Consider the following 144,179-nt stretch of genomic DNA (forward strand, 5'->3'; position numbering starts at 1 on the left):
AGAAATTGATGCAGTGTAAAAGGAATCAACAGAGAAATTAAAGAGAAGTAGAATACAGCTGGGGCTACAGCGCCACAGGGGGAAAGGGGATCACGCAGGAGAGGTATGATCCGCTGAAACTTCACCTGCTGAGAAGGCAAAATTCTCAAAGGCTTTACCACTTAGGTGGTCACTGTTAGAAACATTATCACGAGCAATTTCAGTTGAGTGGTGAAAATGACTGGCTTGTTACTTTTAATCACATTTGGAGGCTTCTAGGAAGAAGAAGGAAGGAGTAGGCACTTTTGTGTCTATTGCAAGAAAGATCCCTGAGCAGGTTTTAGTTTTGATTAATTCTTGGCCTTCATGTGGCTCCAGTAAAATGATCTGATTTGGCCGGCCCTCTAGTCAGGACCACCACCGTGGAGCTTCACACCCCCCATATCTCCCTACCTTCTTTGAGTATTTAGCCTCCTTGTCTTCCCATAGGGCTCAAGGAACAATCTAAGATTGTGAGAGTAGGGTAATTGCTGTGACTCACTAAAGAAGGCCTCCCAGCACCAAAGTGTTACCATGAGCTCTAAAACCTGCAACTCATATGATAATTATTCCTGAAGTTCCTTGGCAGCCCTTAAGTATAATTATCATGTAATCTGCAAGGCATGTAATGTTTTCAAAACAAGCATGAATGGAAAAGAAAGCTAATGAGCCTCTCCCTTTTTTATTAGCCCAGCCCTACTCTGAGGTTAAAGGGACCAAGATGTAGGTAGCCACAGGTCATGTCCGAAAGCGAAAGCGCCTCCCCCTGGTGGGAGGTCTGTTACTTTGTAATCTATTGCGACAGACAGCCTAGTTTGCCCATTGGCTCAGAATGGTGACTCTGTGCCATCGTGCTTTGTTTCCTCTCTCTGACACTGCGGGTGGCTCTAGCAGTTCCTATCTGAAATATTCAAGTGGGTCCTAAGGATTTTAAGAGGAACTCAGAACAAATTACCTTTGTCAGGCCTAGTGGATGGAGGCTTTTCAGTTTGCTTAGATTGCCATGTGGAAAGGGGGGAATTGGGATAAATAGGCCCAGAAAGCCTGTCAGTTCTACTCCTGATCCACGAGGATTGGGGATTTCCTCCTGGAGAAGAGTACGGTGATCACTTATCTCCTCTGGAGCCATCAATGCCCTGGTGTGAACTGGGGCAACTATGTTTAAGAAACAAAGCGCAGCACAATTTTACAGCTCAGGGCAGGAGACCAAGAAAGGCGAATTGTGTGGCTACTTGAGGAGATGTTAAGTGAAAGGTAATTTTGAAAACTGCAGCCCATGTCCAGCAGAGGAGAGCTTATTTAGCTGCAGCAGTGACAAGGAGCTTGCCTGTGTAGCATGGCAGTTGGAATCACTGGATGCTGAGGTCCTACAGGGTGGAGGCTGTGCCTCCGTCCTCTTGGTGTTCCAGGACACAGGTTCTGACACACAGAGGGACCTTGATAGTGGCTGAATCGCTATGATCCACACAAAAATGGAGACTCTTTCCAGAGCCCTTGGAATATAGTAAATTGAGACAGTGGACTGGAGAGAGAAAAGGGAATGGAGTTTGCTAGTGTGGAGGCTACAACCTCTGTCTCCATGTGTTATCAGGTGTACTCCTGCTCTTGCCCAACCCCCCACGTTCCCTGCCCCAACTCTGGGGAAGCTCTCCTCTAGCCAGGGCAGGAAGATCTTCCTTTTCAAACATCTATCCCTTGGCCAGCTGGTCAACCCTCAAGGACAGAGCAGTCAGATTCAATATAGGACAGTGCTTGGTCTCACAGCAGAGACAAAATGTCAAAAATGGATTTTTAAACATAAAATTTTATTTGATTTATTTCATAAACCTATTTTAAAAAAATAAGTAAATATAGAAAAGACCTGGAATCACTGTAGCCTTTGATAATATTTTGAGCAGTATTATCTCTTATCTCTTTTTCTTATCTCTTTTTCTAAGCAGTATTTTGTTTTTTCTGTAATTGTGGCATATGGCACAAAGCGTTTGTATCTTACTTTAACTTAAGCCATAATTGTTTCCCTGTGATATTATTATATACTCTCCGTAAATATTTTTCATGGCCCTATGATGATAGGGGAATAGTTTATGTACCCATTGCTCTATGATGGCAACATGATATTATTTCCACTTTTTCACTGTTCACTAATAGTGCCATAAAGAATGTCCTTAGGCATATAACATTTTCTTTCTTTAAAATTATTTTCTTAGGGAAATCTTTTATGACCTAGGGTTAAGCAAAGAGTTCTTAAGAATGACACCAAAATAGGATCTGGAAAGAAAACAATTAATAATTTGAACCTCAGCAATTTAAAAACTTTTGCTCTGCTTAGGATATCACCAAGAGAATAAAGAGACAAGTTATAGATGGGGAGAAAATATTTGCAAATCACCTTTCTGACAAAGGCCATGTATTCAGAATGTATTTTTAAAAGGTCAAAACTCAACGGTAAGATAGCAAACAACCCAATTAAAAAATGGGCAAAGGACTTGAACAGAATCTTTACCAAAGAGGATATAAGGATAGTGAACATAAACACACGAAAAATGCTCAACATCATTAGCCGTTAGATAAATGCAAATACAAAACCACAATTAGATATCACTACACCCCTATCAGAATGGCTAAAAGAAAAAATGCTGACAATACCAAGTGCTGACAAGGAACTGGAACTCTCATACATTGCTGGTAGGAATGCAAAATAGTACAGCCACTCTGGAAAACAGTTTTGTGGTTTTGTATGAAGTTAAACAGACTCTAACCACTGACCCCGCAACCCCACTCCTGGGTATTTACCATAGAGAAATGAAAACTTATGTTCTCACAAAAGCCTGCACACAGATATTCATAATATTGATAGATTTGTTTGTAATAGCTAATAGCTGGAAATACCCCATGTCCTTCAATGAGTGAAGGCATAAACAAACTGGTATATCCATACAATGGAACACAACTAACTAGTTAAAAGGAACAAACTATTGATGTACTAAACAACTTGGAAAAATTTTGAAAGCATTATGCTGATTAAGAGAAGCTGGTCTCTAAAAGTTACATATTGTATGATTTTACTTATTTGACATTCTCAAAAAGACAAAGATAGAAACCAGATTAGCAGTTGTCAGGGGCTAGGGGATGACGGTGTGACTATAAAGGGAGTTTTCTGGGTGATAGGACAGTACAGTTTCCTGATTGTGGTGGTACAAGAATCTATCCATGTGTTAAATCTCATAGAATTCTACTCCAAAACAAAAAAAGTCAAATTTACTGCATGATCATTTGGGGAAATTAAATTAAATTTTAAAATAGAGTTAGTTTTTAGGGAAAATCACCAGAAGTTGAATAAATGGGATAAACAGTCAGTCACAGGATGAAAGAGCTACGAGGAGCTTCATTAACTATTCAGCTCCGTCTGTGGAAACTAAGATGAGATGAGACTTTCCCAAGGTCAGTGGCAAGCCTGGGACAGGAAGGAAAATCTACACCCACCTGCTTTGGTGCTGTTTCCTTAACTGCTCAAGTCTCTTCAAATGAAAGATGTGCTGTACCGTTATGGAATAATTTTCTTCTCACAAATCCAGTCCAGAGAGGGTATGGTGCAGATAGGGAGCAGAGGGGAATTGCATCACTGCACTTTGGAAAATCAGCCCCATTCTGTAGAAAATCTCGTTTTAATCGGTTTGTGACCATATGTTCTCCTGACCAGTAAGCAAATGGGTGTAACTACAGGATTTCAGGTCCCAGCGCTGTGTCAGAAGGAAAAGAAGTTCAGAAAGCTGGTTCTTGATTGGCTGGTGAAAGCTCCCAGTTACAGAGGGAAAAATCTGTTACAACTAACAAACTGTAACACAAGAGTAAGACCTGAAAACTGCAGAGAACTATATAATCATTCATCAAAATGATGATAATAGGAACAATTCAGGGGCTTCCCTGGTGGTGCAGTTGTTAAGAATCTGGAGGACACGGGTTCGAGCCCTGGTCTGGGAAGATCCCACATGCCGTGGAGTAACTAAGCCCGTGAGCCACAACTAGTGAGCCCGTGTGCCACAACTACTGAAGCCCGTGCGCCTAGAGCCCATGCTCTGCAACAAGAGGAGCCACTGCAATGAGAAGCCTGTGCACCACAACGAAGAGTAGCCCCACTCACTGCAACTAGAGAAAGCCCGTGTGCAGCAACTAAGATACAACACAACCAAAAATAAATAAATAAAATAAATTTTAAAAAAACAGGAACAATTCAGTCTTTCCTATCAGTGAGTTATTTATTGGTTACATGAAAATCTATGCATTTAAATATGGATATTCTTAAGGGAAATATTTTTTTACTCATTGATATTCTATTTCATGATTGTTAAATGTTCCATTCAAAACTGAAGGGAGGGATTCCCTGGTGGCGCAGTGGTTGAGAGTCCGCCTGCCGATGCAGGGACGCAGGTTCGTGCCCCGGTCCGGGAAGATCCCACATGCCGCGGAGCGGCGGGGCCCGGGAGCCATGGCCGCTGAGCCTGCGCGTCTGGAGCCTGTGCTCCGCAACGGGAGAGGCTACAACAGTGAGAGGCCCGCGTACCGCAGAAACAAATAAACAAGGGAATGATTGAAGGGAATGATTCATATATTTTCCTATCTGTTTTTTTAGGATGCTATATAATATGATGGAAAGTTTTAATTCAACTATCATGTATATTCACAAATGTTTGTCTCATCTTCCCTTATTTTCTCTAGCTTTTCTTACAAGCTAAAAGTCACTGAAAACCTCAGGGTAATAAGACAGCATAGATGTGCTAATAAATAAAACAATCACAATTCCAACTAAATCACTAAATAAATTTGTAAATGTGTTCTTGTATGTTGTAATAATGGATCATATGCATGATAAAAATCACATGCATGAAATCTTATTAAGAACAATATTATATATCTGTTGGTTTGTAAACTGGCCCCCGTGCATGGAGGACAAGGAGAAACCGAAGAAAGAGGAAGACCACTCCAGATTGGCAGGCGGCAGTTTTCATAAGCAAGAAAACTTACGTAGGAGGCTTGTCTTGGGTGGCTGCAAGACCAGTAGATCTCTGAACCTGATAGCCAGAATATGAGCTTATATGGGGTCTTAACTGGGTTCAGTCACGTATACCATCCACATGGTCTCAACAACACATTACTGTCTCAAGGCTGCATCCCTGAAAATGGCTCCAGCTGTGGGAACGGTGGGCAGAATGTATATTCCAAGGAAGGGAAGAGCGTGGGGAGCCTCCAATTGCCTGGGTTCAGCTTACAGGTCACCAGGCAGTCACATCCACTCGATGACCTCCTCCAATAATATCTAGTTTGAATGTGTGTCAAGAAATCTGTTCTAAGATATTAACAAGCTGAAAAGTCCTTAATAAGCTTGCCATACGTCAGAATGTTGAAAATGCATTTTTTCCAAATTTATTTGATTTTATTCAAATAAAAATTGAAATTGTAGATTTTTTAAACTGTAAGGTGCTTTAAAGATTCCTTATTACCACCCTTACAGATGAGGAGATTGAGGCAGGAAGAATCCCACAGCTAGTTTGTGCAGAACTGACGTCTGCTGTGAGTCCTGCCTCCTTCCTCTTCCCTCTGCTCTTGAGAAGTTCTCCTCCCTTGGCCCCTAAAAGTGTAGAATTTTTCCTGACTGGTTGTGTGAACTTCCGATTGGTCAGATAGCCTTCTGATAACATGGCCTGAGAACAAACAGAAGATATGCTTGCTGAAGTTTCAGAGCACTGTGTCCTGAGGGGCAAGTAAAATGATCACAGGTTTATCCATTTTACTCTTTATTTTACATAGAGCTAGAGAAAATCTAGAAGGGAAAAGGATAGAAATTGTTTTGTTTGCCTGCTACACTCTGGATATCCCTATTTTACCTCAATATTTGGTTTGGGGAAGTAACAGGAAAATGTGATAATGGCTAAATTGCAAAATCAACTGAGGGAAGTATTTTAGGAGAGGCAATTAGATTTGTTGTAGGGAAAGAGATTTTCCGATGAGGCTGGGGTTTGGTGTTGGACAAAATCAATTACAATTGAGTTACACCTATCTCCAACTTGACTGCACCTTGGCTTGTGAGTGGGTCTACTTGTATGAATGCCAGCTGGTAACGGGCAATTAATGTTCAATGAATGAATGAATGAATGATTTTCTTGCCCCATAAAATGTCGTCAGAAAGCTTTAAAAGTATTAAGATGATATCTCAGTTCAATATAAAGAAGAATTTTCTTAATTTTGTTTAAAAATGGAAGAGAAAAACTGTTAAAAAAAAAAGAATGGGATACCTTGTAGAATATTTACTCTTTTATTCTCTGTGCAAGCAGAGGCCAGAAAACCACTGATAAGGGATTTAGTGGATGGTGTGTATATACAAAATCTAGGATTCCTTCCAACTCTAAGATTCAAAGATTCTGTGGTAAAAATGTTGCCTCATATTCAAAATTATTCAAAATGCTATTCTCTTGTTCACATCTTTATTTTTTCCTTCAATCTCTTAAAAGATTTGGTAAAAATGTTGATGAAAATTGAGAGAGTTATGCTATATGAATATAATATCTATCTTATATCTATCATCTATTTCCAACTAGGATAAACATTCATATATAGATCACATATATTCATGTAATTCTACATATGAGATGATTTAAAAAATCCTAAGATCTCAGTTACGTAATTGATTTATTTAGGTATCAATTAATTTCTTATATCTGTCATGAATGTCAAGTGCCAAAGAGTGATATCTGGTCATTAAGATCAGCAAAATGCCCCAAGTGGCTATTTCTATTCCACTTACTACCAAAAGGGATTGGTTATTTGGTGATTCTCTCTACAGCTTGGCAATGATTCTATACACCATTTAAACTTATGTAGTATGCATCTATAAGCCTCAAATGGGGGTTCATATTTGAACATTTTTTTTCACATTAACCTTTCTCTCAAGGAAATGGTAATGATAATATGATAAATATTTGTATAGGAATTTATAGTTTGTAGAGCAGTTCTACACATTTATTTACTATAATGAATTTTACACCTTGTTATAGCCTCAATGCAATTCTACTGTGACTACCATTTTATAGATTAAAAACTCTCGGATTCAGTGCAGTTGGGTGTCTTGCCCAAAGTTACCCAAGTAGTAAGTGATTGAGTTGAGACTGAAAACCCAGTTTCCCAATTCCTGATTCCACATTCCTTCCCCTTTACATGTTATTGATAAATGTTCTCAGCAGTTTCTTCAGAGGTAATTGAGTCAATAATGGGGCTCTTTGATTTCTGTTTGAATGCTCTTCAGTGTAAAATGTAGGAATGTGATAAATCTAAGTACTGGAGAAATAGGCCCTACAGAAACAGACTGTTTGACTTATAAAATTTTTTCAAAGTCCCTTAACAAAATTGTAATAACGACATATGACTTTTTTTAAAAAAAATTTATTTATTTATTTATTTATGGGTGTGTTGGGTCTTCGTTACTGTGCGAGGGCTTTCTCTAGTTGCGGCGAGCGGGGGTCACTCTTCATCGCGGTGCGCGGGCCTCTCACTGTCGCGGCCTCTTTTGTTCCGGAGCACAAGCTCCAGATGCGCAGGCTCAGTAGTTGTGGCTCACGGGCCTAGTTGCTCCGTGGCATGTGGGATCTTCCCAGACCAGGGCTCGAACCCGTGTCCCCTGCATTGGCAGGCAGATTCTCAACCACTGCACCACCAGGGAAGCCCTGACATATGACTTTTTAATAAACGTAATTTGGAAGCATTTAAATGTTGGCAAGATCTGCTACTATATAATGAAATGACCAATCAAACTGTGGTATAATCCCAAATAGGAATATATCATGACTGTATCTATATGGCTCCAAACTAACTGCTTTTTTAAAGAAAATTGATATTGCAGAGTCTAATTTTTAAATTAATCTTTCCATTCGTTGGTCATATTTTTGACATAACAGAGGCAAAGTCTTTATCTAAAAAGTAAATACTCAAATGAAAATTGAAGGATTCAGTCCAATAGATCTGGTTTTTCTTACATGCAGTCATTTTTATATTTGACTTCAGGGTCTGCTCTTAGACCTTAAGCTTCTCGAGCACAAACTGTATCTAGATCATACTTTTCTCCAAGACACCGTTAGGCATAGGGGAGTGGTCTAATAAATGTGTACTGAGTTGAATAAAACATCAAACAGATGGGCTTCCACAGTATTCTACTCTATGATCTGTGGTAATTTTCCACAGCTGTTTAAGTTTCTCACCACAATGAGAACCATTCCTTCCAACATGGACAGCCACACCTTCTTTCTTAAAATCATTTCATCCCACGGCATGAGAACATTTCTCTCCTAGTTTCCAGCTCTCCTTCTTGCTTTGCCTTTCTCTTTAATGTTGGCACTTCCCAGGATCCTCTTTTCTACTTTTTCTGATCCCTTTACCCGTTATCCCTGGGTATCTTCATATATTAATAACCCCCAAATATATATCAGCAGCTCATAACTTTCAGTTGAGTTCTAGATCTATATATCTAGGTTCCCACTGGGTAGGTTCACATCTTCACTTGAATATTGCACACATCAAACTAAACTTATTTGCTTTCTCCACAGCTGCTTCCTCTTATTATGTCCATCATCCACTCAGTCTTCCAAGCCAGAAACCCCAGAGTCCTTGCCTCCCTCTGCCCCTCACTTCCCACCTTCTATGAGCCCCCTTGCCATACACATAACATATTCATAGGTTCTAGGGATTAGGATGTAGATATCTTGAGGGGCATCATTCTGCTTACCACATGGTCCATCAGATTGTCCTATACTAAAATGAAATGGCTGCACCTTTCTACCTCTGCCTCAATTAGTTATTGGATGGAGAGCCACATCCCACTGGATCTAAACCCCAGGAAAGTTGTGACCTTGGTGAGGTCTCTGCGGCAGAGTTGGTTCCTGATGGGCTGACAGCTGAATGTTCTCTACTGACAGTGCTCTTAGAAGCTGGGACAGTAAGCTCCTTTCTTGAAGGAAGAACTGCGTGGTGCATCTCCATGTTCATCACAGTTAACTCTTTGAGCCATCTGGATCCACTTCTTCATAGCTATTTGGGGAACAGCTCCTCTTGGATTCTGGTGTGTCTCTTAATCTGGGGGAGTCTTAGAGGAAGTGATGGGAAAAAGTACAATTCTGACCACTGCTGCAGGTCTTGGGGTCCCAAGTGGTACTCATTGTCCCCCTCCCCCACTAGCAAGTCTAGATTCCCCTTACCCTCAGAGAGCTGGCCTCAGTGGCTTACATCATGGCACAACCCAGATCCTCATCTCTGATTGTGACACTTGTTCATTCAATTATAACTGAATAAGGGAGTATGAAAGTGGTGCCCAAATGAATAACTGAACAAGGGAGTATGAAAGTGCTGCCCAAATGAATCACACAACATATTCCTCTTTGCCCCTATTGTATAACTATAGTCCTGCCTCTTCTTAATGACTGGGGTCAATGACCTCAGCAAAGATGTTGACTTTTCTTCTTGCCTGCTGATATCTGTATCCCTTGGTAGAAGAGTTCTTCCATTGAAGACCAAGATTTCTAACCCTGCAAAGGCAAGAGCTTTGTGGACAGGCGGCACACATTTCACAAAGGGGTCATGGGGAGTCAAGGTAAGTGTGGTCACTTCTGCTTCCACCCCTTGGCTTCTAGACCCATGTAGTCTTCCTAATGGGGATGCAGCACTATATGAAGCCTTTGATTCAAGGTATATCCTGTGTCCTGGAGGGGGCTTCACCATCCTCATAAAGTATCACCCTCAAGCTGGTGTTTTAGCTGTACTTCCAGGAAGCTGTTCTACTTCTCTTTCCAGAAGCTTCTTGGTGGTGCAGTATGTGATATGACCAGTGCATCCCAAGATCATGAGCCCCCTCCTGTGCTTCAAGTAATCTGAGTTAAGTGATTTGACATAGTGTTATGTGGGATCTCATGCCTGTAGAGCAAACACTCTATAAGCCCTTGGATAGTAATGCTAGCTGAAGCCCTGCAGGTAGGAAAGGCATACCCATACCAAGAATATGTGTCTAGTGTAAGCATGAATCTCAGGCCTTTTCAAACTAATAGTGGCCCAATGTAGTCAACTTGACCAACAGGTGAACTGATGGTCAGTTCATCTCCTCAAGGAATGGTGCCATATTGGAACTCTGTCTCTGTTAATGCCAGGCTAGACATCTGGCAGCAGTAGCAGCAACATCAGCCTTTGTTAAGTGGGTGCCTATATTGCTGGGCCCAGGCATACCCTCCATTTCTGTCTCCATGGCTGCTTCATTCATATGCCCATTGTGCTGGCACTGGGGTGGCTGATGACAGGGCCTGGCTGGTGTCATCTGGCTGAGTTATTTTGTCTACTTTGTTGCTTAGTGCCTCTTCTGTGGTTGATCCTCTTTGGTGGACTATAAAATATGATAGAAAGGTTTTCACATCTTTTGCCCACTCCCATGTGTCCTTTCATATGTCTCTATCTAGTCCTTCTTGTCTCCCTGTTTTTCCAATTTTCCTGCTTTCATGCTCCTGACCAGCTGGCTAGACCATTTGCCACTACCTATGAGTTGTATATATTCTAACTTGGGCCATTTCTCTCTATACATAGTAGATGACCACTTGAAGCTCTGCCCATTGGGAAGGTTTTTTTCCTTGCCACAGTTTTGGTTCTCAGGGAAGATACCTGGAGGTAGAATATGGTGTGCAAGATATCTATTAAGGACTGTCCTTGAAAGGACTGTGGGAAAAAGAGAAAGGAAGCAAGATTAGGTAAAGGGAGAAGTATAGCTTGGTGTGGGCCTAATGTCAATCTGATAGGAAGCTCTGGAGTTAAAGTGATCTTTTAGAGTTGTCCTATGTTGGTCTGTCGTGGCTGGGCCTTCATATCTCCACCTCAATCAGTCACTGGGTTTCAGCTGCTCTGAGAAAGTCGTGACTCTGGTCAAGGAGTTTCTTTGAGGCTGAGTCAACCCCTGAACAGTTTGACAGCTGCAGGCTGCCACTGATGACACTCCCAGCAGCTGGACAACAAGTCTTCTCTTGAAGGGGGATTAGGTGGCACATCTCTGTGTCCACACAGAATCAGATAGCCTGAGTTCAAGTCCTGTCTGTGCTGATTACTTCCTGGGTGATCTTGGACAAATTACTTAACTGTTTTGCCTTTTGGTTTCCTCATCTGTAAAATGGGGGTCGCAGTGTTATTTATTTCCTAGGGATATTGTGAAATTCCAGGACGTAATTCATGTAAAGCATGTCATATGGATCACTAGGAAGAGCCCAGTGAAACTTAACTATGATTATTTTTTATTAGAAAACTGGATCAGGCTATGCATCATAGTATTACCAGGACCTTTATTGTTGGATAGCTATCATCAGACCTTCTCCTTTAAAATGTTTTCTATTTTTTTTTTGTCTGCGTTTAGGTACAGGAAGTTAGCTATACAGTATTTAGATTCAAATCTCTGGAGAAGCAGTCTGGTATTTTCTTTGCACACAAAGCACCTCTTGTATGTAAGAGGCTTGCATTTCTTCTTGCAGCTAAAGGGTATGGCAAACACAACGTGGAATCTCGGAGCATGGCTGAGTGTGTGGATGGCTGTGCATCATCATCACTCTCTCCTGACCTCAGATGATGACTGGCTCTCCAGCCACCTCCACCCCAGCTATGGCGAGTCTGGCAGGCTGTGAAGGGGAGCCTTCTATCTGGCAATTACTCAATGTTGGTTAGTTTTAAATAATTCCTAGCTAAATATCATCTCTTGTAAGGAGCCTAGGTATCCTGGATTTAAGCTGAGCCACCATACTTTGTGAGGGCTCAGACTGGCCCCCCGTGAAGGAAACAGTGAGACCAAGAGCCCCAGAGAGAAGCATCCCAACCCAACATCGTAGGCAAAGCCCCTAGGGCGATGGTTTTCAAACTTTAGATTGCAACCCATAAAATGCCAAATCATTTTAGTGGATGGTGATCAGCTTTTTTCTTTTTTTAAATGAGCTAAAGAAATAGAAAACATCTGAATGTATTTAACCTAGTAGTCTTATATATTGTTTCAGAAAACCTTTTCTTTTGTGCATATATTGCTTTTTTGGGGATACAATGTAAAAAGAGTGTGTATCTGGTTGTATATCTGGCCAAAATACATAACCTTAGGGAGAAGATACTTGTAGCAAGAACAATTACCCTGACACTCTGAGCCAGGAAGCCTTACTTTTCTTTCCTTTCTTTTGATGAGGAAAGGCTTGAGACATTTCTCTTAATCCTGTCCATTTCATTCACCTTCTGTTCATCACACTTGGGTTAATCAAGGAAGAATGCTTTTTATTTCTGTTCCTCCTATGCCCCTTCTCAGTTCCAGGTGGTTTCCAGGTGGGTCTAGAAGGCTGGACTGCTCCATTTCTCTCTCCTCTGGGGCAAAGCAGTCAAGAGTGAGCTAGGCTGCTGGGTTCTGGGAGCAGGTTGGAGCAGCTGTCTTATCTGAGATAGGTGACGCCAATGAAGGAATTACAGAAAATCTCATTTAGGTCCTCAAACCTAAGTCTAGGCTGCTAGACAGAAATCTGGAGCCAACGTGCAGAGGCAAACAGTGTTCGAAACAAAAGTGGAGTTGGAAGGGTTGATCTTGCAATGTTGAAATAGGAGGAGGGGAGGCTAAAGGGAAGAATTCCCAAAATGAGGAACATCCACAGCAATGCTTCATGATCTGAAAATGAGAAAAGCTAAAAACCTGTAAGTTGTTTCCTTATCTATACATTTACATATTTTAAATGTGACCAGAAGGAGATAATAGGGGCGTGTGTTATATGGGCGTATCCATTTCCAAATTATATAGCTAATTGTGCATTTAATTATGTATACATTTTACTTTAAAAAACAATAAGCCCCTCCCACAATGGGAGGATACAGTGAGACTGCTCCAGCTATAAAAACTGGGGAGGAGGTACTCACCAGAGAAGGAGACCATGATGGTGCCTTGATCTTGAACTTCCAGCCTCCAGAACCGTGAGAAATAAATTTCTGTTGTTATATATAGATATAAAATTGAATAAGAGTGGGAAATGTATGGAGGAACAAATGGGTCAAGAATGGCTGATTTGGGGATTCATTATACTATTCTGTTTACTTTGTGTTTGAAAGTTTCCATAATACCTCAAATGCCTTTAATAGTCTTCCTTGTAATTAATCCATCCAAGGGCTGATATTACCTTTTTCTCCATAACCTCAAACGAACATGGAAGCAATGAATGGGTTACACTTTTTCTACATTCTTAACTGCTCCCAATAGCCAAGTCCTGAAGTGAAGAGAGATCAAGCTCTCTAGGAGAGGCATATCAACCATAGTCACATTGGGTAATGAGAAGAGATCTAAGAGAGACAGTAGATTTGTGTCTGAAATATTTAGTAAATCCAGCATTTCTCCATGGGCTCCACAAATCTCTTTAATGTTATACCTGTCCAGAAGTCTATGTAGGTAAGAAGAGACTTGTGCTTATTATTTCAGTTGTGCATTGATAATTAAGGAGGCAATAAGACCTATGACTACCTAGAAAGTACCCGATGTTGTGAATTATGACTAGAGAAGGTGGGTGGCAACAGCTGGCAATTCAACACATGTGGTTTGCTCTAACAGGAAGTCACAAACTAATCTTTGAGGCCCAACACAGCATGAAACCTGCAGAATTGCTTGCTCAGGACTAGGAATATAAAACCTTGCTGGTGAGGAAATGCTCCCCCTCAACTACCTCCTCATTAACAGGTCCTCTGTGCTGCCAGAGGCTGATCTTGATGTCTAATGATATGAGGCAGAACTGGAGCACTGATGTGAAATGATGTAGTAGAAAGGCATTCTAGTCTTGAGTCTTCAAGTAACCATACATATTGGACAGTCCATCCAGCTAAGCTATACTTTCCTTTCCTCATATGTAAAATGATTCGGTTGAATTCTAAAGGTCCCTTTTATTTCTAAAATTCCATGATTCATTTGCCATAGTTAAAGTTTCACTCACCCATACCCATTATATTGGCAAATTATCAATGAGACAGAATTGTTCTCTGCTCATGCATTACCCTAATTCTTTTTTTTTTAATTGAAGTATAGTTGATTTACAATACTGTATTAATTTCAGATAAGAGTCAGTCTCACAAGGAGAGTAATAATTACTTCTATGTGATTATTTAGGGCATAATAAGATGGAATCCCAAATTTGCAAACTCTTCACTAGCTATAGCATTTCCTGAATTACACAAAAGAGATTTATGTCTTTGCACTTTGGAGGTTTCTATTTAAGACTCCCTTATTAAAATGGAAATGTCCCTGGAAGAATATTCAGTCCTTAGCACTGATTTAAAACTTTATGGAAGTAGTCCATTAGGTAGATCTTGTGGGCAGGAGGAGAGGAAGGGGCTGAAGAAGAGTCCAAACACCAATGTGAATCTAGTGCACTTCTTGGGCTCCACTACCCTGAGTGATGGATTAGTTGTTACGGGAAAGGTAATATAGAGAGATTAAGGATAGACAATAGTTTGGGGAGGGTTGAATCAGTTGGAGTCAACATGAATTTTAGGCCATGACTCTGAAATTCCTTCCATCTCTGTTATGGACTGAATGTTTGCATCCCCTCAAATTCACATGTTGAAGCTCTAATCCCTAATGCTGTGGTATCTGAGGATGGAGCATTCACGAGGTAATTAGGGTTCAATGAGGCTATGTAGGATGGGGCCCTCACGATGGAATTAGTGCCTGCATAAGAGGAGACTTGAAAGAATTTGCTCTCTCTCCACACACACATAACAAGGAAAAGCCATGTAAGCATGTGGTGAGAAGGTGGCTGTCTGCAAGCTAGGAAGAGAGCTCTCACCAGAACGGGATCCTGCTGGATGTTGATTCTAGGTTTTCCAGCCTCCAGCACTATGAGAAAATTAATTTCTAGTTTGAGCCTCAGCCTGTGGTATTTTGTCTCGGCAGCCTGAGCTGACTAATACAATCTCCTTTTACTCATGTAGCCCCCTTCCCTTCCAGTGTTAGCCATGAGCCAGTTTGCCAAAGTAAGCATGACAGAAAAATCCTCAAAACATTTGAAAACATTATTCTTAAACATTATTCCTCAACCAGAGGTTACCAGGTTGGTCTTTCTTCTGGAGCTGTTGCTGAAGTTGACTACTTTTGGATGAAGTTGACTACTTTCAGATGATCTATTCAAACAAAGTGGTTGCATTTCTTAAAGCAATTTTTACTCTCTTAACCTGTCCTACATGTGATGTAGGTTTATTAACTTGATACCTGTTGGAGCTGGAAAGACTTTTTTAAAAATTAGCAGCATTTTCAAACATGTTCCAAAGTAAAGAGAATGGTACAAAGAGAACTGTTATACTCATTACCCAGATTCAGTGATTACCGGGATTTTGCTGGTGAAGATTTTAAAGAAAAATATCAGTGAGAGACAAAGTATTATATTTACAAAGTACTAAGTGTGCCATGGGGAAAATAAAGTCATTATTTTGTGGAGTGTAAATATACTGTTAAGGTAGAGAAAAATGTGTCTAATTCTTCTTCAACTACATGTAAAGGTAAATCTGGCCTAAGCTTTAAAAACTAGATTCTTTAATAAAATGGAAACAGTAAATATTTAATGATAAATTTTTTTTCTGTCAGTAATTTTTTTGATGTTTTCTTCTCTTCAGAATGTCCCAGAAAGTGGTTTCCAGGAGAGGGCTCCACAAATAGACAGGTTCTCCTTCTTCATATCTGAGTTCTTTCGAACATTCTCCTGAGGGAGAAACTTAGGGACATTCATTCTCCTCACCCTACTGCATCTCCTCTCATAGATTCTTATCTGATTCTTCTTACAATCACAGCTAAATCCTTGATTTTTACAGCCTACTCTTGACTGGCCTCCTAACAGCTTCATTTCCTTACAGTTCTACAGGGATATATGCCAGTGGGCATATTTTTATCACTCCTGTCTTCAAGCCACATAGTGGTTCTGCTTCTCTGTAAAATCAATTTCCTCTTCTGCCAGACCATAGACTAGACTTACACGTCTCCCCTCAGGTCACTGCTTTCTTCCTTGCTTCCTTCAACCTGCCTCGCCTTGTTCCCAGTGGGTAGTCTTCAGGGTTGTGACATGATACTTTGTCTTCGACACCACCCCTTTGCTTAGAAAGTTCTTAACTGTGAGCTTTTCCATACCTCTTCTCTCTTTTTTTTTTACTGTGCATCTCTTAAAATTACATCTACTTAAAAAAAAAAACCTAACAAGACTTCACCTGGAAGAGGTGACCTTCCTCCTCTCCTCGGTTATCCTCAGCATGAGATAGCAGGTGCTGTTTTAGTTACGCAGTGCATTTGCTAGTCTATTGTGTTCTCATTTTGGCACTGAGCTTTAGTATTTCGGAGAGGTCTAAGGGTGTCCCAGATATGTTTGAGGCACATCCTGTAAAAATATTCATTTAAAATTTACACTCTGGGATCTAAAACACCATGTGTATTTAAAGTTTTCCCTGAGTGCTGAATATATAGTGTTCGATGTTTCAGGTAACAATTGGGATAGTCTATGATGACATGATAGTGGATAAGAAAAAGAGGAAGAATACAAAATAGTTAATAGAAACTTTCATAGAAAGGGTTTATTTTTATGGTTTTTAAATATGCACACTGCCTCACATGAACCCAGTCTCTGCCATCTCAACCTCTACTTTGATTACTGTGATTATCGTTGTTCACAGTTGTATATTAAAACCAGTGATGGTCAAGGAGGGCCTAGAGCAAAAGATCATTTTCTAGTACCACCTTGTGGCCAACCTATTAATATACCCTTATGTAGATAGATATACAGAGTATTAGCAAAATATATATTTTTGATGTCTGTGTAATTATACATGTAATAAATGATTGAGCTGGAAGAAATTTCACAATTAACTCAGGTAGTGGGGACAAATTTCACTCCACAGATTCTGATATGTAGGACTTCATTTCTCTGTAATTAACTTAATCTCAGTCAGTTCAGTGGTCCCTAATACACCCCTAGGCTTGCTTCTAAACTCTGGAGGACTTAAGGGGTATCAAGGCATCAGGAAATGTGGGAAGGGTTTCTCTCTTTTGTTGTCAAACAACATTGGTCACTTCTAAGTCTTTCATTCCTTGTTCCCAGCTGCACAAAACCTTCAGGTCTGGTGTATGTCTCTGCCAATTCTGGGCCCCTTTTGGGCACCAGGAATCCCCTGCTGTTCTACACCACACTGAGCCCCACCTGCCTCGACAGCCACACCACCACTTTCCCAGGCTGCCTTCTTGGGGATCCACCTGGGAAAGCTGCATAGGTCAGGCTCTTACAGGATCTCCCAGATCATCTGGAGTTTCTGTTTTGTTCTCCTCTAGGAGGGCAGGGCTCAGGATCCTTCTTAAAAATTAATTAATTAAAATAAAAAAATTTTTTTGGCCATGCTGCGCAGCATGCGGGATCTTAGTTCCCCAACGAGGGATTGAATCTGTGTCCCCTGTAGTGGAAGCTTGGAGTCCTAACCACTGGACCGCCAGGGAACTCCCTCAGGATCCTTTTTAGTGACTCACAAGCATGTTAGTACATGACTTCTTCCTCCCCCCGAGTCTCCCCATTTCTTCCACCTCCCAGCCCCTGACAAGCACCTTTCTATTCTCTGTTTTGATGAGTTTGACATTTTTTTCTTTCTTAAAAAAAACAAATCCACATATAAGTGCTTATAATTCCACATGCAGTGTTTGTCTTTCTCTGTCTGGCTTATTTCACTTAGCATCATGTCCTCCAGGTTCATCCATGTTGCTGCAAATGATAGAATTTTCTTATTTTTTAAAAAAGTGTGAATAATATTTTATTGTGTGTGTGTGTATATGCCATATTTTCTTAATCCTTTCATCCATTGACAAACACTTTGTTTCCTATCGTGAAGGATGTTACAATGAACATGGGAATAAACATATCTCTTCCAGATAGTGGTTTTGTTTCCTTTGGATTTCTACCCAGAAGGAGGATTGCTGGATCATATGGTAGTTCTACTTTTAATTTCTTGAGAAGTAACAATTCTCTTTTCCACAGTGGCTGTACCAGTTTACATTTCCACCATTCGTGTACCTGTTGGCCATTTGTATGTTTTCATACAAATGAAGAAATACTTATTCAGGTCTTTTGTCCATTTTTACTTGGGTTATTTGTCGTTTTGCTATTGTGTGAGTTCCTTATATATTTTGATTATGAACCCCTTATGGGATATGTGGTTTGCAAATATTTTCTCCCATTTCATAGGTTGCCTTTTCATTTTGTTGATAGTTTCCTTTGCAGAATAGAAGATTTTTAGATTGATGTAGTTCCACTTGTTTATTTGAGCTTTTGTTGCCTAATCCAAAAAAGTCATTGCCAAGGCCAATGTCAAAAAGCTTACTCCCTATGTTTTATTCTAGGAGTTTTACGGTTTCAAGTCTTATGTGCGAATCTTTAGTCCATCTTTAGTTAATTTTTGTGCATGGTGTAAGACAGGGGTTCAGTTTCATTCTTCTGTTTGTGTATGTCCAGTTTTCCCATCACCATTTATAATTAGAATGCTTCTGTAAGGAAGAGCTGTCCTATCCCTCCTTTACTTATACATCCAGTTATGTATTAATATTACCGTGGGCTCATGGATGTTTATTTTATTTTATGGGTTATATTCCAATACTATCACTATTTTATTAGTCAGATTGTGCCAGCATTAGCCCCTAGGAAAGAGCTCCTTGAGGTTGGCTCCTGTGTTCTTTTGATAAGCCTGTATCCTGTTTTGAGCAATTCCTTACCTTCTGACACATAAAAATGTTTCAGGTTCATCTTGTTTCTGTCCTGTTCCAGCCCCGGAGTCAACCATTTCTTTAGGGAGCCTTGGTTCTTTTTATTGGAGAATGGAATTTGGAAACTAGGATCTGAGTGCTAGATGTACACAATAATATTGGGATGTCTGCTTCTAGGCCATCTCAGTGTTTACACTCACACATACATTCTTACATACGTATTTTTATTTCTTTACCTATCCCTTTGTGTATATATATTAAAAGCCATAATTTCATACTGATACTGCTAATTCCAGTCCAACACCACAGACCTCATTCTGGCTTTCCCCCTTTCCTTGTTTGTAATTCCTTCTTCCAAAATCTGGCTGCAGACTAGAGAAGAGGGAGGATCACAAGAGGGGTAGGATAAATCACTTCTGTCCACATTCCACTGGCCGGCACTTAGCTATTTAGTGTCACAATTTCACGGCATAAATAGGGACAGAAACATGGGAGAATATGGAAGAAGTGTGGTCTAGCGTGCTTAGAAAGAAGAGGAAAACATGAAAATTTATGAGCACTAGCATCTTTGCCATAGCTACAGTGCCATGAAAATATTGTAATTTTCTATGTGTGCCATGAAGTGAAAAATTTGAGAAGTACTAGAGAGACTCAATAACTTGTCAAAATTAAGGAGCAGCTAGATTTCTTCCAGTTAAATCATATTATCTAACTAGGGCTGAGCACAACAATTTTATTATTATTTGGGAATATTTTTGATATGTAAATAATGAAGTCAGTGGGAAAACGCCAAAACTTGGGTGTAATAAGGAGACTCAAGGTTTCAATTCAGGACACATTTTCTTCACCTTAATCTCTAAGACAAATAAAAATCTGAGTGTTTATGTATGTAAGTCTCTTTGTTGGGTTAGGTTTTTTGTTTTAGTTTCTAAATTATCATTATTTGTAACTCTGTGACATCCTGTGAGGTACTGTAGGAAAATGACTAACATGGTGGGACAATAATTATTCTTTGACTGATACTGAGTTGCTAATTCAAATTCTATATGGATATATTAGCAGTTGTGTGGCCTTTTCTACTTTAGTGAAGGAGATGGCTGTTCTCTGTGGCTTACTTTCTAATTTCTTATAAAGTCTTAATGTATCTTCTGGGAATTAAAATATTCTGCCTTCCAAGATAGCTGTTCTTCCCCTTTTAGCAAAACCATATCCGAGATATTTTTCTGTGGATAATTAGACATGTTTACTTTAGATAAATTAATTATCTGAGCTAAACAGACCTACAGTTTCGTACCTTGTATAAAGGAATATTTAATTAATACAGAATATTTGATCATTCAATTTGGATTGAAATTATATGTCAGTTTAAAACATAAAAGATCACACAACAACTCTTTATCTGGAGGTCCAAGAATGACTTTTATAAAGGAGGGAATATGCCTTCTGATATTGTGTAGGAAAAAAATAGTACTAGACTCAGAGTCTTGTAGGTTATTTTTTTTAAAAACAAATTTATTAAGGTATAATTGACATACAATAGCACATATTCACAGTGTATAATTTTAAAAGCTTTGATATATGTATACATAAGTGAAACCATCACCCAAATCAAGGTAATGAATATATCCATCACCCCAAAGAGTTTCCTCATGTCCCTTTGAAATTCCTTCCTCTCCATGTTATCCCTAGGCAACCACTGATCTGCTGTCACTATAGATTAGTTTGCACTTTCTAAGTGTGACATGAATGAAATTATATAGATGTACTCTTTTTGTCTGACTTCCTTCATTTGGCATACTTATTTTGAGCTTCATCCATGTTACTGTGTGTAACAATATATAGTTCATTCTTTTTATAGTTGAGCAGTATTGCATTGTATGCATGTATCACCATTTGTTTATCCATTCACCTGCTGATGAATATTTGGATTCTTTCCTGTGTTTGGGCTATTACAAACAAAGCTACTATGAACATTTGTGTTCTTGTCTATGTACAGATATATGCTTCCATTTTTCTTGGATAAATACCTAGGAATGGAATGGCTGGATTTTATGGTAGCTGTGTGTTTTACTTTTTAAAGAAGCTGCCATACTGTTTCCAAAGTGGTTTCTTTCCCATCACTAGTGTATGAGAATTCCAGTTCCTCAACTAGCTCTCTAATACTTTGTAAAATCAGTTAATTTTAGACATTCTGATAGTTATGTAGTGGCATCCCTTTGTGGATTTAAGTTACATTTTTCTAATGATGAATAATATTTAGCATTTTTAATGTGTTTATTTGCCACCCATATATCTTCTTTGGTGAAGTGCCTGTTCAAACTTTGCCCAGTTTAAAACATTGGGTTGTTTGTTTTCTTATTATGGTATTTGAGAGTTATTTATATATTCTGGACATGGCTTTTATCGGATATATGATTTGCAAATTTTCCCCCCCCAGTCTGTGTTTTATCTTTTCATTCTTTTAACAATGTCTTTCAAAGAGCAAAATTCTTTTGGCCGTGTTGGGTCTTCATGGCTATGTGCAGTCTTTCTCTAGCTACGGTGAGCAGGGGTTACTCTTCGTTGCAGTGCACAGGCTTCCCATTGTCATGGGTTCTCTTGTTGCAGAACATGGGCTCTAGGTGTGTGGGCTTCAGTAGTTGTGGCACATGGGCTCAGTAGTTGTGGCTTGTGGGCTCTAGAGCACAGGCTCAGTAGTTGTGGCACACAGGCTTAGTTGTTCCACAGCATATGGGATCTTCCTGGGCCAGGGATCGAACCCGTGTCCCCTGCATTGGCAGGCGGACTCTTAACCACTGCGCCACCAGGGAAGCCCCCAAAGAGCAAAATTCTTAACTTTGATGAAATCCAATTTATCAATTCTTTCCTTTAATGGTTTGTATTTTTGGTGTTATATCTAAAAAGATCTTTGTCTAACCTAAGGTCACAAAGATTTTCTCTTATGTTTTCTTCGAGAAGTTCTGTAGTTTTACCTCTTATATTTAGGTAATGCCTATAATCCATTTTGAGTTAACTTTTGTGTATGGGGTGAGGGAAGGTTTGGGATTATTTTTAAAATCTTATTTGCATTTCGCCATTCAGTTCCAGCACAACTTGTTGAAAAGGCCAGCCTTTCTCCAGTGAATTATCTTTATACCTTTGTCAAAAGTCAGTTGTCCAAATATATGTGGGTCTATTTTTGGACACTCTATTCTGTACCAATGATCTATTTGTTCACCTTTATGTCTGTACCACACTATCTTGTTGAATGCAGCTTTATACTAAGTCTTTAAATCAGGTTGTGTTAACCCTCAAACTTTTTTTCTGCTTCAAAGTTGTTTGGGCTATTTTAGTGCATTTCCATATGAAGCATCAGCTTGTTACTTTTTTAGAAAAAAAATGTGCTGGGATTTTGATTGGGATTATGTTGAATTCATAGACTAATGAGAGAAGAGTTGATATCTTAACACTACTGAGTCTTCTGATCCCTGAACACAGTATATGTTTTAATTTGTTTGTCTTTAAGTTTTTCTCAGCAATGTTCTCTTGTAGTTTTTAAATAATTTGTAATAAGATAAATTCACTTTTCTTTCTTAGACATGTTTTGTTAGTTGTTTGCAGCTAACTGCAGCGAAAAGTGAGGTCAACATGAAAGTGAAACATAGCACTTCAACTCACTCCTCATTGCCCAGAACTAATCATATGTTCCCACCTAACTGAAACAGGGCCAGGAAGTATAGTTCTGGGACATCCCTGGGAAGGAAGAAAACCAGAAATATTTGACAAACATCACTGCTGACTACCATAATATCTTTGGTTGCCTACCCAGGAGTCATTCTCCATCCCTTTTTACTTGCTATGAGAACCCCAATTTTCTCCATTCTCTTCTAGGTGACCACCTCGTTCAAAAAAGACCAGACCTTTCATGGTAATCCCATTTTTCTTTGCTGGTTATTGGGTTAGCCATGTTCTGGCTAGGAGACATAAGGATGTCTATGTCTGGGACTTCTAGGAAAGTTTTTCTTTACCTTAAAAAGAAACATCAGATGGGGGCACTTATCTTGCCTTTATCTGGTTCTGTGTGATGATGTGCTTACTTGGATCTGCAACCAAGAGGGGAGTGTCAAACACTCTTAGGAGGCAGAGTGCTAAGCTGAACAGATTCTGCATGACTGAGGGAATTGATGTACAATGTTGAACTAATCATTCCTGGAACTACCCTATCCTAAGACTTCTTGCTATGTAAGATGATAAATGTCCTTATTTTGGGCCTTTTTTTAATCTTTGGTTTCCTGTTACTTGAAGTCAAAAGCATCTAGTTAGTACTGAATGCTAAGGATGAGCCAGGAATTGTACTAAGTACTTCATCTGCATAAAGGTAATACAGTCTAACTTAATTCCCATAATAATGCTGTGATATAGGTGTTTTTATCACACACATTTTATGGATGGGTAAATTAAAGCATAGGGAGATTATGTCCTTGCACAAGGCCATAATTATAAAGTGGCAAAAACAAAGATTAAAACTTTAGGTCTGGGGCTTCCCTAGTGGCGCAGTGGTTGAGAGTCCGCCTGCCGATGCAGGGGACACGGGTTCGAGCCCCGGTCCGGGAAGATCCCACATGCCGCGGAGCGGCTGGGCCCATGAGCCATGGCCGCTGAACCTGCGCGTCCGGAGCCTGTGCTCGGCAACGGGAGAGGCCACAACAGTGAGAGGCCCATGTACAGCAAAAAACAAAAAACAAAAAACTTTAGGTCTATCTGACAGTAAGTTCAACTTGAAATCATTTGTAAATATTCCATATCTTCCTTATTTTTAATTTTTTTCTGAAGCACATGTAAAAAGTAGAATTGCAGTGTTCACCCTAAGCACCAGAAATTTCTAGGAGTATGCAAAAACATTAGATAATGTAGAATCTGATTGACTTTATAATTTACTGCTATGTAACTTAAGTAAATATTCTCTTTTATTTCAATGAACATATTCCATATGTTTACTAGGTACTAGGAATACAAATATTTTGGCATTTATTCCAAAATAAAGGAAAGAAGGAAAGAAGAAGCACACATTAGATCAATGCCTAATACTTACATATTATGTCAAATTCACAATACTATAAAATGAATATTAAATATACCCATTTTACAGATGGGAAACCAGAAGCTCAGAAGGCAAAGTAAGTAGTCAAGTCACAAAGCTAATAAATGATGGAGCCAATAAAGTATGGAACAAAGAGGTTATCGAGTGAAATTGAAAGCAATATGTGTCTTACCCCACATAAAATGTTTTCAGTTTTATCACAATATATTTGGTGCATCCAGGTATTATCTTCTATTTATGATTTGTCCTGGAATGAAGCTAGGCCTCATGATCAGCTGGGCTTTTTTTCTATTACCTCATTAATTATCACTAGCATGGCCTTGGACCAGTTTTTAACCTCATCCAGCCTGTTTACTCATTTGTATCATGAGGTAATATAACTACTTCATATGGTTTTGTGAGGATTGGAAAAATAAAGACAGTGCCCCTGAGCACTTAATAAATGGCAGGCATTATTACGAACAGCTAAGGAAATTAGGATCAACATAGTAGAAAATGTTCACACAGTTCACTGGTAACCATGACAGGACCAGGACACAGGACTTATTTCTGCTTATCCAGAACTCTTTCTAGTAGCAAATCAAATTGATTAGGATCCCAAGGATTACGAAGAAAGTTTTCAGAGGATAGAGATGACAAATCTTAATTCCAGATTCTACAATATGGAAAACCAATAAATTTTTATTGTATGACCATACAGTTCTAGCTACTGTTGAAACAGTGACAAACAAGATAAGGTTCCTGCTCCTAAAAAGCTTATATTATAGTGAAAAGAGCAAATAATAAATATATAAATAAACAAAATAATTTCAAACAGTGGTAAATGATAATGGGTTGATGTGGGAGAGCCTATCTAGGTAACGGATGGAATCCTGGCTTATATGAGGAGAAAGAGGCATCCATGTGAAGTACTGGGAGGAAGATTGTCATGTGCAGGAGAAAACTGTGCAAGTGGAAAGTTCCCCTGCTGTAATAAGCTTGTTGTGTTCAAGGGACAGAAAGAAATTAGTGCATTTGAGCACTGTGAGGATGAGAATGGTGGGAGGTAGACAGAGGCCAGATTAGGCAGGGTCTTCAGGGTCATGGTAAGGAATTGAGGGTGTTTTATAGTTGCAATGGGGAGCAATTGGAGTGCCTTGTGTAGGGGTGTTAACCTACTTGGCTTGTACAGTTGTCTCTCTATCTGTGGGGATTGGTTCCAGGACTCCTTGAGGATACCAAAATGCAAGGATGTTCAAGTCCCTTGTATAAAATGGCAGTAATATTTGTATATAACCTATACACATCCTCTTATGTACTTAAAATAATCTCTAAATTACTTATAATACCTAATGCAATGTAAATACTATGTAAATAGTTGCAGTGCACAGTAAATTCAAGTTTTGCTTTTTGGAACTTTCTGGAATTAAAATTTTTTTTTTTTTTTGGTTTAGTGGTTGGTTGAAGCAGTGATAAGGAACCCAAAGATACTGAAAGCCAACGGTGTTTTTAAAAAGATCACTCTAGTTGCTTTCTGGAGAATGGATAATAGGAAGACTAGAGTGGAAGCAATTAGGGTGGCTGGGTTGAGGTTTATGTTAGTGGAATTGTATACAAGCAAATGGACATTCTCATAATCTTCCTTGACATTCCAAACTAAAGGGTTGCATCTTCCTATTCCATTATCTCACATAGCACTTACAACTACCTTTAATCATTTTTTTGTCTACTGTCTGTTATTCCCATATAGGGTTGCCAGATAAAATATGGCCACTCAGTTGAATTTGCATTTCAGGTACCGAATAATTCTTTACTCTGTGTGCTCCCAAATATTGCATGGGAAATACCTATACTGAAATTGTGTTCCTTATCTGAAATTCCAATAAACTGGGCATCCTGTATTTTTGTTTACTAAATCTGGCAACTCTACCCCCACTAGAATGTAAAATCCACGAAGGCAGGAGCCCTTTCTGTCTGGTTCCCCAATGTATATCTAGGGCACATAGTAGAAGCCCACACATGCTTACTGAATGAATTAATGATTTAACCAAATAGCGAGCGACTGAATAAGTGGTTGAACGAGAGGCCCTCGGGACGGTGCGGGGGGGCGGTGCGTGGGGACAGGAGACGACAGGGAGAACCAGCTCGACAGGGAGCTGGAGATTTGGACGCAGCGCGCAGGACGCCAGGGACAGTCGGCGTGCTGAGGTCACCGGCGCCGGCCCCGGTGACGTCATCACGCCCGCGCTCTCTGCCCGGCTGGCGCTCTAGCGCCGCCGGCGCCTCATCGGCTGTTGTGGACACCGGGAGCTTTCCGGTGAGCCCGATCCAGCGCAGGTAGCCTGTGGAGCCGTTTGAACCCGCCAAGGCCCCCGAGGCCCACTTTCCCTGTCGTTGGCCGTCAGCCAGCAGGCCTGGCCGCTGTACCGCGAGGAGAACACCTCCTCAGGGCCATGTCCAGGCCGAGTAGCGTCTCCCACCGGCCGTCGGCTCCTGGAGGGGGCGGCGGCAGCGGCCCGGTGCCGTGTGGCCCTGCGGGAGGCGGCCGGGCCAAGGGGCTGAAGGACATTCGTATAGACGAGGAGGTGAAGATCGCGGTCAATATCGCTCTGGAGCGTTTCCGATACGGGGACCAGAGAGGTGAGGTTCCCGACAGGGACCCCGCCGGCTGCCCCACCTCCCGGAAGCCCGGTCCCTCGTGGGAAGGGGCTGCCTCACCGGAGGGAGGGAAGACGGGGGTGGTCCACCGGGCCCGGGCGAAGCGGGCGCGGGGCTGGGGCCAGAGTTGTGAGCCTTGCCCGGGGATGTGAAGAGCCCCGTGGCGTCCTGCGGCTCAGCCGGGTTACGGGGCACTTGTCTGGCGTCCGAAGGCACGAAAATCAGGTTGCTCAACTGCAGGAGGCATTTCTTTCCCCAGGGAGAGGCCTTTCGGTAGCTTTGCCACAACTTTTAGGTATTGTTAAGCCTCTACTTTTTTTTTTTTTTTAAAAGGAGGTGGTGGTAGCCTTAATCGAGGTACGTTTAGTTTGAGTTTCGGAAGTAGAGGAACAGAAGGAAATTCGACGAATAAATGCAGTGGCAATATGTAGTGCTTTGTTTACATCCTGGAAGTATCACTCTAAACACTTAAAAAAAAAAAGAAACTCGTTCTGTTAGACGATACGTCTTCCATGCCTCTTAAGGTTGGAAAGCTACTTGTCTTGGGTCACACAGTGCAGAACCAGCAGCTGACCTGTGATCAGTACAGTATATTGAGAGCTCATTCCGATTTGCTGCTCTAAGTAGAGGACCCCTTATTCTGGAAGCTTAGAGTCTTTCCCTCTCCCCCCAAAAAAGGACCTGGACAGAGTGATTCTGAACTTTCATTAAACAGAGGTGAAGCGCCAGAAATATACAGCATCATATCCAGTCTGAGACAGTGAAATAGGGATTCTATGCAGTTTTTGAAGGCAAAGACACTGGAATCTGATACTGAGCATTCATAATACTTGAGCATACCTCATCCTTGAAGGAAATAAACATTTTGTTGGTTAAGCAAGTAAGTTAAGATAGTAAAATATGTTCATCAGGAGCTCAAGATTTCAGCACAAGAGGACTAATCTTTGGTGAACATCAGGGTCCTTTGTCACATTTAGGTTTAAATGTTATTAATATCAGAATTCTGGTAGACATTCAGTGGTTAATTAGTACAGGCATATCTCATTATTGCACTTCACTTTATTGTGCTTTGCAAATACTGTGTTTTTTTACAAATTGAAGGTTTGTGGCAACTCCATGTTGTCAGATGATGGTTAGCATTTTTTATCAATAAAGGATTTTTAAATTAATTGTGTATGTTGTTGTTTAAGACATAATGCTGTTGCACACTTAATAGGCTACAGTGTAGTGTAAACATAACATAGGCCCTGGAAACCAACAAACCAACATAGGCCCTGGAAACCAAAAAAATTTGTATGACTTGCTTTATTACGATATTCACTTTATTACAAGGGTCTGGAATCAAACCCACAGTATCTCCTAGGAATGCTTATATCTATTTTTCACATAAAATATGATAATTTGATTATATGTTTATATGATTTTTCATATTTTATAAACATATATGTGTATTGAAGTACCTTGAAGGAAAATTGCCGATCCACAAATGATGCTTTGTGTTTTTTTCCATGTAGAAATGGAATTTCCTTCTTCTTTGACCAGTACGGAAAGAGCCTTTATTCATCGATTGAGTCAGTCTCTTGGTTTGGTTTCTAAAAGTAAAGGGTAAGCTGACAAGTTTTCTTAATTGAAAAAATTACTTACCGAAAAAGAGAAATGTTTTTGACTAAATAGTTATTACTGCTTTAGTTAGATTCACATCCTTAATTATATTGTGTGTAGATGATCTGATTCATGTCTGTACCAAACTCAGCTCTTTGCTTTTCTTACTGTCCCCCTTTTTTGTTTTCCCTGATTGGGGGAGAGTGGGAGAAGAAGGTAAATTTTAAGATGTAAAGAGAATGGTTTAAAAGTTGAAGTTGATTGCATTGAGAAAGGTATTCTCTTCTTGTATGGAAACCAAAAATTTTTTCTTGAAGAATGGATGGACTAAAAATAATAAGTACAATTATTTACAGAACTTTTCTCTTTTAATGCTACTGTACTATAATGGTATGGTTTTAGAACACATGCTTGTTGTTTTTTTTCATACCAAGTCACGAATCTGATGATTAGAACTGATTAAATAAAACTGAACAAGAGGAAACTTAAATATTTTTTGAAGATCTCTTATCCATAGTGGGGAAAAGTCATTTGAGCCGTCCATATTGAAGAACTCTAAAATTCTGTGGAGTTATTTCATTTTGGGAATAAGAATGATGGGATTGATATAGAGTTCTTAGTATTGGTGCTATTGACGTTTTGGACTGTATAATTCTTTATTGTGGAGGGCTATTTTGTGCATTGTAGGATGTTTAGTAGCATACCTAGCCTTTACCCACTACATGCCAGTAACACTTCCACCCCGAGTTGTGACAACCAAAAATGTCTTTAGACATTTCCAAAATCTTCCCTGGGAGCAATATTGCTCCTGGTTGAGAACCACTGAGATTGGGGGAAAAAAGATGAAATTTCAGCTTCCAGCTTTTAGGTTAAGAAGAGGGAAAACAAAGCCTTAATTAAGTAAATATATTAATAACTAAATAGAAGGTCCTAAGGTGGAAGTAGCTGAGGTTGCAATGTCTTTCATATGAATGTCCACCATAGTGATGATACAGTTACTGACTGAGACAAGGGATGTAGCTTAGGTGCATGTGCACTTTGAACATCACTAAAAGCAGTGTTGGCGTCCTGGGAAGGTTCCACCCATATTATAGTCATCTGGATAGGTAAAATATTGCACTTGAAAATAAAAAGAAGGCGCAGGGCCACAATCCTTTGTCCAAAAGGGCCTGGGCCAAATATGTTTTGAGATGCAGATTTTCAGATTTCAGAAAGGCAATAGGGTATATTAGCAGTATGTTATATTTCTTGCTGAAAAATGTATGATTATTGACACTAAGGTAAATAAAGATCATAAATAGCTTCATGTTAATTTAACCAGGCTTTGCTGCCAAATGAAGTTGCTGCAGACTTTCAGAAGTCTGCCACTTTTCAGAGCTGTTTGGATTTAAGGGTAGTAGATAAGAGATTGTGGGCCTGCACTAGAAAATATCTGTTATAAACACACTGTTCTGCAGCTACATCATTTCTGTGGTTACATGGGTTTTTAATTCTAAACAGTGAACTTGGAAATGACCTTTAGAAATTACTCTTAGAAAAGCAGTCCATTGGACTAGACTACCTCTACTTTTGTTCAGTAGCATGATCCTTTAAAGGATGGTCCAGAGACGAAAAAAGTTTGGGGGGGAAGGGGAGAGCAAGTTATCAGGACAAAAAAAGGGGGATGAAGAAACATTGAAGAGACAGAAAGAGGAAACAGGAAAGAGATGCTAAGGGAATCAAGGCAACCCCACCTATTATCTCATCCCTACTCCCTATATCTAGTGTTCCATAAATCCTCTTCTTAGTAAATGTCCTAGCTCTTTCCCAATCCCTTTTTATCTTTGAGCAAACTTAGTACAATGTTTTTCTAGTGGTCCTTGTCATTTTCAAATGCCTTTCCTTCTTTTTACATATATAAAGAACTAAATCACTTTGAATATATTTCTTAAATCCTTTCTTTTCATTTATATGAGAATTTGTACCTGACTTGTATGGGTTTTTCTGTTCACTCTTGAGTAAAGATCTTTTATTTTTAACCTCCTAGAATTAACTTTGTTAATTTAGGATAGTTAAGTTAGTTAATAATTGTTAAGTTAGTCTTTCTGTTGTGTGTTTGTTTTTTTTTTTTGTGCCTGGTATTATGATTCCATAATACCTATTTGAGAGGTGTGGAGGAAAGGACAAGAAACCTGGATTCTAATCCCAGTCTGTCACTGCTTTGTTCTTTAGCTTTGGTCATGTCCCTTAACTTTAAAGGCCTGTTTTCTTAAATGTAAAAAATGAAGGAGTTAATCTCTATGTGTTGGTTAAGATTCTGTGATCCCGTAGTTTATTTTGAGTTTCTTACAAGGGTTTTAAAAAACAGATTCCAGACTTACTGTGTGATAATTTACAGGTTTTTTTTTTCTGATCACTTTTTAATTTTTTTAAATCTCCTTTCTTTCAAAATGAAGGCCACATGTGTTGGATTTTGTTTTTCATCTCCTCTTAGAGAGTTGGGTTTACTTTGAATTGATTATTTTCTTTATAATTGCTCATCTTTTGGTAAAAATACTCTTGTTGGAGTAACACCCCCATTTTGTGTTCTTCACTATATCCTAACGTTTTCTTAGACATTCCAGTCAAGTTTTCCCATACCCCAAATTTCACCTCCTTGTAATTTGTTCTGTTTTTCCTCAACCTATGTCACTGTGTTTTGGTTCTAAGAGCACACTTTTTTGAGTCTTTAATTTGTTCATGAATAAAACAAAATTCTTTCCTATTCTTCTTAGTCCAAGTTAGACAAAAAGAAATTTACAAGATGAACTTTGTTAAAAACTTGTGGAAAGAGAAAATATAAAGTGTATGAAAGTAGGTTTTTCCAAGTACAGGTTTTTTATCCTGTGATTGCTGAAGGTGCTGCTTAATAGGTATCCAGTTATTCTACTCACCCTGACCAGGAGGCTCTACCGTACAACAAGACCCCCTTTCAGATCTGAGTTACTGCCTCCCTTACCTCCTGCCATGGAAGATTGCATACCGCACTCCACCTCTCTTCCCCTAGCTAAAACAGAAAATGGGTTAAAAGTGATGAACCCTGTTAGTGAAGTTTTGGATATCCATTAAATAAACCCCTACAGTGCGCAGTAATAATAGTAACAGTAGCTAACATTTATTAAGTGCTCTTGTGCAACAGGCATTGTGCTAGGTGCTTTAAGTAGATTATTTGATCCTCACAACAGTCTTGTATGGTAGGTTCTATTTTTTCAATACCTGGTGCCTGTATAACAGATGAGGCAATTCGAGCTTAGAGAATTAAATAGTTTTCCCAAGATCACACAGCTAGCAGGTGGCAGAGCCAGCAATCAGACCTAGTTAATGTTTAGCCAATTAATTTTTGTTTTTCACAGTGAGTTCATAACAGTGTTTTAGGAACTGCGAGGAGTTAAGACAGAGATATTGGATAAAGCTCATCTCTAAGTTGCTTATTGTCCATTAAGTCACAAAAAGAAAAAAATTTACCACAAACATAGCATCACATGAAAATAATTGTGTTTAGTGACAAAAATAACTCGTTTGGTTTATTATTTTCTAGGTAATCGTAATAAAGCAAAAATTTGTATGATTCAAACTTTAATAAATTTGTAATTTTGTATTACAGTATTGAGGAGAAAATGGTTTGGAGTTAGATCTTTGCATCTGTCTGCTTAGTGGAAGTATAAATTAAAGGGATATGAAATTAAGTATATACTAGACATCAAACAAATGTGTATTTTTTTAGAGGCGTTAGCTCCTTGGCGGCTGTGAGCTTTTTAAGCAGTGATTTCAGGTTTTGGCTCTTTAGCAGATTTTTAAACTGTTCTCAGGTTTGTAAAGTGGGGAATAGCAAGATGTATGGTTGTATTTGAGGTAGATTACTCAGTAACATGCTGTGTAAATGAAACATTTATTAATATTAAAATTGCATCAAATTTGATTAGTTATATCATCATTTTTCTTTAAAAAGAAGAAGCTATTGAAATGTCATAACTTCATTATAACATGCATGATTACTTTTCCCTTTGAAAGTTAGAAGTTACGATGTTCTTATCTGTATTTGTAGGCCATTTACTTTTATACTTAAATATGGCATATAGGGCTTACATGTTGTTATTTAAAAAAATTCTTGTGAAGTTCATTTATCTAGCATCTTTTCCATGTTGTGCAGGTAGTTTCTAGTCAATTTTGCTGTGTAAAGGGAACTACTAGATATTCATCAAATTATAGTGTTGGTTACCTTGGAATGAAAGCATGATGATGAGATTTCAGTGTGTTAGTTTACATAGTAGGACAACTCTACTATATTGAATGTTTTCATCCACACAATAATGAGGTGAATATTTTGCCAAAATTTCACTAATTTTTTAATTATATATCAGTGTCACTGTGGTGCTGAATGGGGTAGGAGTGAGCCCTAATAGCACTAATAATAGAATTTTTTTACTAAAACATAAAAACTATCAAGTTGATATTCTCTTTCTGTCCCACCATCTGGGTTCAAACTGAATTTAGTAAATTGTAAATGGTAATGACTAAGTACTCACACTTGCTTAGTATGAGTTATTGTTATACATTAATGCTGAATTATTATTAGGCAACCTATGTTAGGAAAGTTTCAATCTGACCTGTTATTTTAGTTGTGAGCTTATTGAGGAAGGAGTATATTTTCCTCAACTTTGTAATCGTAGCTTCTAGCATAGTGCCTGGCATACAGTATGTAATCAATATATGATGAATGATTATGATTGAATGAATGAATAAAATAAAATTAAAAGTGAAATATAGCAAAACTTTCCTGAGATGATTTTTGAGAAAATTAAAGCATCTTGGAGCTGATAGAAATATTAGAGGTTTTAAAATTCTGTGTCAGAGAAGTAAAATGATTTATTTTTGATCACATAGCTAGTTAATTAAAGATTATTACTAGCTGAACACAAGCCTCCTGACTGTTGCTCTAGTGCTCATTTCAGCACACTTCTGGCCTTCTATAGTTAAAATTTTATGAAGTACATGGAACAGAAGGGGAATGAACGATTGAGTCTATCATGACTGTACTGAGGTTTCAGAAAAGTCCATGGGAAAAGAACCTACTACAGAGAACATCTCTAGAATCCAATAATTCTGATTTACCATGGAAATGACTAAAATTTCTAGATCAGTTAGATTTTAATAAGCTCATCTTTATGCCATCATTTAAGCATCACTAAGCACTTGTCCAGGAGTAGATGATGGCATAGAAAGGGTATAATTCATTGAGGAGTTTCCAGAAATTAAAAATCTTGGTAAATTGAAAGCCTCACTTAGAAGACTTAGATAGCTAAGGCTGTATAGGTTAATCTTCAGTTTCATGTCACTCTATAGTGAAGATATTGTTGAAAATATTTAAATTAGATTTAGGAATTAGGAAAATTCTAAAATTTAATTTAGAATTAATAAAATTATATATATAATTTTCATTGTATTTGTGGCTTTGTTGCTCATTTCTATAATATGATAGTGGCATTAACAAATGGCAAAACATTTTATGAAATGTTTTGTGTAACTCTTTTTGGCACAAGAAACGATATTTTTTCCTGGCTATAATTATAATAATAGCTTTCATTTATTTAATGTGTACTTTGTAGCAGATACTGCCCTTTACATGCATTATCTTATTTAATCATATGAAGAGTCTTTTGAGGCAGGTATTATTATTATCATCATCATCTTAGGCTCAGAGCTATTAAATAATTTGCTTGTGGTCCCACAGCTAGTAGGTGGTAGAGATAGGATTCAAATCCAAGTCTGTTTGCTTTCATAACCCAAGCTTTTTACAGTACTACATTGTACTAGATTATAGACATGTATTATTAAATCATTCAAAATACATTTGAGGACTTCCTGTGTGTATAACATTGTACTTAGTACTCCTAAAGCTACAGAAGTCATCAAAGACATAATTAGGACCATTTAAAGAAGTAAATATACCTACATCAGGTAACTTGAGAACAGTTATAAATCATCATTACCTTATAATTGAAGGCTAGAGTCAGAAGCTTTGAAAAACTTTTTTTTTTCCCCAGTATACATCTGAAAATACTTATCAGTAGTGCTGATTTATGTTTTTTTGGTCCAACCACTAAACTTGGCTTTCTTAACAGGTTTTCATGGGAGTGTGACATTACCAGCATACTGGAGAAACATTCAGTGGGATATATTAGTCTGGACCACTGTTATAATTGGACCACCATAATGTTTTCATTATCAATTTTAGATTCTGTTGTTCAAATTGATTTTCTCCCTCTATATGTTTCCCAGCATGTATTAACTGGTGATGTTTCATCCACCATGAAGCCTGCTAAGACAAACTTTAACACTTAAGGGTAAGTAAGCCTTTTTTTTTTTGCTGATTTAAAATTGGATTTGCAGCATTTTGAAATTTTAATTGAAAATGGTCTTGTGGACAGTTTAGCATTAAATTCCTCTTTACTGAATTTTCTGGGATTTCCAGCATCTTATCCCAGAGCATTTTGATCTTTTTCAGTGTTTTGCTTGAGACATGTTTTCTAAGTAGCCATACATCATATGTGAACAAATTGACTATATATAGTAAATAAATGATTTTTATTAATATTCAGAAAGGGAGCAAGTAGATACCTAACTGTGAAGAAGAAAGATGGATCAGAAACAGCTCATGCAATGATGACCTGTAATTTGACTCATAATACAAAACATGCTGTTAGGAGCCTAATTCAAAGATTTCCTGTCACCAGTAAAGAGCGTACTGAACTTCTGCCTAAAACAGAAAGAGGAAATGTGTTTGCAGTTGAAGCTGGTATGTATTTTCTGGGGAGCTTCCTTGTTTATCCTATTATTTCTTGACTGTTCTTTTTCCACTTAAAATTTATTTTTAAAAACTAACATGAAATATGATTTCTCAATTTGAATAGTTGGTTAGAAATGATTAAGAGTTGTGAAGATTTTGGAATGAATTGCAGTGTTAAGGCATGTCATTAAGTTAGACAGGGTTTTTTGTAAAGTGTTACAGTAATAGCTAAACATTTATTGAGCACTTATTGTGTGCTAGACAGTATACTAAACTCTACATAGAGCCTCATAGCAACCCTTGCAAGGTAAGAATTTCCCCTATTTCACAGGTGAAGAAACTGGGGCTCAGAGCAGTTAAATTTGTTCAAGGCCACTCAACCAGCCAGTAAACCACAAAGCTGGGATGTGACTCCAAAGTCTGAACTTTCCTATATTATGCTGCCGTGACATACTAATGAGTGGGATTTTGAATTGGGACTTTAGCTTCTGGGAAGAGACAGGACAGAGTCTTCAGTACATTAACTTGCTCAAAGGTAGATAAATAAATATATTTAGGTTATAAAATGAAGTAATTTTACTATTTGGAAAAATAACATTTCTAATGAGAAAGTTATTTCTTTTATTATCTCCAGTGAAAGAATCTGCATAATTTCTATTGGTGGAGTATGTTTGCAGAATGTAGAAATGGATGGTGCTAGCTATCAAGGAGTTTTAAAAATACATGCACATAAAAATATTTTGAGTTATGTGAAGAGTATAAAACACATCATGCCTTTTGTATTCCTATCTGCTTAAATGTAGATGTTGGCTAAAATGCACAATTAGGAGATTTGTTAAGCATTAGGACCTTATATTTACACATATTATTCTGTTTGATCACATGATCTTACATGCTAACTTTAAACATAGAGGGTTTTTTATTTTTCATATGTGTTTTCATACTGTATGTAACAGAATTTATAAGTATAATATACATTGTTTCCTACTCTAAAATTATAATTTTCTGTGTTATAATTGATAGAAACAAGGCTGAAAATTATTTTAGGATATCAAAATTGGGTTTTATTTTTAATGATTTTTGAATGATTGATTTTTGTTCATTTTTAAACATTGTGCACCAGAAATACTTTTGGGAAATTTGCCTTCTGATTGATACAAAAATGTGTAACATTCTCTAAGAATATTGTGTGGCAGTACAACAGCTGAGGCATTGCTTTTTAACTTTAGACTGAGTAGAGAAGAAGCACTTGAAAGGAATTACATTAGAAATTACTTATTTTTGTTTTTTAACTCTTTTTATTGTTGATCATAAATTTTTTTGTTCTCTTATTCATTTTCAAAGAAAACCGGGAAATGAGCAAGACAAGTGGGCGACTCAACAGTGGCATATCTCAGATTCCAGTGAAAAGAGGAGAATCTGAATTTGATTCTTTCAGGCAGTCTCTGCCAGTGTTTGAGAAACAAGAAGAAATTGTTAAAATAATTAAGGAAAATAAAGTAGTTTTGATTGTAGGAGAAACTGGGTCTGGAAAGACTACACAGGTTTGTTTCTTCTTTGTTGTTTATAGAAGAAAAAATTATTTTATCTCGTGATAGTTTTATATCAAATTTACACTACATGTATTTTAACAAAAACAAAAAAGGAACTTTTGTTTATTTTAATGGTTATTTCAGAAATAAATTATTACTGGAAGTACATTTTGAGAATTTGTAGAAAGGTAATATTTTAAAATATTTATTTTTAAATTAGTACGTAGGGCTTTATTTAAACAGAGGTGAGGTTGTGATTTGGTATCATGAAAGGAAAATGGACTTTGACCTTCAGTTCAGATTCCAGCTTCCACATTTATTGAATGTGAAATTTTAGGCTAGACTTGTAACTCTTGAAGCCAGAGTCCTCATTTATAAAATGGTACTAACAATTGCTACCATTCGAGGTGGGGTTTAGAGGTAATGTCTGTGAAGTGCCTAGCATAGTGTTTTTACATAGCTAAATTAAAAGTAATATTGATAACAAGAAGAAGTGTTAATATAAAGTTAACATAAAGTGGGATTAGTATGACATGTTTGACTTGGATGTTTAGAATCATAGTACTTCATTGTTTATGAAGTTTCACTCATAGGCTGACAAGGTTGGAAGTAAGCATGGTACAATGATATGACCTTTTCTTGTTTATATTCTTTAACATGTTAGCACGTTGAAACAGTAAAATTACTTTGCTTTTGATTGAGGTGCAGATAGAATAGTCAGTATAATTTTACATTTTCTTCTTCTCTTCTATGGACAAATAAATTTGCTTTTGACAGTTGCTTAAGATTTCCTATGCTTATATTGGTTGGTTTCATAAAGTTAGATAAATAAGGCAAGGTGGTAGGAGAGGTTGACTATAAACTTTATCAGTTATTTACTTGTGGGACTTAATCATTTTCACAGAAGTGCAACTCGTTATACCTAAAACTTGAGCCTATAAAACTAATTACAAACGTGATGAAATTTTTATATGAAGACAATGTATAAGATTTTTCTTCAACATGATTATGATTAAGTGAAATTCCATGGAGTCATGCCAAAGAATCTGTTCAGATGTCTTAGATTGTTATAATTGTTTTAGTATTAGAAAGTTTTGCCAGTTGATGTTAATTGTAGCCATTTTAATTATATCAAATAGAGATAATGAAAGTTTTGATAAAATATAACAAATATGGTTTTATTTAAATTATTTGAGTGTTCTTCCTAAGAATATTTGTATACTGGAATTATGGATGTCTATTTTCACAATTATGTGTATCATTTTACTAGGTATGAAAAGATCTGGAGAATTTAGTTAGGAATTAAATATTATTCTCTTTGCTTTTCAAAAGAAACTATTAATCTAAATGGGTTTAAACCTAAGAAATAATTGTATCTTGTTCAAGGAGTTCAAGTAAAATTACTAATGTTCCTGTCCTATGAAATACAAATATGACAGTTTGAAGTTAATATCATTAGCCATTTTCATCTTTCCTTTGGGAGCGTTAGGAAGTTATTTGCCTTTTTTTTTTTTTCGTTATGTGGGCGTCTACCGTTGCGGAGCACAGGCTCTGGACGCGCAGGCCCAGCGGCCATGGATCACGGGCCCAGCCGCTCCGCGGCATGTGGGATCTTCCTGGACCGGGGCACGAACCCGTGTCCTCTGCATCGGCAGGCGGACTCTCAACCACTGCGCCACCAGGGAAACCCCTATTTGCCTTTTGAATGTTCATTATATAAAATTCAAACATTATAGAAAATATAATGTTTTTATATTTCTCCCTGGTTTATTGTCAGAAACTTGGAGTATATGTTTCTGGGTTTTTCAGGGGATTGTTTGTTTTGTTTTTGTTCTCTTTACAGTATTGATATAGATTATTTTTAAAACAAACATGGGATAGTATGTATACGCTTTGCATCTTGCTTTTTTCACTTAATAGATATTGGATATTTTTCTGTGTTAGTACCTAGCGATAGACCTCATTTTTTAAACAATTGAGTAGCATTCCTGAGCATTTTTGTAATAACAGTGATAAAATAAATGACTGTTTACTGCGTGCTGAAGTTTTACAACAGTTATCTTAATTAAACCTCTTATTAACCCAAGATATGTAGGCTTGTTATTATCTCTTTTTACAGATGTGGAATAAAAACTAAAACTTACAGATGTTAATCTACCCAAATTCACATAACTAGGAAGTGGCAGAGCAGGAATCTTACTCTGTACTTACTTTATTATATTGCATCCTAATATTTCTTTTCTAATTTGTGGGAATGTTTTAATAGGATAAATTCCTAGAAGTGGAAATGCTGGATCAAAAATATTGCATTTAAAATTTTAGTAGCTAGATTAACTAGTTACTGTCTGTTAATTCAAAAAAGACTTATCGTATTAAAATAGTACTGAATGTATTGAAAGTTCCCATTTCTCTAAAACTTAGGTAACAATGGATATAATTTATTTTTTACCTTTATCAATCTGATAAGCAAAAAATAATGTTTTAATTTGCATTTCTCTGATTCTTAGTTGAGTATCTTTTCGTTTGCTTATTATCTATTTATGTTCTGTGAGTTACTTATTTATATCTTATTTTTCTTTAGGTTTAATCATTTTGGATTTATTTTTAATAATGCTTTGTACATTATGGATACATGGCTGTTATGTGTTATATACCTTAAAAACAATTTCTCACAATTTTTTGGTTGCTTTTTTAGCTTTGCTTATGGTATCTTGATTAGTAGTTTTACATTTTTATTTAGTCAAATCTGTCAGCCTTTTTTTAGGGCTTCATGCCATGCTCAGAAAATCACTTTCTACCCCAAGATTAAAAAACATTTTCCTACAAATATTTTATTCTAATACTTTTATATTTGTAGTTTTAAAAATCCATCTGGAGTTTATTTTATTGTGTCATATCAGGTAGGAATCTAACTTTTTTCCTTATGTTAGTATCTAGTGTTCCAATATGTTAGTATCTAGTGTTCCAATATAATTTTCATTTAATAATCCCTTCCCCCGATTTTAAGATACTACTTTTTAAAAATTTAAGTATAGTTGATTTACAATACTGTGTTAGTTTCAGGTGTACAGCAAAGTGATTCAGTTATATATATATATAATTATTTTCAGATTATTTTTCATAACAGGTTATTACAAGATATTGAATATTGTTCCCTGTGTTATATAGTAAATCTTTGTTGCTTATCTATTTTATGTAGTGTGTATCTATTGATCCCATACTCCTAACTTATCCCTTCTTCCCTTTTCCCTTTGGTAACCATATGCTTGTTTTCTATGTCTTTGAGTCTGTTTCTGTTTTTTAAATAGACTCGTTTGTATTATATTTTAGATTCCACATATGAGTGATATCATATAATATTTGTCTTTCTCTGTCTGACTGACTTAGTATGATATTCTCTAGGTCCATCCATATTGCTGCAAATGGCAACATTTCAGTCTTTTTTATGGCTGAGTAATATTCCATTGTGTACATATGTGTGTGTGTGTGTGTGTGTGTGTGTGTGTATATATATATATATATATATATACCCACCACATCTTTATCCATTCATCTGTTGATGGACACTTAGGTTGCTTTCATGTCTTGGCTATTGTAAATAGTGCTGCTGTGAACATTGGGGTGCATACTACTTTTGATCAAATACTAAATTTCTGTAGTACCTGGGTATATTTCTGGAATTTTTGTTATGTATTTTTAATTATCTGTTCCTACACCAAGATCTCACTTTTTGAATTTTGTAGTTTTACAGTATGTAGCATAATATTCCTCTTTATTATTAGCTTCTCTTTTTAGATATTTCTTAGCAGTTTGTTTGCATTTATGCTTCCGAATGAACTGGTCAAATTTTAAAAAATCCTGGAGGGTAAGACGTGCATGAAAAGATGTCCTTTTCACTCATAGTTAAAGAAATGAAATCAAAACAATAATTATATTTTTCAACTATTAGATTGGCTGAAATTTAAAAATTGATGAAATCCAGCATTTGCATAGGTGTTGGGAAAACAGCATCTTCTGCTCTGTTGGTAAAAGTATAAATTGTTTTGAAGAGCAGATTGATAATTTTTCTATGAAAATTTAAATTTATATACTCTTTGACTCCACATATATTTGTCTTTGCGTAAGTATGTGAAGATAGATGTTCACTGCAGCATTCTTTTTAATAGTAAGCAACAGCATCAAAAATAACAAGCCTAAACAAACTGGAAATTACTTAATGTATAGTCATATTTGTTAAGTTATAACACATCCATAAGATGGAATGTGCAGCTATTAAAATGGATTAGGTAGATCTGATGTGTTATTAAGTGACATCTGCAATTTACAAACATTAAGTATAATAATGACTTTGTGTGAATAAAAACCTGTTTATATACACAAATAATTTAAGTTGTATAAACTTTTTTTTTCCCCAAAAGAGTTTATAAGAAAATTAACAGTAGTTACTTTCATGGAGAGGACTATTGGTAGTAGTATGGGTGGGGAAGACTTTTACTTTTTATTTTAAATCTTTCTGACCTGTTTAAATTTAATTATAGAAAAGTGTCTGCAATCCTGGTATTAGGCTATTTCTGGTTTCTTTATATTTTTCACTATTTAAAAAATTCCAATGGAATTTTGATTGTTGTTTCATTGACTTTATAGGATAACTTGGGGAGAATTGACATTTTTGCAATATTGATTATTCCTATCCAGTAATATGTTGTATTTTTCTAGTATATTCCCGTCTTTTATGTTTCTCAGTAGTGTTTTATAATCTTGGTTTTTCAGTAGTGTTTTATAATCTTTTTCATGTAAACCTTAACTATTTCTTTATAATTCTGTTTTTAAGTGTTTTAGTTTTAGTTTCTATTGTGAACAAGATCTTTTTAAATTACATTTTTTAGCTGATTATTAGCAGTTACATGAAAGTTGTTGGTTTTATGATTATTTTATGTTTGGACATGTTACATAACTTTTTTAGTTCTGATGGTTTTTCAGTTGATTGACATGGATTTACTGGATATACAATTATGTTGTCTTATAGTACTTTAAAATTTGTTTCAGATTCCTCAGTTCCTTTTAGATGATTGCTTTAAAAATGGTATCCCCTGCCGTATATTTTGTACTCAACCAAGACGATTAGCAGCTATTGCTGTGGCTGAAAGAGTTGCTGCAGAGAGAAGAGAAAGGATTGGTCAGACAATTGGGTATCAGATCCGTTTAGAAAGCAGGTAAAGACAATTCACCTGTAGCTTTTTATCATTCTCAGAAAAGACTAAATATTTATATTTCACTAAATATAGAGCATGTGTTAGTTGAAAAGTTAGATGATCATTTTGCTCCAAGTAAGTTTATAATAGGCCATTGAGCTCATGTCTAAACTTAGTGAGGTTTTGAATAAATAAATAGCTTGAAAAAGAGTTTGGGCCGTAGATAGAAATCCTGTTTCATAGTTTCATGATAAAGTGCAAGTTATTTCACCTCTTTGAGTCTTAGTTTCCTCATGTATAAAATGGGGCTAATGAAAGCATCTAGAGCACAGGTTTGATGTGAAGTTTATAGTAAGCACTCAGTAAATGTTAGTGACTGAATTGATTATTAGTAGTAGTAGTAGTAATGCTAGTAGTACCTTCTTGAGAAGTAGTACCATTTCTTTGCTCATAGTTATTTGGATATAGTGATTCAAAAAGCTAATCTCATTTATGATACACTTTTTTCCCCCAAGTAAAAAATGTTTAAGATCTTTAAAAAAAATCTTTTTAAGTTCTTTAACAAAATGATTACTAAATTAATAAAAGGCTGTTAGTAATAATAAATTTGTGAGATTGTCAGGCATAAAATACATATTTCACATAACTTTGCTAATAAAGCATATATACTAGTACACTGTTATATTAGTAACACTTATTAAGTACAAAGGACACTAGCATTTAATATATGGCCTTGTTTTAATTACATAAAAGATTTGTAATTGTGAACTTTTTTGATTTTTTAAAAAGGGTTTCTCCAAAGACACTTCTGACATTTTGCACCAATGGGGTACTGCTTCGTACTCTGATGGCAGGAGATAGTTCATTGTCAACTGTGACACATGTTATTGTGGTAAGAATATTTAAATTTAAATATCTAATTAAATTTTTAGAATAGGGTATAAATGAGAACCAATTTTTTTAAAACAGGCTATTCTAATCAAGTTACTTTTTTTTAAACTTTTATTTTTTATTTTTAAAGATTTATTTATTTAATTTATCTTTGGCTGTGTCGGATCTTAGGGTCTTAGTTGCTGTATGCGGGATCTTCGTTGAGACATGCAGGATCTTTTGTTGTGGAGCAGGCTTCTCTCTAGTTGTGGCCTGCAGGTTTTCTCTTCTTTAGTTGTGGTGTGCAGGCTCCAGGGCATGTGGGCTCTGTAGTTGTGGCGTGCGGGTTCCAGAGCATGTGGGCTCTAGTTGAGGCTCAGGAGCTCAGTAGTTGTGGCGTGCGGGCTTAGTTGCCCTGCGGCATGTGGGATCTTAGTTCCCTGACCAGGGAACGAACCCGTGTCCCTTGCATTGTAAGGTGGATTCTTTACCACTGGACCACCAGGGAAGTCCCTCAAGTTACTTTTTATTGTCCATAATTGTTAGAAATAAATATTTTATGTTAAATAAAGATATTCTTACCATCAGGTTTTATGAGTGAGAATAAAATAAGTAGATAGTTTTTTAAAAAGTGCTTTTTATATATGAAAATGGCACATGTATTTTACGAGTTCTCCAGAATGGTGAAAGTTTTCTTTTTTCTCTGTGCTTAGTCATCTGATTTCTCTTCCAAATCTTAGAGGCATACTTTAAAGTCATTTAACTTCATGGTTAAGCTGCTAAATTAACTAGCTCCTGATGAAATAAGTAGATGAATTACCACCTTGTTAAAGAATTCTAAGCTTTTATCCAGTTTGTGTCAGAAAACTTAGATTAAGTTTTATAAGCTTGTGATAGAGCAGCTTTTGGAAACTTATTAGTTCTGTGCATTCAAACCACAGGATGCACCTGGTCCTGATGCTAACAGAAGCATATTAAAATAGATTTTGTATTTATTAAAATTACATTAAATTAGACTCCACTAATTCAGCATTTGTTGTAGTTTTTGTGGGAAAAAGGGCAGTGTTTTGTTACCCACAGTAGGTCGTTAATGTCTGATTATTTCTAAATTGTCCATAATACAAAATTTTCACTAATTGGCTGTGTCCACATTTAACTTGAATTAGTGTGAAACCCAGCAGCTCCATAATTTTAAAGACTTTATTTTTGTATTTTAACTGTTCCATGGTTTTGTTTTTGTTTATTGCAGGATGAAGTACATGAAAGGGATCGATTTAGTGATTTTTTACTTACAAAGTTAAGAGATTTGTTGCAGAAGTACCCAACTTTGAAACTAGTTCTTTCTAGTGCTGCCTTAGATGTAAATCTTTTTATGAGATATTTCGGGAGTTGTCCAGTGACATACAGTAAGTTAAACTGTCAGATTTCTTCTAGGATTTGTATGAAAGAATACTTTTTTGGCTTGATTTTATTTATTATAATAGAAATTGGGGAATGTTCTGATGTATAGAGCATCTGTTTATGTTTTCTCTGAAATATGCTTAATCAGTCATATCTATATATTTTCATCCTCTCCTTTTCCATCTACAACTCTTTGGTATTGTGTAGTGAGCCTGTTCTCTAGTCTTAAAAGGAGATATGCTTTATTTTGTATTCCCCTTTAAATTCTGTCCTATAGCTTTGCCTTTATTGCTAGACTCTTTCAAAGAGTAGTCTTAATGCCCGTGTTTACCTCCCATGTACTTCTAAATATGTTGCCACTTAAATTTTGTCCTTATCCTTTAATCAAATCTGGTTTTTCCACCAATCTCTAAAAAAATTACTGATTTCCTCCTCAAAAATTGAAAAAGTTGTATGTGTTTACCTCAGTGAAATAGTACAGACATTCAGGGAAAAAGTTCACAATCACCTGTCTTCTTTTCATTTCATATCTTTTCTTCCCTGAGATTACTTGATGTTGAAGCCTAGTGTATATCCTGTCTCACCTTGTCCATGCTCATACAACATATGTAAATATATACATATATATTGGGTTTATAGAAAATGGTTTTTACATTAATGGGCACATGCCATATACAATGTTTTGCAATTTGCTTTATTCATATGACAGTATATCATGAACAGTTCTCCAGTTTAGAAGCTCTAGATGTAGTTCATTATATTGAAGAACTGCTTTTATATTTCCTAGTATGAATGTACCATGATTTATTTAACCATTTCTTAATATTTGGACATTAGATTGGTCCTGGATTCTCCCTTTCCCCTACTATAAACATCGTTGTTATGAGCATCCTTCTACATATATTCTTATATATTGGTGCTCTTATTTCTAAGGATAGATTCCTGAAAGTGAAATTGTTGAGTAAAAGAATGTATCTATTTTTAATTTTAACAGTAAGATGGTTTTGTCATTTTACTTTTTCAAAAGGCTGAAATGATTCACATTTCCGCAGTTTATGGGGCTATTCATTTGTGCATTCTTACCAGTATTGTTTTGAAATTGATTTAATTTTACATAAAAATCTTACTTATATTTTCCGTAGTATTTCTCATAATCGTTACCCTTTTTTTGTGAAATGCTCGTATCCCATAATTTATTTGCCAGAACTACATCCTAAGTCTCATTCTGTATTACAGCCTGTACTTTCTTGGTCTCCTCTGTGGGCTTCTCTTCTTTTGCATCGTGCTTAAATATTGATATTTTTGAGGATTTTTCCCATGACCCATTTTTTTCCTCTTCCCCCCTTCCCTCCCCTCCCTTTCCTCCTTCCCCTCCCTTCCCTTCCCTGCCCTTCCCTGCCCTTCCCTGCCCTTCCTCGCCCTTCCCCATCCCCTTTCCCTTCCCTTCCTTCTTTGATTTCTTTGCTTTTTCTCTCTTTCCTGCTCTATGCTGTTCTCTACTAGGTACTGGGGATGCACAGTTAGTTTTCCTGGAAGATCTCATTCTTGACCTTGCCTTCTACTTTCTCTTGCACTGATGAGTCCTGAATCTTTATTTCCCAGTTCAAACTGTTCTCCAGAGCTTTGGACTTGGTTGCTTATAAGCAGTTCCCCTCTAATATGCCCAAACTGAATACTTAATCCTTTCTAAAAAATCTGCTTCTCTTGTGTTGCCTGTTTTGGTTAATCATACCATTGACCTAATCACCTAAGTCATAAACCTGTAAGACGTTTTGCTCATAATATTACTGGGTGGTAAGGCACATAAAATTTATGCATCTGCTAATTGAAGGTCATTTTGGCACCTAACATTTGACCAAACCCCGGCTCCCACAAGCCAACCTGTTTTTCTTTTAGCTTTCCTTGTCAGCCTCAGAAAATGACAACATCATCCATTGAGTTTTGTAAGCCAGACTTTCAAGAACTGTGGTTGACACTTCCTTATCATTCTTCCATATCCAATCTAATGCTGAGTTCTGTGGATTTTACTTCCCATCTATCTAGTCTGTCTGTCTCCTTCCATTTTTACTATCACCAATCTTGTTCAGGTTATTGTCCTCTTCATCGTGAACTATTGTAATTACTCCTACCTGGTCTGTTTCATCCACTCTGGTTTCTTTTAAATCCATTCCCCATGTTGCAGCCAACATGGAATTTTCAGCCAGATTTCTGAAGTGGAATTTTGATGATGTTAAATACTCTCATGAGCTTGAAACTTTGAACAACCTTTACCTCAGAATAAAGACCTAAACCCTTAATAAGACTTATCTATTTCTTCTGCCTCATCTTGAACTACAATCCCTTCTTCACACCCCTCTTCACATCATGTTCCAACTAGCTTGGCCTTTTAGTTCCTTGAGAACATCATACTCTTTCCCACCATAGGGGCTTTGTACATACTGTTTTTTTCTTCATAGTATACTCTTTCCTCTCTGTGTAGCTTAGTTATTTTGTTTACTCCCTTCTCTTGGTTCTCATTTTTCTCAGTGAAGATGCTTTTCTTGATTCCTTCAAATTCCCCTATTATGTACTGTCATGGTATCTCGTACTTCTCTCTCACAGGACTTTTTACAACTTTATTTTTACATTGATGTTTTGGATTATTGGATTAATGTCAGATTCCCCTGCTAGATTACAAGCTTCAAGCTTCAAGAGAGCAGGAGGAACTCTGTTTCTGCTTACCATTTATATTCCTAGTGCCTAGCATGATGCCAAACAATCAAGTAAATAGTAAACACTGGAAAAAAACATGCAAATGAACAGTTGTCTAAAATATAGATCAGAGTTATATTTAAAGGACAATATGAGGATCACTTGACCTATGGAATTGCCTTTGGATTAATATTCAGATTTATTAATTTGAGAATCTCATGTTTTTATGTGAATTATCTCTAAGATGCAAATTGACTGTTTAAAAAAATTCCTATTTAGTACAGGGAAGACCATTTGAAGTAAAAGAAATGTTTCTGGAAGACATTTTAAGAACTACTGGATACACAAACAAAGAAATGTTAAAATACAAAAAGGAAAAACAACGAGGTAAGCTTTTTATCAAACAAATATAAAAGAAAATTACTATTGATATTGACTTTTTGGAGTACTCCAGTCTTATACTATGCAGATACAAGGACACTTGAAAGTATTTCTCTCTGTGTATAGTTGTAGAATATTATATTAGAATACTGTCCCATATGGAAGTTCTACATTCTGGTTTATGTCTAGAAGTTATAATCTATAGAGAGGAATTGAAAGGGGATGCCAGAGTTGAGGAGGCTGAGTGTGTCTGTATCCAAATATTCAACCACTATTTTAAGGAGGCAGAAGATTTGTGCTGGCTGTCCCCAGCATATGTTATAGAGTGGGAGTGGGGAGTGGGTGAGGAAGTGAAAAGAGTAGCATATGAGTAATAACAGGCTCATCTTTGGTATAATTGTTGAGTTTTTCAAATCTTGATATTGTTATGAATTGCATCAGTACTTTGAATTTAACATTACTTGCCTATTAATACATCTCTTATGATTTATACTATATCTCAGCTTTTGAATTAAGGTTAAGTTCCTTTTGCTTACTTTTAATTACATTATTCATGATGGAAGACTTGGCTTCAAGCTTTGATTCCTTTGTTTAGTTAGTATAACCTTGGACAAATAATCTTAACTTCTTTGGATTCTTCACTTGAAAAAAGCAATTAGCAATGCCTGTGTCACAGTGCAGTGCTGAATCACTAATATGTAAATTATAAAACTTCTGGTTCTCAAAACTTTTGAAGATGAAAATTGAATATAACTTGTGTCTCAAACAGAATGGTGGTAGAAATTCAATAAATGATTTTCTACAAAGTGCTATATGAATATTAGTCATTGATTTAAACATTATTTGTTATATGGCTAAAATACTGTTCATTAAATTATGTCCTGATTCAGAAGTAAACTTCTTACTAGTAGATGAATAGATGAGGTTTTATAAGGCAGTTTCATGTCTCCTTTTGGTTCAGCATAACACATTTTATTGAATGTTCCTAATTAATATATTTTTAAAAAGTAACTTTAAAATAAGGCCAACTTTTAGGTATTTTCAGATTCACTTAATTTTTTTAAACAAAGAAATATATTTCAAAAAGCAAAGAATTTATCTACTTATTTTCTTTGGTAATTAATTTAGAAGAAAGACAACAAACCACACTTACAGAATGGTACTCAGCTCAAGAGAATACTTTCAAGCCTGAATCTCAGAGACAGAGAGCTGTCCCAAATGTAACTGAAGAAAATGATTTATTGGATGATGGTGGTGATGCCGTCTTCAGTCAGTTGGTAAGACCTCAGTGGTTTCACACTGCTATTTTGAGTGAAAATTGTGTAATTTAAAGAACATTTCATGAGATTATATTTTTTATTACATTCTTAAGGCATAATTCCCTTAGTTTATCTTAGACTACAACACATTTTTCAGAATAATTTTCTACACACTTTTTTTTCAAATAATGCAACATCTTTTATTGTTTCATTCTGAGTTAAAACTATTTCAATATTTTCTATAAATTTTGTGAAGAAAATAGTTGTAGATATTATGTATATATACATACATTATTATTGCTAGATATTTTATCATCTCAGAAGTTTAAGAACCTATGAGCTAAGCAATGCAAGATAAGCTAAGTTAGGAAAAAACTGAGAAAAGCCTCTTGGTATTAGGGCAAGTAATCAAGACTGATGTTTATACCACAAAGCCGTGTGAATCTGTAAAATCAATTACCCACTATAGACCTCAGTTTCTTTTTCTCTCTGCTTTTCTCCCTTCTATTTTGCCACAATATCTTTTACAAATGAAATATTTTGTAGAAATCCTGCCTGCTCATCCATCACTCTCCATCCCCACCCCTAAGCAGAGCTTCTGCTACTTTGGATTCCTTGGAGTCTGTTTGAAAACTGGAACCAGCGGATTTCCTAGGTCTTTGATTCTGGTTTAGAATTCTTAAAAAGGCATTGGTGATTAGTGAGATGGCTGGGACTATGCACTTTTTAGAAAAAGAATTTAACTCTTTTGAGCATGAGAAGCTACATAATGCAGATATGCTTGCAGTTTTCTCCCAGTGTTTAAAGTTCTGATGCATCCAAATGAACTATAGTTTTAAAGAATGTGTACTTTTAAAGAATATTTAAAAATTGTTATTTAGTGCAGGGAACATCCATTTGGTTCAGTGAACAGCATTTTGACCATTTAAATTAGTGATTCTTTTTTTTTTTTAATTATTTGTTTATTTTTGGCTGCATTGGGTCTTCATTGCTGAGTGTGGGCTTTCTCTAGTTGCAACGAGTGGGGGCTACTCTTTGTTTTGTGGTGCGCGGGCTTCTCATTGTGGTGGCTTCTCTTTGTTGTGGAGCACGGGCTCTAGGCATGCGGGCTTCAGTGGTTGTGGCACACGGGCTCAGTTGTTGTGGCTCGCGGGCTCCAGAACACTGGCTCAGTAGTTGTGGTGCACGGGCTTAGTTGCTCCGTGGCATGTGGGATCTTCCCAGACCAGGGCTCGAACCTGTGTCCCCTGCGTTGGCAGGCTGATTCTTAACCACTGTGCCACCAGGGAAGTCCCTAAATTAGTGATTCTTAAGCCTGGCTGCACAGTAACATCCCCTAAAGAACTTTTAAAGTCCTATGGAATCTGGCCTCCATTCCAGAGATTCTGAAGTACTTGCTCTGGGGTGGGACGTGGCTTCAGTGTTGAAAAGCTCCAGGTGATGTTTCCTCTGTTGTGCAGTTGGGACATAAGACCACTGATAGACAGGTACATTTAGCAACATTCTGTCAGAAGCACAGTTAATATTGTGACTGTATCATACTGCTTTGTTGACAGGCTCATTCTCAGATAAAAGATGAATGTGAAAACAAGGTACAATATTGTGAGTGATTATGTTTGTGATGAGATGAGAAACTTTTATGCAAAGCCTTTGCTGTAATACCGAATGGTTAGTAGTTCTTGTGGCTGTTTATGACCATCTCATGTTCTTTGCAAGCAAAGGTTAAGCTGTTAGTAATTTATAATCTTTGCTTCTTTTTAAAGACAGAAAAAGATGTGAATTGCCTTGAACCATGGTTAATAAAGGAAATGGATGCTTGTCTTTCTGACATATGGCTGCGTAAAGATGTTGATGCCTTTGCTCAGGTCTTTCACCTTATTTTAACTGAAAATGTTAGTGGTAAGTATAATTTATTTAAGTTTTTTGTATTACTCTTGAAGTTATTTATTATGATAGAAGTGTAGCTTAATTCATAAAATTCAAAATTCACTTTTTGTTCACAACCAATATTTTGTTCTTTTGGAGTACTATTTCAAATGTACAAATCAGGATCTTCTTATTAGCATAGTAGAATAGATAAGTATTGTATTAAATCAGGGACTCTTAACCTAATGTCTCCAGAATAGTTTCATGGGGTCTGTGAATATATGACAGTTATATGCAAAAGTATTTTTATGTGTATAAAATTTGTGACATAAATATACTCCCCCCTATGCATCACCTTTACCCCTGGAGTATCTTGGGTTTTCAAAGAGATTTGTTATTTCAAAACAGGGGAAAAATGTTAATAACTTTAACTCTAGATTGTTCATTGAATAAATGGAAAATTTTAGTATACCTTTAGTTATATAGGTTCAAGTTCTGATTCACATGTACCTGCGTTATGTCACATGACGTATTTTCACTAATGATTTATTCTGATTTCGTTAGTTGGTTATAATGGATATTGGCAATCGGGTGAGTTTTAGGACCCTGAAGGCTTTTAGGCAAAAGGTAGAATGATGATAATAAAAGGTCATTACTGGAAGGGATTTAGATGTCAAGTAGTTTATCCCCTCACTTGAACTTCTCAGCATTATTATTACGATACTTGATCACTCCTTTCTTGAAACATGTTCTTCAGTTAACTTCTGATGTTCCATACTTGATTTATTTTCTTCTCATCACCCTGGCTGGTATGTCTTGGTTTCCTTGGCAGGATTTTTTTCTTTTTCTTGACCTCTGAATATGGAATGTCCCAGGCTTCAATCCTCAGACCTTCCTTCTATTTACACTTACTCCTTAGATGGATCTCATCTAGTCGAAGCTTTAAATATTTATTTAAAATGACTCCTAATTTTACGTCTCCAATCCTGAACTCCCCCCTCACTTCAATACACCTCACCACTTGACATCTCCGGTTGGGAGTCTGTTAGGGGAATAAAACTAGATATTCCCCAAACAACTTGATTCTCTGTTTCTCTACCTCTCTCCCAACCTGCTTTTTCCTTAGTGTTCCCTTAGTGATCATTATCAGTTGTAGACCTCTTTAAAAATGCATGTGCCTGGCCATCCCAGGCACACTGAATCTAACTCTAGGGTACTACCATTCACCTAGTTGCTAAGGCAACAAAATATAAAATCATCTTTGACTTTGCTCTCATACCCCACATATAATCCATTAGCAAATCTTGTTAGTTTTACCTTCTAAATAAATCCCGAATCTCACATGTTTTACTTCCTCTACTGCTGCCATCCTAGTCAAAGCCAACTATTTTTCCTGGACTATTACAGTGGACAATTAACTGCTTCTATTCTTATGTTACTAGTCTGTTCTCCAGAGAACAATCTGATCCTTTTGACAAGGAAATTGGATCATGCCACTTCTCTTCTCTTAGCTGTCCCATGGCTTTCAATTACACTTTGAATAAAAATCAAAGTTCTTTCCCTGATTTAGTCTCTGACAGTCTTTTTTATCTCATTTTCTACTACTCTTTTCCTTGTTCACTGTGCTTTAGCCACTCTTGTCTTCTTGCTCTTCATATATGCTCTTCATATGGCCCATTCCCGCCTTTGGGCCTTTGCTTTTGTTGTTTTCTGTGCTTGGAACGTGGTCCCCACAGATACTCATATGGCCCAATGCCTACTTCATTTAGGTTTCTATCCATAAGTTAGGAAGTTTGAACTCTGAGACATGTTGCTTTAAAATATTTATAAAACATTTTAAAGTATTTTTGTATTATCTTTGACCCTCTTCCTCAATATTTCTTTAGAGAGTACTAGACTATTACTTTGATAATGGTCATCCATTATGACCATCCAGGTCCCTCTCCTTTATAGTTTTATTGGACATTTTCCGGAGCCCAGTATTCTAATGTCTTAGGCCATGTGTATGTAGTAAACTAAAATGTTATGGTATCTCTATGAACAGTAATTTACTTCCCATGTTTTTATTTCTCTTCTAAAATCTCAACTCTTAATTGGCACCAGAGTTGAGAATACTTCATGTGATCCAGGAAGCCTTGGGCTTGGTAGATTTTTTTTTAATCATATCAATTTCCCTCTGTGATCTTGTATAACCAGGTAGTAATTAGCTGGTTTTGTAAGACTAGGCATTCTGTGGAACGCTGGATGCTAATCATCTATTGCTGCATAACAAATGATTCCCAAACTTAGCAACCTGAAACATCTATTATTTCACATAGTTTCTGAGAGTCAAGAATCTGGGAGTGGCTTAACTGAGTGGTTCTGGTTCCTAGTCACTCATGGAGTAGTAGTTGGCAACCCTGTTGGCAGGGGTTCAGTCATCTTAAGGTTTACTGCGGCTGGAGGATCTGCTTCCAAGAAGGCTCACTCATATGGCTGTTGGCTAGAGGCCTCAGTTTGTCTCTGGCTGTTGGCTGAAGGCCTCAGTTCTTTGCCATCTGGACCTCTCCATAGGATTGCCTTATTCTTCCCAGAATGTGGCAGCTGGCTTCTCCCAGAGTGTGTGATTCAGAAGAGAAGAAGAAAAGGCAAGCAGGAAGCTATAGGTACCTTTCATGACCTAGTCTCCAAAGTTGCACACCATCTTTTCCACTTTATTCTATTTGCTAGAATGAGTCACTTAGTCCAGCTCACACTCAAGGAGAAGGGAATTAGGCTCCACCCCTTGAAGGGAAGAGTATTAAAGAATTTTTGGATGTTTTCAAACTCCCACACTTATCCATACCCCTAATTGAATATTCCGTTGAACAGTAATTCCCATATATTGAGTACAAATCATAATCTTTGCAGATCTCTGTAATAATGCATGTTCCTGGCCATCCCAGACCTACTGAATCTTAATCTAGGAGTAAGGCATAGCTATCTGTGTTTTCAGAAATAAAAAGCCTGAAGTAATTCTCTCCATAGGTTCCTCTCCCCACCTTAAGAACCGTTGGCTTATATTAATAACGGATACCATGTTTTAGAGGGTTGTTAAATTATGAGGATAATTGGGTATATATGGAAAATTAAAATTTTCCTTTTGTAATTATCTTAAATTTTACTACAGAGGTTTTTTTTCAGTGGTGATTTCTTTCTGACATTTTTTAATTTTGTGATTTATGAAAATTAGTTCTCAGTAATTATAGTATGTTGCATTGCTTGAAATATATTCTAAGAATGAATTTAAATTCAATAAAATTTTAATTTTTTTCTCATGGAAGGGTTTTATGGGAAGTAAACTTCCTGCCAGTGTTATTCTCATTAAGCATCTAAGATAATAAGAACCTGGCATGATGGGGTAATAAAAGCAAAACAAAAGGACCTCAAAAAATCATTTTGAACTTTTCATTTGCCCTTTTAAGCATTCATTACCAGATACTGATGAAAATTAACTTTTTAATTCTTCTTTAATTATATCTTGTCATTTGGTCAAGGCATATCTAGGAAGATTACTTAAGGATTCTACAAAGTTAGTAGCTTTCCTTTTCTGTTTTAATTAACAACTATCTTTCCTTCTCCTGCCTTCCAACTGATAGTACCTATTTCATCCTGCTTATACTAAGGATACATCAGTATCAGATCTTCTTGGATCAACTGAGTTAAAGGTTATACAATGCTGTTATATACTTAGGTAAAGGAGCAAGTCCCAGGTTAATTCTGCTAACATTCAAGAAAATTAAAATGATTTTCCAAAGTAATTTGGAAATGTAACAGTTATGTATCTTTTCCTTCTTTTAGTGGATTACAGACATAGTGAAACCAGTGCAACAGCTTTGATGGTTGCTGCAGGACGAGGTTTTTCAAGTCAAGTAGAACAGTTAATTAGTATGGGAGCCAATGTTCATATTAAAGCATCAAATGGCTGGTAATTTTAAATTGCATTCATTCTTTGTATATCTTTGTATAACTACACATATCTATTTTGATTTCTTATATGTCTTTATATTAAAAGCTATTTGTAATAATTGCTCATACATCTCTACTTTAATGGGTGAATGAATAAATTTGAGTAACTGGTTTTATAATTTTGAGAATATTATTTCTCTTTCTTAATTCGATATCTTTGAATTTTGGCAGGATGGCTTTAGATTGGGCTAAACACTTTGGACAGACTGAAATTGTGGATCTTCTAGAATCTTACAGGTAACACTTTATACTATTTTTAATTAATCCTGACTCCTTTTTAAAAAACTTAGCCATATAAATCATAGAATGTGACAAATGAAGGCTATTTATAGTCTCTTATCCAGATTTTTTTGTGTGTGTTTCTAAGGAGTTTTTCTAATAACAGCTTTCAGTTATTTTGTAGGTTGTTAGTAAGATCCACTGTATTATAGTATTTACCTTATTTTTTATTTTATCTTAAAAAAGAAGAAGGGGAATCTCCAGTTAAACTTGGTATTTGTCTCTCTGCATTTCCCCAAAACCTCACTAAAATGGTAAGGAAGGAATATAAAATGTGTAAACTAACAAAGTCAAAGAGAATGGAAGAGGATATGCAACTGATGAAAGATGTTAGTAAATTTTTGGATGATATATGGCTAATGGATTACTGATGTTTGACTTAGCAAAGCTAAGAAAGCTGAAGCCTGAGTGCCTAAAGAGGGAAGTGCCAATGAGAAACAACCTCATTTTAGCTTTGAACTTCTTAGAGGCTCATTCAACTACTTCTGAATGAAGCAATGAAAGAAAGGGCTAAAAAAATAACAGAGTTAGTTGAAATTCTCTATGAGGAATATTTGGAATTTCAGATTCCCTTCTCCCCTGCCCTCAGGTGATATCTCTTTCCCACTTTAGCAGGATGTAGGAAGTTTATTGAAAAATTAAACCATTTAGAGTTTGGACTTGGGGTGACCAGGTACAGTGGGAGAGTGGAAGTAAGGTATCAAACAGAAAAGGGGTTTAAGTGAAAGTCTACTTAAAGACTAAAAGTTGAGATACCATCCACTCACTTCCCCTGATGTCCCTATCTCCTTTTCCTGTTTGAAGCTTATGTTCTTTGGCAGAAAACTTGAGAATTCCTTCCTGGAAAAACAGACCAAGCCTAGAGAAAAGATTTAGAACTTTAAGAGGTTTGGTATTCCTTCAATGAAATGACCATCTTTAAACCAGATAACTCAATTTTCCCCACTTGTACACATGGAGGTTTTTGTGCTTTACTCTTTAAAAATAAACAAACTGCCAAGGATTGATCACCAGACATTTGAGTGGAAAAAGCACTCAAACATCAAATAAACAGTAACAACAAAAAACCCCAAGAAGTTGAATAAAACTGAGCATCAGTGACCAGAAGAAAACTTCAAAAATAGTAATCGAAAATAACATTCATGAACCAGAAAACAGTGTGCTTAAAAAAAAGAAAAAAAGGAACAGACCACAAATCTTTGTTCAAATTTCATCTTCATGAGGGCTACCCAAATTTACCTATCTGTTGCAATCTGCCTCCCCCACAGTTGATCCTCTTTAACCTGTTCTACTTTTTCTTTTGTCCATAGGACCTACCATCCTCTAATAAACTATATAATTTACTTATTTACTGTATTTATTGGTTTATTGTCTGTCTCTTCTCTCCAGTGGAATTTAGTAAGCTTCTTGTCTCCTTTGTTCAGGGACAGTGTCTGGATATAGATGTTCAGTGATTATTTTTGAAAGAATGAATAAACAAGAAAGAGCCCTTGAAAATTAAAATATGATAGCAGAAAAATAATTCAGAAGGGTTGCAAGATAAAGTTGAAAAAAATTGCTGACAGAGTAGGAAAAAAAGACAAAAAAATAGAAAATAGTAGAAAAAGGATAGGAAAATTTATTTCCTATGTATTTTTTTATGAGGAAGCTGTTAGAGAATGTGTCCTACAAAAATGAGGAGGTGAAGTAAAACAGAGAAGAACACAGTAGATCCAGCACAGGAGATAGGTGAAAGAAATGCTTAGTATGTTGGTGCACAGGGCTATTCCTATGACAGCTGCCCAGTAGGCCTTGTCTCATAGAAACAGAAGATAGAGAGCTCCAGGAGGAAAGTCCCTCTGGGGTAAAAAGGATTACCTGATGGTTTTGATCATATTAAAAAGATTTTATGAATTTGTTGGACACTTTGGGAAGAATTAGTGCTAAGTACACAGAAAACTAAGCAAATAAAAATTAGACAGTAATTACTCAAGGAAAACCAAAAAGTTACAGAAGAAAGGGAGTGTAATCATAGTTTACTATTTAGCTCAGGGGTAAATAATGTTTACGTAGCAAAGTAAAGCTGAATGCAGATTTAACGAAAATTGTATGGGTTTATGTGTGTGGTAACTATATGAGGGTGGGGGTGGTGACCTCATTTTTCATTAATTGGAGATTCACAGATAATTACTAAATTGTTAAATCAATAAATAGCAGAAGATGCATGTTGCTTAGAAATACGGCAGTAAATACCAAAAGTAATGGCTAAAAGAATTGAAAAAGGTCCTAGGCAGTGTGACTAGGAGTGGAGAGGGGTTTTTGTTATAACTTCTATAAAACCCTTGTTTATTAACACTATGTACATGTATTACTTTGATTTAAAAAAAAAAAGGGCAATACTTCCAAAATCCTATGAAACTGTTATAATTCTTCTTTTAGATAATTATTTTAGATAAATTTTGATGTTTATACAGAGTTTAGATTAGACATTTAAAGAAAAAATATATTTAAAAGAAATTTAAAGGAAATGTATTTTATAGTACACTGATAGCTTTTATCTATTTTCGACCGATAAGACTGTCAAAAAAATAATAGAGTATGAAGTTAAAATATATTAAAACATCTATTATTCAAGAACATATAAAATGTTTTATTTGACTTGGGTTTTTGTATTTAAGTCTGTAGATGAAGTCTCGGGTATTAGATGAAGTAAACATTTGAAATATGAAATTAGTTTTATCATTTTAATTTCATTAAATGATAATGTAGAGTCTCAAAGTCTTGGCAGATCCAAATGCTAATTCTGGTGTGGTGGGTTTTATTATCATTTCATTAATAGCACCAGAACTTGCACCAGAACTTCCTTTTAATGCTAACACTTCGAATGTTCCAGATATTGTTACGGTGTTAGGTGTAGCTCAATATGTACTACAGATTACCATGTAAAACAGTTATCTGGATAATATTTTAATTATCCCAGCTAAGTCAGCTTTCTTTTTATTCCACAGATCATGATGTTATCAACTATAAATTTCAAATATTTAAATTAAATTTATTATGTTTGCTGGATTATTGATACTTGATATCTAAAGTTTATAGCATTAAACAAAGAACATAATACCTCCTTAATTTACCTGGTAAAAATAAGAAAACAAAAAACTTGGAATGTTTTAAATTGCATTAAAAAATTTTAAATACTACAATTATAATGTTGCAGAAGTTTCATATTTTTCCTATTGAAAGCAGTCTTTTTTTTAAAAAAAATATTTATTTTTGGCTGTGTTGGGTCTTTGTTGCTGCACATGGGCTTTCTCTAGTTGTGGCGAGCGGGGGCTGTTCTTTGTTGCGGTGCACGGGCTTCTCATCGCTGTGGCTTATTGTTATTGCGGAGCACGGGCTATAGGCCTGTGGGCTTCAGTAGTTGTGGCTCGTGTGCTCAGTAGTTGTGGCTCATGGGGTCTAGAGCGCAGGCTCAGTAGTTGTGGCACACAGGCTTAGTTGCTCTGTGGCATGTGGGATCTTCCTGGATCGGGGCTTGAACCCGTGTCCCCTGCATTGGCAGGCGGATTCTTAACCACTGTGCCACCAGGGAAGTCCCTGAAAGCAGTCTTATGTTATTTTTCTGCTAAGCTCTTTAAGAAAGATTGGGCTGAACTGAACTTTCTAGAAATCATATTGATAATTACTAGTGATGGCAGTTTTATATTTTCACTTACAGGATGAAGAAGCAAGGGGGTTATTTCAGTAATTTCTACTGATTTTGGCTTTCGGGAAATAGCATAATCAACCTGCTTTTAGTATAGGATAACTGAATTAGTCATTTTAAGCTGATACCTGTAGACTGTTTTTTTTTTATGTATGAACTATTCTCCAGAATATTGTTTATAATAATGAACAATTAGAAACAACCTATTAAGAAAAGGTAAATGACGAGCAAAAGTTTGTGTTTTTTTAAGTTTTATTGGGATAAAATTCACATACCATATAATATACCTACTTAAGTGTATAATCCAGTGGTTTTTAGTACGTATGTTCAAAGAGTTATGCAGTCATCACCACAGCCAATTCTGAGAACATTTTCATCACCCCAGAAAGAAATCTGTGCTCATTAGAGGTCACTTCTAATTTTCCCCAACTTTAGCAGCCCTAGGCAACCACTCATCTACTTCCCATTTCTATAGATTTATCTGTTCTGGACATTTCCTATAAATGGAATCATATAATATGTGATCTTCTGTGATTGGTTCTTTCACTTAGCATAGTGTTTTCAAGGTTTGTACATGTTGTAGCATCTTTCTAATGACTGAGTAATATTCCATTCTATGGATAGACCACAGTTTGTCTATCTGTTCATCAATTGATGAACATTTTGGTTGTTTACACTTTTGGGATGTTATGAATAGTACTGGTATAAACATTTGTATACAGATTTTTATGTGGACATATATTTTCATTTCTTCTTGTCTATATACCTAGGAGTCTAACTGCTGGGCCATATGGTAACACTATGTTTAACAGTTTTGAAGATCTGCCACATTGTTTTCCAAAGTGGTTGCACCATTTTACATTCCCACTAGCAGTGTATTAGGGTTCCAATTTCTTCACACCCTCTCTCACACTTACTATTATCTGTCTTTTTTATTATAGTCATCCTAGTGGGTGTGAAGTGGTATCTCATTGTGGTTTGAATTTCATTTCTCTCATGACTAATGATGTTGAATGTATTTTCATGTGCTTATTGGCTATTTGTATATTTCCTTTGGAGAAATGTCTTCAGATAGAGTTTTTTTAAAAACACATATTGCCAAATTTTACTTTGAGTAATATACTTGAAACCAAAATATGAATTACATTATAGAGTATTAATTGTCACTTACCTTCTTTAGAGTATATTGAAAATTTGAACATGGACATAATGGCCTTTAAGCGTTACTCTTTTTAATGAAATTTGACTTGGTCTGTGTTTTTCTTTTCTAGTGCTTCATTGGAATTTGGAAATTTAGATGAAAGTTCTTTGGTTCAAACAAATGGGAGTGATCTCAGTGCAGAAGACAGAGAGCTCCTGAAAGCTTATCATCATAGTTTTGATGATGAAAAAGTAGACTTGGATTTGATCATGCATCTTCTATACAATATCTGCCATAGTTGTGATTCTGGTAAATAAGTATTGTCTAAAAGAACTGAAGCAAAAATATATTCTTTGACTTAAATTTAGTATTTTGTGTGTGTACAAATTTTTATACAATTTTGTTGATAATAATGCACAAATAATCTCTTGTGTCATTTTATAAGTATTAGAATTTATCAGTACTTGAAAACACATGATGTAGTTCATTATAGCTAGTTGTTTTGATTGATTTTGGTTTTACAAAGAGATTTAATGTTTAAAAAAAAGTCATTCTTCTTCAAGGTGCAATATTGATTTTCCTGCCTGGATATGATGAAATTGTTGGTCTGAGGGATCGCATCCTGTTTGATGACAAGCGGTTCGCTGACAATACTCATAGGTAAAAGCTAAAGCTTTATATTTATTGCATTAAATAACAGTTAGGTACCACAGTATAATTTCTCTTAATTGTCGACAGGTACCAAGTCTTTATGCTTCATTCAAATATGCAAACATCCGATCAAAAGAAGATATTAAAAAACCCACCTGCAGGTGTTCGAAAAATAGTAAGCTTCATAAAATCTTCTTTTTTCCATTTTATTAGTCATTGGTTTTGCTTTCATATTAACGATAACATAATATCCAATTGCAGATCCTTTCCACCAATATTGCTGAAACCAGCATCACAGTCAATGACGTTGTCTTTGTTATTGATTCTGGTAAAGTGAAAGAGGTATGTATGGATAAGTTGTATTTTTACCTAAATGACAAAGGTTAAGTTCCATAACAATAAATGCTTTTATAAGCAGAATTCATTTTAATGGGAAAATTTCTGGTTCTAAGATGAATTTAACGTAGTAAATGTTGGTTTCACTAAAGTAAATATTCTGCCTTAAACAATTCAGTTTGTAGGATCTGTCTTATTTTAACAAATTATACAAAAAATTTAGCCTCTGCTCACTAAATATTAGGAATAAAATAAAGGATTTGGCTAGTTACAGTGAAAATTTTGTCAATGTGGGAATTTGATTACATATTTTGTATGTTTTCTTTCTACTCATGGGCATGGACCGTGTCCCTCTTGTTCATTGTTATATCTCCAGTGCTCCACATATAGTAGGTATTCAAAAGATAGTTAGAGAACCATGCTGATAGGAAACAAACAAACATAAAACCAGGCTTCAGCAAATGATGGCTAGCAGTAAAATTGGGCCCATCACCTGCTTTTGTAAAAGTAAATTTTGTTGGAATACTGCCATGTCTACTTTTTACCCATCGTCTGTGGCTGCTTTCACACTCCAGTGGCAGATTTGAGTAGTTGCAACAGACCCCCTCTGCAAAGGCTAAAATATTTACTGCCAATTCCTGATATAAATAAAAGGCAGCATTTATTTCCTTTTAGTGTTGGAATGCCCAGCAATTCTCAGCATCCTTAATTTTGGTCGATCCTTTCACTGAAATAATTGAAAGTGCTAGAGGTAATTGATTTTTCAAGGAGAGCAATGCTATCCATGTTGGGAAAGCAAATTATATCTGTTCTAGTGGATATGAATGATCATTTTTAATGTGAAAAAATTAATTGCCTTTAGGTGTTATTTATCAAGTAAACTGTGATGGTAGTGCCAAAGTTATTTTATGTACAAAATTGTTAAATGTAACATTTTATTAAAAACAAAATAAGCAGCATCTTTTCTAAAAATCCCATAATTAAACAATTATGAGAACACATTTGTATTTGCTCTATGTAGTAATTTTATGAAAAGGAAAGTGTAAAGTCACTGAATGATTGATGTATATATTCTAGCAATGAATTCTTTTAAAATATTTTTCTACGTAAGTTTCCACTTTAGAAGTGAAAGTATGGGGATAGTAATGGTTCTTTTTTACCTTCTCTTTTGTAACATTCTGGATAGGCTAACTGCATTAGTAGTTCAGCAGGAGGTAAAATGGAAGGGGTTAAAAATTATTCAGTTGGGAATAGGATTACTTTAGTGATTATTGTTATTCTTCCAATCAACTTCCTGGAAAGTATTTCAGAAAACGTCTTTCCCTGGTCACTCCTATTACCCACAGTGATGTAAATCTGATAGAAAATTACCTCAAGGAATAGATCAGTTCTCTCCAATCTTGATGCCTTATGAGAACTGACTGCCATTATCCAAGTGTAGCAGAGAAAAACAGATAGCTTAGCAAGGCACAGAATGAGGAAGTTTTACAGCTCTTCTAAGTTTAGTTTTCATTCTTTTTCCTTAGAATGTTTGTGACCAGAAATCTGGATTTTTTTTTTAAAATCAGTATCCTGTTTTAATTAATCAAAGGGGACTTTGAATTAAACTCGATGTGCTAGAATATGTTCATAATGTTTTCTGCTATTTCTTCTTAAATACCTTTTATGTATTAACATGAAGGTGATTTAAATATTACAGAAGTCCTTCGATGCACTGAATTTTGTTACAATGTTAAAAATGGTGTGGATTTCCAAAGCTAGTGCCATACAGCGAAAAGGCAGGTAATGTATATTTAATGGACATTGATTCAATTGCCTATAAAATGGAAACATTTTCATATGTATTACATATTTAATGTATATTCTACTTTCTCTAAAATGTTAAAACTTTCGTGTTAGTCTTAATTTTTATATTATTTTTGCAAAGCATACCATTTTAATACTTATTTTAAAAGTTGAATTTAGGTTATGTTAAAAATAAAAAATTTTGTCTAGTATGATCTACACTCAGAAGACATAAGAAACTTAAAAAACAAAAATAAAAGCAGTGTAAGATGTAGGACTAATTTCTGTACAATACGTAAAAAGCTCCATGAAAATCAATTAAATAAAGACCACTACATTAACCTCACATATACCACATATATCTCATATATACCTAAAGAAATGCGAATGAATGAGGTACTATTTTTTACTTATCAGATTGGCATCAATGAAAATTTTTAACAGCACACACAACAAGAGTTGACAAAAGCATGGGCCAATAGGCTTTCACAGTTTGCTGATGGGAGTTTATATTGATGTGACTTCTTCAGAGGATGATTTGAAACTGTTTATCCAGATCTCCCCTTTAGCAGTGGATTCTACTTCTCATAATTTATCCTGAGCATACTTGTACTCAGGATAAATGTGTGCCAAGTATGTGGCACTCATAGTATGTGTGCCAAGATGTATGTTTAAGAATGTTTTTTGCAGTATTATTTGTAGTAGTGAAAAGTCTAGGAACACTGTAGTATCCATAACTAGTGAAGTGATTAAGCAAATTATATTATTGTCACACAATGTCATACTAAGTAACTGTTAAAAGGAAATATGTAGATGTATGTGTTTTATATGGAATGAGTTTTCAGAAACTCATATTAATTGAAAAAAGTAAGGTATAAAACATGTATCTAGTATTTTCTTGTTCTAAAAAATATCTATGCATGTGTATGTTTGCATGTATATTTAGACACATATGTTGTCGAGGCTGAGATAAACATTACAAAACAATGATTGTTGACTCTGAGAAGGAGGATTGTGGGGCTCTTGGAGGAAGGAGACAATTTTTATTTTTGTATTTTTTGTATTTCAGTTATTTAGCACATACTTGCATTACTTTTTCATTTTTAAAAAGGCAAGATTAAAAAGAGTCATATTTTTCAGTAATTATTTGACTAATTTTTCTTGCATTTTAACTAACAAGAAAACATCAGATACTGACTTTAAGAGTGCTGCCTACTGCAGACGGTGGATACATTGATTTCTGTACTTTATAACTTCATAGAATGCTCTTTGTTGTTGTTATTTGTTATTGTGTCAGTTGTCTTCTTATGACAAGTGTGGCTTGGCACATTGAGCTGGACTTATACTGTGTTAATAGTATATTATCAGGGATAAAAATCAGAAATTATAGAAATTTTCTTTGTCATCTTTTTCAACAGATGTTTTTTGGCAGCCTTCACTGTGCAAGTGTTAGGGGTGCAATGATGAATAAACTATGGTCTGATGGGTAAAGTTTGAGATGGGGAAATGTTGCAGTCCATCTTGGAATCCAATAAATTAAGCAATTTTAATATTATGTGATCTGCACTGTAACTAGATAATGCTTCTAGAGGAGTTAAGATAGAATCTGAGACAAATATGATTAAATAGTTATTTTGGGAAGGCATTGCAGAGGGAAAACATACACAGAGGCCTAAAGGCAAGAGTGACAAAGAAAGTTGTTTGGATGGAGTTTAGTTTAGAGGAGAATAATGAAAAATGAGTGGAAAGAGGTAAGTTGCAGACTGGTCCTTTAGGACCATTTTGTATTTTCTCTCTCTCCTTTTTCTTTTTAATAACATGGTTATAGTATTCTTTCATCTTTTTGAGGAATGAATAGGTAGAGACAAAAATGATGGTAGGAGGACCCCAGTAGGAGACTCTTTTCATTAATCCTGTCATTTACAATAAGGGAGAGATGAGAGTAGCCTGAATTATTATAGTGGTGGTTGAAATAAAGAGGAATATAGGCATACCTCCCCTTACTGCACTTCTCAGATACTGAATTTTTTACAAATTGAAGGTTTATGGCAACCTTGTGCACCCCGTGTTGAACAAGTCTATCAGCACTATTTTTCCAACGGCATTGCTCAATTCTTGTCTCTGTGTCACATTTTGGTAATTCTTGAAATATTTCAAACTTTTTCATTATTACTATATTTGTTATGGTGATCTCTGATCAGTGGTCTTTGATGTTATTATTGTAATTGTTTTGGGATACCACGAACTGTGCTCGTATAAGAAGGCAAACTTAATCCATAAATATTGTGTGTGTTCTGACTGCTCCACCGATCAGCCATTTCCCATCTCTCTCCTTGTTCTTGGGCTTCCCTATTCCCTGAGACACAATACTGAAATTAGGCCAATTAATAACCCTACAGTGGCACCTAAGCATTCAAGTAAAAGGAAGAGTCGCACTTCTCTCACTTTAAATCAAAAGCTAGAAGTGAATAAGCTTAGTGAGGAGGGGATGTCAAAAGGTAAGACAGGCCGAAAGCTAGGCCTCTTAGCACCAGTTAGCCAGGTTGTGAATGTGGAGGAAAAGTTCTTGAATGAAATAAAAAGTGCTACTCCATTGAACACATGAATGATAAGAAATCGAAACAGCCTTATTGCTGATGTGGAGAAAGTTTTAGTGGTCTGGATAGAATATCAGATCAGCCACAACGTTCCCTTAAGCCAAAGCCTAATCCAGAGCAAGGTTCTAACTCTATTCAATTCTGTGAAGGCTGAGAGAGGTGAGGAAGCTGCAGAAGAAAAGTTTGAAGCTAGCAGAGGCTGTTTCATGGGGTTTAAGGACAGAAGCCATCTTCATAACATAAAAGTGGAGGTGAAGCAGCAAGTGCTGATGTAGAAGCTGCAGCAGGTTATCCAGAAGATTTAGCTAAGATAATGAGGGTGGCTACACTAAACAGATTTTCCTTGGAAAGCAGCCATTTCTTGGAAGAAAATGCCACTAGGACAGGCTGACTCTCTTGTTAGGAGCTAATGCAAGTGGTGATTTGAAGTTGAAGCCAATGCTCATTGACCATTTTAAAAGTCCTAAGGTCCTTAAGAATTATGTTATATTTACTCTGCCTGTGCTTTATAAATGGAACAACAAAGCCTGGATGACAGCACATTTGTTTACAACATGGTTTACTGACTATTTTAAGCCCACTGTTGAGACCTGCTGCTCAGAAAAAGTGACTCCTTTCAAAATACTACTGCTCATTGACAACGCACCTGGTCACCCAAGAACTCTAATGGAGATGTGCAACGATATTAATATTGTTTTCTTGCCTGCTAACACAACATTCATTCCTCAACCCATAGATCAAAGAGTAACTTCAGCTTTCAAGTCTTATTCGTTAAGAAATACATTTTGTAAGGTTATAATTGCCATAAATAGTAATTCCTCTGATGGATCTGGGCAAAGTAAATTGAAAACCTTCTAGAAAGGATTCACCACTCTAGATGCCATTAGGAACATTTGTGATTCATGGGGAGACGTCAAAGTATCAACATAAACAGGAGTTTGGAAGAAGTTGACTCCAACCCTCATGGATAACTTTGAGGGAGGAAGTAACTGCAAATGTGGTGGAAAGAGCAGGAGAACTAGAATTAGAAGTAGAGCCTGAAGATGTGACTGAATTGCTGCAATCACATGATGAAACTTTAACAGATGAGGAGTTGCTTCTTATGGATGAGCAAAGAAAGTGGTTTCTTCAGATAGAATCTACTCCTGGTCGAGCTGCTGTAAAGATTGTTGAAATGACAACAAAGGATTATATTACGTAAACTTAGTTGATAAAGCAGCAGCAGGGTTTGAGAGAATTGACTCTGATTTTGAAAGAAGTTCTGTGGGTAAAATGCTATCCATCCAACAGCATGGAATGCTTCAGAGAAATAGTTTATGAAAGGAAGAGGCCGTTGATGTGGCAAACTTCATGATTGTCTTATTTTAACAAATTGCCACAGCCTTCAGCCTTCAGCTGATCAGTCAGCAGCCATCAACACTGAGGCATGACTCTCCACCAGCAAAGAGGCTATGACTTTGAAGTCTCAAATGATGGCTAGCGTTTTTTAATAATAAAGTATTTTTTAAATTAAGGTATGCACGTTGTTTATTTAGACGTAATGCTATTGCATGCTTAATGTACTACAGTATAGTGTAAAGATAACTTTTCTGTGTATTAGGAAACCAAAACATTCTTGTGATTCACTTTATTGCAATGTTTGCTTTATTGCCATGGTCTGGAACTGAACCTGAAATATCTCTGAGGTATGCCTGTAAGTAACTAATTCAAGAGATATCCAGGAGAGTAATATTGGTGATTGTATGTCCAGGGGGTGGGGGTTAAGGAATAGAGTGGAATGAAGGATGTCTTACAGGTTTCTATGAAAATTTTGTGGATGGTGGTGCTATTGTCGGGGAAAATGTGAAGCGTGGTTATGTGGGGAGAATTAATTTTTGGTTGTGTTGTTTGAGTTGACTGTGGAAAATCCAAATGGAGCTAAGAGCCTTCTGAAATATAGGTCTAGAATTAGGATAAGGAGACCTAGGTGGACGGAACTTGAAATTAGGAGGATTATTAATATCACTTGGGAGAGAGCAGAATAAGGAGAGCAAAGGGCTAAGGTCTGACCTCAGAGGAACATCAACATTTAAGAACTGGGAAGGATAGAAATCTTTCAGAGGAGGCTGGATAGGTGGGAAAGCTAATGGGTATGTAGTGAGGGAAATATTTGATGAAGGAAGGAATGGTCCAACAATGTCAGATTTTCTAACTTGTATCACACTGTGTTATGGTTAGGTTTGTCTCTTTGGATTATGAGCTTTGTGAGGCTACATAGGGATATTTCTGTATCTCTGTCACTTGGCATATTCAGCCTTGCTATTAGCTGATACAGGGACTTTGGATGAAATTAAAAGTGACTGCTTTTCCTCAAGATGTATTTCTAGTGCTTTCCAGAAAATTATGCAAGTCTCTATGATCGTGGGGTAAATGACACTCCCTTAGAGTTGTGTAATGCATAACTTCCACAACTCTGTGTTTAGTGGGCCTAAACACAGTGCTTAGTATCAGCTCTGTAAAATTGATTAAATTTAAATTACCATATATTTATTCACGCCTTATTTTTTACTCACTTTTATTTTTGTGTGTATATATATATATATATATATAGTATATAAATTTTTACCATTGTCTTAGAAGTATTACTTGTCAGGTAGTATTACTTGTCATTCATGAATCTCACTTTATAAATGAAATAATTGAGTCCCACAAATGTGAAGTACCTTTTCAAAGGTTAGGGGATCAGTATCAGAGTAGAGGTTCAGACTCACATGTCCTGATACTGGTTCATTGTTCTGTCTCCTAAATCATATTGCTTTTACAGTTTCCTTATTATAGTCTTTATTCCTTGTTTGAGCCTTAATTTTGTGTTTCAATTTTAAGGGCAGGGCGATGCAGACCTGGAATTTGTTTCCGGCTGTTCAGTAGACTTCGATTCCAGAATATGTTGGAATTTCAGACTCCAGAACTTTTGAGAATGCCATTACAGGTGGAAATTTACTTAACTCTATCTAAAAGGCTATTTTTTGTGGGTGAGGGAGGAGAGGGACCATTTCAACTTATACTGATTGGGCTTTTAAAAAATCAATTTATAAAATAAAATTATAAAGTATATATTATGGAGGGTGGTTATATATAACTAATATTTTTTTCTGTATAAGAAAATTTAACTCAAAAACCTCCAAAATTTAAAAGAATTACTGGAGTGCATTTGAATTTTAGTATGGTTTATAGATACATTGTTTTTTTAATGTAACATTCTAGGAGTCTGTCAACCACCTGAGTGTTCACCTTTTAAATTCTCAATGAGAAGTAGAAAACAAATCATTTAAAGTACAAAATATAATACCAAAATCTCAGTTTAAGATGCTGATCTTACCTTGGTAGTTTTGGAATTGAGTTCACTGAGATTTCCTGGCCTGTATGAATTGTTTTCCTTTTGGTTTTCTGACTTCATGGAACAGCCAAACACTATGTACTTTCTAGGGAAAACTATCAGAAGTGCATTAATTTGATTCTCTGGTGTGCTGAGCTAGATGCTGGCTTCCAAACCTTAAAGAGACACTGGGTCATATTTTTGGCATCCAGGTACCTGGATGACTTCCCACTTCTCCATGCCTGTGTGCCATTTTCTATTCTTCTTAGGATATGCAAAGTTCTTAACAAAAGCCTAAATTATCTCTCCTGCTTGTGTCTCCAGTTTTAATTTTTTAATTCTTGCCTTTCCTCTTCTCTCTGCTCATACCAGTAGTTTCAGTTTCTGAAGCACATTTTGTTTCCTTCTATCTTAGGGCCTTCATATGTGCTATCCCCTCTCCATTGAAACCACCCCCTTATTCCTTTTCTGTTTAATTCCTAATTAATCTGTACATCTTACTTTAAGTGTCATTTCCTCAGAGAAATTGTCTTTGACTTCCCATGGCTGCCTCCTCCTACTCTTTCTTGAACTTGTGTTTACGTCTTTAGTTCCCTGTATCCTTCATAGCACTTATCCCAGTTGTAATTAAGTAGTTAATTATATAATTATTCTGTTTTTCACACACAGTGAAAATCCATGGGGGCAGTGTCTGCCTATCCTCTTCTTTTTCTCCAACTTGATACATGGTGCCTGGCACCTAGCAAAAACTTAAATATTTGTTGAATGGATAAAAGATTCTAGAATGTAATATAAAGGGAAAAAAAGATTTTTGGACAGTGACTGTTATTGTTATATATAAGAACTGTGTGAGGAGACATTGCCCGCTGTTGATGGAGGATGGTTATTAAGATTCTCGCACTAAAGTATGAGCCCATCTTTCATAGAAAGACATTGTTCCCTCTGCTGTTCATTTTAATCAGAGACTCTACTAGTCTGTGTTGGGAAACTATAGTTCCCAGGATTTTTAAAAAAATAAATATCAATTATAAGTGTCAGTATTTCAAAATTATTTGCTCTTCTTATTTACAGGAACTTTGTTTACATACCAAGCTCTTAGCCCCAGTTAATTGTCCTATTGCTGATTTCCTTATGAAAGCTCCTGAACCTCCACCAACTTTAATTGTAAGAAATGCTGTGCACATGCTTAAGGTTGGTGTCTTAATAGTTTCATTTTACCTGAAATTTAAACCAATTGAGAATATGTCTTAACTAATTTTTTACCTAAAAAAATTATCTTTGTATTATATATTTTGAATAATACTCTCGTGGTAATTATAGTAACACAGTAGGTATAGTTCATTTTTACGTAATATATTTGAAGCAAAATATATTTTTTATGAGGTACAGTAGCAAAAGAAAATTTATGTTCTTGTATCTTACTTATGGATTTTTAAGTATGTGGTTTGATGAAACAGTTTTTGGTCATGTCAGGTTCTATTTTATATCCTTTTATTTAGACAATAGATGCAATGGATGCATGGGAAGATCTCACTGAACTTGGATATCATTTGGCTGACTTGCCAGTAGAACCACATCTTGGTAAAATGGTCCTATGTGCTGTGGTGTTAAAGTGTCTGGATCCCATCCTTACAATTGCCTGCACACTAGCCTATCGAGATCCGTTTGTCCTGCCAACACAGGCCTCTCAAAAACGTGCAGCTATGCTTTGTAGGAAACGTTTCACTGCAGGGACTTTCAGTGACCACATGGCACTTCTCAGAGCATTCCAGGTACTATTATTGTCATTTTATTTTTGAAATGTTGCTGGTTAAACACATTTCTAGGGTAAGTGTAACAAATTAAAAAATAGATATGATTCTGTTAATTTTGTTTCATTATAAAGTCACATTTTATTAATTGCTCAGAAAAATACCTTCCTAAACTGTTAATATGTTAAAATTATCATGTTTTTCTCTACTTTTTTCTTTCATTTTCTCAGTTTTCTCCTTGTAAAACTATGTATATATTTATTTTTATTTATACTTATATATATATTTCTTTTTTATAAACCCAAATTCCTTATCTTTAATCATATCTTGTTTAGGAATGCTCTAAAATTTTAGTTAAGAAACATTTTATATTATTCAAAGTATATAGAACAAAACTTAGAAGAAAATTATCTTGAATTTAATATCCATTTATTGATTTTTTACAGTAGGTTCCTTTCTTGTGTGCTCAAGACACTATGTTAAGAATTTAATTTTATAAAGCAAAATCCAAAAATCACTTAAAAATTTTAAGATAATAATAGTGAGAAATTGAGGAAAGTGATAAATGGGAAAGAAAAGATAAGTATAGTGAACCTGAGTAAAGGAAATGATATATAATTTAGAAATTCAGCTATGTGGGGGAAGAATATGTTATTTCTTGAAAAGGTAGACATGTTATTTATCCTTCAATTCTCTTGAATGTAGGCTGTATCTATACATTAAAAAATTGTGTTTTTGCAGAAAGTACTCTTTTCCAGGCATACAGGATTTTTCCAATATATACAATTAAAAAAGTAATTATAAGGTCTTTTGTGGGCATTATTGAATAGTGGTTGATGCATTGCTATTAATTTGGTCTATTAGATACTATATATTACAGTAGATCAGTTGAGTGATTATAACTGGGGGGAGATTTGGAGTAGAATTCCTATCTATTCTTTGTTTTTTCCCCAGCTCCTTCAAAAACAGAGAAGGTAAATTACTGCTTTTGTCTTTCTGTTATATTCCAAAGCAAGATAACTCATTTTCAAAGAGAGCTCCATTATGCTACATATAGGTGATTTCTAGGAATCCTACTTTCCATTCTCAGACAGATTAGGAGGGTGATATAAAGATTATTTTTAGAGGCCTGAAGTGGCAGGTTTCTTAGATATAAATGGTATTATGATGGCTTAATTGAAAATCTCCCATACTTCAGTGGAGGAAAGTTAGCAGGCACATTTGTAAAGGTAAATATTTTTACATAGCTGGGTATTTAGGTTGCCTGATACTTTGTTCTCATTGGGATTTTATAAACTCAATGGCTTTCATAGCATTTGAGTATAAATTGAAAATGATAAATTCTATTTGGTCATAAAGTCTTAGATTTTATTTTAAAATTATTCTAAAAAATTAGATGTTATTGACATATAACATTATGTTAGTTTTAGGTGTACAACCTAATGACAGTATTTATATATATTGTGAAATGATCACCACAATAAGTCTAGTTAACATCCATCACCACACATAGTTAAAAAATTTTTTCTTGTGATGAGAACTTCTAAGGTCTACTCTCTAGTCTGTTAATTAGAGTTGTGATGATTTCACAATACAAATCATTATGTTATGCACCTAAAACTAATGTTATATGTCAATTATGTCTCAATAAAAATATTTATTAAAAAAATTACTCTCAGGGACTTTCCTGGCGATCCAGTGGTTAAGACTTCACGCTTCCAGTGCAGGGGGTGCAGGTGCAATCCCTCACTGGAGAACTAAGATCCGACATGCCGCTCAGTGGAGGCAAAAAAAAATTTCTCTCAAATGAACTTTTTACAAAACAGAAATAGAGTCACAGATGTAGAAAACAAACTTATGGTTACCAAGGGGGAAAGAGGGAGGGGAGGGATAAATTGGGAGATTGGGATTGACATATACTCACTACTATATATAAAATAGATAACTAATAAGAACCTACTGTATAGCACAGGGAACCCTACTCAGTACTCTGTAATGACCTATAGGGGAAGAGAATCTAAAAAAGTGGATATGTGTATATGTATAAGTGATTCACTTTGCTCTGCAGCAGTAACTAACACAACATTGTAAACCAACTGTACTCCAATAAAAATTAATTAAAAAAATAAATGTTGATGTTGAAAAATGAAAAAAAATTACTCTTAGCAACTTTCCAGTATACAGTACAGTGTTATTAACCATAGTCACTATGCTATATATTATGTCTCCAGGACTTATTTATTTTTATAGCTCAAAGTTTGTACCTTCTGATCCCCTTCACTTATTTCATCCACCCTCCTCACTCCTCTAAGCCCCCGCCTCTTGCAACCATTAATCTGCTCTCTGTATCTATGAGTTTGTTTTTGTTTTTCATAGTCTTAGATTTTATAAAGTAATTAGAAAAAGGAGAATTGACCTTGAGTGGTTATTGTAGTGATTTTCAGTTACTTTGGTTCCTAAGAAGTGATTAGAAACGTGTCTTGTTATGTAATTATATTTTTATAGGCATGGCAGAAGGCTCGAAGTGATGGGTGGGAGCGAGCCTTTTGTGAAAAGAATTTTCTTTCACAAGCTACTCTGGAAATAATCATAGGCATGAGAACTCAGTTGCTTGGTCAACTTAGAGCATCAGGTAAAGTTTTCTTCCAAAGAACCTATTTAAACTACTGAGAGTTGCCTATACGTTATAGTATTTCTAGTGTTAACTAATGCCATCTTATATTATTTTTATGACATTATCATGTTGTATATCTTATGTTCATGAACTGCTTTGTAGACTTCTGCATGACCTCAACTTTTGTTTGTTGATTAAAAAAATGATATTGTAGAAGCTATAGTTGAGAAATATATGAATGCTTTTTGATACTGTTGGCAATGAGCAATTTATAATATATTTGTTGGCAAAAATCAATTTAGAGATTGTACTTGTTATATTTTATCATTATTAATAAATATTTAGCTCTATGAAAGAGAAATTACAAAAATTTAAGTAGATTGATGTGAAAGCTGGCCTTTATATTTTTGGAACATAAAACAACTAGTAATCACTTGAAGGCACTTGTTTTTTTTTTTAAAGAGAATGTCAGTTTTGCTATTTCATTTTAGAACTGCTCCTTTGAATTTCTTTTTGAGTGGCATAGTACATTGAGGAAACAGAAGAAAAGTACCTGAGCCTGGATTTATGGAATAGCTGAAGTGCCAAAGTAGTATAAGGAATGAACCAGAGGATTCAGAGTTGTCTCAAATATGGGGAAATATGAAGGACTTTTGAAATTCAAGCAAGAGTACTTTATATTTACTTGACTTCACTTCCAGGATTAGTTTCTGTCACAACCAAGATTTATTAATACCATTCAGCAGAATAGTTTAGGTTTTCAGCTATGATTTTAGTATGTTTCTGATAGCAGCTTATGAAGAACTTTATTGCAAGAATATGTATTTGTTTCTGAAGTCCCTAACTCCTCAATGAATCTTCTGCTTACTTTAGCCTAAGCAAACTTAAACTTTCTTCGAACATTGACTATATAATAAACTTTTCAGAGGAGATTTTATGAATTATTGTGGCATTTGAATCATTAAACTTGTATGGATTATACAATTTTTTGTTAAAAACCCAAATTTAAAAGTATATTTTGTGCAATAGAAAAAGTTGGTGTGGTTTGTTTCCTCTTTCTAGGTTTTGTGAGAGCACGAGGTGGTGGTGACATTCGAGATGTTAACACAAATTCTGAGAACTGGGCTGTCGTTAAAGCTGCATTGGTTGCAGGCATGTATCCTCATTTAGTCCACGTGGACAGAGAGAATGTAGTATTGACAGGGCCAAAGGAGAAAAAAGTACGGTTTCATCCCACTTCAGTTCTCAGTCAGTCTCACTATAAAAAGGTAAAACTTTTTGAATGCTCTTAGGCCTTGAGGTAAAACTAATCTAATTTAGATAGTTGAAGATCAATAAAAAAATGCTCCCAATGCCAACCTGCTTTAAGAAATTAATTAGTTATGTATGTATAATTCAACATTGGAACAATATTTTGGTTGAGTCTTAAAGTTGGAAGAGGTAATGTGTTAAGTATTGAGGACTTTTGTACAAACTACATGACCAATGACTTGCTTTAATTTTTGTTTGGGTACTAATATACAACATCTATTTCGCTGAGGGACTTTGTACATTGTAAAAGTATTACCAGTAAATTAAGTGATAAATTTACTTAACAGTTTTAAAATTTATTTTCCTAATAGATTCCTCCAGCTAATGGTCAAGCTGCAGCAATTCAGGCACTGCCCACAGATTGGCTTATTTATGATGAAATGACCAGAGCTCATAGAATAGCTAATATTAGATGTTGTTCAGCAGTGACACCTGTCACTGTATTGATATTTTGTGGACCAGCTAGGTTGGCAAGTAATGCTCTTCAGGAACTTTCATCTTTTCGAGGTAAATATATTATTGAAGGAAATACAAATCTATTTGAAATAAAATTTTTTCTTCTTACTAAACCAAACAAATTTTGAAATTATAAAAATTTATGTGGTAGTAGCTCCCTTTTGATGTATTAAGACTAATTAAAAATTACTAAAGTGTACCATTGTTCTTGAAATTGATTTCTAAGGTAACTTGATATTCATTTGTGCATTTTTGATTAATCTTGTTGATAGTCTGTTTTTTTCTTCCACTTGAATTTAAATGATAGTTTAACATAAAAAACAGGTAATTGTTTAACTACCAAATATAAAATAGATAGCTAGTGGGAAGCAGCCCCTTAGCACAGGGAGATCAGCTCCTTGCTTTATGACCACCTAAAGGGGTGGATAGGAAAGGTGGGAGGGAGCCAAAAGAGGGAGGGAATATGGGGATATATGTATATGTATAGCTGATTCACTCTGTTATACAGCAGAAACTAACACAACAATGTAAAGCAATTATACTCCAATAAAGATGTTAAAAAGAAAACAAAAAAGTAATTGTTTAAAGGAAATGTTACCCATAATCCCACTACCCTTACGCAAACACTTTTTAATATTATACATTTTTTTCTGTATGTTTACATATTTTAGGTTATTTTACCCATACTGTTTATATTCTGCTATTTTCATTTCACAAAATATAAAAAACATTTTTAATATTTCATATTAATGGCTGGAAAATATTCTATCACATTATAGTGACATAATGCATTTGAAATGTTCCTTTATAGTCGGACATCTAGATTGTTTCCAATTTTTTGCTATTTGGTGATTCAGCAAATATTTATTGGGCAACTATTACATGTCAGTTATTGTGCTAGGCATTGAGGATATAACAGAAAACAAGATATACAAAGTATTTCTGTCTTCAGGAGTTCACCTGTTAGTGGGTGTTGACATATAGCAAAAAAGTAAATAACATGCATGGTACTTTGAAGAAAATGAAGAGGGTCTCCTTAGGAGTGACCTGCTTTAGAAAGGGACCTTAGACAAGTTTCTCTGAGGAGATGAGATTTAAGCTGAGCTCTAAAGTATGAGAAGAAATCAGCCATGTGAAGATGCAGAAATATGCTCTAGGTAGGAGAAGATGTCGAGGACCAAGATTCTGCACTAGGAAATGATATAGGAACAGACAGAAAGATTGTGTGATTGGGACCATAGTGATCAAGGTGAGAGTGGGATGATCTGAGGTTGAAAGAAAGACATGGACTTGTAAAGGAAAATGCAAGGGAAACTGTTGAAGGGTTTTAACAAGGGAGTAACATGGTGTGATTTATGTTAAAAAAAATCATTTTGGCTGTGAGAATGGATTGCTTGAAGGAGCAAGGACGGAAGAGAAGAGGCAGGTTGGAGGCTTTTGCAGTGGTCTTATGGTAGATAATGATGGCTCAGAACTACAGTGATGGCATCTGATATGAAAAGAAATAGATTTAAAATTATTTTGGATGTACTAGTAATGGCTGGATCGAATGTGGGTGGTGAGTGAAAGGGAGGAATCATTAATTCTTGGGTTTTTGGCTGTGATAGCTAGTTGAATAATTGGTGCCACTTATTTGAGATTCAGAAAACTGGGAGGAGCAGGTTGTGTAGGGAAGTCAGGGGTCCTCTTAGACATGTTAAATTTGAGATGGCTAAGGAATCCTAAGTAAGATTTTTTTCTTTTTGAGTCAGTGGATTTATTATCCATATCTGGAGCTCAGGGAAAAAGTTTGGACTAGCAATACAAATTTGGAAATCATCAGCTAGTAAATGATATTAAAAAGAAGAGGGTTCTTGACAAAATTTGAAAAATTCTTTTATTTAGAATTTGAGTAGAGAAATAAACAATGGCCAGATACTGAGTTTTAATTTGTGACCTGTTGTGTTTGGAGAACTCCCCACACAAATTGTTAGTATATCAGGAGTATTTGTGTAAATGTAGAGTATCTATATTGACTTACTGTTTTGTCTGTGATATAAGATAGTAAAAGTGAATTTTTTTTCCTTTCAATATGTGTGAACAGCAGATGGTATTCCTAATGACAGTAGTGATAGTGAAATGGAAGACAGAACTACTGCTAATTTGGCAGCTTTAAAACTTGATGAGTGGCTCAATTTCAAACTAGAGCCAGAGGTAAGTTGCTTTTTAGTAGTGTGATAGATTTCTTTTATTCAGTTGTATGAATTGATACACAGTGTGATGAAAATTATATCTTTAAAATTGAGCCCTTAGTATGAGAGAATACAGCTTGTTTTTCAGTTTTCATACATTCTCTGCCATATTGGGGTTTATTCTCTAGAGGATTTGAAAAATCTAGGTGTGGCTCAGTATTTGAGCATGGTAATATTTGAATATTTTTTTGTATATAAGAAAATATTGAATATTGGGTACACAAGAAATCCTTTCATTTTATGTAACTCTGTTTATAAGGGAAAGGTGTGAGTTCATCCTGTTTTCTCTTTTCATATTTCTCTGGAGTAGGAAAGATGAATGTTTTTTTTCAAATTAAAATTTTTCTTGATAAAGCCTTCCCTTAATTCCATCTTTACTTTTAAAGATCATTCTATATCCTTTTTTGGGACAATATCAACTGTTAAAAGTCAATACTGGCTAGGTTTACTTTTTTGCCATACATTCATTTATCACTTCAACCTACTGCAGTCTCATTTCCATTCCCATCGATCTTTCACTTCACTGAAACTGTGCTTGCCAAGGTCAATATTGTCTCCTCCAGGTTATCAAAGCCAGCCTGCTGTCCTTGATAAATTTGACCTTTCTCTCATATTTAGCTATTGTCCATACCCTTGTTTTTATTGATTCTGCCCTTCCCCATTTTTCTTCCTCACCCCTGTCCTAACTTCTTTGTCATTAGTTTCTATGACATTACTATTTCCTGATTCTTCTATCTAGAGAGGTCATTCCGTCTTAGGTTCTTTCACTAACTCTTCTGTATGTGTTTGTGCCTTAAATGTTAGATGTTCTCTAGTAGTCTGTTCTTTACTCTGTTCTTCTGTCTCTGCACAATCTCTAAGGACCTTACCTCTATGTGTAGATTTAGTAACCATTTATGCATTGATAACTTCCAGGTACATCTTATCTGTATCTCTAGCTTAAGCTTTTCTCTGGACCTATGAATTCAGCTGCCTTATGGACATCATCATTTGGCAGTAAAAATAAAGTATGAATGGAACTAAATGTATTTTTCTTTATTTACCCTGCTGTTACTTTTCCAGTATTAATCACACTCTACCACACATTGTTTACTTTCTCTCTCATCGGAGTGTTTCATTTGATTTTGGGTCTCTAGTGCCTCAAAATGGTAAATAAATTTTATTTCTTTCATGCAACAGAAAGACTGAAATTGATAGTAAATGATATGAAATGTAAAACATGTTCTTTGGAAACAGTTTTAGACCTTAACTAATAAACAAATAGTTGTCTTGCAAGTGTGATAGATATTTTGCTTGTATCTATTTGAACTGAAGAAACCATTTTATTATAGGCAGCCAGTTTATTGCTGCAGCTTAGACAGAAGTGGCATAGCTTATTTTTACGCCGAATGAGAGCTCCATCCAAACCTTGGTCCCAAGTTGATGATGCTACCATAAGAGCAATTATAGCTGTTTTAAGCACTGAAGAACAGTCTGCAGGTTTACAACAACCATCTGGGATTGGCCAAAGGCCAAGGCCTATGTCTTCAGAAGAACTTCCTTTGGCATCATCTTGGAGGTCAAATAATAGTAGGAAAATTTCAGCAGATATTGAATTTTCTGATGAGTCTACTACTGCAGAAAGGTAAATTCATAACATTTTATCAAAACGAGATACTTTCTCTAGGAAAATATTTATCATTTATCATAGAATCACATGCTTTTATAATATTTTAAAATTACTTTCTTATAATCTAAGATACACAAAAAGGTCGCAATAAAATAGGAAGAGTTACTTTCAAAAGATAATTCTTTCAAGTGTTAGATAATATTAAGGATTTCAAGCTCCTGGGGTCTTGAGTTATTTAACAAGGAAATTTTTTTGTCAGGAAAAGCTTAAAACGTTTAATTTCCAGAATTTACAAATTTAGGGTCTGAGAAAAAGATAGCAACATTTTTTATTATGTATTTTAGTTGATATATGTCAAGCCATATCTTTCCTAGATACTTCACAACGAGAAGTGTTGGCTGTGGCCATTTAGAAGAACAGCCTCCCCACAAGCCTTACCTAGATATTAATAACGCTGACTAGTATTCCTACAGAAAAATACTTTATTCATTCATTCATACAGGGACACATTGAATGCCTGTTGTTCTTAGTGTGAGGGATATGGCAATGTGTAAGACAGACAAAATCTCTTTCTTCAGAGAGTTTACATTTTATTGAGGGGAGGCATACATATATTAAAAAAGTAAATAAATTTACTGTCTTGGCAAAATTTTTTAGTTTAGCTAACTTCTTTTATCCTTTCTAGCATTTGGCAATTAGATGTGATTTTTTTGTTTATTATATGATTAGTAATAATAATGAGAGCTCTTATATTGAATTATTTATCCAAAAATGTATTTGGTGGTATAATAGTGGTTATAATGAATTGTTGGTCATGATGCAGAAATACTTCTGGTTGTAAAAATATTTGTTAGAATCAAATTTAAATTTCTTTATATCAGTTAATTTTTTTTTTTTAAACCAGGTTAGAATTGATAACGGAGACAAAATTCTTGCTTGGAATGCTAATTTTGGCAGTATGGTAGATAGTCTCTGTGATAAGAATATGATTTCATTGTTAAAAACCTGAAAATAGGAACAATGGAAACATAAAAGATTTGTAGTGCTTATTGTTTTTCAAGGATCAGATGGAGTATATAGTACCTGCCTTCTTTTGATCAGATTTTACTTATTTGAATGAAGCATAAAAGCATGTTATCAGTTAAGACTTCAGTTGAAAAGGAATAATACATGGTGGTTTCCAAGTTCTTCATATATTACATTTTAGGAATAATTCAACCAATTGCTTAGAGAACCTTCTCGTAATATGCATCCCTGAACCTTTTTCTCTGATGTAGACACTGCCAAGTGAAAGGAGAATAGTAAAAAACACATTTTCTACTTAGACACGCTTCACTTTTTAAAAAGAGTGTTCTAAAAGTTTACTTGAACAATGATTGTTTAGAATGTGAGAATACATTTACATAGAAATTATGTGGTAGAGTTATTTATAGACTAATGTGTAAAAAACCTGTTATATTCACAGAGACTTTTTACACACATATGTGTCTATATACATACACACATACTACACACATACAGTTTTAGGGAAAAAAACCCTTCATTTTTTTTTTCTTTATAAAAGTAAGACATACTAATTTAATAAAATTTGGAAATACAGAAGAAGAAAATCAGAATTATAAAGTGTAATATTAGTTATGCTTTAGAAACTGATTATCTTATAAATTCATTTCTCCACCTGTGATACCAGTGTCTACCATTTTCCTTTCCTTACAAGTTGTAGCCTTGCATTCTTCATTCTCTTGTCTGTTGAACAGTGAGATACAGAATTTCATCCACTTTTAGACTTTTGGTAGCATTAATAGATAAGGCCTGGAATTGATGTAGCTTGTTGAGGAATAGAATGAGGACTCTTAGGAAGATTTATTTTTGAGTGGAGAAGTTATAATCTTTCTAGGATTACTTCTTGGAGAAAAGGGATTTATAGTTAGAGTTTTCATGCTGGCATGGCAAGATATAGATTAGATAATTTCTTTTAATAAAAGCATTTTATTGAAACTATTTTTTAAAAGTTTAAGAAACTATTTAAAAATAGAAGTTGTCCACATCCCACCTTAAAATTAAACCAATTTTTATTGTCATTTTCTAAATAATAACTTGCTCATTTACAGAGAATAAACATATCTTTTCTATAAGAAAAATGAGATATAAATGAGTTATCAGAACTCTTTGTTCCTCTTAAATAAAAATTTAGGTTGGAAGGGTTTACACGAATGTTTTGTTTCTACGTGCATGAAATTTTGGGGGGGAAGCCAAGTATGAGAGAAAAGCTTAGAATACAGCACAGAGTCAAAGATCAAATTGAAAACCACAAAAGTAGACATTTAGTTCTATTGAAAACATCATTTTTATTTTAATAAGGTATTACACTCAGTTAAGTTCTGTTACCTAATTTTTAGGTAAATAAAGTACCAGGGAAAGAATGATGGAATTTTAGAGGTGTAACTTGATAATTCATTGAACGTCAATTCATGAGAGGGAAAAAAACCTGAAAAGTTGGTTCTTTACATTTATCAAGTTGTTATTAATTATTCAGATGTTTATTCATTATATATTTTCATTAATATTTTTAGGTTTTAGCTATTTTATTTCATTTTTGAACGAAATAGTATTGGATCTAAGATACTTACTGAAAGAGAAGCAAATTGTGGGGATAAGCTATTTTAACTTGTTTTGAAGGCAGAATAATTATAATTGCAAGACTCAGTGGAAGTTTATGTACTATTGATGACTTGGCCTTTTTGTTTTGTTTGTTTATTATAAATATTGTTAAACATAGCAAAGTAAATGATATGTCACGGTGAATTCCATATTTCAGCTTCAGTAGTTTACCAAGATTTTCACCTATTTGCTTTATCTACCCCAATTATGTTTTTCTTGCTTCCTTTCTTTTTCTGTTTACATATTTCAAAAATCAGTCTCACACATCATGTCATTTTACCCTTCTGTATTTAAATATGCATCTCTTAAAAATAGAGGGATTTTTCCTACATAATCAAAATCCAATTATCAGTCCCAATAAAATAATCATTTCCCCAATTCTCAAACTATAGATTTATTTGAAACAACATCTAGGGAGGACTCATGCATTGTATTAGGGTGTCTTGTTTCTTGAATCTCTTGTGATCTAGAGCAGTTAGTTCCTCTGCTGACTTTTTTTAGGGAATGAGGTCAGTGGTATTAGATGTACCACATTCTGTATTGGTTTCTTTTTATTGCTATACCCTATGTATTTCATGGAAAATGGTGGTTAACTCTCAGGGCTTGATTAGATCCAGTGTTTTGGCAAGAATATTTTATAGGTAGTGCTATGAACTTTATATTGCACTACTTTAGGAAGTACTTAATGTCTTTTTTTTAATGTCTGGTTGTTCCACTAAGATGTATACTTTTTAAAAAATTATAAAATTCCTGACTGCCGTTTTTGCTGCATTTATTGATAGAATTTTAAAACAGAAGAATCTTAGCGTTTATCTAATTTACTCCCTTTATCTAACAGGTAAGGAAATTAAAACTCAGATAAATTAAGACTTGCCCAGGATCACCTGCCTCGTTAGTTGTAAATTTAGTACTGTCCCAAAAACCTTCTCTCCTGACTCTAGTCCTGTCTTATTTCCACTTTACCATACTGTAATTTTTAGTATGCTTTTGAAATCTATTGTATTTGGCTTTACGATATTATATGAAAGTGGAATGGAAGCGGAGTCAGTGATATTCTAGTAAAGGCCATTAGCACAGGTATATTTAATTAATTTTATAATGTTAAAAGACATTAAACATCAATATAAGACATTATAATTGTTAAGGACTTCTCCTGGACTGACATTAAAAGAGATTAGGAGTTTTGTAAGGGAATAATACTTGGGTATTTAATATTAAGTTAAAGATTTTTATAGGTTGTTTTAAATGTATTTTTGTATTATTTTAAATATTGTTTTTGTAAGTATACTGTAATAATACAACTCTTACATCTAAATGTAATTGAAGAATGAAATTGCCTTTTTAAATACTATTCCATAAATCAAAGTGTCATTGGAGCTTTGGTTTGAAATGGACTGTGCTTTGTATTATGAACTTATGTATAACTGATCTTTGCTTCCTCATTTTCACTCAAGAGTATTGATGAAATCTCCATCTCCAGCACTGCACCCACCTCAGAAGTACAAAGATAGAGGAATTTTACATCCTAAACGAAGCACTGATGACAGGTCAGATCAGTCTTCTGTGAATACAGACAGCAATAATTATCAAAGTCCTTGTGCTAGTCCTTCTCCTCCATCCTCAGGAAAGGTAGAGTATCAAGGATTTGTAGCAAATCTGATGTTACATATTTAAACAAAATTATAAAATAATTGTTTTTAAGTGACTAATCATGGCCTCTGTTCTAGATATAAATAGAAGCTGACAAACTGAGTAAATATTTTAGTTTTTTCCTGCTTGCCAGGTATTTTAGGTTATTATCATCTTGGGGTGTTTTAAACCTAATAGGTCATTCACTGATGGCATGTAGCTAGGCAGTTCATGATTTCCTTTCTGTATCTTTAGAACCTTTTTTTGTTCAAAACAAATGACAAGAAGATTTTCTTAAATTAATTTTGGTTCATACCTTCAGAATTGAAAACAATAGTTTCTTTCAATTCTTAATTGATTTCTCCAATTCAATGGTTATATTAAAAAACACAAGACTGGATGGGGTTAGGAAGATAGGAAATGTTGATAAAGAATTGAGAACTATGTATCTTTTAAAAAATTTGTAATACGAATGACTTCAAATGTCTAGAATATGTTTACATTTACTTTCCTGCATTGTTAGTACCTGAGTATTCGATTAGTGTTCGTTAGCTATATGATGTGGTTCTGGTGAAAATGTCTGCTGAACTACTCTTGTTAAATAAGAGGAAAAGCAGTGTTTTTGCAGATTTGCATTCTTAGGTTTTAAGTTTTGTTTTTTTGTTTTTAATTTTAAAGTGCCTTTATTAAGGCATAATTTACACAATAAAATTCACGGATTTAAACTGTACAATTGAGTGAATTTTGACGAATGTATACAATCATGTAACTGTACTATAGTCATGTAGAGAACATGCCCATCACCCCTAGATTCTGGCAACCACTAAACTACTCTTTGTTCTGGGAATTTTGCTTTTTTTGGAACTTCCTGTAAATGGAATATATATAGCTTTTTATGACTGGCTATTTCACTTTTGAAATTCATCTGTATTATTGAGTGTATTATTAGTTTATTACTTTTTATTGCTGAGTAGTATTCCATTGTATGGATATGCCACAGTATGTTTATCTATTTACCATTGATGGACATTTGGATCATTTCTACTTTTTGACTATTATGAATAATATTCAGGTACAAATCTTTACGTGTAGATATGTTTTCTAATCTTGGGTACATACCCAGGAGTAGGTTTGTTGGGTTGTATGGTAAGTGTAACTTTACAAGAAACTACTCAACTGTTTTCTGAAACAGCTGTACTATTTTCTGTTCCCTTCAATAATCTATGAGAATTCCATTTGTTCAGTATTCATAACAATACTTAACATTACTAGTCTCTTAATTTTAGCCATTCTCGTGGGTATATAGTGATACTCCACTGTAGTTTTACTTTGCATTTCCCCAGGGACTAAGGATGTTGAGCATCATTTCATGTGCTTTTTTACCATTTCTGAATCTTCTTTGGTGAAATATCTGTGCAAATTTTTGTTAACCTCTTTACATTGTTTATTGGTTGTCTTTTTTTATTTAGTTGTAAGCGTTTCTTAGTATATTCTGGATACAAGTCTTAATTTTATGTTTTGAACATTTTTTCTAGTAGTCTGTGCTTGCATTTACATTTTCTTAATGGTGTCTTTTTTTTTTTTCTCATGTAACCCATCACTTTATTTATTTATGAGTGTTTTTAAAAATTTTTTATTTTTTATTGAGGTATGCTTGATTTACAATAGTATATTAGTTTTATGTGTACAACATAGTGATTCGATATTTTTATAGATCATACTCCACTTAAAGTTGTTACAAAATAATGGCTGTATTTCCCTGTGCTGTACAATGTATCCTTGTTGCTTATTTACTTTATTTTTTTTATATTTTTAATTTAATTTTTATTATATGTTGGAGTATAGTTGATTTACAATATTGTATTAGGTTCAGGTGTACAGCAAAGCGATTCAGTTGTCTTTTAAAGAACAAATATTGATGGAAATCCATTTAATCTATTTTTTTCTATTTTGGTTTCATCTGTTTTTTGTATTAGGGTTCATATTTTTGGTGTCCTGAGAAGTCCTTGCCTAACCCAAGATTTTCTCCTGTGCTTTCTTCTAGAGATTTTACAGTTGGAACTTTTACATGTATTGATAGGTATATGATCTATTTCATATACCTTGAATTAATTAATTTCAAGTTAATTTTTGTTTATAGTATGGGTGGGTGAACGATAATTTTTTGGTGTTTGCCTGTACAGTTGTTCCAGAGCCATCTGTTGAAAAGATCTTTTTTTCATTGAATTACCTTGGCACCTTTGTCAAGAATCAATTGACCATAAATATGTTTTCTACTTTTTGGACTCTATTTCATTGATCTGCATACTTCTCCTTTGCCAGTGCTACAGTGACTTGATTATATAATAGCTTCCTAGTAAGTCTTGAAATCAGTTAATGATTTTTCTCCAACTTTGTTCTTCTTTTGCAAAATTGTTTTCACTCTTCTGCAATCTTTGTGCTTTTGTATAAACTTAGAAGAAGCTTGTCAATTTCTACAGAAAAACTTTTTGGTATTTTGAGTGGAATTGCACTAAATCTATAGATCAACTTGAAAATCTACAATTAACAATTTTTAGTCTTCCAATCCATAAGCATAGCTGCATTTATTTAGATAGTCTTTAATTTCTCTCAACAGTGTTTTGTGAATTTCAGAGTTCAAATATTACAGTTTTTTTGTTACATTTATTCCTAAATAGTTTATATTTTTGATGCTGTTGTTCTTTTTAAATTTTAAGTTTCAGTTCATTGGTATCATATAGAAATACATTTGATTTTTGTATATTTATCCTATATCCTATGACCTTACTTCACTTATTAATTCTATTAGCTTTTTATGTAGATCTCTCAGGATTTTCTACATGGACAATCATGCTGTTAATAAAGGTAGTTTTACTTCTTTCCTTTCCAAAGTGAACGCCGTTTATTTCTTTTCTTGCCTTATATCTATGGCTAGAACCTGCAATAAAATATTTAATAAAGATGCTGAGAGCCCTCCTCTTTGTCTTGACCTTAGAGGGTAAATCTTAAGTCTTCCACCATTTAGTGGGATGTTTTCTTTTGGATCTAGTTTGATAAGAAGGTTTGTTAGGAATAAGCATTGAATTATACTCAGTGTTTTGTTTTTTTTACATCTATTGAAATGATAACACAATTCTTTTTTTTTTTTTGGTCTGTTAATATAATGGATTTCATTGATTGATTTTCTAATGTTTATACCTCTCTTGGTCATAATCTATTATCCTTTTAAAATATTGCTAGATGTGATTTTGTTCAATCAAAAATTTTGTTAAATGAGGGATCTTTGTTTATGAGAGATATTATTCTCTAGTTATCTTTTCTTATGTTATCTTTGGATGGTTTTGGTATCAGGATAATGCTGCACTCTTAAAGATTAGTTGGGAAGTGTTCCTTCCACTTCAATTTTTTGGAAGAGATGTATAGATTTGGTATTGTTTCTTCCTTAAATGTTTGATAGAATTCACTAGTTAAGTCATTTTTACCTTACCCTAATGTATCCTGAATCAGTATTATGCCCTTTCAGTTACAGTTTGAGAACCTTGCAATAATGTACTTTTATTTTACCCTTCAATCCATTATGTTATTGGTTTCATACATTTTTTTTTCAGCATATGTTATAAATGCCACAATGTATTGCTTTTTATTTACATAGTCAATTATCTTTTTATCAAAAGTTAGGAAAATGTCCTGTATATTTACTCAATATTTACAGTTTCCTGTGCTTTTTATTCTTTTGTATTGACACGAATTTCTGTCTTGGATCATATTCTTCTGGCTGAAAACCTTCTTTTAACATTTCTTTAAGTACAGATCTGCAGGAAATGAATTCTTCTAGCTTTTGTGTGAAAATTCTTTTTCACCTTTATTTTTGAAAGATATTTTTACTGTGTATATAATTCTAGGTTAACAGTGACTTTCTTTCATTATTATAATATTAGTAGTTTACATAGTTTCTCATGAGATGTCTACTATCATTCTTATCTTTCTTTCTCCATATATAATTTGTCTTTTTTTCCCTACCTGCTTTTAAGATTTTCTTTTTCCACTGGTTTTCAGCAATTTGATTTTGATATGACTCGGTCTGGTTCTCTTTATATTTCCTGTTTAATCTGTATATTTATAGTTTCCATCAATTTTGGGAAATTTAACACCATTTTTTTCATATTTTTTTTATATCTCATCTCTCGTCCTTCTTCTCTGGAACTCTAGGTATACAAATGTAAGACTACTTGATATTGTTCCACGGGTCACTGATATTCTCTTCATTTTTTTCAGTTGTTTTTGTCTCTTTCCTTCATTTGAGATCATTTCTATTGCTACATCTTTAAATTCACTGATATTTTTATTTGTAATGTTTAATCTGATGTGCATTCTTTTTAGTGTATTTTTACTTCATATATTATATTTTAATCTCCAGAACTTCCTTTGGGTCTTTAAAAAAATACCTTCTATTTCCCCACTCATCACATTTATGTTTCCTCCACCTTCTTGAACATAGCACATAGATTTAGGATAGCTGCTTTAAATTCTTATCTCCTAATATCATCATCTGTCAGATCTCACTCTGTTCCTGTTGATTAATCTTTTTCTGGTTGTGTGTCATATTCTCCTGTTGTTTGCATTCCTTAAAATTTTGTTTGGCTGCTATATTTTTGTTGTATTTCTTTAAATAGTGTTAGACATTTTTCTGATACACAGTTAAGTTAGTTGCAATCAGTGTAATCCTTCCGGGATTTGCTTTTAGGCAGTGTTAGGGTGGATCCAGGGCAGTTTTTATTCTGATACTAATTTAGTTCCAGTACTAAGGTATGATCCTTCTGTGGGCTAATGCACTATGTATTACAAGTTCTTTCTCTTCTGTCTGGAATAAGATGAAGTATTCCCAACCGTGTGTGAGCTCTAAGAACTCTTTTCCTTTGGATCTTTCCTGGCCTCAGGTCATTTTTTCTTACCTATGTGCAGGTCACTACTTAGCCAAAAACTTCTGGGAACCCCTTCTGCAGTTCCCTGGGAGTTCTCTTCCCATGAAGCTTCCTTCTATATAGTACACTGCCATGGAAAATCTAGTTACCTTGGCCTTTAAACTCTAAGGTCTGTGTCTGCAATTCAGTAAGACCATTGGATTCTGTTTGTGTTTCCCTTCCCGCATTTCCTGGAAACTGTATCGAGGCGGTAAGCTGGAGCAATTTTTGTTTTGTTTTCAGACTTCGCAAGTTTATTAAAATATTTTCTGAAAGTACATTTGGAGTGTAAATCAAAGTTGGCAAACCAGGATCCTTTCTTTCTTTCTGTCTTTCTTTTTTTGTGGTGTGTGGGCCTCTCACTGTTGTGGCCTCTCCCGTTGTGGAGCACAGGCTCTGGATGCGCAGGCTCAGCGGCCATGGCTCATGGGCCCAGCCGCTCCGTGGCATGTGAGATCTTCCTGGACCAGGGCACAAACCCGTGTCCCCTGCATCAGCAGGCGGACTCTCAACCACTGCGCCACCAGGGAAGCCCAGGATCCTTTCTTGATAAGGGATTTTGAATACTCTGAAAATGAGTGCTTGGTTTTGGCTCTTTAACCTCATTTTAATTGAGCCTTGTGTAGGTTTTCAGGCATGATAGAGCTATTTGCATTTGTTGACTGTTTGGTAAAATATTTTGGTTTATATATTTATGAAGATGTTTAATGGAGCCTGTTGATTTTGAAAGGTCAAATTACCTTTCAAGAATTTATACTTCCTTTTTTAGGGCTCAAAATCTCCTTCACCAAGACCAAATATGCCTATTCGATACTTCATAATGAAGAGTAGCAATCTGAGAAACCTTGAAATTTCTCAACAGAAGGGTATCTGGTCTACAACCTCTAGTAATGAGAGGAAGCTAAACCGAGCCTTTTGGGAAAGCAGCATGGTTTACTTGATATTTTCTGTTCAAGGATCTGGACATTTCCAGGTGAGCCATCCTGAAGCAGTAAAAGGGCATTGTTCTTCTGTCTGCAGATTAGATCATTTAAATCATAGAGGTTAAAAAGAAGCTGGCTTTTTATTGCATTGGAATGCAAGAATGCATTGTGCTTGGATGAGGAATATATTGCACCTCTTCAAAGGAATGATGTATAGGGATCCCTTTACTTTTGCCTTGTTTTACCAGAGCTTTTCCAGATAAACAATTTTTCCTTTTGAGACAACTTTAGATTTACTATTTCTCAGGTGGATTAAAAGTAATGAGAAGCGTGACTTTTTGATAAAATGTTTATTTTAAATAGGCCAAAGAGATTAGTTTTGACTGTCAGGAAACTGAGTGTGTTTCTTAACTCATCTTTATTTGATGTATATCTGAATTTATAAAATAATGAATTATTATTTGATATTATTATCATTTTTGGAATTAAAAACCCAGAAGTTACATTGTATCCATTTGTAATGGATAAATGTGGGTTTAGAACTATGATATATTATTTAGAAAATATCTGTTTGTATTTTAAATTATATTAGAAGGCTGGAATTGGTCTCTCCTCTAAAATTTGCTAATTCATCTTTTTATAAAAAACAATGGGTGGCTTTCTGCATTTTTGTTCTATATTATTTTTATATTACATTTTTACCTTAAAATAAAAAAAAAACAACTCAGAGTTTCTCAGATAAATTGAATTCAGAGTCTTAATGTCATCCTCACCTTCACCATTTCCCCTCATTTTACCCACAGGGATTTTCTAGAATGTCTTCTGAGATAGGAAGGGAGAAGAGTCAGGACTGGGGTTCAGCTGGACTAGGAGGAGTGTTTAAGGTGGAGTGGATACGAAAAGAAAGTCTTCCCTTTCAGTTTGCACACCATTTACTCAATCCTTGGAATGACAACAAGAAAGTCCAGATAAGCAGAGATGGGCAGGTATGCAATGGCATTTAATATTTTTCTTCCACTCTTCTTTTTGTTTTGTTTGGATGTTATTCAGTGATTTGTTTGAGGAGCAAATGCAAGAATACAAATTGTATATTCTATGTGCACATGGGGAGATAATGGTTCAGATTTGTAAAAGTGCTAGTTAAAAGCCTACTTTCAAATGTGCCTGACAGAGCTCACTGTTTTTTTTTAACATTTTGTAAATTTGACTTTGCTCTGTCATTGCATATATAAAATCTTTCACAAGTCAATTCTTGGAGGTTCCTGTTTAACTAAAGATATGATCAAAACCTAGTGTAATTCTGAAGTTATTTCACTAAAGTCTAAGGATAACAACAGTATCTAAGTTCTTTATGGCTTTAACTAATGATATAACATAAATAATAACCTTTTAATATTTTTGTGGCTTGTTTTATTTTTATTATGCTTTGCTTTGCCTTCATGATGCTGCTATGTATTTTAAACTAGTTAAGGTGATGGGAATTAACATATATTGATATATTGACTACTGGGCTAGCTTCTTTATATGAGGTAGTTCAATTCTTAGGCCTAAAATGAGTTATTAGCCAAATATTTTATAGGAGAAAATAGATTCAGAGAATCTATCTAGTCTTGCCTAAGGTCACATCTAATACTTTATTTGAACAAGTGTGACTCAGTTCAAATCACCATATGAAAAGTGTTAGGGTTCCTTTTAAGTGCACATGATGTCACAAGGGGACTATAAATGCTCTTTTCAAATATATAAAAATATTTTCATTTTTATTCTATAATAATGATTTTGAAATAAGTCACATTCCTTATAGTCATCCAAGATAGTTTCTTGAGAAAAATACCCCAAACATCTAATATGCTAAGTATCACCATAAACCTTTGGAAGTTTAAGCTGAGTGCTTTTGCTAAATCTCCATGAAAACAAAATTCGTTATTTCCAGATAGAAAAAATTGCAGAAGAACTCCCTGGAAATTTCTTACCATTTTGTCACAGAGAGTTGCAATATATGCAGGTTAACTACAATCTTGGAAATCTGGAAGTCAATTCTGAATCTTAATGAAAAGAATTAGAGCAATGCATAACATAGGAGTTTAGCATGTTCTTGTAGAAACATGGAATTTGATTTGATTTTCTTACATTTTTATCAGTATAGGTTTTGATGATAAAAAATTCAGTCTAGTCCTTTTTATGTTCATTCTGACTTTTGGTTTATCTAGGAACTAGAACCTCAGGTTGGTGAACAGTTGCTCCAGTTATGGGAACGCCTTTCATTGGGAGAAAAAACCACAACTGATTGACATTCAGGTTATACCATACTTGACTTTGAGTACTGGCAGTATTTGTGATCATTAAGGATATCTTTCAGATTATTTATCTTTTCTTTTTTTCTTCTTTTTCTTCCTCTTCTTCTTCTTTTTTTTTAACCCTTCCAGACTTCTTAGCTTCAGAAGAACATCATGCCTACTCATAACCACTGAATGCACTGACTTCCAAAAACTGAAATGGGGTTGTGTGTTATTCTGAATGGGCTTTTCTGGTTTAAAGTGTTGCTTTAGAACCACCATCTTCATATAAAAGAGAAAAGGATAATTTAATTTTTATAGTGATCATAGGGAATGATTATATGTTTGTTAATATGTTTATAATTGAATGAAATAGTTTCATTATTTAACACAATAGCAGTTAAACATACTTAATTTGAAGTTAAACATTTCATTTGTTTGAAACACTGACTTAGAACTCTTATTGGTGATTTTTTTTAACGCAGAGTAAATTGTTTACTTTTAAGAAAGGTCTGACTATATCTGTCCATCTGAGCAACGTTTTAGAAGAGTCAACTCTAAAGATTTATCATTAAAAAACAAGCAAAGAAAAGCAAATGACCAAAATCTAAAAATGTCCCTTTCAAAAATAATGTGTGCTGATTAAGGACTATTCATTGTGCCATTTTTAACCTGAGGCACATTAAGGAAGAAAAAAAAAGAAAGGATGTTCTTTTTTTGCAACTATGAAATGCAGTAAAAATTGAAGAAAGGCAGAATTCCTCCCTGACTTTGATCAGATCAGATTAAGTGCTTAGTTTTATTCCTGGTGCTACCTCTTTTAACCTGATGTGTCCCAAACATTCTTTTCTCCTACATTACAGTCGTCACACATCTCTGATATAAAAACAGTGATTATGATCTCTTTGTTTTGGCTAGAGAAAGTTGATTTAGACAGGTTAAAAATTTAAGTAAATTATACAAGTTGAAAAGAAATGCTCTAAACAGCTACTGGTAGCTTGGTTTCTCTATGTCTTCCAAACTGAAGCCTCCAAACGCCACAATTCTAAATGCCTTCTATTTGTTTTCTAGTACTTTTTATTCTACTTATGTTTCCAGGTAAGATTTCTCTTTTTTTGCATTTGTGGTTTAATAAATGGTGGATAACTTTTTGTAAACCCATGTTAGTGCCAACTCTCATGTATTTCTTTGCCATCTCAGAATTATTTGGTTTGCTCTCTTTACCACAATTGTCTATGAAGTTTCCTTAGACGCTTTCTGAAGGGAAATAGAGGTACAGGGAGAAATCAAAGAAATGTCTTGGTTACTGAGTTCTAAATAGAACAGGTTTGATAGCACTTCTCATGATGCAGTTGGGTCATTGCCATGTAACAAAAAACCAACATGAATATGATTTAAAGACAAAAAGAAAACTCTAAGTCCTCTGCTTCTGTATTTGACAACAAAGAAGTGAAAAATCATGGGTCAACATAAAATCTTGGGAACTCTTCTACTTTCTCTGGGAGAGCATTATATGTTGGTGCATTAGTTTAAAATGTTGGCTGTGACTTTTGCCTGTATTTGTAGGTACAGGATTTTTGTTTGTTTTATACTTTGAAACATAACTGTAAATTAAGCCTATGTGAATTATGTTCCACTATATGCGTATTACACTTCTTTTCCTATTAGAGCAAGTTGTGGTTTTCTGATAATGGATACATTTTGTTTAGGTACATATTTAGCAGTTCACAGTGTCCTAATTTGGAAGTAAGAACTTCTAAAAAATAGAAGTTGTTTTAATTTCCATCTGTTTTCTAATATATATCCCTGTATGTAAATGATGAGTTTGTTGATATTTAAGATGAACACAATTTGAATGTAATTAAAATGCTGTTTTTTGGAAGAGATGAACTTTAAACATACTTATTAAATGAAGTTCTGTTAAATCATTAAAATTTTGTTATTTCTGACACTATATAGTAGGACTAAGGTAACAATGATCAACAATACCCCTTGAGATATTAATGAATTTCATACACTTTGAAGAATACTAAATTGCAATAGAAGGTGATGGCCTCATATCAATACCTCCCCCTCAAAAAAAAATTGCCTTATTATGATAGGGGAATGGGGAAAATCCCAAGACGTGTTTTTATATAAAATCCTTTGCTTATTAATAGAATATGTAGCCGTGGACCTTTTGTTCTCAGGACACTGCATGATGGTACTGCATTATTGCATCCACTGAACAACCCAGCTTCACTCTACCAATTACAGCAAAGATAGACAATAAGGAAAGAATAATCTCAAATGAGTACTTCAAGAAAAGGCATGTTCATTTAAGAATTTATGCTCAGAGACTCATTCTTCACCATTTAAAACCTTATATCCTGAGACAGAGAAAGTGTTAAGGAATAAGTCAAATGAACTTAACCCCTGAATCAACACCAGGGTGAAAAACTGGACACATAATTCACAAGTGGCCACACCTCTCAGTCTGAATAAGCTTCCCGCAGCACAGATGCTCACTATGCTCCTGAATTCTCCATGATTCCTCTCTACCCAGAGGACCATACAGTGCAGTCAGTATAGCCAGGGCCACTGGATGCATCATGGTCTTTCTAGCCAAAAATGAATTTCTACTTGGCTGTCTAATAAAATGTCAAATTCTGTATATTCAAAATTGAACTACAGTTCTTTCCCCACAATCTATTCCACTTAAAGCTGTCCTATTTTCAATTGATGCCAGTTTCATTCTTTTGGTTGTTCAGGCCAGAAAACTTGGAGTCATCCATGATTCCTTTATTTCTCTCAAACTAATCCATCAGAAAATTTTCTTGGCTTCACCTTCAAAATATATCTAGACTCCAGCTGTTTCTCACCACATGTGTCATAACTACTCTGGACTGAGCCACCATCATTCCTAAGATGTCTTCCCTTTTCTCCTGTTCCTCATGCCACCAATCTGTTTTCAACACAGAAATCAGTAGTCCTTTAAAAACATTAAATCAGTTCATATTACTCTGTTGCTCAAAACCCTTCAGCGACTCCCCATTTCGCTCAAAGCCAAAGTCCTTATAATGGTATAAGCACCTTTTATGATCTGGTCCCCCATTACATCTCTGAACTTCTCTACTCTACTCTCCTCCTCTGCTCATTCCACTTTAGCCACATTGACCTCCTCACTATTCCTTGAATATACCAGGCACCTTCCAGCATCAGAGACTAGTTTTAGCTATTCACTCTGCCTACTCTTCTCAGAATATCTGTTTGGCCAATTAGTTGTGTCATCATTCAGTGTTAGGTTTACTGTAAATGTTTTAAAAAATTTATTTAACTTCTAGAATTAACAAACAGTAAAATCAAATTTTTCTTAGATGTATAGCTTTATGAATTTTAACACATGTACAGATTTATGTAACTTCCACCACAATCAAGATACAGTTCCATCACCTCCAAAACTCCCTCATGCTACCCCTTTATAGTTATATACCCTTAACACCTGCCAGCCATTGGTCTGTTCTCTGACATTTCTAGCTTTCTCCTTTTGAGAATATCATTTAAACAAATCATACAGTGTGTAACCTTTTGGGTCTGGTTTCTTTCACTCATCATAATGCCTTTAAGAGTGATCCAAGTTGTGTATATCGAAGTTCATTTCTTTTTATCGTGAGTAGTATTCCATTGTATAGAATGTGCCACATTTTGTTTTTAACCATTTACTTGTCAAATGGTATTTAGATTGTTTTCCATTTTGTGTGTGTGTGTGTGATTATACGTAAAACAGCTAAACATTTGTGTACAGTATTTTGTGTGGAAATATGTTTCCATTTCTTGAGTAAATACCTAGGACTGGGATTGCTGGATCATATGGTAAGTGTATGTTTTATTTTATAAGAAACTGCCAAACTGTTTTCCAGAGTGGCTATACCATTTTTCATTCCTACCAGCGATGTCTTAGAGTTCTTGGTTGCTCCACATACTTGACAGTACTTACTATTGCTAGTATATTTTATTTTCATCATTCTATTAGGTGTGTGATAGCATCTGATCATCGTTTTAAGTTGTATGTCTCTAATGGCTATTAATATTGACCATCTTTTCATGTGCTCTCTTAGTCTCTTTAGGATGCTATAACAAAATACTACAAATTGTGTGGCTTGTAAACAACCAAAATTTATTTCTCATAGTTCTGGAGCCTGGAAGGCCAAGATCAAGGTGCCAACATGGTTGAGTTTGGGTGCAAGCCCTCTTCCTGCTTGCAGATTGCTGACTACTTACTGTGTCTTCACATGGTAGAAGGGGATTTTAAAGGCACTAATCTCATTCATAAGGGCTCAGCCCTCATCGTCTAATCACCTGCCAAAGGTCCCAGAAAGATTCCTAATATCATCACATTGGGCATTAGAATTTCAACATAAGAATTTTGAGGGCACACAAACATTCAGCCTCTAGCAGTCACCCTCCATCTTTGGTGAAGTGCCTGTCTAAGTGTTTTGACCATTTAAAAATTAAATCATTTGTTTTCTTACTGTTGAGTTTGGGGATTTCATTATATTTTTGGAATACAAGTTCTTTGTCAGATATGTGATTAAAAATTTATTTTTCTCTCTGTAGCTTTTAATTCTCATAACAGTATTTTTTGTATTTTTAAATTTTTTTAAAAAAATCAGTTTTTTTCTTTTATGAATCATGATTTAGGTGTCATCTAAGAAGTCTTTTGCCTAATCCTTAGTCATGAAGATTTTCTCCTATGTTTCCTTCTAAAAGTTCTGTAGTTATATGTCTTATATTTAGATTCATGATCCATTTTGGGTTAATATTTGTACAGGTTGTGATATTTAGGTTGAGGTTTATTTTTAATGCATATGAATGTCCAGTGGTTTCAACACCATTGTTGAAAACTTTACCTTTATTGAATTGTCTTTGCACCTTTGACAAAAATCAGTTTGCCTATTTCTTTGGCTCTATTTCTGGACTCTCTATTATGTCCCATTGATTTATATATTTGTCCTTCACCAATACTGAAGTCTTGATTATTGGTGTTTTAGAGTAATTTTTAAAAATTGGGTAGTGAGGACTTGCACTTCTAACCAAGATGGGGAGTAACATGGACCGTATTTACTTTCTTTCCTGAAACAACATTAAAAAAATAAGACAAAATACATGAAGCTGCAGTTTTCAAGACACTGGACATCAGGTGAAGGACAGTAATTCCTGAGACATAGGAAACAAACAAGGTGAGTCCTACAATTGCCCAAGCTTACTGCCTCAGAGGGTTTCCAGACTGTGGCATAGGGAGGGGAACTGAAGCAGAACTTGAAAGTTTCTGAGTTGAGGAGACAGAGGTTAGAGTGGGGAAACCAGAGCAGCTAGAGTTCATAGAAGAGAAGACCAGAGAGGGTAGAACTGCATAGCAGGTGAACCCCAGAGATCTGTCGGTCTCCGTGGAATACTCATCAGAGTGCCGATCAGGTCATGCATGCACAGAAACTGCCTGAGGTCAGGAAAAGAACCATCTGAAAGGATTAAAGGGAATAGTGCCTGGTGCTTATAAAAGGCTAGTAATAGTAACTCTTCTCACTAGCCAGACTTGTAAAAATTCAAAAAAAGGCAGAAAAGAGGAAAAAAGAAAGAACAAATGGAAATAACAAATGGAAACAAAATAAATAGAAAACAAATAATGAGATGATAGACTCAAACATAACAAAAGCAATAATCATATTAATGTCTAAAAATCCCAGTTAACAAGGAGAGCTTGTCAGACTGGATAAAAAAAAAATCAAGACTCAATTACATGATGCCTACAAGAAATATACTTTAAATATGAAAACAAATAGGTTAAAAGTTTTAAAAAATGGGAGAAGTTATACCATGCTACTATTAGTAAACAAACAAACAAAAACCTAGAATGGCAGTAGAATTCAGAGCAATGACTATAAAGACAGGGTTGAAGACAGGCAGTTAGTAATAATACAAGGATCAATTGACATAATCCTAAATATGTAGGCACCTAATTAAAAGAGCTTCAAAATACTTAAGTGAAAGTTGATAGAACTGAAAGGATAAGTTCACAATATTGTCAGATTTCAATACCTCTCTCTCAATAGTTGATAGAAAAAGTAAGCAAAAAATCAGCAAATATATTGTAGACTTGAAGAACACTATCAACCAAATTGACCTAATTAACATTTATAGAACTTACCAACCAACAGCAGCAGGATATACACTCTTTTCAAGTACACACAGAATATCATGATAGACCACTTTGTGGACCATGACACAAATCTCAATACATTTATTTATTAATTTATTTTTTCTTGTGGTAAGAGCATTTAACATGAGGTCTACCCTCACCAAATTTTTAAGTGTACAATACAATAATGTTAACTATAGGCATGGTGTTGTACAGCAGATTTCTAGAACTTATTCATCTCCATTTCCCACTCCCCCTGTTCCCTGGCAACCATTATTGTATTCTCTGTCTCTATGATTTTGACTACTTTAAATACCTCATAAAGTGAATGATGCAGTATTTGTCCTCCTGTAACTGGTTTATTTTAGTTAGCATAATGTTCTCCAGGTTCATTCATGGTGTTGTGTTTGGCAGGATTTCCTTCCTTTTCAAGGCTGGATAATATTTCATTGTAGGTATGTACCACATTTTCTTTATCCATTCATCTTTTGATAGACATTTAGGTTGTTTCTGTATCTTGGCTATTGTGAATAATAATACAGTAAACACAGAGTGCACATGTCTCTTTGAGATCCTGATTTCAGTTCTCTTGAATATATCCAGAAGTGGCATTGCTGGATCATATGATAATTCTATTTTTGAGAAATCTCAATAAATTTAAAAATGTTTCCGGTCATACAAAGTATGTTCTCTAACCACAATGGACTTAAATTAGAAATGAGTAACGTCCTACTTTAAACCAGCTAGAAAAAGCAACGTTTTCTCGCTAGTTTCCTCATAAGCTCCAGGATTGACTCTCATTGGATCAATTGGTCATGTGCTTATCTCTATACCAATCACTATGCTAATTGGCCAAATCTGTGTCAAATATTCACCCCAAACACATGGACCAAGAATAGAAGAGAAATGATCCTCTAAAGGGATATCAAAGTAATATTACCAGAATAAGCATTCTGGGGAAGGCAAAATTATCAGCTATCCACTACCAAAAGCTACTAGAACTAATTAGTGTGTTTAACGAGGTTGCAGGATACAGGGTCAGTTTTTAAAAAGTGTATTTATATACAATTGTAGATTAAAAGAAATAACATTTATAGTAACATTAAAAATATCAAATACCTAGGAATAACTGACAAAAGATGTGGAAAAACTTGTGAAAGTTTTTGTACTTGTGAAAAGTACAAAATATTGCTGAGAGAAAGAAGACCTAAAAAGCAACTTGCGACTTAAACTTGTTCATGGGTTGGAAGACTCAGTATCATTAAGATGTCAGATCTCTTCAAACTCTTTATTTAACAAAATCTCAATCAAAATCCCATAAGCCTTTTTTGTAGGTATTGACAAAATTCATGTGGATTGCAAAGGATCTAGAGTAGCCAAAACAACTCTGAAAAGGAACAACTTCAGAGGACTCACAGTACCTGATTTCAAGATTCATAAAAAACTATAGTACATAAAACAGCTTGATATTGGCATACGGATAGACAGGTAGATCAGTTGAACATAATAGAGAGTCCAGAAGTAAACCCAACATCTAGGGATAACTGATTTTTTTTAAAAAAAACAAGGGCACAGAAATGCGCAGGGGAGGCTGAGGCTGAGGGTCTGGGGATCACACTTGGAGAACCACTATCCAGAGGAGACACATTGCAGCCCAACATCTCCAGCCTGCCTGACTTTAAACCAGGCCCAAATTTGAGAAGCTCAGGATCAAGCTGCTTGCCTGGACTTCCCAAAGGATAAGAAGACCGAATATATTGAGGGACATCTATAATTCTACCATCTGGAAAGCCCTAATCTATAGAAATGAAGCCGTGGGACTGACAGGGTCTTGGTGCTTCAGCTGGGTGTCAGGCCTGTGCCTCTGAGGTGGGAGAGCTGAGTTCAGGACATTGGTCAACTAAAGACCTTCCGGCACCACGTAATACCAAATGGCAAAAGCTCTCCCAGAGATCTCCACCTCAATGCTAAGACCCAGCTCCAATCAATGACCAGCAAGCTACAGTGCTGGACACCCTATGCCAAACAACTAGCAAGACGAGAACACAGCCCCACCCATTAACAGAGAGGCTGCCTAAAATCATAAGGTCACAGACACCCCAAAACACACCACTGGACACAGTCCTGCCCACCAGAAAGACAAGATCCAGCTTCATCCACCAGAACACAGTCAAGAGTCCCCTCCACCAGGAAGCCTATGCAACCCACTGAATCAACCTAAGCCACTGGGGGCAGACACCAAAAACAACAGTAACTACGAATGTGCAGCCTGTGAAAAGGAGACCCCAAATACAGTAAGTTAGGTAAAATGACAAGACAGAGAAACACACAGCAGATGAAGGAGCAAGGCAAAAACTCACCAGACAAAAGAAATGAAGAGGAAATAAGCAGTCTACCTGAAAAAGAATTCAGAGTAATGATAATAAAGAAGATCCAAAATCTTGGAAATAGAATGAAGAAAATACAAGAAACATTTAACAAGGACCTAGAAGAACTACAGAACAAACAGTGATGAACAACACAATAAATGAAATTAAAAATTCTCTAGAAGGAATCAATAGCAGAATAACTGAGGCAGAAGAACAGATAAGTGACCTAGAAGATAAAATAGTGGAAATAACTACTGCAGGGCAGAATAAAGAAAAAAGAATGAAAGGAACTGAGGACAGTCTCAGAGGCTTCTGGGACAACATTAAAGGCACCAACATTCGAATTATAGGGGTCCCAGAAAAGAAGAGAAAAAGAAAGGGACTGAGAAAATATTTGATGAGATTATAGTTGGAAACTTCCCTAATATGGGAAAGGAAATGATCAATCAAGTCCAGGAAGCAAAGAGAGTCCCATACAGGATAAATCCAAGGAGAAACATACCAAGACACATATTAATCAAACTATCAAAAATTAAACACAAAAAATATTAAAAGCAGCAAGGGAAAAAACCCAAATAACATACAAGAGAACCCCATAAGGTTAACAGCTGATCTTTCAGCAGAAACTCCAGAAGCCAGAAGGGAGTGGCAAGACATATTTAAAGTGATGAAAGGGAAAAACCTACAACCAAGATTACTCTACCCAGCAAGGATATCATTCAGATTTGACAGAGAAATTAAAACCTTTACAGACAAGCAAAACCTAAGAGAATTCATCAGCCCCAAACCAGCTTTACAACAAATGCTAAAGGAACTTCTCTAGGCGGGAAACACAGAGAAGGAAAAGATCTACAATAACAAACTGAAAACAATTAAGAAAATGGTAATAGGAACATACATATCGATAATTATCTTAAAAGTAAATGGATTAAATGCTCCAACCAAAAGACACAGACTGGCTGAATGGATACAAAAACAAGAGATATATTTGCTGTCTACAAGAGACCCACTTCAGACCTAGGAACACATACAGACTGAAAGTGAGGGGGTGGAAAAAGATATTCCATGCAAATGGAAATCAAAAGAAAGCTGGAGTAGTAATTCTCATATCAAACAAAATAGACTTTAAAATAAAGACTATCACAAGAGACAAGAAAGGACACTACATAATGATCAAGGGGTCAATCTAAGAAGATATAACAATTGTAAATATTTATGCACCCAGCATAGGAGCACCTCAATACATAAGGCAAATGCTAACAGCCATAAAAGGGGAAATCAACAGTAACACCATCGTAGGGGACTTTAACACCCCACTTTCACCAATGGACAGATCATCCAAAATGAAAATAAGGAAACACAAGCTTTAAATGATACATTAAGCAAGATGGACTTAATTGATATTTACAGGACATTCCATCCAAAAACAACAGAATACACTTTCTTCTCAAGTGCTCATGGAACATTCTCCAGGATAGGTCATATCTTGGGTCACAAATCAAGCCTGGTAAATTTAAGAAAATTGAAATCATATCAAGTATATTTTCTGACCATAATGCTATGAGACTAGATATCAATTACAGGAAAAAATCTGTGAAAAAATACAAACACATGGAGGCTAAACAATACACTACTTAATAACCAAGAGATCACTGAAGATGTCGAAGAGGAAATCAAAAAATACCTAGAAACAAATGACAATAAAAATATACGCCCGAAAACCTATGGATGTAGCAAATGCAGTTCTAAGAGGGAAGTTTATAGCAATACAATCCTACCTCAAGAAACAAGAAACATCTCAAATAAACAACCTAACCCTACACCTAAAGCAATTAGAGAAAGATGAACAAAAATCCCCAAAGTTAGCAGAAGAAACCATAAAGATCAGATCAGAAATAAATGAAGAAGAAATGAAGGAAACAATCGCAAAGATCAGTAAAACTAAAAGATGGTTCTTTGAGAAGATAAACAAAATTGATAAACCATTAGCCAGACTAATCAAGAATAAAAGGGAGAAGACTCATCAATAGAATTAGAAATGAAAAAGAAGTAACAATGGACACTGCAGAAATACAAAGGATCAGGAGAGATTACTACAAGCAACTCTATGCCAAAAATGGACAAGTTGGAAGAAATAGACAAATTCTTAGAAAAGCACAAACTTCTGAGACTGAACCAGGAAGAAATAGAAAATATAAACACACCAATCACAAGCACTGAAATTGAGACTGTGATTTAAAATCTTCCAAAAAACAAAAGCCCAGGACCAGGTGGTATCACAGGTGAATTCTATCAAACATTTAGAGAAGGGCTAACACCTATACTTCTCAAACTCTTCCAAAATATAGCAGAGGGAGGAACACTCCCAAACTCCTTCTATGAGACCACCATCACCCTGATACCAAAACCAGACAAAGATGTCACAAAGAAAGAAAACTACAGGCCGATATCACTGATGAACATAGATGCAAAATCCTCAACAAAATACTAGCAAACAGAATCCAACAGCACATTAAAAGGATCACATGCCATGATCAAGTGGGGTTTATCCCAGGAATGGAAGGATTTCTCAATATATGCAAATCAATCAATGTGATACACCATATTAACAAATTAAAGGAGAAAAACCATATGATCATCTCAATAGATGCAGGAAAAGCTTTCGACAAAATTCAACACCCATTTATGATAAAAATCATCCAGAAAGTAGGCATACAGGAAACTTACATCAATATAATAAAGGCCATATATGACAAACCTACAGCTAACCTCGTTCTCAAGGGTGAAAAACTGAAACCATTTCCTCTAAGATCAGGAACAAAACAAGGTTGTCCACTCTTACCACTATTATTCAACATAGTTTTGGAAGTTTTAGCCACATCAATCACAAAAGAAAAAGAAATAAAAGGAATCCAAATCAGAAAAGAAGAAGTAAAGCTGTCACTGTTTGCAGATGACATGATACTATACATAGAGAATCCTAAAGACTCTACCAGAAAATTACTAGAACTAATCAATGAATTTGGTATAGTAGCAAGATACAAAATTAATGCACAGAAATCTGTTGTATTTCTATACACTAATGATGAAAAATCTGAAACATAAATTAAGGAAACACTCTGATCTACCATTGCAACAAAAAGAATAAAATACCTAGGAATAAACCTACCTAAGGAGACAAAATACCTGTATGCAGAAAACTATAAGACACTGATGAAAGAAATTAAAGATGATACAAACAGATGACAATATACCATGTCCTTGGACTGGAGGAATCAACATTGTGAAAATGACTATACTACACAAAGCAATCTACAAATTCAATGCAATCCCTATCAAACTACCAATGGCATTTTTCACAGAACGAGAACAAAAAAGTTCACAATTTGTATGGAAACACAAAAGACCCTGAATAGCCAAAGCAGTCTTGAGAAAGAAAAACAGAGCTGGAGGAATCAGGCTCCCTGATTTCAGACTATACTACAAAGCTACAGTAATGAAGACAGTATGGTACTGGCACAAAAACAGAAATATAGATCAATGGAACAGGATACAAAGCCCAGAATTAAACCCATGCACATATGGTCACCTTATTTTTGATAAAGGAGGCAAGATTATACAATGGAGAAAAGACAGCCTCTTCAATAAGTGGTGCTGGGAAAACTGGACAGCTGCATGTCAAGAATGAACTTAGAACATTCCCTAACACCACACAGAAAAATAAACTCAAAATGGATTAAAGACCTAAACGTAAGGCCAGACACTATAAAACTCTTAGAGGAAAACATAGGCAGAACATTCTCTGACATAAATCACAGCAAGATCCTTTCTGACCCACCTCCCAGAGAAATGGAAATTAAAAAAATAAACAAATGGGACCTAATGAAAGTTAAGAGCTTTTGCACAGCAAAGGAAACCATAAACAAGACAAAAAGACAACCCTCAGAATGGGAGAAAATATTTGCAAATGAAGCAACTGACAAAGGATTAATCTCCAAAATTTACAGGCAGCTCAATATCGAAAAACCAAACAACCCAATCCAAAAATGGGCAGATGATCTAAACAGACATTTCTCCAAAGAAGATATACAGATTGCCCACAAACAGATGAAAGATGCTCAACATCACTAATCATTAGAGAAATGCAAATCCATACTACAATGAGATACCACCTCACACCAGTCAGAATAGCCATCATCAAAAAATCTACAAACAATAAATGCTGGAGAGGGTGTGGAGAAAAGGGGACTCTCTTGCACTGTTGGCGGGAATGTAAATTGATACAACCACTATGGAGAACAGTATGGAGGTTCCTTAAAAACTAAAAATAGAACTACCATACAACCCAGCAATCCCACTACTGGGCATATACCCTGAAAAAACCATAATTCAGAAAGAGTCATGTACCACAATGTTCATTGCAGCTCTATTTACAATAGCCAGGACATGGAAGCAACCTAAGTGTCCATCGACAGATGAATGGATAAAGAAGATGGAATATTACTGAGCCATAAAAAGAAACGAAATTGAGTTATTTGTAATGAGGTGGATGGACCTAGAGTCCGTCATACAGAGTGAAGTAAGTCAGAAAGAGAGAAACAAATACTGTATGCTGACAAATATATATGGAATGTAAAACAAAAAAATAATAAGTTTCTGAAGAACCTAGGGGCAGGACAGGAATAAATACACAGATGTAGAGAATGGACTTGAGGACGCCAGGAGGGGGAAAGGTAAGCTGGGACGAAGTGAGAGAGTGGCATGGACTTATATATACTACCAAATGTAAAATAGAGAGGTAGTGGGAAGCAGCTTCATAGCACAGGGAGATCAGCTCAGTGCTTTGTAATAAGTTTCTGAAGAACCTAGGGGCAGGACAGGAATAAATACACAGATGTAGAGAATGGACTTGAGGACGCCAGGAGGGGGAAAGGTAAGCTGGGACGAAGTGAGAGAGTGGCATGGACTTATATATACTACCAAATGTAAAATAGAGAGGTAGTGGGAAGCAGCTTCATAGCACAGGGAGATCAGCTCAGTGCTTTGTGACCACCTAGAGAGATGGGATAGGGTGCAAGATGGAAGAGATAAGGAGATGTATGTATATGTATAGTTGAATCACTTTGTAATAAAGCAGAAATTAACACACCATTGTGAAGCAATTATACTCCAATAAAGATGTTAAAATAAATAAATAAAATCAAGGGCACAAAGGCAATATTGTGGAGAAAGTGTACCCCTTTCAATAAATGTGATGGAACAATTGGGTATCCATATACAAAATAATGAGCTTAGATCCATACTTCACATAATATATAAAAATTAACTCCTAATGGAACATAAGATTAAAATATAAGAGCTAAAACTATAGAACTTGTAGAAGAAAACAGGAGAAAATCTTCCTTCGTTTTCCAGAATTTTTAGATCCACTATCTCTAAAAGAACAAAAGGATAAATTTGGCTTCATCAAAATTTAAAACTTCTCTTCTTTAAAAGACACTATTAAGAGAATGAAAACACAAGCTGTAGACCGTGAGAAAACATTTGGAAGACATACATTTAATAAAGGACTGGTATCCAGAACACTTAAATTCTCCAAAATCTATAATAGGAAAAACAACCCAATTTAAAAATTGGGCCATTTCAACAGGTAGTTCACCAAAGAAGATACAGAGAAGACAAATAAGCACATGAAAAAGATGCACAATACCATTAGTCATTAGGAAGTTAAAGCTGCAATGAGATACGATTATGTATCTAGTAGAATAGCTAAAATGATAAAGACTGGCCATGCAAATGTTGGCAAGGACAGGGAGAAATTGGATTTCTCAGTCCAATGTAAAATGATACAACCACTTTAGAAAATAGTTCGGCATTTTCTTAAAAATTTAAACATACACTTACCACATTCCAGTCCTAGGTATTGACATAATTTTTCCTCACTGTTTTGCATATTTTAATTATAGTTATTATCAGATACTTTAATTGCTTTTTGATTCACTGTTTTCATGTCTGCCTTCTTCTCTGTCCACAGACATTCCTTGGAGGTGAGGAATCTTTCAATTTTATATGCTGAGTTTCTTGCCCAGTGTTTAGTAAGCATTTAATAAATATTTGCTAAGAAATTACTAAGAGCAATAATGAAAATAGCAATGAGAAAAAGTCATTATTTAATATGAATTTTACCTAGTCGTTTTTATAGTACAGTATAATATTTTATTTATTTTCACTTAAAATTATATGATGATGTTCCCTCATGGTATTGCAGACTTCTGATTCATTCATAGTAATGGCTATATAATATTGAATACATTTCATTTTTTTAGAATAAAATTATTTCATTTATTTTTCCCTATTATGAATAGTATTATTGCAAATATTTTCTTATTTTAAATAATTTCATTAGGACAGATACCCAGGAGTAGTATTACTAGATGAGAGAGTATGAACAATTCTACTATGTATTTCAAGGTATACTTAGCTACAAGTGGAGGATATAGTTCCTTAAACAGAATGATTTGGGTATGGAAATGGTCTTAGCTATACCTGGATAATTTTTTTAAAATTTCTTTTATTTATTTTTTGTTCTAGTTTTATTGAGATGTAATCGACATATAGCACTGTATAAGTTTAAGGCGTACAGCATAATGATTTGACTTACATACATCTTGAAGTGATTATCACAATAAGTTTAGTGAACAAAAAATTTTATTTTTAAATCAGGGAAATAATCTTTTTAAAAATTAGGCCTATTCTGTTTGGGTTTGAAAACACACACAAACCTGTTGGTGGTTCTTTCCCTTTCGTGTGGCAGTTTCTTAAAAAATGATTCTATAGTTACAATTAATTTTTCTCAGAACATGTTTCATCTACCCTTAATTCATCCTAGTTAACCATCAGAAACACTTATGTGAGTATGTAAATATATAGAATCCTTTATCTTGTTCCAAAGTGTATTTGAGATTGTACTAAACAAATTCTGGTGTGAAACATAGGGGAAAATAACAAAATAAGCAATGACTTATTGTATAAACAGCAAAACATAGGGTCATCAGTTAAGAGAAGTGTGCATATAAGACTGACTTATACTGCTGTAATGCACTGTCAATACTTGATCATCTTTAGAGATGTGACTTCTGGAAATTTTAGTTTTCAGTCTTTTGTTTTAAGTAGAAGTGCTGGTAAGTAAATGATAAAATATGTTGTATTGAATGAAAGTTAACTTTTGGGTCACCCCTAAGAATTTGGTGTGTGTATCAATCAAAAAGTTTGGTGTAACTTAATTGTAAGCAACACATTCTGACTTAAGCTATAAAGGAATTTATTTGAAGGATGTCAAAACAGTTTAGAGAACTGATAGGATTAAATATATGGAAATGGGCAGGGGAGTGTGTAGATGGAGTTAGAGCCAAGGAAAAGTCAGTCCAGGATCTTACCACTGGCTTTGCTGCCACTGGACACTGACAATGCTAGATTCCCACTTCTTTCTTCAATGACTTTCCCAGTCTCCTCTGTATCTTTTCCCCACCCTCTCAAGAATCAAAATTGGTGGGAGCGAATGACTGGCCAAGTGGGTCAAAGAGTAGGAAGCAGAAGCATCTGGCCTCTTCTGCCATGGACAGTGGGACCCTGCCTCCCAACCACCCAAATACAATGAAGTATCCCTCCCAAGAACAAGGAGGTTTGAATTATGGTTAGATTTTGTTTTTTTAAGGGAGACATAGATCTGTTATAACATCTACTGATTCCTGATGATTATAGTATCATTTTTTATTTTCCCAGTGGTTGAAATAATGTAAACAGTGGAGGTTCTTAACCTGTGGCCCATGCATGATTGGAGAGGCCTCGACAGGGCCATATGTTCCCTGAAATTGTATGCAGAATTTAGGTATATATGACTTTATCATTTTTTGGGGAATCTCCAAGAGGCCCATAATGTATAAAAAGTTAAGAAATACAGGCGCTTCCCTGGTAGCACAGTGGTTAAGAATCCGCCTACCCATGCAGGGACACGGGTTAGAGCCCTTGGTCCAGGAAGATCCCACATGCCGCGGAGCAACTAAGCCCGTGTGCCACAACTACTGAGCCTGCGCTCTAGAGCCTGTGCTCCGCAACAAGAGAAGCCACGGCAATGAGAAGCCCGCCCAACTCCATTGAAGAGTAGCCCCCGCTCTCTGCAACTAAAGCCTGCGCACAGCAACGAAGACCCAATTCAACCAAAAACAAATAAATAATTAAAAAAAAAACTGCCTGGAATGTTCTACATAATTACTTTCTCCTTGTGAAATTTCATTTTGTTTGTATTAATTAGCCCTAGCATTATTTCTTTTTTTCCACTAGATGGTGGTATTGCATGGTGTTTTCAAACTTCAATCGTAAGCTTTATAGACGTGAATGAAAAAGTGCAGTGATTTAAATGGCACGTTCTCAAGAACATTTTAGGGTTGGAAGGAATTTAAGAAATCACAAAGTGCATGATTTTTTTTTTAACAGATGAAGAACCTAATGCCCAAAGGTTAAGGGAGAGCTTTGACGGAAAACAGGACTTTGGAAAAGTCAAAAGGATGCCCTGATGGGGAGGAACACTTGGAGCTGGGGCTCTTCTTCAGTCGTAACATACTTTAAGGATATGCCTCTGGCTGCTGAGGGACCAGGGTGATACTGGTTGTGGACTTGGATTCTTTGGCTCTGAGACATGTCTATATTTCAGTTACAATCATGACTTAAAAGCTGGTCCTTCTCCCCTGAGGCAGAAGGTGTCCTAGTAATGCTGAGAGGCTTTGGTTAAGGAGAGAGCTTGCCCAGAGCCTTCCTTGTAACTAACCTTCCCTACCCCCTTCACGTACCTTATAGTTATGTACTTTATGTTCTCTCCACAGCCAAAGGTAACACTATAAATGTGTGGATACGGAGGATTGATGACACATAAGGAACATATTGTAAATACTGGTGTTTGGAGTCCTCAGACATGAAGAGAGAGAAAACCCAAGTCAAATGGGGAGACCACATGGGCAAAGTGGCTATACAGATTCTCTGCAGCATCCCTTGTGTACAGACCACTAAACAAAGGCATGAAGAAGAGCCGTGGCGTGTGCTCAGGACCCACCTCTCTAGAGTATAACCCTTCCATATTTCTTTCCCCCAAATTCTTTTTTTTGCCAAGACTGCGTGGCTTGCAGGATCTAAATAATTCCCTGGCCAGGGATGGAACCTGGGCTCAGGGCAGTGAAAGCACCAAGTCCTAACCACTGGACAGCCAGGGAATTCCCCTTTTCCCCCCCAAATTCTTGAAGTGCCTAAATCTCCAAAAGATGTGCTATTTTCCCCTCTACTTCCTTGTTCTCTTTTTTCTCCAGTCCTTTCTGACTTTGGTAATATCCTCAGCCACACTCCAGCCAAGACAGGAACTAAAGTGCTCACTGTTCACACCTCTTTCCACTGAAGCTAATAATATTGAGTCAATAAAGTGTCCTTTAAAAGAATAATCTTTTCATTTGCACTGATAAACATACCTAACTATATCTAAAACTCAATGTTGTGTCTTAAATTATAGTGAGCAATTGTGAAGGTTGCTATGATGGATAGACCTTGACTCTACAGATCACTCTCCTTTGTGCCCAGGATACTGGCTTTTATGTCCTCTGACTTCTTGTTGGGCTTGGCCAATGGAAGGCAACAGTGAGAAATGGGAAGGTGAGAAGATAGAGAGCTGAGAATTTATTTCCCTACATCCGTCTGCTAGGTCATTGGGCAGGTTCTCTGTGTCCTTGATCTTCTACTAAAAGCCACAGCTCCTGTCAGATAGCTCTATCCTACAGCTGGGACCTTCTGGTTTCCAGCGACTTCTTGTTCCTTCCTTTGCTCCATCTGGTCTAGGGGTGGTAGTAGCCTCCTGCTCTTGCCAGTCATTGGGTACTTCATTCCCCCTTGTTGTTTTTCCTTAACCTTGAGTCCTTTGTAAATAGGCACTTCATAAAAATCTCTTCAATCTTTCCATCTGTTTTCAGTCAAAACCCTGACCTGTTCAATGAAACTTTATTGAATTTCTGTAGTATGAGATTCCTTATTAACATCTGTGATGATGGATTTATATGTGAATTTTCAAATTGGAGCATTAATGGTCAAGTTTTATTAGATTTAGTTTGAAAACATTTACTGAGTGCCAGGTATGGCATTGATGAGGCTTAGGCCATGCTGCCTCAAAATATGCCCTTTGGCATATTAATCATTTTGAATTAAAGTTATTTAAGACACAGCTGGTGCAAGAAGGACACTTTGATTTCCATTTGTCCCCCTGAAAGCAGGAAATAAATCTCCCATGTGAAAGGTACCATCACTGTACCAGGAGGGAGAGAGACATCCTGATCACTACAGACAGGGAATTCAGGGCCAAGAAGGCTGTATAAACAAACCTTGTTACTTCTTTACTAATTTACTACTCCAAGCCCAAACCCCTTTGTCTTGTCATTTCTTCACAAATTTACTGTTTCTTTGTCTAAAAGGTGTAAAAGCTGCCTGCTTTTGTCGCTTTTATGGATCCTATATCTATGGGACCACCCTAAATATAAAATTAAATTTGTTTTTTTTTTCTCCTGTTAATCTGCCTTGTGTCAGTTTAATTATTAGACCAGCCAAAAGAACCAAGAGGGGTAAGGGTAAAGTTTCCCCTCCCTGACAAAATGAGGCACTTCAATTTCTCATTATGTATTATCCTCATCACAACCCTCTAGGTTGAACTGAGGGCTTTACAGGTGAAACTTTTTAGGCATTAACATAATAGTTGAACATTGACATTTTTTACTGTGTATGTATTTGTATGTGTGTTTTAAAACACTATCATAAAAATCCATTATTTACTGCTAGTCATAGTTTCTATGTAGGCACTCTGGTACGTTACCCAGATACCTGTTGAGGAAGGAAACAGGTCCCCTTTCTGCCTGGGCTGCTGGCAGAAAGCCCTCAGATGTCAGCCCCTTGTGGGTACTGCCTCAGTTGAAGAGAACTGCCTTGCCCAAGCCATGCCTGCTTTCCAGGGTGGCCCATCTCCAGTGACTGATTGACGTTTGGGGTATAAATGTTTAGGCCTCTTGTCCCAACTTGAGACAACTCTGAAGGGTCATTCCAGCTTCAAGACTTTCTGTAGAGAGGGCTGAGACCTCCACTGAGATTGCATTGTGGCTCATCTCCCTCTGCCCAACTCTGCTTCTTTGCTTCCCCTCTTCAGGTATTTATCACAAGAACACTCCTGCATGCCATAATCCTTCTCAGAGTTGGGTCCAACCTGTGACATTTGGTGCCAGGAGTGATCCAAAAATGTAGATGCTGGCAGAAGATGTTGGATCTGGATTATGCACCATTTAGTTGACAATAAGGACTCTCATCACTCGTGGTAAATGGAATGCAGATAGCCCCTGGCACAAGGTAGCAATGCAGTTGTTAAAACTTTGACCTTGCTTGAGTCACATGACCATCTACTCTCTGGGGACTGGATGGGAGGGGATAGTGCTGGACCTGACCTGGGTCATGTACTTTGCAGCAGGGGAACTGGCAAGGTGTTGTGATGGAGATTTAACAGAACCCTATGGGGGAGGGTGAGAGTTCACCAAAGAAAAGGATGATGAGATGTCTGGTGCAGTTGGAGATGCAGTCCTTGTTACTAAAGTACTTATTATTGCCGACAAGGCTGTACTTGACCTGGCCTCTATCTTTCTAAACTTCATCTCCTTCCCCTGTCCCCCTCCCCAACATTCTAGGCCACGCTAGCCTTCCTGCTGTTCCTTAAGTATGCTAAGCATTTAATTCCTGCCGTGGGGCCTTTGCACCTGTTCTCTTTGCTTGGGAGGCTCTTCCCTCATTTTACCATGATCACTCCCTCACTACGTGGGTCTCTGCTCAAATGTCACTTAGTCAGAGGGGTCTTCCCCAACCCTTTCCATAAGGTCATTCTATTCACCTAACTCTTTAACTAGTTTAATTTTTCTTTATAGCACCAAATTGTACTTGAAATTCAATTATTTTTGTTTGTTACTTTGTATCATCCACTTGAATGTGAGCTAATAGAGCAATAATTGTACCCTTTAAAGTACTGTATCCGTAATCCTTAGAATAGTGCTTGGCATATAGTAGATGCTGAATAATAATTAATGAATGAGGACAAAGGGCAGATGGAAAAATAGAAATGCAAAGTAGGGAAAGGTTAATTTTGACTGGAGAAAACAATGATAAAGGCTTCATGGAAGAGAAAGCATTTACATTGGACATTGCAATGCGTAAAACTGGCAGGCAGAATCAGAAATGTTCAGGTAGAGAGACTTTTGTGGGGAAAGGCACTTTTGTGCAACATATAAAGGAATGAGTAGTCCATTGTGACAAGAGTTATGTGGTAGTCTGGTGACCCAGACCAAGTGGTCTTGGGGCTAGTTCATATTGTGGTCCAGGCACTGTTAATAAGTAGTGCCTAACCATGGAATTCATACTCTTAAAAAGTATTGTTGGGCTTCCCTGGTGGCGCGGTGGTTGAGAGTCCGCCTGCCGATGCAGGGGACATGGGTTCGTGCCCTGGTCCGGGAAAATCCCACATGCCGCGGAGCGGCTGGGCCCATGAGCCATTGCCGCTGAGCCTGCGCATCCGGAGCCTGTGCTCCACAATGGGAGAGGCCACAACAGTGAGAGGTACCACAAAAAAAAAAAAAAAAAAAGTATTGCTGCTGCTCTTTAAGTTATTTCTTCCTAAATCATGTGCAAACCATCATTTGTGGTTCCTGCTCATAGTTCAAACAAATTTACCTACCTACTCACCATGCCAGTCGATATGTATAGTATATACAGGTTAAGTAGTTACCCCCCTGTTATATCCGTGTTCTTATAGGGGCTTAGTGTAATGTAGAGAAGACCAAGACTCCTATTAACCAGTGGTTAGTAAGGGAGTGAGTGATGTGATTTCTCATATCTGTGTCAAAGGTTCACATTTTGAACAAAGCTTGGATAAGTACTATTAACAATGAATATCAGAAGAGGCTTTAGATGTTTGAATTTTTTTTAATTCCATAGAATATACCTCTATCAATTTAAATATGCATTATTTAATCAATATTTTGATGAATATTTGATAAGGTATTTAAATATTCAAATTAGATAAGTTTCTGGAAGGATAGTAAAATAAAAGTAGGTTTGCCTTATTCCTCTCCCTGAAGCCACAAAATGAACAAAAAGAGTCAAATATAGAGGAAACTAGGAAACAGCTAAATTCCACATCACAGATGAAGGAATATCTTCTAGATATAACATCATTTGAACTAAATTGAAAAAGGATGCTCAGAGCTGACTCCTATATCCTCTGATATTGGGAAATTGGCAGGTTTCAAAATGTAAATTAGTGGATTAAAAAGAGCCCCACTAGTAACCTTTAACTTGATGCAGTAAGGATTAATCCTATGGGTGGATCAAGGAGAAGTAGGGAGGACCTTGACTGCAGCATGTTTCTATTCCCAAAAACAAGGGAGATGATGTTAAAAGGGACCATGTACCTACACAGTCTTTATTGTTTAAGATCTGCTCCCAGACTAGGATAATTTTCAGAATGACCAGGATCCTAAGAGATTACCTTACAGAAACAATGTTTATACAATAGAGAGTTAATGAGTTTTATATTAAGTTTTATATTAAGCCTAGGTTTCTATGGAAAGGCAGAAAAATAAAAACCCAAAATTCCAAAAAGGGAAAATGGAGGTTGTGGCAGAGATATTCTAAAGCAAGTAGATTTGACAATAAAATGATCAAGAAATAAATTAATGGTGAAAATGTGGTACTAGTCAGTGCTATTATATCTTGATGAAATGTCTGATTCCTGGTTTGGACATGGAGAAAGAGGAAAAATGAAAAATTTCTGAAGTCATTTTCTAACACACATAGTTTAATTCTGTTTGATTATTGTTTCCCTATAATTAATGTTAGATCTTTGTGGCATTAGTTCTCTGCAACCTAAACACGTTTTTACACTAAGTAAGAAAAGGAACTGGTGAAGCAAATTTGAAGCTTTTCCTATAACTCCCATCGTTTAGGTAATTTCTGTTTTCTGTATCCTGAGATGATCAAGAGTTGACTGGAGGTGAAAATCATATTGAAAATCTTTGTTATTGGGTGTTTTCTTTTTCTGCTTCTAGGATTTCTGGTGTACACAGGTTACCAGTTGTTCCTTACCATCGTTTCCTATAGAGATTCTGTAGTCCAAAGGCAAGGTATTAATTTATGTCTCTGCCTTTACTTATCTGTGTGACTTGGGGCAAGTTTCCCAATGTGTTCAGGTTTTGCCTTTGTAAAATGCAGATAATATATACCTCATAAGCTTGTTGTAAGGATTAAACAGTATTTCACGGAAAACAACTGGTTCAGAGTCTGGGACAGAGAGGGCATCCTAGTAATATACTGTTGTTGCTAATTCAGTGGTAAGAGCTCATAAGTAATGAAATATGATAATGCCAAAAAGAAAGCTTCCTTCACTGAAGGATTTTGTCTCTCCTAGGTGGTAGCCCACCCATGACACCTGTTACATTACTCTATATTCTTAAAATTAGCATAGCATAGCATTCTGCTGGACATTTTATAGATGGAAATAATTAGAAATTTTATTTTTGGTTCAAATAATGGCCTCTGAGCATATAGAAGTCTCCTAATTCACTGAAAATGAGTTCATAAGCTCTGCTGGATCTACAGCTGTGAACCTACAGTACATATCCTCTGGGCATTTTTAACAAATTTTTACTTGGTGATAATTAATACATTAATAATTGGTGCTAAGGAAGTTTAATGTATCATGAAAGGAGAATCAGAAGCAGCAAGTCAGAAACACATGCGTCTATAAGGGACACGCAATTAGAACAAAAGAAAAGTTTGAAGGGTGATTGGACCTTAGCTAACATACTGGCATATTAGATTGATTACCTCCCACCATTTGTGATGATAAAATAAGTCTTGTTCATTTAAACACTGATCACTGATGCCTTGGAAGTTATCTTGCTTTATTAGAATAATGATATTATGGGAACTCCTGAATTATTGTTAATGATTAGTGCTTAAGTATTAAATTCATACAGAATACATCTGCAGCCTTTTAAGGAAAAGTGATGCTTATATTGTCTCTGAAAAATTGTTGCTGTACAAAGTCATATTCTTCTACATAATCCCTCTCCTTTAGTAAGGAATCATTCTCAATAAGTTACCCAACGTTCAGTACAATTGTAGGCACCCAGTAATAAAGAGTTCAGAATGTATACAATGCTTTTTAAAGAGCTTTCTCAAGTTGTTTTGCATTAAATATTTTATTATAATAATAATTATTATTTAATGTCCAGGGATCAGGAATCTTTGTTTATCAGAGATTACAGGTTGTAGTGCTCTTCAGATAGAGTCATGGCTTGAGAATGAGGCTGTCCTAGTAAGAATCATACCTCTGGCTTCATTAATTTCCTTGGAAAATGGAGAAAGGAGTAAGATAGGTACATGAAAAGAACATTGTTTGGGTGCCTTTTTCTTTCTTTCTTTTTTTCTTTGGTAAACTTCCAAGTGTGATCAGAGGCCATATGAAAGGCTTAAGGTCCACACTGCCTCCTACTCACTATTTTCACTAGATGTCTCCAAGGAAACAAATCACCATGTCTAAAACTACCAAGTTCGCCATTTGGATGCCCCCTTCCCCCACTCCACAACCCCCTCCAGGTGTTCCTCATTTTTGATTTACTAACTCAGCAAATGGCACCCCAGTTCATTCGGATGCATGTGCCAGGAGCTAGGGGTTATTCTTAATCTGGATACATCCCTCTGCCTCACCTTCTACAGCCACAGCTGACCATTTTACTTCTTAATATCTTTCAAATCCATCTGTTTCTCTCCATCTCCATTGTCACTGCTCTGGACAAGCCATCCTCACATTTTACCTGGAGTACTTCAGTAGCCATCTAATTGGTCTCTTCATTTCCATTTTTCCATTCCAATCCACTTTCTGCAACTCAAGTGACCCTTTAAAACCAAGTTGGATTACATCCCTGACCTATTTCAAATCTTTGCTTTTGGCATAAAAGTCTGTTTGATCTGGCCCCTGCTTGCCTGTCCAGGTTTTTCTGACACCTGCTCTTCACTTGCTGCACACTGTCTTAAAATCCTTCATCTGAGATGTGCTCCTTCCCACAGCAGGGCTCACCTCAGTCCACATCTTCAGATTTCAGAGCAAAAGTTACTCCTGGAGCCTTCTCAGATTTTCAGGCTTGGTCAAATCCCCACTATGTGCTTTTATTGCACGAGGTATTTTTCTTTGAACATTTATCAGACGTATACCTTGTGTGATCGTTTTTTCAGTGTTTGTGCAGGAACCCTATCTGCTAGGTGCACTATTGCAGCATGCCACCTGGGACATTGTAGCCTTTTCCCCCCTTCTTTTTACTTTAATGCCTTGGCTTCATTCACTGCTCTTTTCTATGTGTTATCTTCAGAGTTGAGTTGGAAGAGGAAGTAAGAGCCTATGATAATTAGCCATCTTGTCAGGAACAAGGAATTCCCTATTTCCATTCCCTGTGACTTTCATAATTAAATTTTAGTAGCTTCTGTATACTCCATCTTATTGATGAGCAACAACGTGAGACATTCATAAGGCAGGGAAAACTAAACTACAGTATTCAGGATCATATGTAGGTGATGAAACTATAAGAAAAGCAATGAAGTGGTTACCATAACAGTCAGGATAGATATTATCTTTGTGGGGAGGGAAGGGATTGTAATTGGGAAGGGACAAGTTGGGGGCTTCTGAAGTGTGGCAATCTTTTTGTTTCTTGACATGGTTGGTGATCAGGATGGGCTACATAATTTGCAGAGCCATTGCAAAATGAAAACGTGGAGTCCCTTGTTTTAAAGATTATTAAAAATCTCAAGACAGTGACATTAGATCAACCAAGGGGACCTTAGTATGGGTCTCTGTGTAACTGCACATGAGTCAGCCTTGGTGGTGATTGGATGGGTATTCACTCTATAATAATTTGTTAAGCTAGGTGTTTATGTTTTATGCACTTTCTTCTGTTTGCTATGTTTCATAATAAACAAATAAAATAACTGAATAAAATGGGAACTCAAAAATTATTTAAGAAATAATGACTGAGAATTTTCCAGAATGAGAGAAAGTGGAAAGAATTCACTGAGTATAAAAAAGGATAGATAAGAAGATACCTATACCTAGACATACTATCATAAACTTTAAGAACAAATAAGAACCAGAGAAAATTCTAAAAGCTTCTAGAAAGAAAGAACAGATAAGTCATAACAGTACAAGGGTAAGAGTAAATTTAATGCTGAACTTCTCTTCAATGACATGGAATGCAAGAACATAATGAAGTAGTGTCTTCAAAATGTTAAAGGAAAAATGCTTTAGACTTAGAATTTTATTTTTAGCTAAACTGTTTGTTCTAAAACTTTTTGATCTCAGAACTCCTTTGCATTCTTAAAAATCATTGAGGACTCTAAAGAGATACTGTTTTTGTGGATTATGTCTATCAATATTTAATGCAATTGATATTAAAACTGAAAAAAAGATTAAAAAATAATTGTATACTTCATTGAAAAATTACTAGTTACATTTTAACATAAATAGCATACTTATGTATATTTCAAACAAAATACAATTAGTGAGATGACTGGCATTGTTATGACTTGACCTGACTCAGGAACTTGATCTGTTGGGAAATGCTCTGTCCCCAGGGCATTTGTCAAAAACAATAAGCAGCAAGTCTTTAACATCTCAGCTGCCTGAAGCTACAATGCCAGTTGGGGCAAACAAGCCTGGCCAGAAACTTTAGAGGAAAATCTGGGAAACAAAATATGTATAGGGGGTTTTGAAAAACTCTAATTTATTTCTGGTAATCTAGAATGCCATGTGCATGTGTGGGACTGTGAGCATATCCAGGAAAGGCCTGAGAGGGCCTCATTTTCTCCCCTCTGGCTGCCTTTGAGGCCATGTGCAAGCAGAAAGTGAAGGCTAAGGCAGAGTTGTAGATTCTTGAGTGTTGAAGGTATGCTCCAACACAAACTCAGAGCCGTTCGTGGAGGCTCCAATCTCTTCTTAAAATGGTTCTTTCTTAAGGGTTTTATAAACAGCTTGTAAATTTCAAAAGAAGTTATGGGATGCAAACTTCTTACCTTCTCAAGAAGGTGAGAACACAGTTATGGGATAAAGAAAGATGTCTTACCCTAGAAAATAAGTGTGCTTCTGGTGATCAGGAGAGTTCTGAACATATTCAGACATCTCTGTCTCCTCTGCAGATCCTGCACAAGTGATGACTTCATTGCAGTTTCTCTCTTCTCTGCTTGCACATTCTCTAGAGTAGTTCTAGAGGCTTCTGAAGTAAGAATGTGAATAATAAGAGGACACCAGCTTATCTCATCAGACATACCCTAACATGATGCTTTATTTCTACTAAACATAAAATCAGGAAACAGAAGCAAACAAATGAAATAAACCACCTAATCAGTTTTAAAACATAAAAATGGGCTCCAGGGTAGAGTAGAATCTTAGGACCACAGTGTCTTAGAAAGTAAAATTTAGAAAAATAAATAATGCCAAAAGCACACAGTAAATGAAGCCTGTTTCAAAGCAAAAAGACTAAATTAAAAATAAAAACTTTCAAGCAGTTCAGGGAACACAAGAAGCATGTCATAAAGCTGAGCAAGTTGTGAATAGGGAGGAATTCAACACCTGTTTGTGACTCTTTTTCCATTTAGGACTCATAAACCAAGCTCTGTCATTTAAGGTTTAATCTTCTGAAAAAACAAGCCTTTATCAATAAAGGTGCCTTGCTCTGTCAATTTTCTTTCACTTGGGATGGCACTCAGAGTGCAAATGATGTGAAAGGAGGCTGAAGCTCTCTCCCTAAGTCAGTAATACAAGTTGGTTGTGATTCCATGGGGTCTACAGTACTTTTTAGCATTTTTAATTCTATTTTGGATCGGACTGGGGAGGAGGGAGAGTGGATTCATATTATTTTTTTCATCCTGTTGGCCAGACTTAGACTTGTCCCATTTCTGAAGCATTACCATTTTTGGAGTTGAGGAAAGAGAGTTGAATCGAATCCTCTAAGTTTACTTTCTGCTGGTCGGGTGTAGGAGCCCTGCGCATGCCTTCCCTCCCACATCCAGGAGTCATATCTATTTGAGACTGATCCACTCTTACAGGCTGAACACTGAAGCAGATGAAGCAACCAACAGACAAATGATCATCCCCATTCAACACTGCTATAGTGTATAGAAAAATGTTTTACAGCTGGTTTAATAAAAGGAGTTATTATTGTTTTTCAAATTCATCCAAGCACTGACATGTTACTAGGCACTGAGTTAGGTTCTTGCACATGTATTATTTCACTTTATTGTTAGCATCATTATTTCCCCCAAAGTTCCAATAGGAAATTAAGTGATACTGCAAGCCATTTGTGGGTGAAATTGCTGCCAAATGCTTAGAGGAAATTCAGAGCTTTAATTCAGAGGTTTAATTCAAGACTGAGCTGAATCAATCTCATATGCTTTCCTATTCCAGTTCAGATTGTGTTGTTTTTACCTCTTTCCTTGAATCTCCTACAACAGGTCTCAGGTCTGAGACCTTGTCACTGTGAGCCCTCGAACAATGAAGACATATTTGAAATGTACAAACTCTACAAAGACACCAGGACTGACCTACCCTTGTCAAGAAGTCCATTTGTTACATTGATTTAGCTAAGAAATTTGCATCCCATAACTTCTTTTGAAATTTACAAGCTGCTTATAAAAACCCTTAAGAAAGAATAACCAGATATGAGGACGCATGCAATAATATTTTATGACAGTGGAGGAGTGCATAAAACCCTTAAGAAAGAATAATCAGATATGAGGATGCATGTAATAATATTTTATGACAGTGGAGAAGTGCGTCTCTGAAACTTAACTCTGAGTCCTTCATTCAGATGATAGGTTGACAGAGGGGCCAGAATGAAGATCAGGTATGTGGGGCTTTCTGGATGACTGGACCTCAACATATATTTCTGTTCTAATTCCAGATAGAAAGCCCTTTCTCAAGGCTGCAGGTAAGAGGACTTACTGCCTCAGTTTTTAACCCCTACTCCAACTCATGTGGAAAGGCATTTGAGCCCAGAGGTGATATAATACTTCCAGGACAGGTCAGAGTCCAAGCCTGAAGGCATTCATGTGGTCTGGTGCAAGGACAGGTGTTGAAGGGAGACCTAGAGGAGTCTCTAACTTCATGATCAGGACCCTTTACTTCCCTTCCTCAGTCAGGAGCTGGGATGAGCATTGGGAGATCTTGGCTCTCCTCCCTCCCTGCTTCACACTGTAAAGTTTCAACTTGTTCAGAATCTTTTATGCGTGTCCACGTGATACCATCTCACAGTCAGGATGTTTTCTGAGTGGGCAAGGAGTTCACCAAGTTCAGCTGGCACCAAGAATGGAATCCGTCATCTGGGGAAAACAGGGAGGTAGCACAAGTGGAATGAGATGCTTTAGCTGGACAAGCTGAGGTCCTGGGGTCCTCCTCTGCCTCCTCCAATCCAGGATGAAGATCAGGCTGCCAATGCGCATGGTCATAAAGCATGACCTCGAGACAGAGGAAGGGGGTTTGCAACTGGTGAAAGTATGCCTCAATTTTTCTAAAAAGAAAATCAGTTCCTAAGTAGTACACAGCAAGTATAGGAGCATGGCTGAGGAACTTTTTATATTCAGAGCAAGGACACAGCTGTGTGTGTGTGTGTGTGTGTGTGTGTGTGTGTGTGTGTGTGTGTGCGCGCGCGCATGCACGGGCGTATGCATGCATGCACACGCGCATGTGTGTTTATGTTGTGGTAAAATGTATATCCCACATGAAATTTTCCATTTTAACAGTTTTTCAGTGTACAGTTCAGTGGCACTAGGTACATTCACAGTACTGTGCAACTATCACCACTATGCATCTCCAGAACTTTTCCTCATCCCAAATTGAAACTCTGTACCCATTAAATAATGACTCCCCATTCTTTCTTTTCCTCAGTCCCTGGCAACCACCATTCTGCTTTCTGTCTCTATGAATTTGACTATTCTGGGTACTTCATAGAAGTGGAATCATACCAATAATTGCCTTTTTGTGGATGGCCTATTTCATGTCTTTAAGGTGCATCCATGTTGTAGCGTGTCACAATTTCCTTCATTTTTAAGGTTGAATAATATTTCATTTTATATATATATGCACACATACATACATACATACCATAATTTGTTAATCCATCCATCAGTGGATGCTTGGTTTGCTTCCAACTTTTGGCTATTGTGAATAATGCTGCTATGAATGTGAGAGCACAAATGTCTGTTTGGGAGCTTAGTGTTTTTACCGTGAAAAACTACACATCTACAATTTGTGGTTGGAGCATTGTGTATTCGTATTTGGGTTAACCTTTCCTTCCTTGAAGAGTGTCCCAACATGAGAGAAAGGAGGATATTCTCAAGTGTTTGAGTAGAAAAACTGGGCACAACCTGGTAGTCTGAAGCACAGAACCTGTAAATTAATGCTAGTTAAAATTTTTTTTCTGATGACAAAATCTTTCTCAGATTAGTGTGTTTCCAATCAGCTTTTGAAAGAATTGCTTGGTTTGACTTTCCGAACTGATCTTCTTGACTTAGTTTTCAGTGTTTCAGGAGGTAGCTTAGGTTCAAGTGCCCAACAGTCCCTGACGTGGGCCTGCCTCCAGGCTTTGTTAGGAAGTGAGAGCTCCGTTTACTTCAGTATCTTTTTTCTTAAAACACTTGTTAAATTATATTGAGATGTGGCCTTATTTTTTTTTTAATTTATTTATTTTTGGCTGCGTTGGGTCTTCGTTGCTGTGCGCAGGCTTTCTCTAGTTGCGGCAAGCGGGGGCTACTCTTCATTGTGGTGCGCGGGCTTCTCATTGCGGTGGCTTCTCTTGTTGCGGAGCATGGGCTCTAGGCGTGCGGGCTTCAGTAGTTGTGGCTCGCGGGCTATAGAGCGCAGGCTCAGTAGTTGTGGCACACAGGCTTAGTTGCTTCACAGCATGTGGGATCTTCCCGGACCAGGGATTAAACCCGTGTCCCCTGCATTGGCAGGTGGATTCTTAACCACTGCACCACCAGGGAAGTCCTGAGAACTCTGTTTATTTTACTCCCCCACACTTTGCTGAGAGAATGAGGCAACAGTGATGGAAGGGAACAATTATGGCGACTTCTCTGTGTGGTTAGGAGAGTGAAGCTGAAACATAGGAAAGTGCTAATTCTGAGTAAAAGCCCAGCAGGAAAGTGGAAGGGGAAAGGCTACATCTATCAATACTTCCCTACAGAGATTTTCTTTGGGCTATGGGCTAACATGTGACAGGGAACTTACATAAATTTAAGGATCTTTGTACATTTTCTACCTATAGTTGCAGGAGCACATCTTCTTTATCCATTCATCTATTGATGGGCACTTTGGTTTCTTCCATACCTTGGCTTTTGTGAATAATGCCACAATGAATATAGTGGTGTGTGTATCTTTTTGAATTAGTGTTTTCATTTTCTTTGGATAAATACCCAGAAGTGGAATTGCTGGATCATAAGATAGTTCTATTTTTAATTTTTTGAGGAATCTCCATACTGTTTTCCATAATGGTTGCACCAATTGCATTCCCAACAGCAGTGTACTATGGCTCCCTTTTCTCCACATCCTTGCCAACATTTGTTGTTTGTTATCTTTTTGACACTAGCCATTCTGACAGCATGAGGTGATATCCCATTGTAGTTTTGATTTGCATTTCCCTGATGGTTAGTGACTGTTGATCATGCTGCTTCTCTTTGGTGCCTTGTATTCATTTTTCTGTCTTCAGAAGAGTTAAGATCTTAGGCATTTACTTCTGGCTTGCTATTGTTGTTGCTGATACTGGGAGAAACTGTGGAGATAACTTCTCATCCATGGATATGCACACCAACTGAATACACTGTAAAATATAGACAGTAACCATTGTAAAAATGCCTCAGAAATGAAATGATACCTAATGCAAACTGTTGCTAAATGATGAAAATGAGATGAAGAGCACTTTCTGGCATTAATGTAATTATTTCTTGTAATTTTATATCAGTAGTAAAGATTTATATATACCTATTATTAATCAAGAGAAAGATCAAATTAATAGCTCATAAGTGGCATATGTGGTAAAAGGACGTCTCCAAGGTTGAATCGGAAAACATTTTAAAGAAAAAAAAGTAGAAGCAATATTTCCATACAAGAATCATGAAAATATGCACATACTTATAGATGTTAAATATGGGTGCAACTAGGATAATATTCTTAAAAATATGTTGTGTTTTTCTTTTTCGTCTCCTTCCATGTGTTTTTCTTCCACAGCCTGAGGGATTCATATGGCTGAGGGTGGGGATGAGGTTATAGGATTATTACAGTAGGAATATAAAGAGAAAGAAAGAATTAACATTCAATTTCTGCCGTATCAAACAGGATTTTGCATTAAGGCAATAGGCTTGCATGATAAACTTTATGAGGAAGAGGCAAGTTTCTGAAACTTAGCACATCAAGAACCAAACAGGGAGAACTTGAATCAGAGTATCAGGGTTTCTTTGATAAAGGTAAACAAAAGTAAATTCCCATCTATCTATGACAGTTATTCCATGAGGCATACTGCCCTAAGCATGAAATGAAATCCTCTTGTCATGAGGGATTGTGGGATAAAGAGGGAAGAGAGAGGCAGAGTAGGTAGGGGGTGAGAGGCATCCCAACCACTCCTCTCTGGGCTAAAATATGTTAAATAATCTGAAGGGAATGCCAAGGTCAGGGAGCTGTGTCCTTGATTGGCATTTTGGTGTTGGGGGTAGGGGGTTATTTTTGTAAGTTACACCCTAATTTGTGGGAGAAACCACATCAAATTAAACTCGTTGACAGTGGTTTTAGGCGTAAAAGGGGGCTAAGCTTAGTTTTCCCACTCACCTTTGGTTCATGGCCTAGACAAGCCCAGAAGCTTCTGATATTCTTTAGGGATGACACAACATTTGGCTAAGGATTTTTTTAATTAAAAAAATGTTTTTAGTTTAAAAAAGTATTTTTTATTTTTTGGCCACGCTGCACGGCATGCAGGATCTTAGTACCCTGACCAGGGATCGAACCCACGCCCCCTGCAGTGGAAGCGCAGGGTCCTAACCACTTGACAGCCAGGGAAGTCCCTGCTAAGGGTTTAGATGAGGAATTTGCTCTAGGTTGGAGTGGGGGAATGTGGGGGGAAGTTACCATGTAGCTGAAGGCTGCAAGGCAGAGCCTGTGACTGGGATCATACAAGAGACACACATACTTCCAAGTAAGCCAAGTAAGCCAATGAGTAATGCTAGGCCCAGAACAAGCCAAAGAGACCAAACCACAAATTACACCAGGCACGGATTTGTGCTGTAAATGCTGTCAGAGGGATAAGTGACCAGTCTGACTAGGGTGGTTGACGCAGAGGTCAGAGAAGCAAGAAGTTACCACTCAGATCATTAGATCCCTTTGTCCACTGCCATGAGCATGCACCCCATCTGAGGGCAGGGGTGGTAGAAGGGAGAATTTCTGAAAGCCTGTCCTTGGTCCCAGCCTGGGTGTCCCCAGTGGAAGTCTGGCTGTATCTCCTGTATGATCCCAGGAGGGATCGATGAGTTACTTCAAAGAATGTTCTCAGACAGACAGATTACTAGATTGGACTGAAATGTAAATGTCTTCCTCCTGCTACTAGCTGGTAGGTGCTTGTGAGCACTTATCAGAAGAGTTATAGGCAAGATTTTAAAAATGTACATTTCCTCTGCCCATCTGAGCATAGGGTGAGAAATTTACAGTTCTAATAAATCAATAAAACTCTTAAAACAAACTACATAGTATGAAAAATGACAGCCACAACAAATTAAGATGAGAAAACCCTTGTGATATTTTTAAATTCTAGAAATGTATTGAGGAAATGCTATATACCTTGGGGGTTGATTCTGACTGCTATCCACTAAGTAGGGAAAACTAGCTACTGTTCCTAAGGCCAGTGGGTGTAGAGGTGAGAGCACAGGCTCTGGGCTCGAATCCAGGCTCCACCATTCCCTGCACTGGAGCTTGGCCAAGTTGCATCAGTGGCCTCATCTGAAGATGGGAAGAATCAAATGTCTTCAGAGAGTGGCTTTCAGACACATGGGTTAATATGTGTAATATTTAATAAGTGCTCATAAACATTCACTTTCATTAAAAATGTGTACTATTTATTGCCTTGTGTGAAAACAAACTTGAGAGTAAATAAATCAAAGGGGTCTTATTAGGGATGCATTTTGAGTGTCCTGAGTCTATATATTTGGCAGCAGCTTTATTCTAAATCTACAAATTCTTTTTTTTTTTTTTACATCTTTATTGGAGTATAATTGCTTTACAATGGTGTGTTTGTTTCTGCTTTATAACAAAGTGAATCAGTCATACATATACATATGTTCCCATATCTCCTCCCTCTTGCGTCTCCCTCCCTCCCACCCTCCCTATTCCACCCCTCTAGGTGGTCACAAAGCACCGAGCTGATCTCCCTGTGCTATGCGGCTGCTTCCCACTAGCTATCTATTTTACGTTTGGTAGTGTATATATGTCCATGCCACTCTCTCGCTTTGTCACAGCTTACCCTTCCCCCTCCCCATATCCTCAAGTCCATTCTCTAGCAGGTCTGTGTCTTTATTCCTGTCTTACCCCTAGGTTCTTCATGACATCTTTTTTTCTTAAATTCCATATATATGTGTTAGCATACGGTATTTGTCTTTCTCTTTCTGACTTACTTCACTCTGTATGATAGACTCTAGGTCTATCCACCTCATTACAAATAGCTCAGTTTCGTTTCTTTTCATGGCTGAGTAATATTCCATTGTATATATGTGCCTCATCTTCTTTATCCATTCATCCAATGATGGACACTTAGGTTGTTTCCATCTCCAGGCTATTGTAAATAGAGCTGCAATGAACATTTTGGTACATGACTCTTTTTGAATTTTGGTTTTCTCCGGGTATATGCCCAGTAGTGGGATTGTTGGGTCATATGGTAGTTCTATTTGTAGTTTTTTAAGGAACCTCCATACTGTTCTCCATAGTGGCTATACCAATTCACAGTCCCACCAGCAGTGCAAGAGTGTTCCCTTTTCTCTACACCCTCTGCAGCATTTATTGTTTCTAGATTTTTTTGATGATGGCCATTCTGACTGGTGTGAGATGATATCTCATTGTAGTTTTGATTTGCATTTCTCTAATGATTAATGATGTTGAGCATTCTTTCATGTGTTTGTTGGCAGTCTGTCTATCTTCTTTGGAGAAATGTCTATTTAGGTCTTCTGCCCATTTTTGGATTGGGTTTTTTTTTTGGTTGTTATTTAGCTGCTTGTAAATTTTGGAGATTAATTCTTTGTCAGTTGCTTCATTTGCAAATATTTTCTCCCACTCTGAGGGTTTTCTTTTTGTCTTGTTTATGGTTTCCTTTGCTGTGCAAAAGCTTTGAAGTTTCATTAGGTCCCATTTGTTTATTTTTGTTTTTATTTCCATTTCTCTAGGAGGTGGGTCAAAAAGGATATTTATGTGATTTATGTCATAGAGTGTTGTGCCTATGTTTTCCTCTAAGAGGAAAGCTTTTGACAAAATTCAACACCCATTTATGATAAAAACCCTGCAGAAAGTAGGCATAGAGGGAACTTTCCTCAACATAATAAAGGCCATATATGACAAACCCACAGCCAACATCGTCCTCAATGGTGAAAAACTGAAAGCATTTCCACTAAGATCAGGAAAAAGACAAGGTTGCCCACTCTCACCACTCTTACTCAACATAGTTTTGGAAGTTTTAGCCACAGCAATCAGAGAAGAAAAGGAAATAAAAGGAATCCAAATCGGAAAAGAAGAAGTAAAGCTTTCACTGTTTGCAGGTGACATGATACTATACATAGAGAATCCTAAAGATGCTACCAGAAAACTACTAGAGCTAATCAATGAATTTGGTAAAATAGCAGGATACAAAATTAATGCACAGAAATCTCTGGCATTCCTGTACAGTAATGATGAAAAGTCTGAAAGTGAAATCAAGAAAACACTCCCATTTACCACTGCAACAAATAGAATAAAATATCTAGGAATAAACCTACCTAAGGAGACAAAAGACCTGTATGCAGAAAAGTATAAGACACTGATGAAAGAAATTAAAGATGATACAAATAGATGGAGAGATATACCATGTTCTTGGATTGGAAGAATCAACATTGTGAAAATGACTCTACTACCCAAAGCAATCTACAGATTCAATGCAATCCCTATCACTGGCATTTTTCATAGAACTAGAACAAAAAATTTCACAATTTGTATGGAAACACAAAAGACCCCGAATAGCCAAAACAATCTTGAGAACGAAAAATGGAGCTGGAGGTATCAGGCTCCCTGACTTCAGACTATACTATAAAGCTACAGTAATCAATACAGTATGGTACTGGCACAAAAACAGAAAGATAGATCAATGGAACAGGATAGAAAGCCCGGTGATAAACCGACACACATATGGTCACCTTATCTTTGATAAAGGAGGCAGGAATGTACAGTGGAGAAAGGACAGCCTCTTCAATAAGTGGTGCTGGGAAAACTGGACAGGTACATGTAAAAGTATGAGATTAGATCACTCCCTAACACCATACACAAAAATAAGCTCAAAATGGATTAAAGACCTAACTGTAAGGCTAGAAACTATATCTTCAGATTCTTTAGTTGAAATGGTGAATCATCATTTCACCTGGTTAGAAAAGAGCAGAAAAAAAGACTATGATATGGATAGCTCATTAACAAGAATTCCATTGTGTTTCATCATATTAAATGCCACTTTCAGAGATCAGAATAAGATCATAAGACAATATACCAGTTATGAATTAGCTTACTATGTATATTTTATTTATTTATGTATTTTTATTGGAGTACAGTTGATTTACAATGTTGTGTTAGTTTCTGCTGTACAGCAAAGTGAATCAGCTATACATAGACATATATCCCCTCTTCCTTGGATTTCCTTCCCATTTAGGCCACCACAGAGCGCTGAGTGAGCACCCTGCTTATACAGTCTGTTCTCACTAGTTATCTATCTTATTAAGTATGTATTTTTTAATGTCACATTAGAGCTCACTTCATGGTTAGGTATTATTTCCTTTAATATTTAAGTGTTCCCTATAACTTATTTTGCATTTCTTACTCATGAACTTTTCTAAATCTTTGAAAAAATTCACTGGCATAATTTCTTAAAGGGGATGGGTTCCTTCAGTTTTTGCCCACACAGTGCAGAAATTCCTTTTATTTGTAATAAAACCACCATTCTCAGACACAAATGTTTTTCTTTGTTAGTTTTTCAGAAAAAAAGGAATGAGGAAAATGCTATTTTTACTTTCATGTTGCATACTAATCTTTAAAATGAGATAGTTTGAAAGTGACCTGGCAAATGAACTAGATTATTCACCAAAATGCAGAAGACACTGTTCTTTACACTCGAGTAAAAAGCAGATGATTTCTTAAAATTGCTTTGTACTGTCTATCACTGTGACATCCAAAGCCCTCTCCCAAGAGTTAAAGTTTGGGGATTGTTGTCTTGGACAAAATTTCTCAGCAAGGCTTCTATGCATTTCTGAGGCATGGTTAAGTACAGCATCCAAGGTGGATATTCTCGTCCTTACTTTTCGCTGGGGAATTAAGGAAACAAACTGCCAGATGACTAGCGGTTTTTAATTGAGTGGTTGCATACTCAGTATACTTCCTGGGAAGAATGGACTGAAAATCAAAAACTGTACCCATTGGCAGACAATTCTCTTTGTGTCTCATGTGTTTCTGCATGTCTTGTGAGCAGAGGCACTGAGTGACTGTTTTGTTTTCAATGATGTTTGTGTCAACCTAAAGGAAAACACACAGTTTAAGAGTTGCGAGTTTAAGTTTTATTCAGGGTCTTGCTGAAGACTATAGCCCAATAGATAATCACTCAGCTCTGAGGAAACTGCTCTGAAAAAGTAGGGGAGAAACCAGTTTATATCTGATATTTAGCTAGGGAATACATACAGTCAAGCATACATCTTGGCAAAAGATTACTGCTAATCACAAAGAACAGATATCTCAAGTGAATGATTTTAGTGCTTTTCTGTGTATGGGAAGATGCAAGAATCTGGGGTCATTAAAGTTCTGCCTGAGGTATACATCTAACTATCTAAGGGGACTGCTTGTCCAAAGCAGAGGGCCTCATCCTGTTATTGTCTCAGTTTCCTGTTAGAGTGCACTGTGGATCAGCAGTGGGTTACGACTTAACCCTAGCAAAACCAGGTGGTGAGCAACACTCTTTGTTCACATTTATATAGCAAACAGCCTTGGAAGACAGAGATGGTGTTTCCCTCTGGAACAAATGGGAGGCATGCTTACCGTCCTTATGAAAGCTTGGGTTCTTGAAACACACCCCTCTGTATGTACAGATGTCCCTTCACTCTCTTTGCATTGCCTTCTGGGAACCAGGGCTCAGGTAACTGACACAAGAAAATGCAAATACTCTGGCAACTGCTATTGCTGTGAGTAACCATGTGTTTTGACTCTGATCCAGGAGTTTTGTGTCTTCTGTCAGGATCTGTAAACTGTGGCTGACTGAGAATGAAAGAATAGATGTCCGAAAGAAAGTTGGGGTGCAATTACCTGAAAAGGATAAAAAGGATGCTGGGCAAACAATGACCAGATACCTACTACCACAACAAGTACTTTCGTATCAGTGGTCCTTTCCTCCAACTGATTATCTTGCTTAGCAGCTCTCCTTGTCGAAGTCCTAGTCTTCAACTAAGGCCAAGCAAATCTCTCCAGCCCAGGAATGGCATCAAACCTCTTGGTATCTCATTCTTAGAAAAACACATTTCATAAAGTAGGCATTTGATAAATATTTGCTCTTGATGATTTTGATCTGTGTCCTCCTGAGTCTTCAGGCTATAAGATCTTGGAAGATTTTAATCTGTATCCTCCTGTGTCTTCTGGCCAAAAGATCTTGGAAGACAGAGAGTATAGTATCTTGGATTTACTAAAGTCTTTAGCAAATATTAGTGTATAGAGTAAAAAGAGTCTTATTAATCTAGTAAATACATATTAAAATTAGCCATGTTGATAAATAGCTTATTCCAGAGGTCAAACTTATATTATGGGAAAAAAATCACTTGCAGTAATATGAAATGGATATTAAATAGGTATAAACTCCTTCTTTTAGTAAGTATAAGCTATGTTCTCATCTGTTCTGGGCTTTTGGATTATTTAATAACTTTTGGCTGTATCCTTGTGGAGAGCTTTAAGATTTAGTGTGAGGAGAGATATATACTGGGAAATATTTTTACCTAAAATATTTCAGTGGAATGTTGGCAAATTTGATAAAAAGTTAATAAGAAAAATGGAAAGATGGCTCATGGCTTCAATATCTAAGAGCTATTTTAACTACATATGTGGCTCAAGTTGAACTTCTCTTTGTAAAGATAAACTTAGCATCTTCCTGAAAGCACTATGTCTCAGGACTAATGCCATGCCCTAAGATTCTAAGATCATGGATCTCATTTGAAAATATTACAAACAATTTCTCTTAAAATATAAGAAGTATGAGCATCTCTTTTCCATACCCATATCAAGATTCCTTCAAAACTCGATCTCTTCATTTCTTCTCTGATGTTAATACTTCATAGACCTAAAAGCTCTAAATGTTTAATCATTCATTTTAGAGCAGTTCTTTGAAAATGATATGTAATTCCAGTGGGTACAAGATCTACTCAAAGGAATTACATCCAAAGCAGTTTGCCTTTGCCTTTGGCAGAGATATGTATACTGAGGCAAAGACTGGCAAATTTGTGGATCTCTGGGGTGAGAGCAGGTCCTAAGATCTCAGAGCACAGTCAACGGGAAAACATAACCATATATCTGGTAAGATATTCTTTTGTCTTATTTTTATAAAATGACTTCATTTTAATAACAGATACCACAAGGGAAAAGTTTAAGAGTTTTAATAAACAAACAGAAAAAGTAAACTGGAGAGTTTTGAACTTGAAGATTACTGAAAATATATAGAAACAAAGAACTGCTATGAAAGTAATGGTTCCCAAATTTTGTTGCTCACTGGAATGACCTGGGGCATCTTTAAAAACTACTGATGCCTGGTTCTCGTTCTTCAATATTGCAATTTAGTTGGCATGGAGTGTCAGCAGGGCATTAGGAGTTTCCCATGTGATTCTAGTGTGTAAGCAGAGTCTGGGAACCACCATGTCAAAGAGTATTTCCTCAAGAAGATGCTTCATGATCTGTGACAGGTTTTAAAGACATTAGTGACCTGTAGTGTGCTCAGTGATGGTGCCCCAAAACATATGTCCATGTCCTATGTTACCTTGTTTGGAAAAAAGGGTCTTTGCAAGTGAAATTAAATTAAGGATCTTGAGTGAGGAGATCGTCTTGGATTATCTGGGTGGCCCCTAAATTCAATGACAAGTAACCTTATGAGAGCTAGACAGAGGGAGATTAGACAGAGAGAAGGGGAGAAGGCCATGTGACCATGGAGGCAGAGATTGCAATGATGTGCCAACAATCCCAGGAATGCCAGTGGTCACCAGAAGCTGGGAGAGGCAAGGAAAGGAAGTTCCCCTAGAGCCTCTGGATGGAGTGTGGCCTGCCAACATTTTGATTTTGGATTTCTGGAGTCCAGAACTATGAGAGGATAAATTTACATTGTTTTAAGACACTAAGTTTTCGGTGATTTGTTATGACAGCTCTAGGAAACAAATACATTACCTAATGGTGCTGTAGTAGGAGAACAGATGCTAAAGTGAGGGATGCAGTTGATGAATGCTAGCTTGTTGCTGCACATGAATCATAGCCACAGGGCAGCTTTGTAATTCAGGTTCAAATGTCCCCATTGTGGGGAGCTGGGCTGGAGTTATAGCTTGGCAGACCATCGTTAGCTAAAGAAAAACCTCCTCTGCCTCAAATATCTTTTATATTTGTATCATTTAGGAATTTTTCATTTGGGACAGAAAGTCCAACTGGCCTCCGCCAAACTGGTAAATAGATGATTGACTGAGAGGTGCCAGTGGAATGCTCAGTGATTTACTTAGGGGATTAAATAATGAAAATGGGACAGAATTTCTTTATATCCGCCAGCTCTGTCCCTTCCACTTGGGCTCCATTCTCAGACAAACTCAGTCCTTTGGGGGCAGATAGGAGTAGCTGAAGATTTATGTCCTCACAGCTGCAACTGCCTCTGTCTCAGAAGTATTAGCAAACCTCTCCTGGTGCTTCATTGCAGTTATCGGGTGAGATGCTAATCCCTGATTGGCTTAGGCTCGTGTGAAGAATACATGTATATAGATATGTGCTGATGTTCCTGAATGTATGATTCCATCTCAAAGCTAACTGTTAATGATTAGGGGTTCTGATTCATTGTAATTTATTCTTATAAGTAGAATACTTGTATTTTAGTCTTGCTGGTCTTCATCAAATAGTATTCAAAAACTGGTTTTTGGACATGAGTTTTGTTTGTTTTTGTTTGATTTTAAAGATTCCACATACAAGTGAGATTTGCCTTTCTCTGTCTGACTTATTTCCCTTAGCATAATGCCCTCAGAGTCCGCCCATGTTCTTGAAAATGGCAGGATTTCCTTCTTTTTTGTGGCTGAATAATAGTCTTCTTAATATTTTGAAGTGTCATTTGTCATCGAGCTTCCAGTGTTCCTGTGAAGTTATGACAAAGATTTGATTCCCCATTATTTGAATATGACATTTTTCCTCTCTGGAGGCTTATACTTGTGTGAGCCCATTCTATATGGAAATTCATATCATTTAGCTCTGGGAAAATTTTTTGAATTATTTCTTTAATAATTTTCTCTCTTGTGTTTTAGTTTTCTTCTCCTTTTTTAGTGAAACTACTTTAAGTCAGATGCTGCACATTCTAAACCAGTGAAACCAAGCAAAGGGTTCATGTGCCTGCAGTGCAGAAAGCCCAACTGACAGAGTTTGCAACAAAATAAGGATTTTATTGCAGGGCACCAAGCAAGGAAGTGGGAGGCAAGTCTGGGATCCACTCCAGCTTGGTCTTCAAGCTAGGGATTTTTAAAGGGGAAAGAAACGGAAGCTTGTGGTTAATCATCTTGTGACAGTTCTTAGTCATAGTTACAAGGAGGCAGGATGTCTGTGGTTTATGTGTCTCTGGTCCGGTGGTCCGTGACCTGGTGGTCTGAGTTAACATGATCTGCAAAGGTCATCTTGCCCTGGAAAACAACTTAGATTTGTGCGTCAGTGATCTTATCACAGGTTACATTCTTAAGGCATCCTGTACTGGTTAATTATTACTGCTCAAGTGTGAGAGAAGTCAGAGGGGTAAGAAGAAAATGAAGAGAAAAAAAAAGCTTTAAAATCAAAAGTTAATACTAGTTAATGGACTGGACTTGGTTTCACCAGTCCTTTAATTGCCTTTTCTCTCCTAGTTCCCGTCTTTTTATATTTTCGCTCTGTTTTCTAGGACATTTCCTCAACTAGGTTTTCCAAACCTCCACTGATCTTTTTAATTTTGGCTATCTTGTTTTTAATTTCCAAGTCTTCTGTTACTTTAGGTACTCCTTCATTGTTTCCTGAAGTAATGTCAATTACTTAGGATGGCAATGATAATTTTCTTTTGAAGTTTTCTTTTGCTTCATGGCCTTTCTCTTGTCTTGTTTGCTTGTTTTGGTCTTATCTTTCACATTAGAAGTTTCCCCCAAATGGTTGGTGATCCTGGGCTGTCAATTCATCTTTAAATGAGACATTAGCAAGCTGGTTTGGCTGTGTGCATGGCCAGGGCCTGTCGTTTGGTGACTTCACCGTAGGATGATCCTGGGAGTATGGAGTCATTTATTAGACTTTCCCCTTAGTCGGTTAGTTTCTCCAGAATAGAATTCTCCTATCTTTTGCCTGGGGTGAGGTGGTATAATCCTTGTTCCTAGATTCCTGGGTGCTCAATGGGAGTAAGGGTTAGAAAGGTTTTATAGATCAGTACATAGACTCTTAATCCTTTCCTTGTTTCATGCCTTATCTTTGCCTTCTGCTGTTCAAGATATCCCCAAATCTGGAGTCTTTCAGGTTCAATTCTCCAGTGCACTGATTCTCAAACTCTTTGGTTTCAAAAACTCTCTACAGGACCTTAAACATTATTGAAACTTCCAAAGAGCTTTTGTTTATGTTGGTTATATCAATTGATATTTACCATGTTAGAAATTTTTTTAAAACAATATCAAACTCATTGCATTTAAATATAAACAACACATATTTATGAAAAATAGCTAAACTTTCCAAAGCAAACAGTTTAGTGAGAAGAGTAGCATTTTAAAATATTTTTACAAATCATTTTTTATTGATTGATTGATTGAAGTATAACTAATTTATAATAATAAATGTTTTAGGTGTACAATATAGTGATATAATATTTTTATAGATTATATTCCATTTAAAATTATTACAGAATGACTATATTTTCCTGTGCTGCACAATATATCCTTGTTGCTTGTTTATTTCATACGTAGATATTTGTATTTCTTAATTCCCTATCCTAACCTTGTCCCTTCCTTCTACCCTATCCCCACTGGTAACCACTAGTTTGTTTTTGTTTTCTATATCTGTGAATCTCTTTCTATTTTATTATTTTCATTCATTTGTTTTATTTTTTAGATTCTTCCTATAAGTGAAAACATAGAGTATTTGTCTTTCTCTGTCTGATTTATTTTGCAAAGCATAATATCCTCTAACCCCTCCGTGTTTGCAAATGGCAGAATTTCATTTTTTATGGCTGAGTAATATTCCATTGTGTGTGTGTGTGTGTGTGTGTGTGTGTGTGTGTGTACAAACTGCTTCTTCTTTATCCATTCATCTGTTAATGGACAGTTAGATTACTTCCATATCTTGGCTGTTGTAAGTAATGCTGCTATGAACATTGTGGTGCATGTATCTTTTTGCATTACTGTTTTTGTTTTCTTCAGATATATACCCAGTAGTGGAGCTGCTGGATCATGTGGTATTTCTATTTTTAGTTTTTTGAGGAACCACCATACTATTTGCCATAGTGGCTGTACCAATTTACATTGCCTCCAGCTGTGTACTAGTGTACAGGTGGCCTATATGGCTATAAAGTTCCCTCGTAAATCTGGTTTTGCTGCACTGCATAGGTTTTAGAAAGTTGTGTTTCCATTTTTATCTGTTTCGAAGTATTTTCTGATTTCCTTTTTGATTTATTTTTGACCCACGGGTCTTTTAGTAGCATGTTGTTTACTCTCCACGTGTTTGTGTCATGTTTTTCCCATTTTTCTTCCTATAATTGATTTCTGGTTTCATACTGATATGGTCAGAAAAAATGCTTGGTATAATTTCTTTTTTTAAAATAAATAAATAAATAAATAAATTAATTAATTAATTAATTTTGGCTGCATTGGGTCTTTGTTGCTACATGCGGGCTTTCTCTAGTTGCGGCGAGGGGGGGCTACTCTTTGTTACAGTGCACAGGCTTCTCATTGTGGTGGCTTCTCTTGTTGCGGAGCCCGGGCTCTAGATGTGTGGACTTCAGTAGTTGTGGCGCATGGGCTTAGTTGCTCCGTGGCATGTGGGATCTTCCTGGACCAGGGCTCAAACCCATGTCCCCTGCATTGGCAGGTGGATTCTTAACCACTGAGCCACCAGGGAAGCCCCCTATAATTTCTAGTCTCTTAAATTTGTTGAGACTTGTTTTGTGGCCTAGCATGTGATCTATCCTGGAGAACATTCCACATGCACTTGAAAAGAATGTGTGTTCTGTTGGATGGAATGTCCTCTAAATATCAATTAAGTCCAACTGGTCTATTGTATCATTTAAGACCACTGTTTCCTTATTGATTTTCTACCGGGTGATTGGTCCAATGATGTAAGTGAGGTGCTAAAATCTCCTACTATTATTGTGTTATTGTCAATTTCTCCCTTTATGTCTGTAAATACTTGCTTTATATATTTAGGTGCTCCTATATTGGGTGTATATATGTTAATGTATGTTATATCCTCCTGTTATATTGATCCCCTTATCATTATAAAATGCCCTTCTTTATTGTTTGCTATAGACTTTGTTTTAAAATCTACTTTGCCTGATATGAGTGTCACTACCCATGCTTTCTTGTCATTTCCATTTGCATGAAATACCTTTTTCTACCTCCTCACTTTCAGTCTTTTTGTGTCCTTAGCTTTGAAGTTAGTCTCTTGTAAGCAGCATATAGACAGGTCTTTTTTTAAAAAATCCAATCAATCACCCTATATCTTTTGATTGGAGCATTTAGTCCATTGGCATTTAAAGTAATTATTGCTAGGTATGTACTTATTGCCATTTTACTACTTGTTTTCTCGTTGTTTTTGTAGTTCTTCTCTGTTCTTTCCTTCTTCTTTTAGTTTCTTCCCTTGTGGTTTGATGATTTTCTTTAGTGATGTGCTTGTGTTACTTTCTCTCTAGTTTTTGTGTATCTGTTGTAGGTTTTTGATTTGTGGTTACCTTGGGGTTCATATATATTGACCTATAACTATGTCTACTTTTTAAAAAACTGATAGTCACTTAAGTTCAAACACATTCTAAAAGATCTACATGATTTATTCCCCTCTATGACATTCTGTGTTTTTGATATCATAATTTACATCTTCATATTTATCCTTTTACTGTTTATTGTAGTTACAGTTGATTTTATACTTTTTTGTCTTTTAATCTTCATACTCACTGATTTAAGTGGTTGATCCACAGCCTTTACTATATATTTGCCTTTACTAGTGGGATTTTTCCTTTCCTGTAGGTTCTTCTTGTTACACCCTTTTCTTTTTCTTTTTCTTTTTTTTTTTTTTTTTTTGCTGTACGTTGGCCTCTCACTGTTGTGGCCTCTCCCGTTGCGGAGTACAGGCTCCGGACGCGCAGGCTCAGCGGCCATGGCTCACGGGCCCAGCTGCTCCGCGGCATGTGGGATCTTCCTGGACCGGGGCATGAACCCGTGTCCCCTGCATCGGCAGGCGGACTCTCAACCACTGCGCCACCAGGGAAGCCCTACAGCCTTTTCTTTTCCACTTAGAGAAGGCCTTTCAACATTTCTTTTAGGGTCAGTTTAGTTTTGAGGAACTGTTTTAGATTTTACTTGCCTGAGCAATTCTGTATCTCTCCTTTAATTCTAAATGATAATCTTGCTGGGTAGAGTGTCTTAGGTTTCAGGCTTTTCCCTTTCCTCACTGTAAACATATCATGCTACTCCTTTCTGCCCTGCAAAGTTTTTGTAGAAAAATCAGCTGATAGCCTTATGGGGGTTCCCTTGTATATGAGTCTTTTTTTTTTTTAAACTCTTGCTGCTTTTAGAAATCTCTTCTTATCTTTGTATTTTGCCATTTTAATTATAATATATCTTGACGTGGGTCTTTCTGGGTTCATCTTGTTTGAGACCCTCTGTGCTTTCTATACCTGAGTATCTGTTTCCTTCTTCAGGTTTGGGAAGTTTTTAGCCATACTTTCATCAAATACATTTTCAACACTTTTTCTCTCTCTCCTCCTTCTGGGATCCCTATAATGTGAATGTTGGTATGCTTGATGTTGTTGCATAGGTCCCTTAGACTGTTCTCATTTCTTTTCATTCTATTCTCTGTTCCCTCAATCTGACTCAGTTCCAAGCTTCTTCAGGTCCTTGGGCTTTCTCTGCTACACTGAACCTCTGTAGAGTTTGGTAGAAGGAAAATTTTTGATGCTCTTCCAAGCCACACTGGGCCATGAGAACTCAGTGGGGTTGTCTGAAGCACCCTCTGTCTGGTCACTATTTCTACTCCACCACTGCAGCATGTTGGTAATTTCTAGGACTTCATTTAGGAAGCAAGGTTCAGATTTTATCTATTGTCACATCCCTCAAATTATGGTGGGTTCTTTCAACTGAGAGAGGGCAGGGGCAATTACTGGGCATGCTCGCTAGTCTCTGACTCTCTTGCGTCCCTTCTGACTGCTCAGGCAGCCGAGGGAGCCTCCTCTGTGTGTGGAAAATTGTGCTGCAAATAGTCTTCTATGTGTTTCCTATCCTGACTTAGAAGTACCAAAGGATTTGAATACTTTGTTCCCCTGGGTTACCTGTGGCAGTCCCTCTTGTGTCTCTTCACCCCTTGAAAAACTGGGCACAAATTGTGACTTCTCTTTCTGTCAGGTATTCTGTGTGTGTGTGTGTGTGTGTGTGTGTGTGTGTGTGTGTGTGTGTGTGTGTGTGTAGGGGGGTGTGGGTGTGTGGGGTAGTGGTGGGGAGGCTTGTTTTCCTTATTTTTGAAAAGATTTTATTTTTTGAGACATCAGTGTGCCCTTTGTGTTCTTTTTTCTGTTTTCTCCCTTTGGCTGCCTATAATTCATGTATGACACCTGGAGGAGCCACAAGGTGTCCTTGAGCATGTAAGTCACATTCTGAGGATGGCAGAGCAGGAAACTAAGAGGAGCCTGATCCCAGCCCTAGATTGCCTAACCCCAGTCAAACAGTCCTATACCTGGAAGCTCTTAGGTGAGAGAATACACCCACTGTGTTGAAGCTACTATTATTTTTTCTTTATACATAGCTAAACCTACTTCTAATCAATACTGCTACCCTAATCATTTCAAACCTGAGTCTGTGAGTGTTGAGTAGACACAAAAGTAACAGGACACCATCACTATTCTCAGGGAGCTCATAAGTTGGCATGAGGGGCAGAAACCTGTACAACTCACTCTGGCACAAGGTAAAGTAGGAGAGGTGCAGAAAAGATTGCAGAATGCTGTAGGGGTTCAGAGGAGAAAGATGCATCAAGTTTATCAACGAGCAAATGTGGTGAGAGACTCAGCAAAAGATGGATCTGAAGGAAAAGAATAGATTTTTTAAATGCTGGAGACAGGAAGGGAAGACTTTCCAAGCAGAATGAATAGCATGAGCAAAGACTTTCCAAGCAGAATGAATAGCATGAGCAAAGGGGAATGCATGGTGTCTGTTCAAGAAATTCTGTGTTGTCTAGATTGCAACATTCCTGCGTGGAGCAGAGTAGGGAGAGGTGAAGCTGGAGAGTTAGGCTGAGGCTACTTATTAGGAGGCATCGAATGTCCATGTATTACGGTCAGTGTATCGAAAAATAGTAACGAGCTTTTCTCTTTTTTATTTCTATGTACTTGATTTGCTCCATCATCAGCCAAAGCATACAACTTCCCTGGAAGCAAAGACACTAGAATTCTTAAAGTTGAAATGCAGAGGAAAAGCAAGTGTTACTATTTAGCCTATGAAATTCAAAATAGGATTTAGCAGCAAGACAATAAGCTTGGAAGCCAAGTTTTTTCTTAAAAGTAGGACTCCTTTTTGAATTCCTTTATCAGGCTGAGAAAAGAGCCCAGAGGCTTCAGATGATAGGATTCTGCTAAAGTGTTTAAAGGATTCCCCTGTCCCTTTTGTTGTCTAGGCCTGGAGGCTTGATGTCCAAGTAGGAATCAAGAATAAGGCAGAACTGGGCTTCCCAACCTGTGTACTGCCAGTGGGTTAGAGGTACCTCCTGACTCTTAGTTTTCAGGAAAGCTTGCCATGATCTGAGGTAGCCATTCCCCTTGGCTAGTAGCTGTGGCTCCTGGCTCGTGGCATCTAGACATGAACAATTTTGTCTGTGGCTTGAGCAAAATGGAATCAGGCACTCTCCCTATGCTTGGCTTGGGAGATGCCCTGCACTTGAGCGTGGACTTCATCAGCCAGTGGATCAGGCAGATGTGTTGCTGCCCATTGTGGACACATGGCCTCTGATGCTGCAGGGGATTGCAGGGGTGTGGGGGACCTCATCTTCTAGGTGCTGGGGAGCGTGGGTATCACCTGAGGGCCTGTGGTCAGAGTTCAGAGGTTGGGAGGCCTGGTGCAGGCTCCTGGTAGACCCAGTTATGGCTGTTTTTCCATATATGATATATTTTTGCCCAGGTACAGCAGATGCACCCTTTTATGGTGCCCAAGCTGTAGGTGGAGTGACTGCTCTAACAACGCATGTGCCTTCTGCAAATTAACTTTACCATTAGTTTAAATACTTGACGTGGGAAAAAGTTGGATTGCACTTGAGGTGCTTTTCCATAATCACCCAAGATTTCAATATTACATTTATCCATGAAAGGAAAGAAACACCTAGTAGATTCTTTTTTTTTTTTTCCTGTGGTACACGGGCCTCTCACTGTTGTGGCCTCTCCTGTTGCGGAGCACAGGCTCCGGACGCGCAGGCTCAGCGGCCATGGCTCACGGGCCCAGCCGCTCCGCGGCATGTGGGATCTTCCCAGACCGGGGCACGAACCCGTGTCCCCTGCATCGGCAGGCGGACTCTCAACCACTGCGCCACCAGGGAAGCCCTAGTAGATTCTTTAAATGTCATTATTTCTACTATTGTAAGTTTTTGAACTTTTATACAATCCCCAAATTTTGAATGGTTGCAAAATATTTGATGCAAAAAATGGTTTTAAATTTATCACACCTTTGTGAGACTAAATTTTCTCATCAGTGTCAACTTTCTGAATTTGAAGAGCTCATCATGAAAAACTTGCTCAGAAATTACTTGTGCCTATTTTAGGGATACAAGCTGACATCAAATTTATGCATTTAGAGTCACGTTCAGGTTTCTCTTAAAAGACTGGAAAATATTTGTGTATTTTATACAAATTCAAGATTTAATAACTTTCTTGATTTTTGTCTTTTTATTTATCATAATTACAATGTAATGATTTTTTTTTTAGCAGACCACATATAGATGTCCCTAAATCTCCTCCAGTTTACTGAACAAATATTGTGAACTTTTATGTTTGTTGTGAAAAAGGACTAGAAGTATTGACAAAGAGGAAGAAAGTCTGAGGTCCCTCTGTCCCCTCTATAAGGCTTAGGGGAGAAGGGAAACCAAGGAGGTCAGGCATCAAGGATTACAGAACTATCCAGACAGGTATGTGGGAGCCCAAGATACTAGTTCTACTAATAAACCTTCTCAGTTATGCTATGGGACACTGCAAGATTTAAAAGCAGCCTTGCAGCTGGCCACTACTAACATGGAAAGTGCAGATGGTGTCCCAGCAGCAGTGGTGGAAATGAACAGGCCTGTAGTAGCCCTTCTGGTTTCCTATGGACTTGGAGTCATGAGCAAGGGATGCAGGAATTCCTTTTTGCCCCAAGGAGGAGATATGGAGGTGCCATCTGTGATGGGACCTGGTAGAGGCCCAGGGTAAGAACATCGAGGTTACCATCTGTGGGGCCATCTAGACTGGGGACAAACAGTTGGGACCGCAGGCCTAGAGATGGATGTTCTCACATCACCTCCAAACAGCCAGACATGGCCAGTTGTGTTAGGAAGCAAGGACTTGCTGCCTGATGCACATAGAAGCCAATACCATGGCACTGGCCTTTGAGAAGAGAAAAAGCTTTATGGTGAGGTCCACCAGCAAGGAGACAGGAGGCAAGGGCAAATCCGTCTCCATGATCTGGGGTTTGGTCAAACTTTTATAAGTTAGGGAAGGATGGGTTGGTATGACGAAGCACTGGCAGGACAGATTTTGATCGGAACGTCTTTAAACAAGACCATTTATGGTAAGGTCTGAAAAAGGGCTTTAACACCAGATCTTCCTGAACAATGGACCCTTCTTGTGAAGAAGTTCTGGCTTTCAAGTTCTGGCCATGTCCCAGTCCGTTGATTCCACGGTGGGGAAAAACTTTGGTGCCAGGTGTTATTTCAGGTCAAAATATCCTCTTCTGCACATGTTCCAGTTACAGGACTCACAGTTTAGACTCAGTGCCCCTGCAAGATAACTTTGACATTCTGTTATTGATATGATAGGGCCAGTTTGAACTGGTCTGTGATGGTTACAGTTGCACCTTTGGGGTCAGGCAATCCAGCCACTCAGCAGCAAGGATCACTGGATTCAGAGGATGCCATGGTGGTCTGGGGACCCCTCCTTGCTGCTGCCAGGAGGGCATAGTAAGTCCCTTTTATCTATACAGTGGCCATCTCAGGGAAGTTGGAAGTGAGGGAGCAAAGTCTGAAAAACTGAAAATTTGGTAAAAAGGTCTAATTAAAACTACTGGGTGGATTACTACTACCAGTTCACTTCTGGGTATTTACATGAAGAAAAGGAAAACACTAATTTGAAAAGATACATGTACCCTTATGTTCATTACAGCATTATTTACGAGAGCCAAGATATGGAAGCAAACTAAGTGCTCACTGATAGGAGAATGGATAAAGAAGATGTGCCATATATATATATATATATATATACACACACACACACACACACATACATATATATACACACATACATATATATATACACATACATATATGTACACGTACATATATATACACACATACATATATATATACATATATATATATATACACTCATATATATAATGGAATATAATTCAGCCATTTAAAAAGAAGGAAATCTTGCCATTTGTGACAACATGGGTGGACCTTGCGGGTATTATGCTAAGGAAATAAGTCAGAGAAAGACAAATAGCATACAATCTCATTTATATGTGGAATCTTAAAAAATAAAGGAAAAAAGTCTAGCTCATAGGTATAGAGAACAAATTAGTGGTTGCCAGGGGCCAGGCATTGGAGGTTGGGTAAAAATGGGTGAACTGGGCCAAAAGGTACAAACTTCCTGTTATAAAAGCAGTCACGGGAATGTAATGTACAGCATGGTGACTATAGTTAATGATAAAGAAGAGTTTGAATCTCATCTTTCACACTCAGTAGCTTTGGGACTGACCTGGAACAGGTGAAGTGCCTTCTCCACACCTCAGTTTCCTTCTCTATAAACAGGAGCACCATCTGCTCGGGGTTGTTAGCAAAATCAGAAAGCACCAGAAAGCACCTGGTACCTAGTAGGCCCTCGCGGTGCGCAGTGGGGCTGAGTGGGGAGAATCGCGGCTCCGAATCCACACCCTACCTGCCGGCCTGGGAAGGGACCACAGCTCCCCAACTTCACCTGCAGCCCCCCGCAGGGCCGCGGCTGGAAGTGCTCAGTAAATGGAGGAGTACAGAGCCTTGAGCCTGGGCGTGCTTGTGCTTGTGTCTCAGAGCCAAAAGGCACTTGGCTGTAAAGGAACATTTTCCAGTTGTTAAGATTTATTCTTAATTAGCTTGAATCCCTTCAGCTTTCCAGGCCAGTCCAGGAGTTGGCCTCTAGTTTGTCCTCAGGAGCAGTGGGCGGGGCGCGGCGGTGGGGACCGCGGGCAGCGGCTGGTCCACTCTACCTTGCCCAGGTCAGCCCCTCTGGCTCCGTGTCCTTGGCCTTGTCTTCCGGGGCCCCACAAGTAGGCTGTGTGCCCCAGAGTGGAGACCCGCCCGTGACCATGGTGCTAGGCGGGGTCCCACCCTCCAGAGCTCCAAGGAACCCCCATCACACACACCAGGTGACTCTGAGGTTTAGGAAGTCACTGCTCACTGTCCCCGCAATGGAACGCCTTCTTTAAGCATCACAAATTGGGGATACCCCTGCTAGGGTCCTTGGCCCGAGGCCCTTTTCCTTTCTCGCCTGTCCCCTTGTTCCCACACATCCTTTGGGTCTTTTCCTGTGATGAGCTTCTGCTTCCTGGAGCCTTGGTCCCCTACCTGCCCACCTCCTCACCTGTCTTATGGTCTCCAAAGTTCTTCTGGTATTGGGACCCCGTGGGTTTCTCTTTATTTTCCCTTTATGTGGATTTTTTCCTTGAGGCATAGCCCGAGCCTGCCAGGGCAGGGGTTCTTTCTGTCTGCCTGTCACCCTGTGCCTGGAGTAGCATCTGGCAGGCAATAGGTGCTCAGTGAATACTTGTCAAGTGCACCAGCATGGCCGGTGGGCGGAGGCCTGGACCTGGTTGTTGGCTGCCACTGGCCTGTACCAGCACGCTGCTGTGCCTGCCACTGTGGCACCCCCTTTTCTCATGGGGGTGCTAGTAACCTCAGCCCACGGTGCCTCCTGTTCAGCCTTTTTGCCTACCCAGCAGCTTCTAATTCAGGTCCGTGCTTGGGAGATGCTCTCAGCTGTCAGCCCTGCCTTTGGGGGGCCGGCTCCCTGCTTCTCTCATGCAGTCATTAAGTGCAGCTGGAGGCAGGACCCCCCTCCCACCTCTGGGCTGGAGGTGCCACAGGTGGGCGGCTGGGCCCCCATTCTGCCTGCCACCCCTATTACCTGGGTATCTGGGCCCAGAGAGCAGGCTGGCCCAGGGGGCTCAGCGGGGGTGCCTTGCCTGGTCTGGCCATGCTGAGTGAGCAGAGGGCTCACTGCCCCCTCTCCCTCGATGCAGGGCAGACGCTCTGGCTCCAGCTCCGGGACTATCTGGGACTCTCTGGGACCCCCGTGACCTAGCAGCCCCTCGTGCTGTAAGTCTCCCTGGATGGCAGGGCAGCGAGGGAGGCCAGGGCCTGGGTCTGGGCCGACACAGCTCCTGGGGGAGGTGGAGGTCCCCGGAGAGAGCTGCCCTGAGCCAGGCCGGAGCAGTGACCCTGGAGCCGCAGCCCCTGTGCCCCCAGAACACCCCGCCGGTGTCAGTGGGCCGTGGGGGAGCTGCTGAGGACAGGCCTCCCAACGGAGTGGCCCTGGGGCCTGAGACGAGCAGAGCCCAGCTCCCCGTTTGCAGGGCAGGGTGGGGGAGGGACTGGGGTTCTGCTCGCGGCCGCCCGCTGGGCACGGGCTGAATCGCAGTAAATTATCTGATGGTCTTGACCCCCGTGTTTGGCTGAGGCTGAGAGGCTGCGGTATGTGTGGCCCCCCAGGAGGCATGCGGGAACCTCAGCTTTGTTCAGCCGGCAGCTCCTCTGCCTCTTGGGGCCCCGGGGGCATCCTGCAGAGACCTCTGTGTGCTGCAAGAACCCGCCAGTCTAGCACTTAACACATGAAACTTTATTAACATTTAACCAGCAAGGGGGGAAATTGGGACCAAAGGCTGTCCCTTCCCCTGGGAGGGAGGCCTTCATAAGGAATGGCTGGGAGGTGGGGAGCTCATTTGGCCTCTGGATGGGGTTGTATTTCCTGAGTTTGGGGTACCCTGAAAGGAAGTAACTGACTTTGGCAGAGGAAGGGAGGCAGCCTGTTGGGTCCAGCTTGCCCAGCAGCGTCCTCTGCTCTGCCTCGCGGGGGCCAGGTGGCTGCGTGGGCTCTGGCATCTGGCCAGCCGTGCCTCCTTACGTGTTTGAGGGTAAGGTCAGTCCACCTGCTTCTGCCACCCCTCGGTGGAGGTGGCCTGTTGCTC

At 36.8% G+C, this 144,179-nt stretch overlaps 1 protein-coding gene across 2 annotated transcripts; it reads left to right on the plus strand.

Annotated features, from left to right (window-relative positions):
- The first annotated feature begins 26,317 nt into the window (after positions 1-26,317).
- YTHDC2 (YTH N6-methyladenosine RNA binding protein C2) lies at positions 26,318-94,869 on the plus strand. Of its 2 annotated transcripts, XM_060143405.1 has the most exons (30): positions 26,318-26,504; positions 28,037-28,127; positions 34,742-34,938; positions 36,274-36,473; positions 41,508-41,674; positions 42,443-42,545; positions 43,773-43,929; positions 46,895-47,002; positions 48,125-48,273; positions 50,019-50,154; positions 53,941-54,067; positions 54,280-54,345; positions 59,344-59,522; positions 59,777-59,873; positions 59,952-60,039; positions 60,126-60,206; positions 61,900-61,982; positions 67,445-67,550; positions 69,009-69,128; positions 69,437-69,709; positions 72,194-72,320; positions 73,365-73,570; positions 73,925-74,120; positions 76,153-76,262; positions 77,632-77,924; positions 82,025-82,199; positions 87,930-88,133; positions 88,887-89,069; positions 90,294-90,381; positions 90,510-94,869. In XM_060143405.1, exons 1-29 carry the CDS (start codon positions 26,318-26,320, stop codon positions 90,372-90,374), a joined length of 4,290 nt encoding a protein of 1,429 aa, XP_059999388.1. In that variant the 3' UTR covers positions 90,375-90,381; positions 90,510-94,869. The 2 variants fall into 2 exon arrangements, with proteins under 2 accessions (XP_059999388.1, XP_059999387.1); XM_060143404.1 differs by having other exon boundaries at positions 90,294-94,869.
- Positions 94,870-144,179: the final 49,310 nt, after the last annotated feature.

Source organism: Lagenorhynchus albirostris, chromosome 3 (assembly GCF_949774975.1).
Source record: "Lagenorhynchus albirostris chromosome 3, mLagAlb1.1, whole genome shotgun sequence".
NCBI lineage: Eukaryota > Metazoa > Chordata > Mammalia > Artiodactyla > Delphinidae > Lagenorhynchus > Lagenorhynchus albirostris.

Bases quoted from the DNA above. Each gene is read 5' to 3' on its own strand.
- YTHDC2 (XM_060143404.1), top strand. From the start codon at position 26,318: ATGTCCAGGCCGAGTAGCGTCTCCCACCGGCCGTCGGCTCCTGGAGGG. The intron at 36,474-41,507 runs GTTTGTTTCTTC...AATTTGTTTCAG, and splicing joins GGTCTGGAAAGACTACACAG to ATTCCTCAGTTCCTTTTAGA. The intron at 89,070-90,293 runs GTATGCAATGGC...TGGTTTATCTAG, and splicing joins AGATAAGCAGAGATGGGCAG to GAACTAGAACCTCAGGTTGG.